The 140,988-nt window shown below is 52.2% G+C and overlaps 2 protein-coding genes across 2 annotated transcripts; both read left to right on the plus strand.

Annotated features, from left to right (window-relative positions):
• The first annotated feature begins 14,774 nt into the window (after positions 1-14,774).
• Positions 14,775-97,115, plus strand: EFCC1 (EF-hand and coiled-coil domain containing 1). The gene is made up of 8 exons (XM_054161662.1): positions 14,775-15,506; positions 20,830-21,236; positions 74,838-74,983; positions 83,972-84,104; positions 85,278-85,443; positions 91,433-91,591; positions 93,863-93,932; positions 96,677-97,115. The coding sequence occupies exons 1-8, from the start codon at positions 14,820-14,822 to the stop codon at positions 96,808-96,810; spliced, it is 1,902 nt and encodes a 633-aa protein (XP_054017637.1). The 5' UTR covers positions 14,775-14,819; the 3' UTR covers positions 96,811-97,115.
• A 3,584-nt stretch (positions 97,116-100,699) lies between these two features.
• On the plus strand, positions 100,700-101,339 carry GP9 (glycoprotein IX platelet). The gene has a single exon (XM_009910862.2). The coding sequence runs from the start codon at positions 100,700-100,702 to the stop codon at positions 101,327-101,329; it is 630 nt and encodes a 209-aa protein (XP_009909164.2). The 3' UTR covers positions 101,330-101,339.
• The last annotated feature ends 39,649 nt before the right edge of the window (positions 101,340-140,988 follow it).

Raw genomic sequence — 140,988 nt, forward strand, 5'->3', positions numbered from 1 at the left:
TGTTAGGCCACACCTTGAGTCCTGTTGTCCACTTCTGGGCTCCTCAGTTTAGGAAGGATGTTGACTTGCTGGAACATGTCCAGAGAAGGTGGGGAGGGCTTTGGAACACAAGCCCTATGAAGAGAGGATGAGGGAGCTGGGGTTGCTTAGCCTGGAGAAGAGGAGGCTCAGGGAAGAACTTCTTGCTCTCTTCAACTCCCTGAAGGGAGGTTGTAGCCAGGTGGGGGTTGGGATCTTCTCCCAGGCACCCAGCACCAGACCAAGAGGACAGTCTCAAGCTTTGCCAGTGAGGTTCAGACTGGACGTTAGGAAGAAATTCTTCACAGAGAGAGTGATTGCCCTTTGGAATGTGCTGCCTGGGGAGGTGGTGGAGTCACCATCACTGGAGCTGTTCAGAAGGAGACTTGATAGGGTGCTTGGTGCCATGGGTTAGTTGATTAGGTGGCGCTGGATGACAGGTTGGACGCGGTGATCTTGAAGGTCTCTTCCAACCTGGTCCCTCCCTATCCCATCCCATCCCATGCTATTCTTACCCAACAGTCCCAGATAACTTGCTGGCTTTCCAAGGTTCAGATTATAGGCTTGCTTCTATTTTCCTGCCACCCAAATTTTCAGAAACTGACTGCAGCAGTCACTCAACCAGCAGCAGGCAGGAATTATTTCAGTGGGAGGAAGATAGGAAGGCCAAATGATCTCAACCATTTCTCAGTAGGTGCAGTCATAACATTGAGATGTGCTTCAGGAAGTGTCTGCTTGCATCAGACTTACCAACAGCCTCTGCATCTCCTTGTAGATGGACTTTCTTCAGGGATTTTGAAGAAGCTTTGCCCTTGGTACCCCAGATTCTTAGAATGATTTTGTGGTCTCTCAGCTTGATTAGATATTCATTAGTGACCTGGATAACAACTCTGTGCTCCCACGACAGCCACATCTTCTCATTTTCAAACCAGGGGATGATGGTCTATTAAAACAAAAGATGAACATTTTTACAGGAGCTGAACAGTCCTGAAGAATTTCTATGCACACTCTTGACCACTCACCTCTGCTCTTCAGATGTACATTTCTTCTTTCACCAGCTTCTCCTGGCTCTTACATGACACTCTTTGACTTAATCCATGCATCAGAGTCAGAGAATGTTAGGGGTTGGCAAGGACCTCTAGGGATCGTTTCGCTTCCACAGTCAGTGCATTGGAAGAAACAGCGCTGTCTAGAGCAGGAACTGGTCCTGCTCAGGCAGGGGGGTTGGATTTGAAGATCTCCAGAGGGTTCCTTCCACCCCCTAACATCCTGTGATCTTGTGATCTAGTCCCAGCCCCTCTGCCAAAGCAGCATCACCTAGGCCAGGCCACACAGGAATGCACCCAGATGGGTTTTGAAGGTCTCCACAACCTCTCTGGGCAGCCTGTTTCAGTGCTCTCTCACCCTCACAGTAAAGAAGTTTCTCCTCATGTTGAGGTGGAACTTAGGAGTCAGCAAGGAGAGATCTACTGCTGTCTGCCCTAACTAAATTCAGTGTTCTTTTCAAGTAGCATCTTCAACTATTTAGAGGCAATCAAGGGTCATAGAAGTGGAAAGATTTGTACCCAAGAAGAAAAGGAGAAACACTTGGTCATCAATGAGGACAGGAGTAAGTCATAGCCACATATTTTGGTGGATTAAGACAAAACAGCCTTATCAAGTTGAGCTCTTATAGGAATGTTGAGCATAGAAACATTATTGTGCACAGGCAAAACTTGAGACTATAGAGGTTGTCTGAAAACCAGCAGGACCTCTCTGCCTCTGGCAACCCCAGACTATTTCAGATTTGACATTTTAGAAACAACTTCTTCACAAACCAAGGTGTGCTCAAAACAATACATCCCTTTTTTTTTTTTTTTTAGGTTCTTGGACTAGAATGGAATAGAATAGAATAGAATGAACCAGGTTGGAAAAGACCTTCCAGATCGAGTCCAACCTCTCACCCAACACCATCTGATCAACTCAACCATGGCATCAAGTACCTCAGCCAGGCTCTTCCTAAACACCTCCAGGGATGGTGACTCCACCACCTCCCTGGGCAGCACATCCCAAGGGCTAACAAGTCTCTCTATGAAGAACTTTCTCCTCACCTCCAACCTAAACTTCCCCTGGCACAGCTTAAGACTGTGTTCTCTTGTTCTGGTGTTGGCTGCCTGGGAGAAGAGACCAACCCCCACCTGGCTACAACCTCCCTGCAGGGAGTTGGAGAGAGCAAGAAGGTCTCCCCTGAGCCTCCTCTTCTCCAGGCTAAGCAACCCCAGCTCCCTCAGCCTCTCCTCGCAGGGCTGTGCTCCAGACCCCTCCCCAGCTTTGTTGCCCTTCTCTGGACACCTTCCAGCAGCTCAACATCTTTCCTAAACTGAGGAGCCCAGAACTGGACACAGGACTCAAGGTATGGCCTAACCAGTGCAGAGTACAGGGCACAATGACCTCCCTGCTCCTGCTGGCCACACTCTTCCTGATGCAGGCCAGGATGCCCTTGGCCTTCTTGGCCCCCTGGGCACACTGCTGGCTCATGTTCAGCCTACTCTCAACCAGTACCCCCAGGTCCCTTTCTGCCTGGCTGCTCTCAGCCACTCTGACCCCAGCCTGTAGCACTGCCTGGGGTTGTTGTGGCCAATGTGCAGAACCTGGCACTTGGATGTGTTCAATCTCCTGCCCTTGGCCTTTGCCCATCTGTCCAGCCTGTCCTGGTCCCTCTGCAGAGCTCTCCTACCCTCGAACACATCAAAACTCCTGAATGTGCAGGTTTCAGTTAAACATGAGGCTAAACAAAATGAAACCTGCAAAATCTTTCAAGTCCCATGGAAAAAAAAAATCTTTTTCTCTTCCACAAATATCAGAGGCAGAAGTTTCTCTTCTCCCTTCCCCCCTTCATTGTAATAGTAAATATTTGCCCGTCCTGGTTTTGGTTTGAATAATGTTAATTTTGCTTCCTAGTAGCTGGTGCAGTGTTGTGGTTTGGATTTAGGATGAGAACAATGTTGATGGATGTTATAAAAAATTGAGAGATGTGGCACTCTGGGACATGATTTAGCGGTCATGGTGGTGATGAGTTATGGTGGGACTTGATGAGCTTAGAGGTCTTTTCCAACCTGAATGATTCCATGACTCTATGATGTGTTAGTTATTGCTGAACAGTGTTTATGCTAAGGATTTTTCAGTTTCTTGTGCTGGCCTGCCAGCAGAGGGTGAAGAGCACAAGGGGCTGCAAGGGGACACAGCCAGAACAGCTGAGTAGAGCGAGTCAGAAGGGGTGTTCCATACCATACGATGGCATGCCCAGAAGACAAAGTGGGGGGAGGTGGCTGGAGGGCACCATGGCTGGAGTCTTGACTAGCCAGTAGTCAGCAGGTGGTGAGCAATTGCTTTTTGCTGTAATGTGCATCATTTGAATCATCATCATCACCACCATTGTTGTCATTGTTACCATTTCCCCTTCCATTCCTGTCCTATTACATTTTCTTTATCCTTAACCACAAGTTTTACCTTTTCTTCCCCAATTCTCAACGCTGTGTGGGATGGGACTACGACAAGAGGCCATGGGCACAAGCTGGAACCCATCCTCTTCCCTTTGAAGATGCCATAGCACTGGAGCAGGCTGCCCAGAGAGGCTGTGGAGCCTCCTTCTCTGGAGACTTTCCAAACCCACCTGGACATTGTGATCTTGGGCAAGCTGCTGCAGGTGACCTTGCTTCAGTGGGAGGTGGGGGAGGCTGTGGACTGCACGATCCCCAGAGGTCCCTTCCAACCCCCACCATGCTGAGTTTTTGTGTGATTCTCTGGGTGGGGAGAGAGAAAGTGGCTGTGTAGCATTCAAGTGCCAACTGAGGTTAAGCCACAACATTGCCTTCAACTTGTTATATTATTATTATTGTGATGCCTGAAAGAGAAAAGCTCTAATCCCAAGTGCAGTGATAATCTAGAGGAAAACAAAAGAACTCTGAAATCCATCAGCCTCTTCCTACCAAGGTAAGAAGTTACTGCTGGGCTGGACTAGCAGAGCCAAATTCTACCCTTGACACTTGCTCTGAGCCTGTGTGAGCAGACCAGGTCTAAGCAGCTGTTAAAATGCTATGCAACTACATTACTTTGCGTCCCAAAGCATTCTCCCACCTTTTTCATAGGACATTTTGGATTGCTTTGGTCTACTGTCTCCTTTACCTTGGAATTAGAGTGTGTTGACAGCTTTGCAACCAGCCCAACCAACACCAAATCCAGCTTTCTAGGCACAAGGTCATCTGGTAGGAGGAAGTACTCCACGTGATAGCAACGCTGACTTCTTGGACGTGTTCTCAGATTACCGGCTTGAGTCCTCTTTCCTGGCGTGGCAGGGTGAATGGATCTCTCCTGCCTCTCTCCTAGTGAGAACATCACAATTATTTGGAAGCATTAAATGTTAGCAAAGATGACCACTCCAGCAGGAATGAATGTGCTCTACAATGGCCAAATGGTGACAGCAGAAAAACAACAGACCGAAGGTGAAACTCTTAACCGAGTGCCCGAACCTGCGCTCTCACCTGGGTTTAACTGCTGGAATGGTCCATAAAAGTTCCCAGAACTCCCTCCTTCATCCCATCTTCCTGTAGCCTGATATCCAGTGATTGCAGTTCTCAAGGCATAGATGTCCTGTTACCCAGAGAACTTCCACGAAGCAGAGCTCTCTGCACAGCCCAGGGCAAGGCTGAAGGTACCTGCTGCTGCCATGCCCACACACCTTTACATCACAGGACAGTCATACCTTACCTGTTGAATTACTGCTACCCTCTCCCACACCTTCAAACTACCCCACATGTTGATTAGCCCAACTGAATGTATAACCAAACCCCACCCTTATCATAAGATCAACCAGGTTGGAAAAAACCTTCAAGATCATCAAGTCCAACCTATTACCTAATACCTAACACCTCCTGACAACTAAACCGTGGCTCAAATCCCCTCTTGAACACCTCCAGGGACTTGGAATCCACCACCTCCCTGGGCAGCACATTCCAAAGGCCAATCTCTCTTGCTGGGAAGAACTTTCTCCTCATGTCAAGGCTAAACTTCCCCTGGCACAGCTTGAGACTGTGTCCTCTTGTTCTGATGCTGGGTGCCTGGGAGAAGAGACCAACCCCCACCTGGCTACAACCTCCCTTCAGGTAGACTCTGCCACACGACAGAAGGGTTCTTAGGACGGCTTGTGTCACAAACCTACCCGATGGCTCGGCCAGGACAGCCAGTGAGACTGTTAAGGTGCAGGCCACCAGGTGGGCATCATCCAGCTCCATGGAATGTTTTCCAGGTAGGAGGAAATGGGGGATCGGTTGTCTGCTCTCCCCCAGCACCTTGAGCTTTTCAGTTTCAAAAGCACTTTGGGAGGGGATTGCGTTCCCCCCTGTCATCTCATTTTCATCCTGCTTTTCCACCTCCTCTTCATCTGCTGCCCTTAAGTTCTTCTGCTTTGGCTCTGCCGTCTCGATGTACAGGAGAAAGGCTGCACAACAAGGCCAACAGCTTTATTTATTCAGTGCCGAAGCAAAAGCAAGCCCTTACTAGCACCAAAGCAGGAGCAGACCGCAGAGGTAAGGTGCATTTGGAAGGAGCTTACCGTGGGGAGGCAGAGGCCGCGGCTCGGCGGGGCTGAGCTCCGGCAGGGCTCCGGCGCGGCTGCAGGCCTCCGGCAGAGGGCGCAACGGCGGCAACCGCCCCAACGGCAGCCCGGCGGTTGCCTAGGGCCCGCGGCCCGGCTGCAGCCCGGCCCCCGCTCGCCTGCCGGCCGCCGCTCCCGCATACCGGCAAAGGTCGCTGCTCGCTCGCTCCGCAGGGGGACCCGCAGCCGCGGCTACCCAGAGCTCCTACAGCGGGCTCCAGGTGGGGGCTGGAAGAGACCTTACAAGCTGATGAGCTCAAGTCCAAACATTAACCCTCAGCACCACACCTGCATGGCTCCGAAAACTCCTCCAGGAATGGGGACTCCGGCTCTGCCCTAGGCAGCCTGTTCCAGGGCTTGACGATCCTTTCGGGGAAGAAATTGTTCCTCAGGGCCCACCTAAACCTCCCCTGGTGCAGGTTGAGGCAGTTTCCTCTTGTCCTGTTGTTTGTTACATGGGAGCAGAGCCCAACCCCCACCTGCCTCCAGGCAGCTGCCCAGCGCAGTGAGGTCTGCCTGAGCCTCCTCTTTTCCACACGGAACAACACCCCCAGCTCCTTCAACTGCTCCTCATCAGCCCTTTCCTCGGATTTGTTGCCCATCTCTAGATATGATCCAGCACCTCAATGTCTTACAAGCTTATCATAGAATCAATAAGCTTGGAAAAGACCTCAGAGATCATCAGGTCCAAACTATCACCCCACACCTCATGACTGACTAAACCATGGCTCCAAGTGCCACATGCAATCCCCTCTTCAACACCTCCAGGGATGGTGACTCCACCACCTCCCTGGGCAGCACATTCCAATGGCCAAGCTCAAATGAAAACATCACACCAGGGTGGCTGCACCTCTCAGCACTGACTCCTCACATAGTCAGACCACATAGCTTTCCCTGCCAACATGCTATCAGCCTACTTTCATTTTAAAATGGTTTTCTCCCAGGCAACCAGCACCAGAACAAGAGGACACAGTCTCAAGCTGTGCCAGGGCAGGTTTAGGCTGGAGGTTAGCAGGAAGTTTTACACAGAGAGAGTGATTGCCCACTGGAATGGGCTGCCTGAGGAGGTGGTGGGGTCGCCGTCGCTGGGGCGAGGCTTGACAGGATGCTTGGTTGTATGGTTTAGTTGATTGGGTAGTGTTGGATGATAGGTTGGACACGATGATCTCGAAGGTCTCTTCAAACCTGGTTAATTCTATTCTATTCTATTCTATTCTATTCTAAGTTCTTCCCAGAAAGAGAGACTGGCCCTTGGGATGTGCTGCCCAGGGAGGTGGCAGAATCACCATCCCTGGAGATGTTTAGGAAGAGCCTGGATCAGGCACTTGGTGCCATGGTTTAGTTGATTAGATGGTGTTTGGTGATAGGTTGGACTTGAGGATCTCAAAGGGCTTTTCCAACCCACTCCACTCTCTATACTCATTTTTCCACTCCTATGATTTCTGAATAGCTTCCGTATCATAATGAGTAGAGGCAGTCACCCACTCGAACTAAACCTCTGGACACCTTGCCCAGCTCTGTGCCACTCACACCCGAGATGGCCAGGAGCAGGGCACACAGCTGCTCCGCCACAACAGGCAGCAGGAGCCATCCCACAGCAGCAACTTCATCACCGAGCAGCTGGGATGGCCACCTGTGCACCAGCACTTAAGAGTTGTGTGATAGTCTGTTTGCAGCCCAAATTACAGAACCATAGAATGGGTTGGGTTGGAAGAGACCTTTTAAGGGCACCTAGTCCAATCCCCCTGCAATCAGAGCCCCAAACAACCTGACCTGTAGTGGTTCCTGGGATAGGGCATCTACCAGCTCTCTGGACAACCTGAGCACTGGACAAATTTGTCTTTGGTGCCTTGAACACAGATGATATTTAAGGTGGAGGGAGGCAAAGGAATGAGAGAACTGTTTACAATCAGTAGTATGTAACTAATTACGCATGCAGGCAACAGATCAAGAAAGCACCTAAGCATTTGTACTTTGAAGAGAGCAACCATCCAAGTTACTCAGCAGAAATATGAATGAAACAGATGGAAGCAGACAGAGGTATGTTTTCCAGAGATGGGATTACCTACTCACAGAACCACTAAGCAGCAACCTGTGGTGTGAAATCAGGCACATCAGTTACTCACTCACTCCCTCTTTCAGAGGCTCAGATTGCCTAAACTGTAACTAACATTCTACCCATCAACTTCCCCCTTCCTCAGATAGCAGCAAAACCATTACAGGATTATTTCTATCATTATACTCCAAATCATTAAATATTTTGTTTTCTGGCACAAAGCACACATCCCCTTTTTCATATGAACAGCTCCGTATTTGTTGTGAATATGCCCTCAGAAATGAGCGGCAGATACAGCAATGAAAATACATGTTTATTTATATATATATATATATACAAACCATGCAAGGGGATCTTTACAGTCACCCTTCCCAGGTATCGATATGCGGTTAGTGGAACTGTCTTTACAGAATGTTTCTGTATGGGCACTTAAATCAAATGATTCACAGACCTTAGAAGCAAAACTGACTCGGAAAGCGGCGGGGGAGGGGTTGGTCAGGCACCGGCAACCCTCCACCCGCAGCAATTTAAACGCTACCTTAACTGAAACTCTATAAAGAAAGGCTTGGCGTACTCACCAGCTGAGAACGTCGTGAAGTCTTCCCTTAACAATGGCAGGTGGCACGGATATGCCGTAATAAGGCAGTCGGAAATGGCGCCGACCGCGTGGCTGCACCGCGTGGCTGCTGCCTCTGCCAGGGCACAAAGGGTCCCCGCTCGGGAGGGAGGCTGTGGCAGGTCAGCAGCGCTGCTTCACACGGGCTACCGGGTGGTCTCCTGCGGCGATGGATGACGGGGCACTGGATCCCACGGGGCACTGAATCCCACGGGGCACCGAATCCCACGGGGCACCGTCCAGGGCACGCGGCTGGGTGAGGGCGGCAAACAGCCCCTATTTATCCTTTGCCCCAGTGACTGCTGGTCCAAGGAGCATCTGTTGCTAACGCAGAGACTAACCAATGAACTGACACCTACCAAATACGGCACAAGCATATGCTATAACCAGGCAAACAAACATATAGCCTGGCCCTTGTGCACCACAGGGCTGAGACCGCGCCCAGGGAGGCTGTTTACCTGGACTCAGCGGCGCCAGGACCCCCCCCCTGCCGCCTCCAGAAAGGAGCGGGGACAAAGGAGGGTTAACGCACAGAGAAGTATGTCCTAGAAGTACTTGGGGCACAATCCTGACCATAATCATCATTCACTACAGTATTTAAGCCCATTTTAGTCCATTCAGTTTGACAATAATTCACACAAGGTGGGTGGGAAAGGGTGGGGAGATTAATTTCACAGATTTAGCTTCTCTGCTTTGCCGAAAGCTGGGGAGGGACTTTTGAGGGTGTCAGAGAGGGATACGACTGGGGGGGATGGAGCAAAACTAGAAATGGGGAGATTGAGATTGGATGTTGGGAAGAAGTTGTTGCCCATGAGGGTGGTGAGAGGCTGGCACAGGTTGCCCAGGGAGGTGGTGGAAGCCTCCTGCCTGGAGGTTTTTGCAGCCAGGCTGGAGGTGGCTGTGAGCAACCTGCTGTAGTGTGAGGTGTCCCTGCTCATGGCAGGGGGGGTCGGAACTGGCTGATCCTTGAGGTCCCTCCCAACCCTGACAGTTCTGTGATTCCACAAAGCAAGGGGCCGGGCCCGGGGGGCTCTTGCTGCACAATGGTCAGCCTTCAAAAGACCTTAGTCTTTACCTTCAGAACTGGTGCTTCCCTCCTGAGGGGGCATATCAGAGGCTCATCTTTCAGAGGGGTCCTTGGCGCTTCTGTGGATCCAAGCTGTCTCTTGGCCCACACACAGGCAGCTCAGGTGTTGTGCAGTGTTGAGCTGTCAGCCGGGTCTCAGGACGGCGCCGGATCGGAGCAGCACCTCCAGGAGGCAAACATTCATTCAGGGGTAAATGCATGGGTGCTCCACTTCACCCTATGAAGTAAGCGTTGTTGATGTGACAATCGGTGTTGGGGAATAGAAGATGTATTAGGGGTTAATACTGAAAGCCGCCCAAGGCTACATGGGCCCCCTTTTATAAGGGTGGGGATCGCAGCCCAGGCTCCACAGATTAATCTCCACAGATTAAAAACATGCCTCCTGGCAGTTGTAAAGGAATATTGCTTGATTTGGATATGTTAGGTGTTGTATAATTACACCCCAAACTAGCATTTCCAAGAACAAAATTATTGGGAGAAACATCCCATGCCCTAGATTGATTTTTAGCCATGTAATTCAAGTCCGTTTTTACAGATCCTGAAAGTTCAAGCTCCTGCGGTTCTCAATTAGCATGTGGGAGGTGGGGGGGTCCATAAATCCCACGTGTCTGTTAAATTTCTAGGTTGCATAATTATATGAGAAAGAGATGAGGGGACTGGCCACGTATCCAAAGGCAATCCCAGAAGGCAAGTAGAAAAAGGATTATCAGGAGAGGCAGTAGCCAGACATAAAGCACAACACAACAAACCTAATCTTCAGCACTGTCTTTTACAATCTGCTCTAAAGGTATGTTACGTCTTTACTTTTCTAAGATGGTCAAAAATCATAACTTGTTTAATGTTAGCAGGATTCTCCTTGATCCACAAAGATAGCTCTGGCCAGACTCCATCTCCATAAGTAAAGAAAATACTTGCAGGCAAAGAGCAAGAGTGAAAAGGCTCCTGTGCTGGTTCAGAGATGGCATCCTGAATATTCATGGTTCTGCCCAATATAAAATTGAACATAACACGATAATGCATTTTTACTCATCCTAATAATACTGCTCTGTTGAGGTTTTGTTTTTGCTAAGGAAAGGTACTGGGTCCTATTGATGCTCACCTTGGCCTAATGCTGTTTTCTTTTTCTTTCAAATTTCTCCTAGCTAAAACTTCCATCATTCTTACATCCTCTATAAATGTTGTTAAATCACATTTAAAATCACGTATGAAATGAAAGTTTGAGAATACAACATGCTTCAGCTGTTCTTTCTTGCAACACAACACCTGAATTCCCCTCTTTTGTTTTCATAACCTAAAATGAAACTGTATTTTGTGCTATAATTAATGCTGACTTTTCCTATAACTATTTAAAATTACAACAAACTGGTGAGTTAACATATAAATCCATGTGAACATTTCCTCAAATCACACAGTAAATAAGCAATCCTAATCACAGTATCACAGTATCACAGTATCACAGTATAACTGAGGTTGGGAGAGACCTCGAGGATCATCGAGTCCAACCTGTCACCACAGACCTCATGGCTAGACCATGGCTCCAAGTGCCACGTCCAATCCCCTCTTGAACACCTCCAGGGACGGTGACTCCACCACCTCCCTGGGCAGCACATTCCAATGGCTAACAACTAGCTCGGTGAAGAACTTTCTCCTCACCTCCAGCCTAAACTTCCCCTGGTGCAGCTTGAGACTGTGTCCCCTTGTTCTGGCACTGGTTGCCTGGGAGAAGAGACCAACCCCTTCCTGGCTACAACCACCTTTCAGGTAGTTGTAGAAGGCAATGAGGTGACCCCTGAGCCTCCTCTTCTCCAGGCTAAGCAACCCCAGCTCCCTCAGCCTCTCCTCACAGGGCTGTGCTCCAGACCCCTCCCCAGCTTTGTTGCCCTTCTCTGGACACCTTCCAGCAACTCAACATCTTTCCTAACCTGAGGAGCCCAGAACTGGACACAGGACTCAAGGTGTGGCCTAACCAATGCAGAGTACAGGGCACAACGACCTCCCTGCTCCTGCTGGCCACACTCTTCCTGATGCAGGCCAGGATGCCCTTGGCCTTCTTGGCCACCCGGGCACACTGCTGGCTCATGTTTAGGCAGCTGTCAATCAGCACCCCCAGGTCCCTCTCTGTTTGTCAGCTCTCCAGCCACTCTGACCCCATCCTGTAGCTCTGCATGGGGTTGTTGTGGCCAAAGTGCAGCACCCGGCACTTGGACTTGTTGAATGCCATCCCATTGGACTCTGCCCATCTGTCCAGTCGGTCGAGGTCCCTCTGCATATTCAGTCTTCATTCAGATATTTTATGGTACATGCTTCTCATTGTTGCTTTTGGTCTCAGATTATTATTACAGTCATTGTGATCAGTGCTAGGTAGTTCTGGTGATTTCCAGCTTCATGGGAAATGCTGTTTTTTCATCTTCTTGATACTTGTGCTGTTGTTGAGATGATTGCAGTACTGCGGGGTTGTTTGTTTTTACTATTTGTTATCCTTACCTTAAAGCTATTATGAATACAGAGAAAGCACTAACAAATTTCATTCTATAATATACCTACATCAGACTCTTAACTTATGCTAATACCAAAAATCCTTAAAAACATAAAGAACTATGTTAAAATTAATCCATCAAATCAAGTGCCAGGTTCTACACATTGGCCACAGCAACCCCAGGCAGTGCTACAGGCTGGGGCCAGAGCGGCTGGAGAGCAGCCAGGCCAAGAGGGACCTGGGGGTGCTGGTCCATGGTAGGCTGAACATGAGCCTGCAGTGTGCCCAGGTGGCCAGGAGGGCCAATGGCATCCTGGCCTGCAACAGGAAGAGTGTGGCCAGCAGGAGCAGGCAGGTCATTCTGCCCCTGCACACTGCGCTGGTTCGGCCGCACCTCAAGTCCTGTGTCCAGGTTTGGGCCACTCAGTTTAGGAAGGAGGTTGGCTTGCTGGAGCGTGTCCAGAGAAGGGCAACAAAGCTGGGGAGGGGTTTGGAACACAGCCCCATGAGGAGAGACTGAAGGAGCTGGGGTTGCTTAGCCTGGAGAAGAGGAGACTCAGGGGTGACCTTCTTGCTCTCTACAACTCCCTGCAGGGAGGTTGTAGACAGGCAGAGGCTGGTCTCTTCTCCCAGGCAAGCAGCACCACGACAAGTGGACACAGTCTGAAGCTGTGCCAGGGGAGGTTTAGGCTGGAGGTTAGGAGGAAGTTCTACACAGAGTGATTGGCTATTTGGACGTGCTGCCCTGGGAGGTGGTGGAGACACCATCCCTGGAGGTGTTCAGGAGACTTGATAGGGTGCTTGGTGCCATGGTTTAGTTGATTAGGTGGTGTTGGATGATAGGCTGGACACAATGATCTTGAAGGTCTCTTCCAACCTGGTCTATTCTATTCTATTCTATTCTATTCTATTCTATTCTATTCTATTCTATTCTATTCCATTCCATTCCATTCCATTCCATTCCATTCCATTCCATTCCAATGTCTAAAAATAAATAAAAAAGTTGTTACATTAAGTAAAGAACACTTTCTAAAATTAAAACCTGTTTACTACAATCCTTAACTATATTACGTGCAGCTCCTTTGAAATGCCTAGGCACACACAAAAAACAAAGACAAGAAGGTTTGAGCCCAAAGAGAGACTTAAAATTGGAACTCATTACTAAATACCTGTACCTTACTGTAATTACAAAATGCTTCCAATTACTAAATACTTACTCTTCATTATGCTTACTGGTAAAACTTCACATCAAAATAACAAATCTATTTAACACACTACAATCAGTAATAATGAAATTAGTACTGTTGCTTTAACTCAGAACACAACTTTCATAAACTAGAGTCTTATCAGAAAGAGAAGGGGCGGGGAGGAAAGGGTGGCTGTCTTAGCAAAGCCACCGTAGGCACAGAGACAGGGGTAGAAGGGGGGGTCGCCGCTGAATTCACAGCCGAAGGTAGCTTTTCCTCGAAGGCAGGGCTATATCAATAGGTAGCAACAGCAGTGATTTGAGCTTAATTGTTGTTTTGTCTCCTGCTGTCCTTTTTGTTCTCTTTCTGTGGCTGCTTAGGCAGAGCAAAAGTCACTGCCTTGTCACCTTGTTGGATCTTAATTTCCTTTCTCAACATAGTCTCAAACCTAAGTTGTGATCTTTTAACTTAGAATGTCCCTTCTGTCCACAATCAAAACACGTTGGAGACCTTTCAAGACTCAGCGGTGGGGGGGTCCAGTGGCGGGGGGGTAGCGGGCTGCTGTTGCTGTTAGGCCTAGTGTCTGCAGCTCCAAGGTTGCAGGAGGGCTTAGCAAAGTGCTGTTAATTAATGGTGAAGTTGCCTTAGGATCTTCTGCTAGTTGTTATAAAGAATCTTTAACTAATTTGCACGCTGTAAAGGAAGACGTAGCAATTTCGCTTACTTTCGTTGCCATCCCGAGCTCTGTACTGACTCCCAATATTGCTTTCTCTTCTTGCGCTTTAAGCCTCTCAAATGTGATCCACCAAAAGGGAAGCAAGCGCTGAGCTTCAGTGTGCCCTGTTTGTAGCAGCATCCCATAACTTCCCCCCCACCCTGATTCCAAATTTTACACGTAAACACACTAGATTGTGAGAAATAGTTTTTAATATTTGGCTTTCGCAAGGGGAATTACTGGGGAGCGTGGGGTTCGATCATTGGGCTGCTTGGTCGGTCTGTATTGTGTGGGGTATTGGGAGAGAAAGGTGAGGCGCCAACATGCCTAAAGACTGGCCAGGTCAAAAGCGCAGGTTCTGTCTCAGTCCTGATGGAGAGGGGTGGGAGCGTGTTGGGGAATATATCAACATGCATGTTTTACTCTATGAGTATGTATGTTTGCCGTCTATAGTTCAACTCGTGTTGTTAGGGTGCACCTCTAGCAAACTCGCTCTGCGCCCAGCCCTGTGTTGCCTTTATCATAAAGTGGTTATAAATGTCAGCAGTGAGTTCGTTCCTCCCAGTTGGAAGGGACCTCCAAAGGTGGTCTAGTCCAGCCTCGAGAGATCCCTTCCAACCCCGCCACGCTGGGATTCGAGGCTTCTGTTACTTGCTAAACTGGACTCTACAACACTGTCCCTTAGTTGGTGGTGAAAAGGCAGCATGAGGGAACCGTTTGCGAAGTAAGAAACGAACTTCCAGCTCGGGCTTGCCTGGCCTCTTGTTGGCGACATTCAGGCGGAGCGGAGCAGCACCTGTCCGCTCTGAGGGGCGAAGTCTAAAACTGGGCGTGCGGCGGAAAAGAGACCGCCGGCGCCGGGGGCACCGGAACGCGCGGCGAGGCGGCGGCAGCCCCCGGGCTACCGTCCCGCCCCGGGCCGCGGCGGCCGGGCGGGGCGGGCAGCGAGGCGGGGCGGGGCGGGGGCGCGGGCGGCGGGGCGGCAGGCGCGGTCAGGATGGTCCGGGGCGAGCGGCGGGGCGAGCGGGCGCGATGGAGCCGGCGGAGGGCTGGGACCCGTACGGGCGGCCGGCGCGGCGCACGCAGTGGCTGGTGAGCGCCCTGGCCTACCACTACGGGCTGGACCGCGGCGTGGAGAACGAGATCGTGGTGCTGGCCACCGGCCTGGACCAGTACCTGCAGGAGATCTTCCACCACCTGGACTGCGCCGGAGCGGGCAGGATCCCCGGCGAGGATTTCCGGACGCTGTGCCAGGTGCTGGGGCTGGAGGAGGCGGCGGAGGCGGCGGCGGACCCCGAGGAGTGCGCGGGGCTGTGGGAGGGCCTGGCCCCCGAGCTCACCTTCCGCCAGTTCCACGCCCGCCTCTGCGGCTACTTCAGCACCAAGGCGGGCAGCGGCCCCCGCTGCGCCGTGGCGCGGCTGCCGCTGGGCCGGGAGAGCGAGCACATCGAGACGCAGATCCGCCTGCGCAGCCCCCGCCGCCGGCGGCTGCGGGAGCCGGCCGCGCCCGCCGCGCCCGGCAGAGCCGCGGGGGAGGCGGCGGCCGCACGGCCTCCGGCGGGGCCCTGCTCGCGGGAGTGCTACGAGGAGATCGTGGCGCTGGAGCAGGCGGAGGACCGCATCGCCAAGCTGGAGGAGGAGAACGGCAGCTTGCGGGAGCTGGTGGAGGACATGCGGGCTGCCCTGCAGAGCAGCGATGCCCGCTGCTTGGCCCTGCAGGTGAGTGCGGGGCCCCAGCGCCCGTAGCGGGTGCGCAGAGCCTCCCCTCGGCTGCTGCGGCTTGGGGTAAGCCTCGAGTTGCGCCAGGGGAGTCTTAGGTAGGATTTCGGGAAGAGTTTCCTGGAAGTGTGGTCAGGCATTGGAACCGGCTGCCCAGGGAGGCAGTGGCGTCACCACCTCTCTGGAGGTGTTCAGATAAGGTATGGCCACGGCACTTCAGGACATGGTTGATGGTTGGACTCAATGATAGTAAAGATCTTTTCCAAGCACGACAATTCGTGATGCTACGATTTTGGGTTTCTTCACTGAAAGGGCTCTCAAACCCTGGGAAGGGCTTCCCCGGGGATGTGGTTGAATCCCAGTCCCTGGAGGTGTTTGAAAAGATGCACTTCAGCTGTGGTGCTGAGGGCCATGGTTTAGCCCCAGCCTTGGTCAAATTAGGCAATGGTTGGCCTGGATGAAGAGAAGTATTTTCCAGATGAAACAATTCTGTAATCTGTGTGGGGTAGGAAAGATGCTGCCCTTCAAATAGCCAGTGTGAAAGCTCCAGGAGCATCCAGCATCAATAACCTCTTACCCCCAGCCCTCTCTATGGGAAAGGATGGCATAGACCTGGCTTGCTCTTTCATCTCTGGTGTTAACTTCTTAGCAAAGTTTGGTTATGGAGCATTTCTAAGGAGACAAGTTGTGTTGTCACCAGTGTGATGTTACACATATTTACAGGATGCACTGAAAGCCACCCTGCTCTGTCTGCAGGAGGTCAGTTTCACAAACTCAGGCATGTAGTGCTGCTTTTTCTCTTGCACGTGCAGGCAGGCAGATACATCCTATAGAACATCTGGAATAGAATAGAATAGAATAGAATAGACCAGGTTGGAAGAGACCTTCAAGATCATTGAGTCCAACCTATCATCCAACACCACCTAATCAACTAAACCATGGCACCAAGCACCCTATCAAGTTTCCTCCTAAACACTTCCAATGATGGTGACTCCACCACCTCCCCGGGCAGCCCATTCCAATGACTGTGTCCTCTTTAACACATCCAAGTGCTGGGTTCTGCACATTGGCCACAACAACCCCATGCAGAGTTACAAGCTGGGTTCAGAGTGGTTAGAGAGCAGTCAGGCTGAGAGGGACCTGGGGGTGCTGGTTGATGGTAGACTGAACATGAGCCTGCAGTGTGCCCAGGCAGCTAAGAGGGCCAATGGCATCCTGGCCTGCATCAGGAACAGTGTGGCCAGCAGGAGCAGGGAGGTCATTCTCCCCCTGTACACTGCACTGGTTAGGCCGCACCTCGAGTCCTGTGTCCAGTTCTGGGCCCCTCAGTTTAGGAAAGATGTTGACTTGCTGGAACGAGTCCAGAGAAGGGCAATGAAGTTGGTGAGGGGTTTGGAACACAAGCCCTATGAGGAGAGGCTGAGGGAGCTGGAGTTGCTTAGCCTGGAGAAGAGGAGACTCAGGGGTGACCTTATTACTCTCTACAACTACCTGAAGGGAGATTGTAGACAGACAGATGTTGGTCTCTTCTCCCAGGCAGCCAGTACCAGAACAAGAGGACACAGTCTCAGGCTGCGCCAAGGGAGGTTCAGGCTAGATGTTAGGAAAAAGTTCTATACAGAAAGAGTGATTGCCCATTGGAATGGGCTGCCTGGGGAGGTGGTGGAGTCGCCATCACTGGAGGTTTTCAGGAGGAGACTTGATGGGGTGCTTGGTGCCGTGGGTTAGTTGTTTGGGTGGTGTTGGATTGGTTGATGGGTTGGACGCGATGATCTTGAAGGTCTCTTCCAACCTGGTTTATTCTATGTATTCTATGTATTCTCTTGTTCTGGTGCTGCTTGCCTGGGAGAAGAGACCAGCCCCCACCTGGCTACAACCTCCCTTCAAGGGAATTGGAGAGAGCAAGAAGGTCACCCCTGAGCTTCCTCTTCTCCAGGCTAAGTAACCCCAGCTCCTTGTCTCTCCTCACAGGCCTGTGTTCCAAGCCCCTCACCGACTTTGTGGCCCTTCTCTCGACTTGTTCCAGCAAGTCAACCTCCTTCCTAAACTGAGGGGCCCAGAACTGGACACAGGACTTGAGGTGTGGCCTAACCAGTGCAGTGTCCAGGGGCAGAATGACCTCCCTGCTCCTGCTGGCCACACTGGTCCTGATGCAGGCCAGGATGTCATTGGCCCTCTTGGCCACCTGGGCACACTGCAGGCTCATGTTCAGCCTACTGTCAACCAGTACCCCCAGGTCCCTCTCTGCCTGGCCACTCTCCAGCCACTCTGACCCCAGCCTGTAGCACTGCCTGGGGTTGCTGTGGCCAATGTGCAGAACCTGGCACTTGGATGTGTTCAGTCTCCTCCCCTTGGACTCTGCCCATCTGTCCAGCCTGTCCAGGTCTCTTTGCAAAGCCCCTCACCCCTCCAGCAGATCAACTCCTGCCCCCATCTTGGTGTCATCTGCAGTATCCAGCTGTCACTGTATAGGGGTCAGGGTATGGGTAAGGTGACAGTCTGTGTGACAGGAATCAAACACAAGCAGCGCATATAGAAGGCCAAAAAAGCAACTGATTTATTCCAGCACACAACTCATAGATTGTGTGTATCGTTAGTGTGGCTGCCTGCAATTGGTTAATGAACGTTTCTCGAGATTCTCATGGGTCAGGGTAGCATTGATATAGTTACTTGTTAAGCTAGTCCAGGTGGCCTCACACCTTATCTTGCGGCTTCTCCTTCCCTCTCATTCTGTCCAGGGAGTTTCCAGATTCTCATGGGAGCACAGAGATGTTTTCTCACCAGAGCTCTTCCGAGGGTTCACAGATACATCACAGTCCCCCACATCCAGCCATACTCTAACATAAACCATAGACTTGTAGAATCATTAATGTTGGAAAAGACCTTCCAGATCATCAACTGCCACTGAAATGCAGCTACCGTGACCACTAAAACATATCCTGAAGAGCCACATCTACAGGCTTCTTGAGCACCTCCAAGGATGGTGACTCCACCACGTCCCTGGGCAGCCTGTTCCAGCGCCTGACCACTCTTGCAGCAAAGAAGTTTTTGCTGGTATTCAACCTAAACCTCCCCAGCAGAATTTCAGGCCATTTACTCTATTCTTGTCATTTGTTACTTGGGAGAAGAAACCAACACCGGCCTCACTCCAGCCTCCTTTCACATAGTTGTAGGAGCAATAAGGTGTCCTCTTAGCCTTCTCTTCTCCAGACTAAACAACCCCAGCTCCCTCAGCTGCCCTCATATGACACCCTCCAGACCCCTCACCAGCCTCGCTGCTCTTCTCTGGACTCCCTCCAGCACCTCTACGTCTTCCATACACTGTGGTGCCCAGAGCTGAACGCAGTATTCAAGCTGTGGCTTCACCAGGGCCACATACAGGGGCACCATCTCTTCCCTACTCCTGCTGGACACACTGCTTTTGCTCCAGGCCAGGATGCCTTTGGCCTTCTTGGCTACCTGGACACAAGCTGGCTCATGTTTAGCCAGCCATCCACCAGCACCCCAGATCCTTTTCCACAGGCTGCTTTCCAGGCTCTCTACCCCAAGCCTGTAGTGTATATGCACCCTGGTGGTTTTTTTCCAGAGCAGCTTTTGGGTTCTCACCTGCATGTGCACGTACAATGAGTCATAAAGGCCCAAGAGCTTTGCCTCAGCAACATTAGAGGTATGTTTTCTTCATAGTGTGGTCAGGAGAGTTCAGAGCTGGAGCTAGTTCTGCAAACCAGCTGATGAATAATCTCTGACTCCTCCACAGAGCCCCATTAATTCTGGGGCTGATTTCTGGCTGGTTTCTGGTTCTGCTGCATTGGCTGAGGTGAAGGGCCTGCTGGCCTTACAGCAGTTAAACTACTCTGGCATGAAATAGCCTGAAACAGGTGAAGTGCTGAGGGGCTGAGTTCACCAGCTGTTCTGGTGGGTCTGGTCAGCTTGGGTTTAGTGCTAACACAACACACAGAGCTCCACTCCACACATGACACTTCCATTGAGCACTGGCTTGCTGTCCATCTTTGCAGTGGCCAGCCATGGCAGCTGAAAGCCCCTTGGGCCATTGTCAATTCAGAAGTGAAAGAAGTCAGAAGCAAACACAAATTCAGCAGTCCAAGACCCAGAAAGAATCAGAAGGACAAAGATAAGACATCAGAACACCACCAGCTGCTCTCTTTACTGAACATGACTTGGAAACTATTTCCAGCTGGAAACAGTTGGGGTGTTTTTTTTTCAGCATAGCACTTGCCTTTTGGGGACAGATCATATTAGTGACCATAAAACTGCACAGAAACTTGTGTAATAAACTGATTACCCACTTTAATTAGTAATTCTTGAAGTAAACTTACAGATGCAGATTTAACCACTGTTTCACCTAAATAAATAAATAGAATAAATAGGGATTGGAAGAGACCTCAAGTCCAACCCCCCTGGCAAAGCAGGCTCACCTTGGGCAGGCCACACAGGAGCACATCCTGATGGGTCTTGAAGGTCACCATAGAACTCCACAATCTCTCTGGGCAGCCTGCCCCAGTGCTCCAGCGGCCTCACAGCAAAGAAGTTTCTCTTCATGCTGGGATGGGACTTCCTGTGTTCCAGCTTGTCCCTGTTGTTCCTTGTTCTGTCCCTGGGCACCTTCATCCTGACACCCACCCCTCAGATACTTAGAGGCATTAGTATGATTCCCTCTCAGTCTTCTCCAGACTAAACAGCCCCAGGTCTCTTGGTCTCTCTTCATGGGGCAGATGTTCGATTCCCTTCATCATCCTTGTAGCTCTCTGTTGGACTCCCCAGCAGATCCCTGTCTCTCTTGAAGTGGGGAGCCCAGAACTGGACACAGTACTCCAGGTGTGGTCTCACCAGGACAGGGTAGAGGGTCAGGAGAACCTCCCTAGGCCTGCTGGCCACACTTTTCTTGATGCACCCCAGGATCCCCTTGGCCTTCTTGGCCAAAAGGGCACACTGCTGTCCCCCAGAGAGCTTGCTGTCCAACAGGACCCCAAGGTCTTTCTCCACAGGGCTGCTTTCCAGTAGGATGAGCTCTAGTCTGTACTGGTGCCTGTTGTTATTCCTCCCCAGACTCTTCACTTGTCCTTATTGAACTTCATGATGTTCTCCTTCGCCCAGGTCTCACTGGCTGTCAGCCACCCCTCCCAGTTTGGTGTCCTCAGTGAACTTGCTGAGGGTGCACTCTATCCCCTCATCCAGGTTGTATTAGGTGCTAATCAACTGTATGTCATTAAATCCAGACCAACCAAGCCACAGTGCAGCCATTTTCAGTCTGGATCAAAATGCCAACTGCATTAAACCTCCTCCCTGCCCTCTCTTGCTGCAGGTAGGACTGCGGAAAAGCCACGCTAGCCATAAGGAAGAGGGGACCTGTTTCCTAGGGAGTAAGAGACTGCTCACCCAGAACCACTCCCAGCCCAAGTGCCTTCAGAGTGTCCTGAAGGAAGTGGAACTCATCCGGAGCTCCAGGGATGGGCAAATTGAAGAAGCAATTAGGTTCAACCAGGAGCTGGAAAGAGAGCTGAAGAGCTCTCAGGAAGCCCTGGCCAGTCTGGAAGACTGCAACCGTAACCTGAAGAGGGAGCAAGCAGAGATGAGGAAGAAGGTTGAAGAGGCAAGACATGCTGTCCTTAACAGCCTTGGCAAGGTGAAGGACCTGGAAGTGAAAGCCAACGAGGTGCCACATCTGCAGACACACATTCAGCAGCTGGAGTCAGAGCTGCAGCACTATAGGTAAGTCTGAGCCTCTCCAAAACTGCCTCTAAAGTCACAGTGTTGGAACACAGCTTGAAAACCCCTGGCTGTGGTTTATTAAATGTCTCCAAATACATAGAATCATAGAATTGTTAGGGTTGGAAGAGGCCTCAAGAATCAGCTAGTTCCAACCCCCTTGCCATGGCCAGGGACACCTCACACTACAGCAGGTTGCTCACAGCCACATCCAGCCTGGCTGCAAAAACCTCCAGGCAGGAGGCTTCCACCACCTCCCTGGGCAACCTGTGCCAGTCTCTCACCACCCTCATGGGGAAGAAATTCTTCCTAACATCCAATCTGAATCTCCCCATTTCTAGTTTTGTTCCATTCCCCCCAGTCCTATCACTCCCTGACACCCTCCAAAGTCCCTCCCCAGCTTTCTTGGAGCCCCCTTCAGATACTGCAAGGCCACAATAAGGTCTTGATTTGCTTGGTAGGGACCCATAACATAATGGGGCTTTGCAATGGAAGGGAGGCCAGGATAAAGATGCTGATCTAGAAAGAGCTGAGGTTACTCCTCAGATACACAGCACCAGGACTCAGCGTGGTACTGCTTGAAGGAAGCCTCAGAAGGAATTGATGACAGTCCTTCAGAATCCATTGCCAGCACACTTACTGTTTCATCTTAGCTAGCTGATACCAGTTCAGGCTTTTCCTGCTTGTTCTGTCACACATACAAGCCAATTCTAGTCAGGTGGCTGAGGCTCCACTTCTTGTGAATGCTCTTCAACTCGTCATAGAATCATACAATTGCTTGGGTTGGAGGAGAGCTTTAAGATCATCAAGTCCAGCCATTAACCCAGCACTGCCAGATCACCACTAAGCCATGTCCCTCAGCACTGCATCTGCATGGTTTTGAAACCTCTCCACCATTGCCCTGGGCAGCCTGTTCCAGGGCTTGATAACCTGTTTGGGGAAGAAATCATTCCTGATAATCCAACCTGAACCTCCCCTGGTGCATCTTGAGGCCATTTTCTCTTGTCCTATCACTTGTGACTTGTATGAAGAAGCCAGCCTCCACTCACTCCAACTTCCCTTCAGGGAGCTGTAGAGAGCAATGAGGTCTTCCCTCAGCTTGCTCTTCTCTAGGCTAAGCAACCCCAGCTCCCTCAGCTGCTCCTCCCCAGCCCTGTTCTCCAGACCCTTCCCCAGCTTTGTCATCCTTCTCTGGATCTGCTCCAGCCCCTCAATGTCCTTGTAGTGAGGCATCCCAAACTGAACCCAAGGTGTGGTCTCACCAGTGCTGAGGGCAAGGGGACAATCAGTGCCCCAGTCCTACTCATCACACCAGTGCTGATCCAAGCCAGGAGGCTGTTGGTCTTCTTGGCCACCTGAGCACACTGCTGGCTCATCTTCAGCCCTCCAGCAGAGCCCAGTTCAGTGTTTTCAGAGGCAGGAGACAGTTCTTTAGCAGCACTGTAAATATGTGCTGCAGGTTGTTATGTTTGCCTGTCCTCTCCCCACAGGCAGAGCTCTTGTGGAGTCCCTGGCCATGTTTGCTGTGCTGTCCTCCTAGTTCTCCTTCACTTCTTTTCTCCACTTTGTCAGCACCTCATCTGCCTGCTTAGCAGAGTGGTTGCACTCCAGACTGATACTTGCCTCTCCAGTGTGTGTTCTCTTTATGATACTTGGCTCTTCTCTGGACCTGTTCAATGTCTTTCTTTGACTTGTGGGGCCTAAAATTGAACCCAGTACTCAAGGTGTGGCCCCACCAGGGCTGAGTACAAGGACAACCACTGCCCTGGTCCTGCTGGCCACACTATTGCTGATACAAACCAGGATGCTGTTGGCCTTCTTGGCATAGGAAAACCATCCAAGGCCAACTCGTGGCCAGCAGATTTAAACTCTGCTGTGCTTTGTTTCTTGCTCTGAGGCAGGGTCAGTAAGACTCCAACTGAGTGAACTTAAAACAGTTTCCTAAAGCCAAAACAAAACCAGAGTGGGAGTCTCAAAACAAAACCAATATATAGTAGGAGCCTCAAACAAAACAAATTACATCATCCAACGTTTCTGCCCAAGCTTCTAATCAACCTCAGGAATAAAGTCTTGGTTGTACTTTTTTACTGCCCCAAAGCAAAGCTAATATTTATGTGTTTTCCCTCACCCTACTAAACTCACTCTTTTAATACATTGTCTGTTCTGAGCTCCTTGGCTCTGCCCAAACTTATACTTCCTCTGTTTGCTTATGAGAAGAAGGCAGAGTGAGTTATTTGTAGCATCGTAGCTATTGTGCTGCTCATGAAGTGAGGAAACACTAAAAATAATCCTTTTCTCCAGTGTCTTTCTGCAGGCATTGTGTATGTTAATCCCTCTGTGGTGGCAGAAGATAAAAGCATCTATTTAAACATCTGTAGGGTGTTGTGAACACTGTGAGGGCACATCATGTCCAAGATGACTGTCATTTACAGGGCTATCTGGATGAATACTACAGCTCTTGGTGCTAAGAGACTTCACACTATTAGTGTGATGGAGTCTATAAAGCTCTCCCTGGCATGAGCACCAATTCTTGTCCTGCAGAGCTGCTTTGCCAAAGCAGGGTGGAGGATAAAAAGTCTCATTTTAACAGGTAGTTAAAGACAATTAGAAATGTCAGCAGGGCCTTACAGAGCAGGCACATTTATGGGTCACTCTCATAGAATCATAGAATCAATAAGGTTGGAAAAGACCTTCAAGATCATCAAGTCCAGCCTCTCACCCAACACCATCTAATCAACTAAACCATGGCACCAAGTGCCTCACCCAGGCTCTTCCTAAACACCTCCAGGGATGCTGACTCCACCACCCCCCTGGGCAGCACATCCCAATGGCCAATCTCTCTTGCTGGGAAGAACTTCTTCCTAAACTCCAGCCTAAACCTCCCCTGGCACAGCTTGAGACTGTGTCCTCTTGTTCTGGTGCTGGCTGCCTGGGAGAAGAGACCAACCCCCACCTGTCTACAACCTCCCTCCAGGGAGTTGGAGAGAGCAAGAAGGTCTCCCCTGAGCCTCCTCTTCTCCAGGCTAAGCAACCCCAGCTCCCTCAGCCTCTCCTCACAGGGCTGTGCTCCAGACTCCTCCCCAGCTTTGTTGCCCTTCTCTGGACACCTTCCAGCATCTCAATGTCCTTCTTAAACTGAGGAGCCCAGAACTGGACCCAGGACTCCAGGTGTGGCCTAACCAGTGCAGAGCACAGGGCAGAATGACCTCCCTGCTCCTGCTAGCCACACTCTTCCTGATGCAGGCCAAATGAAGTAGTTAAAGACAATTAGAATGGTCAGCAGGGCCTTACAGAGCAGGCATATTTATGGGTCACTGTCAAAACAGATGATGTGAGTTTAGAGATGTAAATTAAGTGTTCATTGTTAGGTAATCTTCATCTGTAACACAATTGCAGGCTCCTTTAAAGTGAGTGTAAAGCACAGGAATGGTGCTAGGCTGACCATTTGGAAGCTACACCCCTTTGTAAGGCCTGTGGCACATTTTAGCACATGACCAGGCCAGCTTCCATGTGTCAGACCTTTTGAGTTTAGGGAAGCCATAAAGCATTTCTATCTCCCTGCCCTTGTCATACAGCTCTGGGCTTACACAGTTTAGGAGCAGAGCTCCATAATGGAGATTGTGACTTGTGTGCCTGTGGTCGTATTCCACAGTACTGCAGTACCTGGAATGCTGTCATTCCAGATATCCCACAGTGTGGCACACAGATCCCCAAACTGGCAGGACATGGTGAAGGGTCTGGAGAACAGTCTCAAGCTGTGCCAGGGGAAGTTTAGGCTGGAGGTGAGGAGAAAGTTCTTCACTGAGCGAGTCGTTCGCCATTGGAATGTGCTGCCCAGGGAGGTGGTGGAGTCACCATCCCAGGAGGTGTTCAAGAGGAGATTGGACGTGGCACTTGGTGCCATGGTTGAGTCATGAGGTCTGTGGTGACAGGTTGGACTTGATGATCTTTGAGGTCTCTTCCAACCTTGGTGATTTTGTGAATCTGTGTGATTCTGTAATAGGTCTTGTGAGCAGCAGTTGAGGGAATAGGGGATGTTTAGTCTGGAGAGAAGGAGGCAGAGGGGAGATCTCGTTCTCTACAGCTCCCTGAAAGGAGGTTGGAATGAGGTAGTTGTTGGTCTCTTCTTCCAAGTGACAGGGCAAGAGGAAGTGGCCTCCAGTTGCCCTGCGTTGGATATTAGAAGAAATGTCTCCCCAGAAAAGGTTTTCAAACCCTGGAGCAGGCTGCCCAGTGAGGTGGTTCCCATCCCTGGCAGCTTTTAGAAGACACAGAGATGTGGTGCTGAGTGCCATGGTTTAGCTCCAGCCTTGGTAGAGTTGGAGAATGGTTGAATTTGATGATCCTAAAAGTATTTTCCAACCAAAGCAAGTCTATGATCTATGAAAGAGTTAAGTAGCACAGAACCTTTGGCAGCACCTTTGTCCCACTCACTCCACTTGCTTATACTTCTGCTACAGGTAGCAGAAACTTCCTGCTCAGAGAATCACCTGTTAGCTGTTAGCTATTCCCTGAACTCCTTCCCTTTTGGTAGGGTTTGCTCCAGCTTGAGATGACACCATCTGTGTATTCTAATACAGTCACAGGATCACAGGACCACAGGATGTTAGGGGTTAGAGGGGACCTCTGCAGATCTTTGAGTCCAACCCCCCTGCCAGAGCAGGACCACAGAATCCAGCACAGGTCACACAGGAACACAGCCAGACAGGGCTGCAAAGGCTCCAGAGGAGATTCCACAACCTCTCTGGGCAGCCTGCTCCAGGGCTCTGGGACCCTCACAGTCAAGAAGTTCTTCCTCATGTTGAGGTGGAACCTCCTGTGCTGGAGTTTCCATCCACTGCCCCTTGTCCTGTCCCAGGGCACAAGTGAGCAGAGGCTGTCCCTGTCCCTTCCTTCCTGACCCTCAGCCCTCAGATATTGACAGACATTGATCAGATCCCTCTCAGCCTTCTCCTCTCCAGACTGAACAGCCCCAGGGCTCTCAGCCTCTCCTCCCCAGGCAGTGCTGCAGTCCCTTCAGCATCCTTATAGCCTCCCTTGGACTCTCTCTAGCAGATCCCTGTCCCTCCTGAGCTGAGGAGCCCAGAGCTGGATGCAATATTCCAGGTGAGGTCTCAGCAGGGCAGAGTAGAGGGGGAGGAGAACCTCCCTGGATCTGCTGGACATACTCCTCTGCATAGAATAGAATAGAATAGAATAGAATAGAATAGAATAGAATAGAATAGGAGTAAACCAGGTTGGAAGAGACCTTCAAGATCATCGTGTCCAACCTATCATCCAACACCACCTAATCAACTAAACCATGAAACCAAGCACCCTACCAAGTCTCCTGAACACCTCCAGGGATGGTGACTCCGCCACCTCCCTGGGCAGCACATTCCAATGGGCAATCACTCTCTCTGTGTAGAACTTCTTCCTAACCTCCAGCCTAAACCTCCCCTGGCACAGCTTGAGACTGTGTCCTCTTGTTCTGGTGCTGGCTGCCTGGGAGAAGAGACCAACCTCTGCCTGTCTACAACCTCCCTTCAGGTAGTTGTAGAGAGCAAGAAGGTCACCCCTGAGTCTCCTCTTCAGGCTAAGCAACCCCAGCTCCCTCAGTCTCTCCTTACAGGGCTGTGTTCCAAACCCCTCACCAACTTTGTTGCCCTTCTCTGGACACCTTCCAGCAAGTCAACCTCCTTCCTAAACTGAGGGACCCAGAACTGGACACAGGACTCGAGGTGCACCCCAGGACCCCATTGGCCTTCTTGGCCACCAGGGCATATTGCTGTCCCGTGGAGAACTTGTTGTCCACCAGTCCTATGATTTATATGTCCTCTAAAAATGTCACATCTCCTGCTTCTTTGTGTCCATTCAGCCATTTTCCCTGTCGGAAAAGGACATTAGATTGGTTTGACATGCATTGTTCTTGCCAAATATAAGCTGGCTGTTCTGTGCTACATTGTAGGTGCCTTAGAAAGAGAATGCTTCATAAAGTCCGCAGATTCTTTTCCTCTTTAAATAGAATTGGAAGGAATCACCAAATTCAACAACCTTTTTTTGATCCCAGTGTAAGAAATTAGAAGGAAGGTCACTTAGAATGGAAATGGGCTTCGTAGTGGAGATGTTCACAGAGTGTTTCTGCTGCTGTGTTAGCCAGCAGCACAGTAATTACAGAGGTCAGAGGAAGGGCTCATAAAATACCAAAACTGCTTCCCATACCCGTGGTCTGTCTCCCAAATTACTTCATGATCCATCAGCTTTTATATGTGTTACTGAGGGGGAATCCTTTAGACATGGAATGCAGAGAGTTGGAGAGAGCCAGAAGGTCTCCCCTCAGCTTCTTTTTCTCCAGGCTGAACAACCCCAGTTCCCTCAGCTGCTCCTCAGGGGCCAGGAAAGGACAATGGGAGGTACAGCTGTATGTGGTAAAGAGAAGTGTCCTGAGCAATGTAAATCCTTGAAGTTGCCGCTGAAGGAAGTGTCAAGCATCTCTTTCTCTGGAAGGACAGGTTTGATTTCAAATGCAACAGGAGTCCTTCAGTTCCTTTGAACATTAATAATACTTGTTTCCCACAATAATGGTAAACCCTTTACTTCAGATCCATGTGAATTAATGCAAGTGCACTGATCCACAGGGAAGCTTGTACTTGTGTGCTGATTCTGACGTTGGATCTGCAGCCAGAGAATTCGGTGCTGGGCTCTTCCTTACGCAGCCTTTGCTCCTGGGGACTTTCCCTGGTTTCTCAGTAAATCCTCCTTTTCATCAGGCTTGCTTTATTTGCTCTGTGAGGGGTAAATCTGTGAGCACAATAGCCATGCCACACACAGGGATCCTGCCCCTTCACCGCGGGGGTGGGGACAGGCTGGGGGGGAACGTGCTTTATTCATGGCCCGGGCTTCCTCCCACAGCTCCGGGGAGGCACCGTTTGTTCAGCTTGCTGTAGTCAGCCCTTACAGCCCCCATCACAGCCACCTTCCTGGGGGCAGAGAGGTCACACTGTGCTGCAAACCCCGCCATCGAAGCAGATAGTCTGAGCTTTGTTGTCTCACACAGCGTCTGACACATGCAGCTGCCTTTCAAAGGCAGCCTCCTCCTGCCCTTCTGTGTGCCATCCGAATCGTGCTAGCCCCCAGAAGGGCAGCAGTCACTGTTTCTGCAGCCACTCTCCCTTGGATTAGTGCCTGAAAATGGAGTCAGCAGCGTGATGGACCCCTCCAGTGGCAGCCATGCAGCTCCCTCCTTCAGCTGGCTGCTCTGACAGGCTTCATCACACCTCCCTGGCTTGGCAGCCTTTCCTCAAGAGCAACGACACCTGTTAGGGGCCAGGCTTTGGAGGTGGTGCAACCGATCTTTGCTGAACGCCAGCGAAGGTCAAACTTTAATGCCATAGATATGAAGAAAGGAGGAAAATAATCCCCCACCCCTTTCTGACCATTTCAGGAGATTGGACTCCCTGTCAGGGCAAGCACAGAATTGTTTCATTTAGAAAAGAGCTCCAAGATCACCGAGTCCAACCTTCAACCCAGCACCACTATGGCCATCAAACTGTGAACCAAAGTGCCACAGCCACACTGGTTTTGAGTATCTCTGAGCATGGTGACTCCACCACCTCCCTGAGCAGCCTGACCACTCTTGCAGCAAAGAAATTTTTCCTAATGTCCAGCCTAAACCTCCTCTGGCACAATTTCAGGCCATTTCCTCTCATTCTATCACCTGATCCCAGAGAGGAGAGACTGACTGCAATTTGGCTACAGCCTCCTTCCAGGGAGCTGCAGATAGCAAAGAGGTCTCCCCTCAGCCTCCTCTTCTCCAGATTAAACAACCCCTCTTCCCTCAGTCACTCCTCACCAGCTCTGTTCTCCAGACCCTTCATCACCTTTGCTGCCCTTTTCTGGACCCTCTCCATCACCTCACTGTCCTTCTTGGACTGAGGGCTCCAAACTGAACCCAGTATGCGAGGGGAGGCCTCACCATTTCTGATTACAGGACCATGATCCCTGTGCTGGTCCTGCTGGCCACACTGTTGCTGATCCAGGCCAGGATGCTGGTGGCCTTCTTGGCCACCTGGGCACGCTGCTGGCTCACCTTCACCTGGCTGTCAGCCAGCACCCCCAGATCCTTTCCAGCCACTTTGCCCCAAGCCTGGAGCGTTCCTGGGGTGGTTGTGACCCAAGCATGCCTCCCACAACTAAACCTCTTTCTTGCTGTCATTGCAAGAACCAGTCCTAGCTCAAAATTGCCTTCAGTTTGAGCCCTCTGGATTACTTGGGTGAGCTCCTGTGCAGCACTTTTCTCTCACAGGTATCAGCAGTATGTCACTTGCTGTTCTAAAGGCTTCCCAGGTGCCTCCTGCCTCACGGGTCTAGGTTGCTGGTGGTAGGACATTGCTGCCATGTATTGCTGTCATGCTCAGTAGAATTGCTTTGACCTTCATATTGCCCATCTGACAGACCCTGACCCTTCAGATCCCACTGCAGGCAGATACAAACACAGCAAGCTTGGGGTTATTCTGGAAATGGAGTTGCCAGCTTGACAAGACTGGGATCTGTGCATCTGTCTTCACCTAAAAGCCAACTAACACCAGTCTAGGAGAGCTACTTAAAGAAAATGATTATTTATTACCAAGAAAACCACATCTGTAAGCCCAGAGCCAGTAGCCTCCTGTCACAAAGAGCTACAGCTCATTATGAAGCTTACTGGGGAGGCAGGACTGTCATGTGCTGCCTCCACAATAACATACTTGGTTTCTTAGGCAAACCTGACCAGTTTTGTAACCACTCCTATGCAAAGGAGGATCCTTGCCAGGACACTCCCCTTTGGAATGGGCTGCCCAGGGAGGTGGTGGAGTCCCCATCCCTGGAGGTGTTCAAGAGGGGATTGGATGTGGCACTTGGTGCCATGGTTTAGTCATGAGGTCTGTGGTGACAGGTTGGACTTGATGATCTTTGAGGTCTCTTCCAATCTTGGTGATTCTGTGATTTTTCACACCTAAGAGGTCTCACTGTGCTGAGCTCCATTTGTACACTGCTGTGGTCAGAATCCCTTGAATGCATGAGCAGCATTCCTTTGCTTACAGGAGTAAGAAGCACATAATTAGGTGATAAATCTTTCACTGAATGGAAGTTGGCTGAATCTCCCTCCCAGGTGCTTTGGGGAGCCAGGAGTATTTTTGCAATGTTCTTTTCATCAGGCCAGGTTTGTAAAACAGAGCAGCAATAATACATAACCTCAGAGTGTAACCTGTGACTTAAAAATGGAGCTTCTAAGCTTTCCTCCTTGGAGGTCAAATGTATGGACAAAAAGCTGTAGGAAAGACACCGGAGGTGAGGTCCTGAGAAGACCAGAGTGCTGCCAAGTGCCTCAAGCCAGGCACTTCAGCACACATGAGGTCTGAAGTGCTCAACAACCCCACTGAGCCTCTCCAGAGATAAAAATCAAGCCAAGTCAACCAGCCATATCTCAGGTGAGTTTAGCACAGGTCAGTTCTGCTCTCAGTTCACCTAAATGAGGAGAGGGGAGTTCTAAAGGGCATCTTATCAGTGCTTATCAATAGAAGTGTGCCAAGTGAATTTCATGAGGTTCAGCAAGGCCAAGTGCAAGGTCCTGCATCTGGGTTGGGACAATCCTCATTACCAGCAGGCTGGGGGATGATATGGCAGAGAGCAGCCCTGAAGAAAAGGACTTGGGGGTGCTGGTGGGTGAGAAGCTGAACCAACAATGTGCATTTGCAGCCCTGAAGGCCAATGGCAGCCTGGGCTGTATCAAAAGCAGCGTGGCCAGCAGATCCAGAGGGCTGATTCTGCCACTCTGCTCTGGTGAGACCTCACCTAGAGCACTGTGCCCAGCTATGGGGCCCTCAACACAGGAAGGACATGGACCTGCTGGAGTGGGTCCAGAGGAGGGCCTCAAAGATGATCAGAGGGCTGGAGAACCTGCACTATGGGGTCAGGCTGGGAAGGTTGAGGCTGTTCAGCCTGGAGAAGACCCTAGGGAGACCTTAGAGGAGCCTTCCAGTACCTAAAGGGGGCCTACAAGAAAGCTAGGGAGGGACTGTTTAGAAGGGCTTGTAGCACTAGGAGAAGGGCAGTGGTTTTAAACCAGAGCAGGGGAGATTTAGATTGGACATGAGGAGGGAGTTCTTTACTATGAGGGGGGTGGAACACTGGAACAGGTTGCCCAGGGAGGTGGTGGAGGCCTCATCCCTGGAGACATTCGAGGTTGGGGCTTGAAGCAACTTGATCTAGTTGGGGATGTCCCTGCTCACTGCAAGGTGACCTCTAGAGGTCCCTTCCAAACCAGTGCATTCTGTGATTCTGGTTTCTGGAGAGTAGGGACCAAGAGAATAGGGCTGGATTGTTTTCACCCAGTCAGAAGACAAGGGGCATCAAGCACAAACTGGAACACAGGAGGTTCCACCTAAATATAAAGAGAAGCTTGAAGGTACCAGGCTGCCCTGAGAGGTTGTGGAGTCTCCTTCTCTGGAGAGATTCCAACCCCCCCTGGCCTTTGTGCTCCTGGGCAAGCTGCTGTGGGTGCCCTGCTTTAGCAGGGGGGGTTGGACTGGATGATCTCCAGAGATCCTTTCCAAAGCAGTTGTTTACTCTTAGCTCCTCATTACACTTGCCTTCAGGACACGAAAGACAGATGCTGACAATCCAAGTTCTCAAACAAACTGAGCCAGTTTGTTCTGCTAAAACAATCTGCTCTCAGACTATGGAAGAATTAATGATCTGCAAGGGAGGAGGCCTTGAATGCAACCCAAAGCTGACAGTGATACGACAGAGATGAGTGAAGTCACCCTGGTAAAGTTCAAGGGAATTTGGGGTTTGTTATGCTTCAAAAGCAAAGCACAGCTCCCCAGAGAGCTTTTTTTTTTTCATTTAAGAAACCAGAAAAAAAGAGAGGAAAAAAAAAAAAAAAGAAGAAAAAAAAGGAATAATGAAATCTGGCAGTGCTGGAGGGACCAGCCCACTCAAACATGCCCTTTGATTTGCAAGAGATGTGTTGTGTTTCAGCAGCTTTCTTAGCCATCCAGGGAGAGAAATTAATCCAGCCTGATAATAGATGCAGCCTTGCTGTTGCATCAGTATCTTCAAGGCTCCAAAAGCTGCTCTGTGGAGAGAAAGAGAAAAACATCTCTGAAGTAGAATTACTTCAATCCATGACTCCACTGGGACCTGGCTGGAGTGTAACCCACCACCAAACTGCATTCTTGAGCCCCATCCTCAGCAGAGAGCAGGCAAGGGAAGGGGAAGAGAGAGAAGGCTCTGGGGAGACTGAGCAGTGACCTTCCAGAACCTGAGGGGGAAGGCTGCAGAGAGACTGTTTGCAAAGACATACAGTGACAAGACAAGGAACAATGGCTTCAAACTAGAGCAGAGCAGACTGAGATTGGATGTGAGGAACAAGTTCTGCACCAGGAGGGTGGTGGAACACTGGAACAGGCTGCCCAGGGAAGTGGTTGGGGCCCCATGCCTGGAGATGCTCAAGGTGAGGCTGCACAGGGCTCTGGGCAACCTGATCCAGTGGAGGATGTCCCTGCTGAATGCAGGGGGGGTTGGACTGGATGACCTTCAGAGGTCCCTTCCAACCCAGACCGTTCTGTGATTCTATGAAGATCAGAAGAGTTGAAATACCATCAGGTTATTTGGACACTGCCAGGGATACTCACATAGAGGTGGGTACTCAATCTCTTTTTAAAACTGCCTGAACTCTGAGGAGTGAGCTAATAAATGATTAAGACATGGAATCATAGGATGATACAATTGTTTTGGTTGGAAATGACCTTTAAGATCATCCAATCCCACTGTGACAAGGCTGGTGTTAAACCATGGCCCTCAGCACCACATCTCTGTGTCTTTGAAACACCTTCCTGGAGAGTCTGTTCCAATATTTGAGAATCCTTCCAATAAAGAATTTTCCTCTCATATCCAACCCAAACCTCCTTTGAGGCCATTTCCTCTTATCACTTGTTACCCCCACCTCACTCCAACCTCCTTTCAGGCAGTTGCAAAGAGCCAGAAGGTCTCCCCTCATCCTCCTCTTCTCTAGGCTAATCACCCCCAGCTCCCTCAGCTGCTCCTCCCCAGCCCTGTTCTCCAGACCCTTCCCCAGCTTTGTCATCCTTCTCTGGATCTGCTCCAGCCCCTCAATGTCCTTGTAGTGAGGCATCCCAAACTGAACCCAAGGTGTGGTCTCACCAGTGCTGAGGGCAAGGGGACAATCAGTGCCCCAGTCCTACTCATCACACCAGTGCTGATCCAGCACTGCTGGCTCATCTTCAGCCCTCCAGCAGAGCCCAGTTCAGTGTTTTCAGAGGCAGGAGACAGTTCTTTAGCAGCACTGTAAATATGTGCTGCAGGTTGTTGTGTTTGCCTGTCCTCTCCCCACAGGCAGAGCTCTTGTGGAGTCCCTGGCCATGTTTGCTGTGCTGTCCTCCTAGTTCTCCTTCACTTCTTTTCTCCACTTTGTCAGCACCTCATCTGCCTGCTTAGCAGAGTGGTTGCACTCCAGACTGATACTTGCCTCTCCAGTGTTTGTCCTCTTTGTGATACTTGATATATTTTCCTATATTTGCCTGGCAATCTGAATCTCAGCTGCAGAAATGCTGCCCTCAAACTAGTTTAAAATCTTGGAAGGAATGCCCTGCACTGGAAGTAAAATTGTGTGAAATGCATCTGGTCTTAAAGCTGCATGTTCTGAGAAAATCCCAAAAGGGAAACTCAAACACAAACTGAGGTTTTCAGGGCTGAAAGAGGGGGAAAAGAAGGGCAGGAAGATCAGATTTGCTGCAGTCTGTTATAGAGAAGAAGTATTTCCACTGTTGCAGATGTAGAACCTATCTGTGTGCTCAAGGCAAGCAACCTGAAAGCTGAGATGTATCAAGAGGTTGGCTGTAGTAGTTATTTACAGAGATCATGGGGGAAAAAGGAATGAAAGGAGGATGAATCCATTTCTATAGCTTTTAATTTGACAAATTCAGATCAAATGAATAGATCTCTGTGTCTTTAGAGGATCACAAAGTTGCAGCTCAGCTTCAGGGCCTGAGTAAGAATTACAGAATCACAGGGTCACAGAACTGTCAGGGCTGGAAGAGACCTCAGGGATCAGCCAGTTCCAACCCCCCCTGCCATGGGCAGGGACACCTCACACTACAGCAGGTTGCTCACAGCCACATCCAGCCTGGCTGCAAACACCTCCAGGGATGAGGCTTCCACCACCTCCCTGGGCAGCCTGTGCCAGTCTCTCACCACCCTCATGGGGAGCAACTTCTTCCTCACATCCAATCTCAATCTCCCCATTTCTAGTTTTGCTCCATCCCCCCCAGTCCTATCCCTCCCTGACACCCTCAAAAGTCCCTCCCCAGCTTTCTTGGAGCCCCTTTCAGATACTGCAAGGCCACAAAAAGGTCTCCTGGGAGCCTTCTCCTCTCCAGACTGCACAACCCCAACTCCCTCAGTCTGTCTTCACAGCAGAGCAGCTCCAGCCCTCTGCTCATCCTCGTGGCCCTTCTCTGGACACCTTCCAGCACCTCCAGATCCTTCTTGTAATAGGGGGTCCAGAACTGGATGGAGGGCTCCAGGTGGGGTCGCAACAGAGTGGATTAGAGACTGTAAAGGGTGGATTGAAGCTCAGAGCTGTGGCTCAGGCTGCTGCCTGTGTTCTTTTTGCTCATGCCAGCTCAGAAAGGAATGGAATTTATGGAGAAAAAAAGTAAAATTGGACTGTGTCAGCTGTGAGCTTTGAGGATGAGGCATCTTGAGAAATGTACTTCTGTATAACAAGTGCCTTCAGCCTTCACAGCAACCTTCTTAAAACCACTTGAAAAATAAGCTGTAGAGGCTGTGATTGACTGTGTGTTGCAGTCCCTCCTTGTTTGTGGAAAGAAAATGCTCTCTGAAGGGTGCCTGAGCCTGGAGTGCTAATTGGCACCACATCACCCACCATGCAGTGCAAGAGAAGGGGAGCCAAGTGTTAGGAATCAGATTACAGTGGAAAGACCTCCAAACCTTTCAGTGAATCCACAGAACAAAATGGAGCCTTGTGCTTTGTTCTGTGAAGAGCCTCTTTTCACAGCAGAAGGTTTCAGGGAAGGTTCAGGGTGTCACATTAATCATAATGCTGAAAACTCTGCCATTCACAGCACATCTGCTCTGCTTTTATTCTCTCTACTTGACCCTGTCCCATGCCCTTGGCATTAGTTCACATCACATAAAGAATCTGGAACTGCACATGGTGAGCTCAGCCCATTTCAAAGCAGAAGGTTGTTGGGTTGAAGCTGAGCTGGGACTGTTTCCACACTCCTGGAGCTGGTAGGTCTGTGTAGCACTCTGCTTAGCAGAAAATTACCCAAGGAAAGCCAAGCCAAGCCAGAGCTTATGAAAGGTGCAGAAAAATAGGTCATGCTACTCTGTTCTGTGTCAGCAAACATCCAAGGGTGGCATTTCCCAACAGTATATACACAGCTGGGGGTGCACCTGGATTTTGTAGGGCATCAATGCATTGACTGCCAGTGAGCCCCCAGTAGAGCCAAGGGTAGCATCCATGTCCAGCCTTCTGAGGCTACTGCTGAGCTGCACAGCACAGCCTCCAGCTCTGTGGAATTAATCTCAGAGACTTTACTCTGCTCATCACAGGTACAGACTTTCAAAGCACAGACCTCAGAGGTGCTTTCTACTGTGAGGGTTGGTGTCTTCTGCCAAGTAACAATGTGCTCTTGTGGCCCAGGCTAATGGGATCCTGGGGTGCATTAAAAGAAGCAGCAGATCAAGGGAGGTTCTCCTGCCCCTCTACTCTGCCCTGGTGAGGCCCCACCAGGAGTATTGCATCCAGTTCTGGGCTCCCCAGTTCAAGAGGGACAGGGATCTGCTGGAGAGAGTCCAAAGGAGGCTACAAGGATGCTGAAGGGACTGCAGCACTGCCTGGGGAGGAGAGGCTGAGAGCCCTGGGGCTGTTTAGTCTGGAGAGGAGAAGACTGAGAGGGATTTGATCAATGTCTATCAATAGCTGAGGTCCAGGGATCAGGAGGGAGGAGACAGGCTCTGCTCAGTTGCACCCTGAGATAGGAAAAGGGGTAAGGGATATAAATTACAACACAGGAGGTTCCACCTCAGCATAAGGAGGAAGAAGTTCTTGACTGTGAGGGTCCCAGAGCCCTGGAACAGGCTGCCCAGAGAGGTTGTGGAGTTTCCTTCTCTGGAGACTTTCAAGACCTATCTGGATGCTTTCCTGTGTTAGCTGTGCTAGATGCTATGGTCCTGCTCTGGCAGGGGGAGTGGACTTGAATCTCCAGAGGTCCCTTCCAAGCCCTAACATCCTGTGGTCCTGTGACCCTGTGAACAAGTCATAGGAAATGGACTCAAGTTGCACCAGGGGAGGATTAGGTTGGACATGAGACGCAGTTTCTACCCTCAAGGGGTTTTCAAGCCTTGGCCCAGGCTGCCCAGGGCAGTGGTGGAGTCCCCATCCCTGAAGAGGTTTCAAAGATGTGTAGATGTGGTGCTGAGGGACATGGTTTAGTGGTGACCTGACAGTGCTGGGTTAACAGTTAGACTAAATGATCTCAAAGATCTTTTCTAACCTAAACAATTCTATGAGTCTGTGAAGAGAGATCAAGGAGGCTCTTCATAGTGGGTTAATTTGGTGGCCTGACAGACCTGCATGGCTGAGGTAAACAGATGGATCACTTGCAGTAACTGCTCTGATTTAATTTAGACACAGGCTAAGTACACAGCCTGAAGAGTTCATCCTCCAGAAGTACACTTTGGAAACACCTTAAACTGGCTGTTCATCCAGGTTACATCAGGCAAGATTTCACTGAGCCAAAAGTAAAAGCAAAAGCAGACAAAGTTTGGTCTCTTCTGTGGATGTTTTCCTGCTGGAGTGTTTTGGTTTTTCCTATCTGAATGTCTTAAATCAGTGTAGCTACATCGAATTCCAAAAGACTGGAGAAGAGGAGGCTCCAGGGAGACTCTAGTGCAGCCTTCCAGGATTTGGAGGGGGATACAGGAGAGCTGGGGAGGAGCTTTTTACAGAGGCATGGAGTGACAGGACAAAGGGTGATCCCCAGCCTCCTTGTAGCCCCCTTCAGATCCTGGAAGGCCACACTTAGGTCACCTGGGAGCCTTCTCTTCTCCAGACTGAACAGCCCCAACTCCTTCAGTCTGTCCTCACAGGAGAGGTGCTCCAGCCCTCTGCTCCTCCTCGTGGCCCTTCTCTGGACACCTTCCAGCACCTCCAGATCCCTCTTGTAATAGGGGCTCCAGAACTGAAGGCAGTACTGCAGGTGGGGTCTCAGCAGAGCTGAGCAGAGGGGGAGAATCCCCTCCCTTGCCCTGCTGGCCACACTTCTCTTGCTGCAGCCCAGGATCTGATTGGCTTTCTGGGCTGCAAGTGCACACTGAGAGCTCCTGTTGAGCTTCTCATCCCCCAGCACCCCCAAGTGCCTCTCCTCAGGGCTGCTTTCCAGCCAGTCCCTGCCCAGCCTGGATTTGTGCCTGGGGTTGCCTCGACCCAGCTGCAGGACCCTGCCCTTGGTCTTGTTGAACCTCCTGAGGTTGGCTTGTGCCCACCTCTCCAGCCTCTCCAGGTCCCTCTGGATGGCCTCCCTTCCCTCCAGCCTGTCTGCTGCACCACACAGCTTGGTGTCATCAGCAAACTTGCTGAGGGTGCACTCAGTGCCACTGTCCATGGCACCCACAAAGATGCTGAACAAGCCTGGTCCCAGGACTGAGCCCTGAGGGACTCTGCTTGTCCCTGGCCTCCACTGGGACATGGACCCATTGACAGCCACTCTTTGGGTGCAGCCATCAAGCCAGTTCTGTATCCATCTAGTGGTCACCCATCAAACCCCTGTGTCACCAGCTTGGAGACCAGGATGTGGGGCAGGGCAGTGTGGAAGGCTTTGCTCAGCTCCAGGTAAATGACATCAGTTGCTCCCCCCTCAGCTATTGACGTTGTCACCTGTTCAGAGAAGGCCACCAGGTTGGAAGGGCAGGATTTGCCCTTGGTGAAGCCATGCTGCAGATGATCTTTAAGATCCTTTGCAACTCAAACCATTCTGGGATTCTGTGATCTTTTGACATAAAACAGAAATGAACCCAAAGTGTTGCATGTTGAAGAGGCAGTTTCTTCAGGTTCAAACCACTTTTCCCCCTCAGATTCCTAATTCATCCAAAGAAGAAAGAAAGAAAGAAAAAGAAAGAAGCTACCTGAAGTGCTCTAATCAAAAGTTAGTCTGAAAGATCTGTTTCCATTAATGAAAGTACGTAGGCTCTTCTTGATTTGCACCATCATCCTCAGTCCCCAGGGACTACTCCTTTAGCAGAGGAAAAGGAAAACCAAAAGTAAAAGAGTGCTTATGTGGTCAGAAGGACTTTATGTGTGTCCTGCTGGAGCTCTGACTGTGGTGTGGCTGGTTCTGCAGAAGGAAAAGGCTTCTGGTTGTCAAGTATTAGCAATGCTGGCAGGATATTGCTGGGTAAATGCATTGCCTTTGAGTGAAAGACATTTCAGTGTAGCCAGGGGGTTGGTACCTTTCAGAGAAGTGATGATTAATCTCTGTACAGCAGAACTGTACACTGGGTCTGGTGTTGTGCTGTCAGTCTTGCCTTTGCTCCTCCTTTGCCCTCTTTGGTTTGGGATTTTTTTTGTTCATCCTTACTGGCAGTTTCCAAATGGTTTGGGGTTTTGTTTGTTCATCCATCCTTATTTGCAGTCTCCCAGTGATGCTTCCAATGCATTTTAAAATAGGAAACTTCTAAAAGGAAGTAAATTTATAGCAGTGGAGGTAAGTAGTGGTTAGGCCACACCTTGAGTCCTGTGTCCACTTCTGGGCCCCTCAGTTTAGGAAAGATGTTGAGCTGCTGGAAGGTGTCCAGAGAAGGGCAACAAAGCTGGGGAGGGGTCTGGAGCACAGCCCTGTGAGGAGAGGCTGAGGGAGCTGGGGTTGCTTAGCCTGGAGAAGAGGAGGCTCAGGGGAGACCTTCTTGGTGTCTCCAACTCCCTGAAGGGAGGTTGTAGCCAGGTGAGGGTTGGTCTCTTCTCCCAGGCAGCCAGCACCAGAACAAGAGGACACAGTCTGAAGCTGCACCAGGGGAGGTTTAGGCTGGATGTTAGGAAGAAATTCTTCCCAGCAAGAGAGATTGGCTCTTGGGATGTGCTGCCCAGGGAGGTGGTAGAGTCACCATCCCTGGAGGTGTTTAGGAAGAGCCTGGCTGAGGCACTTGGTGCCATGGTTTAGTTGATCAGATGGTGTTGGGTGATAGGTTGGACTCAATGATCTGGAAGGTCTTTTCCAACCTGGTCTATTCTATTCTATTCTATTCTATTCTATTCTATTCTATTCTATTCTATTCTATTCTATTCTATTCTATTCTATTCTATTCTATTCTATTCCATTCCATTCCATTCCATTCCATTCCATTCCATTCCATTCCATTCCATTCCATTCCATTCCATTCCATTCCATTCCATTCTAATGTGCAGTATGTGAATGATCTAAGCTCTGAATTTGCACCAAATGATGCTGATGAAAGATCTAAAATCCTGAGAGTTTCGAAGGGTTTAGATCTGTACTTGAGATCAATCAGAGAAACTAACAATCCCCAAGGCTTGGCAGTTGTTATGGAGTACTAAAAGTCATTTATACTTCAGTTGCACTTTTCCAGCCTTACCAGCTAAGGCTCTGCTTCTTCGACCAGCACTGTCTGGCATCTGTTCTTCTAGTTCGGATACAGGCTCCTTATGACCTAAATTGCCTCTCTAGTAAATGATGGGGGGGTTTGGAACAGAAGATTGTTAATGCTGGAAAGGTAGCAATTATTTCTTCCTCTTCCAAGCCAAGTGAGCTTTTCTGTGGCAGGCTCCCCTGGAGGAGCTGAATTAATGGAGCTGAGTTTTGTGAGCGAGCCTAACGCACAGCACAGAAGGCACCAGGAAGTAATTGAAGCTTTGCTGCCTCATGTTCTCAGAGTGATGCTTTCATCCTGCTACTCTGCATTCACCTGCCATTATACAGAGGAGACAAACAGAAAGTAACCTCTATAAACAGAGCCATGGCAAAGCCCACACAAGCCATCCTCAGCACCACCACCCCCCCAGTTTATCTAGCCAGGCCCTGGCAGGCAGAGCTGGACCCAGGATCGCTTCCCTTCATGTGGCTCTCTACAGAAAGAAAAGGGCAGGGGGAACAGGAGCAGTTCTGCTCATTACTGTGAAAAAGGAGCTGTCAAAGTGTCACCTCCTTTCATCCTTCCACCCTTGCCAGCCCTTTTTTATTCTGCCTTTTTTTGTCTGACCCAGGGAATGGAAGCTTAAATCAAACAGTCAGAATGAATGATGGAGCTGCACAGTCTGGACACAACAAAGCAGGGAGGCTGTGGGGAGCAGTAAAAAAGGGGCCCCTGCGAAGGCAGCGGACAGCACTCAGCTGTGGGTTGCCTTGATTTCATTGTGGCACAGGCTGGTGCTCAAAGAGCCACGGTGGGAAGACAGAGCCCTTCCTTTTGCAGCTGAAACAACAGGCTGGAAGGGTCCTGCCAGGTGGGGGTTGGTCTCTTCTCCCAGGCAACCAGCACCAGAACAAGAGGACACAGTCTCAAGCTGTGCCAGGGGAGGTTCAGACTGAATGTTAGGAAGAAGTTCTTCCCAGCAAGAGAGATTGGCCCTTGGGATGTGCTGCCCAGGGAGGTGATGGAGTCACCATCCCTGGAGGTGTTTAGGAAGAGCCTGGATGAGCGGCTTATTGCCATGGTTTGGTTGATTAGATGGTGTTGGGTGATAGGTTGGACTCTATGATCTCAAAGGTCTTTTCCAGCCTGGTTAATTCTGTATTCTGTATTCCCTGCTGCTAGGTTTTGGATGATTCCACTGCAGAGCCAAGTGCCACACATTAACCATAAGGTTGCTCTAGGCAGGATGAATGAGGTGATTCTCCCTCTCTACTCTACTGTGCTGAGACCCCACCTGCAGTACTGCATCCAGAGCAGGGAGAGCAGCAGGACAGGGAGGGTGTTCTGCCCCTCTGATCTGCTGAGACCCCACCTGCAGCACTGCCTTCTGTTCTGGTGACTCCAGCACAAGCAGGACCTGGAGCTGGAGAAGTTTAGGCTGGAGGTGAGGAGAAAGTTCTTCCCAGAAAGAGTAATTTGCCACTGGGATGTGCTGCCCAGGGAGGTGGTGGAGTCACTGTCCCTGGAGGTGTTCCAAAAAAGGATTAGATGTGGCACTTGGAGCCATGGTTTAGCTGTCAGGAGGTGTTAGGTATTAGGTAATAGGTTGGCCTTGATGATCTCTGAGGTGTTTTCCAACCTGGCTGATTATGATTCTATGTGTGTGTGAAGCAAACTGTTAGTGTGGACGTTTCTCTCCAGTCGAAAGGAATGGGATGAGCAGGATGAGCAGTGTAATCAAGATCTAAGCTATCAGCAGGCAGGCTTCAGGAAAGGTCAAGAGTGTTGCTTCAAAAGAAAGTTTTAATGCTGGCCACAGGAGTGACTAATTTGAATTCTGTGTTGGAGAGAGAAGGCTCTAGCAGCTCGCAATAAGCCAGACGAATGAGAGCTGGGAAGGGAAGGAAAAACCACCTACTGCATTGTTGTTAAAAGCAGCCTTATGAATTATCCATCACTCCAGCATGCAGAGCCCCAGGGTCACTTTCAGGTGCTTATTATTTTGGGTGAAGTTAAGCAAACTAAAGCCTGTGAATGCTTGGTTTGTGTTGTCACCAAGCTTAAAATAAAGTGATTTTTTTTTTGGACAGCAAGAATCCTCCTGGGCCCCTGCAAATGAATTCTGCTTTCTTACCAAAATGCTGGGGTGTTTTCCATCACTTTGCAGGTGAAACCATTAAAGCATGGTCTGAGCCAAAAAATAATATCCAAAGTGCCAGGTCAGAGGTGAGTTTGTGTGGATTAGGTTGTGTCCCCTGAAGTTTAATGGGCATTTTTAACCCCCGCCTCGATTAAACAAGTGCATCCTGCATGCACTGCTATTCTACTTAGTGATATGCATTATACACCTGGATCAGGGCAGTCCCAAGCTCAAATCCAGGCTGGGCAAGGAGTGGCTTGAGAGAAGTCTTGAGGGGTTGTCAGGTGATGAAAAACTCCCCAGGAGCCAGCAATGGTCCCTGGCAGCCCAGCAGGCAGCTGTGTGCTGAGCTGCAGCCAGAGCAGGGAGAGCAGCAGCACAGGGAGGGGATTCTGCCCCTCTGCTCTGCTCAGACCCTACCTGCAGCACTGCCTCCAGTTCTGGTGTCCCCAGCATAAGAGGGACATGGAGCTGCTGGAGCAAGTCCAGAAGAAGCCACAAAGGTGATCAGAGGGTGGGAGAACTTCTCCTGTGGGGACAGGCTGGGAGAGCTGGGGCTGTTTAGCCTGGAGAGGAGAAAGCTCAGGGAAGACCTTTGAGCAGCCTTCCAGTACCTGAAGAGGCTAAAAGAAAGCTGTGGAGGGACTTTTGAGAAGGGCTTGTAGTGCTGGGATGAGGGGCAATGGGTTTGAGCTGGAAGAGGGGAGATTGAGACTGGAGATTAGGGAGAAATTCTTGACAGTGAGAGTGGGAAGATGCTGGAGCAGGTTGCCCAGGGAGGCTGTGGATGCTCCCCTCCCTAGAGGGCCGGGTTGTCCCTTCCCGTTGGCAGAGGGTTGGAACTGGATGATCTCTAAGGTCCCTTCCAACCCAAACCATTCTGTGATTCCACAGCTTTTCCATTTTAAAAATATTCATTTTCTATTTTAAAAACACTCATTAAAACCAGAAGTATATCACAGAGTATCACAGAATTAACCACGTTGGAAAAGACCTTCAAGATCATCAGGTCCAACCTCTCACCCAGTACCATCTAATCAACTAAACCATGGCACCAAGTGCCTCAGCCAGGCTCCTCTTGAACACCTCCAGGGATGGTGACTCCACCACCTCCCTGGACAGCACATCCTAAAGGCCAGTCTCTCTTGCTGGGAAGATTTTCTTCCTCACATCCAGCCCAAACTGCAAAATTGTTTTAGAATCACAGAATTGTCAGGGTTGGAAGGGACCTCAAGGCTCAGCCAGCTCCAACCCCCCTGCCATGGGCAGGGACACCTCACACTGCAGCAGGTTGCTCACAGCCACATCCAGCCTGGCTGCAAAAACCTCCAGGGACGAGGCCTCCACCACCTCCCCGGGCAACCTGTGCCAGAGTCTCACCACCCTCATGGGGAAGAACCTCCTCCCAACATCCAGTCTCAATCCACCCACCTCTATCTTTTTTTCCAGTCCCATCACTCCCTGACACCCTGAAAGTCCTTCACCTGCCCCATTTTCTCCCTTTTTCCCCTCAAACCCAGAGCACCTGGGCTCTGCTGGAGTTTCCTCCCACCCCAGGTGTGGCCACTTTGCCCTCCACACCCACTCCCCTATTTATTCCCCCCCAGGAAGGGCAGCAGCCCTAAGCTGAGCCCATCTGGGCTGGAGGGTCCTGCTCTCATTGCTGGTGAGTGCCCCTGGTGCACACTGGGTGATGGTGGTGGTGACTTCAAAGGCCGGGGGGCCTGGTGGCCCCCCGGTTGTTAGGGCAATGATTGATGACCACTCCAATATCACCCACGGGTGCTGGCTGGGACTCCTTATTGGGGCTGAGCTCCTCTGGGTGGTGGGTTAGAAAGGATGATGTAGCATCATTCACCACCAGTCCTGGCTCACCAGAGAGGTCCCAGATGACTGGAAGCTGCCCAATGTGATTCCCATCCACAAGAAGGGCTGGGTGAAGGAGCCTGCAAACTACAGGCCTGTAATGTTCCCTGAAGGGAGGTTGTAGCCAGGTGGGGGTTGGTCTCTTCTCCCAGGCACCCAGCACCAGAACAAGAGGACACAGTCTCAAGCTGTGCCAGGAGAGGTTTAGGCTGGAGGTGAGGAAGAAGTTCTTCCCAGCAAGAGATGTGCTGCCCAGGGAGGTGGTGGAGTCACCATCCCTGGAGGTGTTTAAGAGGGGTCTGGCTGAGGCACTTGGTGCCATGGTTTAGTTGATCAGATGGTGTTGGGTGATAGGTTGGACTCGGTGATCTCAAAGGTCTTTTCCAACCTGGTTAATTCTATTCTGGTCTAATGTGTCCATTCAGATGCTGAGTAGTAGTGGGGGAAGTAAACATGATGCTAAAATCTATTAGGAAAGCAATAGACAACAAAGAAAACAAGCACCACATTCACAGAACACTGGTTTCAGAGAGAGGAAATGATGATCCTCCCATCTAAATCAGGATAAAGCTGGAAAAGGCATAGAAAAGCTTGGGGGGGTGGGGGGGGTAGAAAGAAGCATGGAAAGTATTTTAGCCACTTGCAGATGTGGAGAAGGAGACAGTTGAGGAAAGATGAGTGAAAAAGTTCTGTAAAATTAGGGGAGAATTGTTCAGTCTCTTCCAGTGCAGGAACTGTGAGTCACCACATGAAAGCAGGAGGCAGGTTGGAAGCAGACAGAAAAAGTGGTTCTTCCTCTGCAGGGAAAGTGAGCTGTAGAGCACCTTCCTGCAGGCTGCTGAGCTTGATGAAACCTTAAACCAATTAAGAAACTCAAACACTGATTTAACTGCCCTCCCCAACCCTTAGCAGGTGTTGAATGGATGATGTCTCTACCTGAGTCCCCATGTCAATCTACTACCTGCTGCAGGGAAAGGCCGGGGAAGGGTGAAGGATGCACCAGGGTGTGTGAATGCCAGGGGGACATGTATCTGTCAGCATTCTCCTTGGGCTCTTCATATCCTATGAGAAATACACTGTCTGTAAAATCACCTTGACTTCTTCTGCAGGAATCTTGGGTTATTGCTCTGAGCATCCAGAGAATCATGGAGTCATTTAGGCTGGAAAAGGCCTTTAAGATCATTGAGTCCAAGAGCTAACCCAGCACTGCCAGGTCACTACTAAACCATGGCCCTCAGCACCACATCCACACAGGTTTGAAACCCCTCCAGTGATGAGGACTTCACCTCTGCAGTCCATTCCAGGGCTTGATGACCCTTTTGGGGAAGAAATTGTTCCTCATGTCTAACCTTAACCTGCCCTGGGGAAGCTTGATGCTATTTCCTCTTCTATCACTTGTCACTTGGGAGAAGAGCCTGAGGGCACCTGGCTCCAACCTCCTTTCATGGAGTTGTAGAGAGCAAGAAGGTCTCCCCTCAGCCTCCTTTTAGAATACATATACATAGAATAAACCAGGTTGGAAGAGACCTTCAAGATCATCATGTCCAACCCATCAACCAATCCAACACCACCCAAACAACTAACCCATGGCACCAAGCACCCCATCAAGTCTTCTCCTGAACACCTCCAGTGATGGTGACTCCACCACCTCCCCAGGCAGCCCATTCCAATGGCCAATCACTCTCTCTGTATAGAACTTTTTCCTAACATCTAGCCTGAACCTCCCCTGGTGCAGCCTGAGACTGTGTCCTCTTGTTCTGGTACTGGCTGCCTGGGAGAAGAAACCAGGCTAAACAGCCCCAGCCCCCTCAGCTGCTTCTCATAATACCTGTTCCCACAGAATCGCAAAGTACATCCAGTTGGAAGAGACCTCAGATGTCATCCAGCCCAATCCTTGACCCACTGCTGACCATGTCCCTCAGCTTCAAGCTTACCTCACACACTTAAAATTGAAGGGCACCCACGTTCTGAGCTTAGCCCAGGCTCAGACACAAAGACTGCAGCCTTGGAAGAATCGATGGTGCTTTTTCCTCACATCTGTGTCCCCATCTTAACAGTTCAGATTATAATGGCCACAGAGGCAGACAGCTGTTACCCACAGTAGTCAGTGGTTCTGCAGCTCTGGAGCAGGCTGCCCAGAGAGGCAGTGGAGTCTCCTTCTCTGGAGAGTTTCCAAACCCACCTGCATGCATTCCTGTGCAGACTACCCTGGGTGATCCTGCTCTGGCAGCGGCGTTGGACTGGACTGGGCTGGACGGGATGATCTCTCGAGTTCCCTTCCAACCTCTAATGCTCTGTGATACTGTGAGCACCTTTAATATGCTGAAGATGAGCTGCAAGCTTCAGATGTTGTTTAATTCTTTGTGCATCCTAATGAGAGGTGGTTGCTACACAATGGCACCAATACTTGGAGATTAGCAGGATTTTAAATGGATTCACTGTTTCTCTGGCAAGAAGGACTTGTGAGTTACAGTGAGAAAGATCAGCTAGAATTGTGGAACCCCCCTGAGCTCTCTGTTTCAGTGGGACAGCCAAACAAAACTTTCTCCTGTTAACCTGTCAGAGGACTTCCTCCAGGATCCTCATAAGGATCTGCTTGAGGGACCTTACAAGCCGGATCACAGGATCAGAGGATCTTAGAGGCTGGAAGGGACCTCTGGAGATCATTGAGTCCAACCCCCCTGCCAGAGCAGGATTATAGAACCCTGCACAAGTTGCACAGGAATGCATCCAGATGGGTACTGAAAGTCTCCAGAGAAGGAGACTCCACAACCTCTCTGGGCAGCCTGCTCCAGGACTCTGGGACCCTCACAGTCAAGAAGTTCCTCCTCATGTCGAGGTGGAACCTCCTATGCTGTAGTTTACATCCATTGCCCCTTGTCCTATCCCAGGATGCAGCTGAGCAGAGCCTGTCCCCTCTCTTTTTACCCCCAGCCCTCAGATATTTATAAACATTTACAAAATCCCCTCTCAGCCTTCTCCTCTTCAGACTAAACAGCCCCAAGGCTCTCAGCCTCTCCTCCCCAGGCAGTGCTGCCATCCCTTCAGCATCCTTGTAGCCCTCTGCTGGACTCTCTCCAGCAGATCCCTGTCCCTCCTGAACTGGGGAGCCCAGACCTGGATGCAATATTCCAGGTGAGGTTTCACCAGGGCAGAGTAGAGGGGGAGGAGAAGGTCCCTTGAGCTGCTGGCCACACTCCTCTGAATGCAGCCCAGGACCCCCTTGGCCTTCTTGGCCCCCAGGGCACATTGCTGTCCCATGCAGAACTTGCTGCCCACCAGCACTCCCAGGTCCTTCTCCACAGGGCTGCTCTCCAGCAGATCACCTCCCAACCTGTCTTGCTGCAGTTTATTCTTCCTTTTCAGGTGCAGGATTCTGCACCTCTCCTTGTTGAACCTCTTTAGGTTCCTCTCTGCCCAGCTCTCAACCTGTCCAAGTCTCTGAATGGCCTCACAGCCTTCAGGTGTCTCAGCCAAGCCTTCTGGTTTGGTATCTTCAGCAGACTTGCTGAGCAGACACTGTCTGTCTCTCTGTGCCCTCATCATTGTCATTGATGAAGATGTTGAACAAGACTGGACCCAGCACTGATCCCTGGGGGACAAGGGATGGAGGATGAGATAGCTGAAGAGTTCCAACCAGCATCTAATATGACAAACCCCTGCACAAATCCCTGCCTTTATGTCATGCTTTCACCTTCTGGACTCTGCTGGAGGGCTGCCTTCATCCACTCTCAAATCACTTCATTGATTTCCATTCAAAGCACAGAAGCTCCCTGCTGAGCTGGAAGCCAGCACACACTGTTCAAGGTGGATGTCAGGTTTTGTGTAGGGACAGCCACACCAACACTGCAAAGATCCTTTTGAGCTGTTTGTGCCTCCAAGCAAAATTTAACCTGAAAAGCTGGGCTGGGAGTTTCTGATATGCTGGCACAGCAAACGCCCTCCTGCTTAATGGAAAAGGATCATTTGTTGTCAACACAGACTGCTGTGTCTTGCTCAGAAATTAGATATGTACTTCAGTGTTGACATCTATTTGGCCTTCCTGCTGTTCACATCTCTCTGGCATGTTCATATGTTGGCGTTTCTCTGGGCACGTGTTCTGACTCCAGGTAGCTTGGTGTGTGCATGAAAACAGAATCAGAGAATTGGTGTGGTTGGCAGAGACCACCAAGATCACTGAGTCCACCCATCAACCCAACACCACCATATCCATTAAACCATGTCCCAAACTGCCATGGCCACAGGTTTCTTCCACACCTCCAGGGATGGGGACTCCAGCTCCCTGGGCAGCCTGTGCCAAGGCCTGACCACTCTTGCAGCAAAGAAGTTTGTCCTCATCTCCAACCTGAACTTCCCCTGGCAAATGTCAGGCCATTTCCTCCCATTGTCTCACCTGATTCTAGGGAGAAGAGACCAGCTCCCACCTGGCTCCAAACTCATTTCAGGGAGTTGCAGAGAGCAATGAGGTCTCCCCTCAGCCTCTTCTTCTGCAGACTAAACAACCCCAGGTCCCTCAGCTGCTCCTCCCCAGCCCTGTTCTCCAGACCCTTCCCCAGCTTTGTTGCCCTTCTCTGGACACACTCCAGCACCTTCTTGTAGTAAGTGTGCCCATAATTATTCCAGTACTCAAGGTGTGGTCTCACCAGTGCTGAGTACAGGAGCATGATCACTGCCCTGGTCCTGCTGGCCACACCATTGCTGATCCAGGCCAGGATGCTGCTCTCCATCTTGGCCACCTGGGCACACATCTGGCTCATGTTCAGGCAGCTGTCCACCAACACCCCTCGGTGCTTTGCTGCTGGGCAGCCTTTTCAGCCACTCTGCCCCAAGCCTGGAGTGTTCATGGGGTTGTTGGGATTGAAGTGCAGGACCCAACACTTGGCCAGGTGTGACGTTCAAGATTCTGTTGAGTAGTTCTGGGGGCTGAGCAGTACCTTACACCCACCATGCACATGGAAGGGCCTTACCCATATTGCCCATAAATGCATGTCTGACTTGCTTTCTCACACTCTGTTAGGCTGCCAGGCAGAGCAAATGGTCTTCTATAACCATGGGAAAAAAGGTTTTTCCTGATTGCTGGTCCAGGTAGTCTTGAGATAGACACAGAACATTACATCTCATTGCAAAAAGGGCTGAAGAGAGTGGTGGTGAATGGTGCCTCATCCAGCTGGCAGCCAGGCACCAGTGGTGTGCCCCAAGGATCAGTGATGGGCCCAATGCTCTTTAACATCTTTATTGATGATCTGGAGGAGGGCATTGAGTCCATCACCAGTAAATTGGCAGATGACACCAAGCTGGGGGCAGGAGTTGATCTGCTGGAGGGTAGAGAAGCTCTGCAGAGGGACCTGGACAGGCTGGGCAGATGGGCAGAGTCCAAGGGCAGGAGATTGACCACATCCAAGTGCCAGGTTCTGCACATTGGCCACAGCAACCCCAGGCAGAGCTACAGGCTGGGGTCAGAGTGGCTGAGAGCAGCCAGGCAGAGAGGGACCTGGGGGTGCTGGTCGATGGTAGGCTGAACATGAGCCAGCAGTGTGCCCAGGCAGCCAAGAGGGCCAATGGCATCCTGGCCTACATCAGGAAGAGTGTGGCCAGCAGGAGCAGGGAGGTCATTCTGCCCCTGTACACTGCATTGGTTAGGCCACACCTCGAGTCCTGTGTCCAGTTCTGGGCTCCTCAGGTTAGGAAAGATGTTGACTTGCTGGAGCGTGTCCAGAGAGGGGCAACAAAGTTGGTGAGGGGTCTGGAGCACAGCCCTGTGAGGAGAGGCTGAGGGAGCTGGGGTTGCTTAGCCTGGAGAAGAGGAGGCTCAGGGGAGACCTCCTTGCTCTCTCCAACTCCCTGCAGGGAGGTTGTAGCCAGGTGGAGCTTGGTGTCTTGTCCCAGGCAGCCAGCAGCAGAACAAGAGGACACAGTCTCAGGCTGCACCAGGGGAGGTTTAGGCTGGAGGTGAGGAAGAAGTTCTACACAGAGAGAGTGATTGGCCCTTGGGATGTGCTGCCCAGGGAGGTGGTGGTGTCACCATCATTGGAAGTGTTTAGGAGGAGACTTGATGGGGTGCTTGGTGCCATGGGTTAGTTGATTAGGTGGTGTTGGATGATAGGTTGGACTCGATGATCTCGGAGGTCTCTTCCAACCTGGTCTATTCTATTCAATTCATGGGGAATCTCTTTTCCTTTAAAAGCCCTGCATGGGCATGAGAATAGCCTGACTGTCCAGTTGGAAGAGAGGCAGAGTGGGAGGGCTGTCCTGTCAAACACAAAGCTTAAGTAGATTATGTGAAGCAAATTGTTTACTCTGTGGCACACATTCAGGCCATTTGCATTCTTCCCTTCGTGTTCCTGAGTGAGGCAGTTAGCCTGGACTGAGACCACCACATGGCTTAGGAACACAGAGAGTTTGGGCTTAAATAGAACTGCTGTAGGTTTTTATTAATAAGTGTACTAGAGCCACTCAAACTGCACTGTTAAGGCTTAGTTTAATCATTGTAACAATGGCTGTCAGCAGAATAATCATGGGCTCATGAAATCATAGGATGGTTTGGGTTGGAAGGGACCTTTAAAGACCATTTACTTTCAATGCTCCTGCCGTGGGCAGGGGCACCTTCCACTTAAACCAGCTTGCTTAAGGCTCTCAAGCCTAGAACACCTCCTGGGAGGGGGCATCCACAACCTCCCTGGGCAACTTGTTCCAGTGTCTCACCACCCTCACTGTAAAAAATTTCTTCCTAATCTCCAGTCTCAATCTGCCCTTTTCCAGCTCAAAGCCATTGTCCCTTCTCCTGCCACTCCCAGCCCTTGTAAAAAGTCCCTCCCCAGAGCTCCTGGAGCCCACTTCAGGTATTGGAAGGTGGCTCTAAGGTCTCCTCAGAGCCTTCTTTTCTCCCAACTCTCTCAGCCTGACCCCACAGGAGAGGTTCTCCAGCCCTCTGATCATGTTTGCAACCTCTCCTGGACCTGCTCCAGCAATTCCATGTCCTCCTGTTTTAAATGGTAAGAAGAGGAAGTATCTCTGCCTTGAGAGCTCTTCTTTGTCTGCCAAGGGTGGCCAAGGACTAATGTAGGTTTTGAACTCTGACATGAATGATTTTTATTCCAGTAACCTCACTGTGCACTTGCTGGAACCAAAGATAGCAAATGCAGGCTGTATCCTGAGTACTTTAGTCCTGGATACATGTATGTGTGGTAAAGGTGCATAGACTTGACTAAAGCGTTTGACACTGCGTCCCACAGCAGCAGCCTGGAGAAACCAACACTCCCAGGCCCTCCTCTGTGGAGCTCCTTTCCAGCAGGTCAGCCCTCACCTGTACTGGTGCAGGGGGTTGTGCCTGCCCAGCTGCAGGACTCTGCCTCTTGTCCTTGTTGAGCTTCTTTCCCTGGTTTGAAAGCGCACACTGCAGAAGCAGCAGGCCCCAGCATTTCTCATGTGATGGGGATGGCCCTGCTGGGTTACCAGGTACATCCTGGGAAGGTAAGATGCAGTGAACCCCACCTTCCAGTTGTCTCCATCTATAAACATGGGTTAGTCACAACCAGCAACACATCTGTGCACAGAGCAGACACATTAAACAAGCAGCTCTTGTTCTAACAGCCCAGCTGTCAGCCACCTATGACCCAGGGATCATTTGCCACAGGACAGTTACAATTCACATTCAGCTGAAGAGCTGCAGACTCTCCATGCTGAATTGCATCTGTTTCCTAGAATCTTGCATGGTCTAGGGTGGCAAATACAGCAAACTGAAACAGTTCCACAGAATCAAGTTGCCTGCTCCTGATTAAAAGGCTGCCAGCAGGAAGCTCTCTGGCAATAAAGGCAGGCATTGAAGCTCTGCCGTGGGTCAGGATTTTGCTAAGCCCTTGACTAAACAGTAATGATCCTCTGAAGTAACCTTTGATCCTGCATGGCCTTTCTAAGGACTGAAGTAAACAATGATCTTAAGGGGTAGTGGGAACTGGTACACAAGCTATGGTGTGTCTCCTCTGCTGCTATGGAACCAAATGCTCTTGATTCTGGTGCCTAACAGTTTTTAAATGAGCTGCCAGAAATCTCAGCACAAGATGCCTATTGTGGCCAAGGGCATCCTGGTCTGCATCAGGAAGAGTGTGGCCAGCAGGAGCAGGGAAGTCCTTGTGCCCTGTGCTCAGCACTGCTGAGGCCACACCTTGAGTCCTGTGTCCAGTTCTGGGCTCCTCAGCTTAGGAAAGATGTTGAGCTGCATGAGCATGTCCAGAGAAGGGCAACAAAGCTGGGGAGGGGTCTGGAGCACAGCCCTGTGAGGAGAGGCTGAGGGAGCTGGGGTTGCTTAGCCTGGAGAAGAGGAGGATCAGGGGAGACCTTCTTGCTCTCTCCAACTGCCTGAAGGGAGGTTGTAGCCAGGTGGGGGTTGGTCTCTTCTCCCAGGCACCCAGCAGCAGAACAAGAGGACACAGTCTCAAGCTGTGCCAGGGGAGGTTTAGGCTGGAGGTGAGGAGAAAATACTTCCCAGCAAGAGAGATTGGCCCTTGGGATGTGCTGCCCAGGGAGGTGGTGGAGTCACCATCCCTGGAGGTGTTCAAGAGGGGATTGGATGTGGCACTTGGAGCCATGGTTGAGTTAGTTGATTAGATGGTGTTGGGTGAGAGGTTGGACTTGATGATCTCTGAGGACCTTTCCAGCTTTATTGATTCTAGGATTCTATACACTTTGCCATCACTGGTACAGACACCTGAAGGCTCCTTTAAGCAGATTCCCAGGATGTGGTTTTCAAGTAATCTGAAACCGATCTGCAGACCTTTATTTTCTGTGCCTAATGATGTGTGTGGGTTTTAACCAGAGACCTGGGAATGACCTGGCATTTTAAGCAAATGCTTCTGCTAGAAAATGAAATTTATCTACTGGCTGTTTGGGTTTTTGTACCAGCTTAGAGCTTTAATCAAATCTGGAGCCTGTCACTCCTCAATCAAGCATTAGTAGTAACCCTTACATCTGAAACTAAGGTCACTTCTATTCCTAATAGGAAGTGTGTGGGGGGTGGGTGCTGAAAATAAGCAGTATTTATCCTAAATATCCTAGTTCTGGCCACAGTGAATGCAGTCCAATGAGCCTTTGCTGATGCAAACCAGGCTTCTGCATGCTCCTGGGATGCTGTCATTAATCCTTGGAGGACTGAAATGCACAGCTGGCTCAGTTTACTGCCAGCATCTTTTTTAACTCGCCCTCCAGATGTATGGTGTTTGATGTGCCCATGCCCTGTTTCAAGGAATCTGCAACCAAACCCTGCCTGTGAACTCCTACCTTTAGCTGTTGCTGTCAGCCTGATCATTACAGTTGCAAAAAAAACCCTCCCAGAGAGGGTTCTCAGAGCAATGAAAGAGTCCTGGGAGCCCCTTCAAGCTGTAAGTACAATCCAGATTATTTGCAGGAGCGTGACTGATGGTTTGGAGGGAGAAGGAGGCTCAGTCAGTACATTTCAGGGTTAATGGCACAACAGGGTTGGCCTTTCACAGACTGTATGGATTCCCCCCACCATCCCCCCTGTAGTTGTTTGAAGCACCTACAGAAAACAAAGCCAAGACCACTCTCCATTCACTGCTGGTTTGGAGGGGTTTTTCTCAGTCCTTCATCTCAGATAAAAGAGCATCTTCAGAGTCTGTGTGAGATGGGTGGACAAAACCCAGTCCCTTTAACTCAGGTTTATAGTGGGACCAGAAAGACTGAGGCACATCAGTCCTGTTTCTACTCTGATTTCAGTGGGATCCTTTCAGGTCTCCAAAAGCCTTTTGCACTCACTCTGATGGCAACTTTAAATTAGAGTGGAATGTGCTGTGCCTGAAATGTTTCCATGAAATTCTGGTCCATGGCTAGCATAGGCTTCAAAATCCAAGCAGCAGCATTGCCAGCCAGGTGGTGGGGTTAAAGGGGGAGGTGTTTGAGATGCTTTTGGATTGTGAAGGGTTTGGACTTTCATCTCTCTCTCAAACCATAATGTTGCTAATGGCCCTGGTGAGACTGCATCTGGAATCTTGTGTCCAGTTCTGGGCCCCTCAGTACAAGAAGGACCTCAGCGAACTGCTTGAGAGAGTCCAGCACAGAGCCACAAAGATGATGGAGTGGAACATCTTCCTTAGGAGGAGAGCCTGAGAGAGCTGAGGGCTCTGTAGCTTGGAGAGGAGGAGCCTGAGGGTGACCTCATTGCTGTTGCTAAAGATGTGCAGGGTGAGTGCCCAGAGGCTGGAGCCAGGCTCTGCTGGGTGATGCCCAATGCCAGCACAAGGGGCAGTGGGGGAAGCTGAGGCAGAGGAAGTGCCATGGAAACAGGGGGAAAGATTTCTTCCCTGTGAGGGTGACAGAGCCCTGGCACAGGCTGCCCAGGGGGGCTGTGGAGTCTCCCTCTCTGGAGATATTCAACCTCCACCTGGATGCATTCCTGTGTGATCTGCTCTGGGTGACCCTGCTCTGGCAGGGGGCTTGGACTGGATGAGCTTTCAAGGTCCCTTCCAGTCCCTAACACTCTGTGAGTCTGTAATGACTACCAATTAAGCTCTACAGCTCAGAGACAGACTCTGCTTTTGGTTTGTACCTATTTCTGTATTAGAAATGAACAGAGAATTTATTATCCCTAAGGTTCTCCAATATATATCTTATGGTTCTCAATATAAAGAACATGCTGGGAGGGCCCAATCCATCTTCTGCCTGATATTTGGCTTTGGGAAATGTGGAAAGTGATAGTAAAGTTCAGCTCAAATTTCCTCCTAAACCTTTACAAATGTAAGGGTTTAGTGTAATGGGGAGAAGGTTGGACATTATGGTCTTGGAGATCTTTCCCATCTTCATGACTCTAATGATTCCTAAAAAATTCCCATCCCAAAGGCTAAATATCCATTTTCCAATGGGCTGCCTCCCCCTACCTAACGCTGCCTAGGCCAATAAAGCTTCCTTATGAAGCCAGCTGTCAGCTGGAACACTTTCCTAATGTGCCAACACTGGCTTTGAAGGTGGAGTGTTAGAAACTTCTCCTTCCCTTCTCTGTGCTCACAGTAAAAGTTTGAGTAACTTCTCCATGACATTCAGAACCTCATGGGAGCTTCAAGATGGAGCAGAAGGGAACTTCACTGCGAACATTCTAGAAGTTTTTCCACTCAGAAGTGTTTCTGCATGGCAAATTTTGTCAGGTTTTGTCCTGTCTGCCTTCTACTATGGAAATCTTAGGTTATGGAACTGTCCTGTAGAAGCTCAGAAAGCAGAGGATGAAGGTGAAGTCTCACACAGGACACAAGAGGAACAGATCAGCATTCGAAAGTTTGGGATCTCATCCAAGGCTGGGGCAGATGAGAACTTTTCCAGAAGAGCTGCCCAGGGCAATAAAGTGGAAAGATAAAATACAGCATAAAAACCTGGCTGCAGAAGCTTTAATGTTAGTTGCAGAATCACAGAGTGATAGGGGTTGGAAGGGACCTCTGAAGGGTAAGTCTGTGTTTGATTTGCTAGCCCTGTGGTGTTAAATGGAGTTGGTGTTTTAACAGTAAGATGACACAAGTGGCATCACTGCTTCAAACAAAGGCTGCTATTAAGTCTTCCTCCTTGTGCTGCCCTGCAGAGAACTCCTGAGAGCTGCTTCCTGTTTTTTCAGCCCCATTTCCCTCTTTTCCTGTGGAAATCTATTGAGGAAGCTCTATGAAAGCAAAAGGAAGTATCTGTTTCTAAATACCTGTAAGGCTGTCCAAAAGACTCGCCCCTACCCTCTGTGGGGCTCCTGCCCAGGGTGGGAGCTGCAGATGGTGTGGGCAGGTCTGTGTCCCACCAAGGCAACCTCAACCAGGCTGCATCCAGCTTGGGTGTTGGCAGGGCTGATGCAGGGAAGGGAGCCCAATAAGGAAGAAAAAGCCTGCAGTTAAGTATTGTCTTAAAACCAGAAAAAGGGGGGTGGGGAAGGAGGAAAGAATAGAACAAAAAATGAAAGAATAAAACAGAGAAATAAAATAGAAATAAGATTAAAAAAATAAAATGGAGGAAGGGGAAAGGAAGGGGAAAAAAAGAAAATAAAAGAAAAAAGAGAGAAAAGAAAAAAAGAGGGGGAAAAAAGAAGAAAATTAAAAAGAGAAGACAAGAAAAAATAGACTTAAGGTTGGAAGAACAAAAAATAAGAAGAAATAAATTAGAAAAATAGAAGAAGAAAACATAGAAGAAAAAGATTTTTAAATGTTTAAAAAATGGAGAATTAAAAAACAGAGGAAGATAGAAGAAAAAGAAAACAGAAGAGTAAGAATGAGAAGGAAAAAAATGGAAGAGGGGAAAAAAATAGAAGAAAAAAGAGAAGAAAATAGAAGAGGAGAAAGATGGAAGAAAGCAAAAGCAAAAAGAAAGATGGAAGAAAGGAAAATGTTAAGAAAAATATCAGCATGCATAAAATAGAAACAAAAGAAGCTGGAGTAGGCAAAAGTAGAAGGAAAAAGAAGTAGTAATGGGGGAAGGTAAAGGAGAAGAATAAACAAAATAAAACTAGAGAAAGAAGGACCAAGATAGAAGTGAAAAATACAGGAAGAAAAAAAAAAGAGGAGGAAAGTAGCCAAAGCCTTTTGTTAGAATGATTTAGAGTAATGTTGATTGGGAAAACACAACTCCCTGTAACCCAACCTTCCTGTGAGGAATGTTCCTAGGAACAACTTCCACCTGCCCCTCTCCTTCACCTCATTTTTCGGCTTTCCTGCTGGAGAGGAACCATAGGGCTGTGCTGCAGTCTGGGGTGTCCACACAGGGCCAGCCATTGCTCAGACACAGCAGCACTGAGCCCTGTGTGACTGAATAGCTTCCCTACAAAATGGAGCTCTGTGATAACCTCCCCTTAGACACTTCCCTGTGAGGGTGGTGAGAGACTGGCACAGGGAGGAGGTGGAAGCCTCATCCCTGGAGGTTTTGAAGGCCAGGCTGGATGTGGCTGTGAGCAACCTGATGTAGTATGAGGGGTCCCTGCCCATAGTATCATAGTATCAGTCAGGGTTGGAAGGGACCACAAGGATCATCTAGTTCCAACCCCCCTGCCATGGGCAGGGACACCCCACACTAGATCAGCCTGGCCAGAGCCTCATCCAGCCTGGGCTTAAACACTTCCAGGGACGGCGCCCCAACCACCTCCCTGGACAACCCATTCCAGGGCTTCACCACTCTCATGGGGAAGAAATTCCTCCTCACCTCCAGCTTCATTCCATTCCCCCTAGTCAGGGAGGGGAACCCCATGGCAGGGGGGTTGGAACTGGAGGATCCTTGAGGTCCCTTCCAACCCTGACAATTCTATGATTCTGTGATCTAGTTCAAGCCCCTGCAGTGCAGCAGCCCTGCAGCAGGACACCCAGAGAGGCTGTGGAGTCTCCCTCTCTGGAGAGATTCCAAATCCACATGGAGATAGTGATCCTGGGCAAGCTGCTGTGGGTGACTGCTTTAGCAGGGGGGTTGGACTGAATGATCTCCAGAGGTCCCTTCCAACCCCACCATGCTGGGAGTCTGTGATTCTGGGATAATGCTCTATAATGTATGCACCCAGACCCTTCACAGCTGCCCAGGGTGAGGACCTTGGGGTCCCTTCCAACCCTGGCAATTCTGTGATTCTTCAATGCCTTAACTATTCATCAGCCAAACCAGAATTACCCTCAGAACTGAGCTTTGCCACCTCAATTACTTCCAGGGTAGCTCCCATTTGCTTAAGACCTCTCAGTTTCTAGACCATGGAGCTACCAACTCCAAAACTAAAGCAGAAAATTTATTTCATGTCTTGCATCATAATTTAGGGCCTGTTTCTGGTTCCTGACAGCCTGCTTAGGCTCCATGCCTGATGGAATTTACTGCCTAAGCAGTGCAGTTCTGCATGGCTGAGCATTTCAAAGGGAAACCCAGCCGCAGGCATCGTTAAAGGACAGAAGGTGCTTTGGGTTCAGTTCCTCGTACCCTTGCTAAATAATCTGGATGCAATTTCCAGGGCAGTAACTTACTTGCTGAAACAGGTTTTTGTGCTTGTTCAGTTAAAGTGTGGATGAAAAAATGAGTGTGTGTGGGAGGAATGAGTTATTTTAAGCTGGATGGGGACAGAGTGGCTGAGAGCAGCCAGGCAGAAAGGGACCTGGGGGTACTGCCTGACAGCAGCTGAACATGAGCCAGCAGTGTGCCCAGGTGGCCAAGAAGGCCAATGGCGTCCTGGCCTGCATCAGGAAGAGTGTGGCCAGCAGGAGCAGGGAAGTCATTCTGCCCTGGACTTAGCACTGGTCAGGCCACACCTTGAGTCCTGTGTCCAGTTCTGGGCCCCTCAGTTTAAGGAGGATGTTGAGCTGCATGAGCATGGCCAGAGAAGGGCAACAAAGCTGGGGAGGGGTTTGGAGCACAGCCCTGTGAGGAGAGGCTGAGGGAGCTGGGGTTGCTTAGCCTGGAGAAGAGGAGGCTCAGGGGAGACCTTCTTGCTCTCTACAACTCCCTGAAGGAAGGTTGTAGCCAGGTGGGGGTTGGTCTCTTCTCCCAGGCACCCAGCACCAGAACAAGAGGACACAGTCTCAAGCTGTGCAGGGGGATCTTTAGGCTTTATCATAGGAAAAAAGTTCTTCCCAGCAAGAGAGATTGGCCATTGGAATAGGCTGCCCAGGGAGGTGGTGGGATCAAGGTTCCTGGATGCCTGGATGAGGCACTTAGTGCCATGGTTTAGTTGATTGGATAGGGTTGGGTGATTGGTTGCACTTGATGATCTTGGTGGTTTCTTCCAACCTGGTTGATTCTGTCATTCAGTGAAATTATCACTTACATTATAGTCTGTTCAAGGGCTCCCATCAGGATTTCATTGTACCATGGGCCTAATGGATAGGGAACACGCCTCAGCCTGGGCAGCTCTGAAGGGTCTGGGTGCATGCATTATCGAGCATTATCCCAGAATCACAGACTCCCAGCATGGTGGGGTTGGAAGGGACCTCTGGACATCATCCAGTCCAAGCCCCCTGCTAAAGCAGTCACCTACAGCAGCTTGCCCAGGATCACTCTCTCCATGTGGATTTGGAATCTCTCCAGAGAGGGAGATTCCACAGCCCCTCTGGGTGGCCTGCTGCAGGGCTGCCACACTGCAGGGGCTTGAACTAGATCATAGAATCATAGAATTGTCAGGGTTGGAAGGGACCTCAAGGATCAGCCAGTTCCAACCCCCCTGCCAGGGGCAGGGACACCTCACACTACAGCAGGTTGCTCACAGCCACATCCAGCCTGGCTGCAAACACCTCCAGGCAGGAGGCTTCCACCACCTCCCTGGGCAACCTGTGCCAGGCTCTCACCACCCTCATAGGGAAGAACTTCTTCCTAACATCCAATCTGAATCTACCCATTTCTAGTTTTGCTCTATCCCCCCAAGTCCTATCACTCCCTGACACCCTCCAAAGTCCCTCCCCAGCTTTCTTGGAGCCCCCTGCAGCTACTGCAAGGCCACAAGAAGGTCTCCTCAGAGCCTTCTCTTCTCCAGACTGCACAACCCCAACTCCCTCAGTCTGTCCTCACAACAGAGCAGCTCCAGCCCTCTGCTCATCCTTGTGGCCCTTCTCTGGACACCTTCCAGCACCTCCAGATCCTTCCTGTAACAGAGGCTCCAGAACTGGTCACAGAGCTCCAGCTGTGGTCTCAGCAGAGCGGAGCAGAGGGGGAGAATCCCCTCCCTCCCTAGATGCTCTTAAAAGGTCCCATTCCAACCCAAAGCAGTCTGTGATTCTATGCTTCAAAAACAGTAATACTGAAACCTGTCCTTACTGAAATGTTTAAGGAGGTGTTTAACTTTATTTACCTAAGGATTGCAACTGGTCCAACCCAACTCGAGTATAATTAAACTGGGCTTATGTCGCTGAGGTTTAAGTCATGCCCTGGCTGAAGTATTCTGCTGTGGTAGGAAAAGTAATATGGAAAGTTGAAGTGCAGGTGGAGTTTAAGTAAATTTGGTGATAGGTACAATGCAAACTTGCTCTGGCTGGGTTTCAACAGCTAAAGAACCTGGAGGTACTGTGAAGACCAGCAGAGGTAGACGCACAGAGATAAGGGATGAGCTGGAGAGCTGAACACCCAGTGTCAGAAGTAGCCCTCACATGTAGGGAGCAGCTCTGTGTGGTCATGTCACAGCTTTCTCGTTGGCTTTTTGACCTCCAAATAGTATTTCTTCTTCAGTCATAGAAAGAATGGAAGGCAAACCAGAAGCTTCCATCAAAATGGACCTAAGATCACAGTATCACAGTATCACAGTAACTAAGGTTGGAAGAGACCCCAAGGATCATCAAGTCCAACCTGTTCCAACAGACCTCACAACTAGATCATAACACCAAGCGCCACGTCCAATCTCCCCTTGAACACCTCCAGGGACGGCGACTCCACCACCTCCCTGGGCAGCCCATTCCAATGACGAATGACTCGCTCAGTGAAGAACTTTTTCCTCACCTCGAGTCTAAACCTCCCCTGACACAACTTGAGACTGTGTCCCCTTGTTCTGGTGCTGGTTGCCTGGGAGAAGAGACCAACCCCCACCCGGCTACAACCACCCTTCAGGTAGTTGTAGAGGGCAATGAGGTCGCCTCTGATCCTTCTCTTCTCCAGGCTAAACAATCCCAGCTCCCTCAGCCTCTCCTCATAGGGCTTGTGCTCAAGGCCTCTCACCAGCCTTGTTGCCCTTCTCTGGACACGTTCAAGTGTCTCGATGTCCTTCCTAAACTGAGGGGCCCAGAACTGGACACAGTACTCAAGGTGTGGCCTAACCAATGCAGAGTACAGGGGCACAATGACCTCCCTGCTCCTGCTGGCCACACTATTCCTAATACAGGCCAGGATGCCATTGGCCTTCTTGGCCACCTGGGCACACTGCTGGCTCATGTTTAGGCGGGTGTCAATCAGCACCCCCAGGTCCCTCTCCGTTTGGCAGCTCTCCAGCCACTCTGACCCCAGCCTGTAGCTCTGCATGGGGTTGCCGTGGCCAAAGTGCAGCACCCGGCACTTAGACTTATTAAATGCCATCCCATTGGACTCTGCCCATCTGTCCAGTCGGTCAAGGTCCCTCTGCAGAGCCTTTCTACCCTCTAACTGACTAACTAATCCTAGGAACGAGGAGGCCCCAAAGATGATCAGAGGCCTGGAGGGCCTCCCCTTTGGGGACAGGCTGAGAGAGTTGTGGTTATTCAGCCTGGAGAAGAGAAGGCTCTGGGGAGACTTTAGAGAAGCCTTCCAGTATCTTAAAGGGGCTACAGGAGAGCTGGGGAAGGACTTTTTGCAAGGGGTTGTAGTGACAGGATTAGGGGCAATGGGTTTGAGCTGGAAGAGGGGAGATTAGACTGGAGATCAGGAAGAAATTCTTTACAGTGAGGGTGGTGAGACATTTACACAGGTTGACCAGGAGGGTGTTCAAGCCCGCTCTGCATGAAGCCTTGAGCAAGCTGGGCTAGGTGGAGGTGTTCCTGCCCATGGCAGGGAGGTTGGAACTAGGGGATCTTTAAGGTCTCTTCCAACTCAACCCATTGTGATTCTATGATTCTGTGAAATGAAGGAATGCTGGGCAGTCTTTCTGATCTCCATGAGCTGCCAACTAACTTAGAAACCTTTGGGAAGGACAGGTGCTAATGTGGGATTCTTCTAAAGGCAGTGTTGTGCTTCACCAGTCGCCTACCAGAATAGCAAAGGCAGAGGACAGGCTGCTTCCAGGAAACTGAAAGCTCTTTCAAAGAGGTGTCAGAATAGCAGGCAGAGTGCATAGATGTGAAGGAGCACACAGAATCACCCAGCCTCTAATGGAGGAGCAGCACTCCCTGGAGATCTGAGGATGTTTTTGCAACCATCAGTGAAACAGCAAACACAACAGTATGAGCTCATTGTTATGCTCATTTCCTGATACAGGATCTGAGGAACATGGAAGCTGTGACTTCCTCACGTTCACAGCAGCCAGTTGCTGGCAATGACACTCCAGGTCTCTCAATAGCTACATGTCACCTTTGTCCTCTGAGCTTCTGGGCTCAGCAGCAACTGCAGGACAGCTCTCATTTGTGGACTACTGGGGAACCTGCAGGGACTAAACAAGTGGACATGTTGTGCAGTTGTCCTGGGAGAGCTTAGGAAACATCAATGGTTGCAGCCCCCCCTGTTAATGTCATATTTTCCCAGTTGCTTCAGTAGACTTGGTCAGAAGCAATATGCAGCCATCTGAAGGCATGATGTTGAGTGAACCATCTTTGGGACATGGTGTAATGGCCATGGTGGTGTAGGTTCAGCTGTCAGACTCTATGATCATGGAGGTCCTTTCCTACTGAAGCAATTTTATGATTCTGTTTCCTTTTCTGCCACTCCAAATCCATGAGGCTCTAAGCCAAGGCTGTTCTGCCAGAAGTTCTAAAGGAATAGAATAGAATGGAATGGAATAGAAAGAATAGAATCAAATCAACCAGGTTGAAAGAGACCTCCAAGATCATCAAGTCCCACCAATCACCCAACCCTAATTAATAAGCTAAACCATGGCACTGCCTCATTCAGTCTTTTCTTAAACACCTCCAGGGACTTTGAGCCCACCACCTCCCTGGGCAGCCCATTCCAATGGCCAATCTCGCTTTCTGTGAAGAGCTTCTTTCTAAGATCAAATCTAAACTTCCCCTGGCACAGCTTGAGACTCTGTCCTCTTGTTCTGCTGCTGGTTGCCTGGAAGAAGAGACCAACCTCCGCCTGTCTACAACCTCCCTTAAGGTAGTTGTAGAGAGCAAGGAGGTCTCCCCTGAGCCTCCTCTTCTCCAGGCCAAGCAACCCCAGCTCCCTCAGCCTCTCCTCACAGGGCTGTGCTCCAGACCCCTCCCCAGCTTTGTTGCCCTTCTCTGGCCATGCTCATGCAGCTCAACATCCTTCTTGAACTGAGGGGCCCAGAATTGGACACAGGACTCAAGGTCATCCTGTCAGCCAATAGGTACTTCCAGAGTCCACCCCACGTTTTGGGGTGTCTGCCGTTGGCATACCGCAGAGAGCTGACAAACAGGTTTGTAAGCTCTGAGGGTTGAGTTCAGTGGCATCTCCCCCCTACTGATAAGGACTCCCTGCCCCTCTTCAGGAGGAACATTTTTCTTTATCTAGGAGACACTGCAAGGCTGACTGGGCATTTGATCTTTGCTGACATATGCTCTAGCAGGCAGGAGATAACAGAAGGATTCCTTGGGATTCAAGAGCACACATCTACGTGAAGGGATACGTGAGGGGCTGGCTTTGTTGGCCAAGCAATAGCCAGAAGGAAATTACCTGCAGGGCCACAGCTCTGCTGCTTTCCTTTATCTGGTTTGTTCACCTTCATTAGAGCTATCAGCAGTTTAGGATTTCATGGTGTCTTAGTTGTGAGGTTTTTTTTGGTTGTAGGCTTTCGAGCAGCTTCTCTAAAACACAAATCAAGATGCCAGGAGAGAGAGAATTCTAAAGATAAAAGTTGGGAGATCCAGAAGGACAAATAGGCTTAGGAGAATCCACAGACACAACTCATGAGTATGGAGCTATGTTTGGGGTAGGGGTGTTTCTTCTCACATGCCTCTCTTGCTGTTCCTCCTGCCCTGGGCTAAAAGGTGATCTCAAAGAAGCCACCCAGAGAGAGGTTTTGCCAATGGGTTTGTCCTCCTGACTAGAAAGAAAGAGGGTTGGAAATCACAGGCTTGTAGAATCCCAAGTAGGAAGGTACCTCGAAGATCACCTGGTACAACCTTTCTTGGCAAAAGTATTGAATGAGGACTTGAGCTTCAGCCTCCCTTCAGACCCATGCTTCCTGATAAACTGGAGAAGAAATTTGTTTTCACTGCTTGTCTGGAATGGACTTGTAACATATTTCCAGGCTGGAATCTTCAGCAGGATCTATACTCCATCCTAGATGGGGTTGGAGGACTCTGACCTGAGGAGGGGCACCCACAAGACTTTTAGTCTCTGGTGGAAAGCAGCCTTGTGCAGACCCAAGGCAGCCAGCAAGGTAGATCCAGGCCACTGGCAATGCCATCAACCCTCTCTTCTGCTGTAGCTGGGAAAGAGCTGTTATGGCAGACAGCTGGAATGGCTGTTGGGGCATGGTGTGAAACCAACAGCAGAAGTCGTCTTAACTCACTTGCACACGCTGCTGCATCTGCATGGTTGGAGAAAAAGGGGCTGGGGGGAGACCTTGTGGCTCTCTACAACTCCCTGAAAGGAGGTTGGAGCCACATGGGGGTTGGTTTCTTCTCCCCAGCAACAGGTGGTAGGACTAGACGAAATGGCCTTCAGTTTGTACCAGTGAAGGTTTTGGTTGGACATTAGGAAACTCTTTCTTCCCCAGAAGAGTGGCTAAGCCCCAGAATGGGCTGCCCAGGGAAGTGGTGGAGTCCTCATCTCTGGAGGGATTTAAGAGTGGTGTAGGTGGGGTGCTGAGGGATGTGGTTTAGTGGTGGACTTGGCAGTGCTGGGTTAATGGTTGGATCTGGTGATCTTAGAGGTCTTATTTAACCAACCAATGCTCTTATTTAACCATCACTTAGTCAAGCTCTAGCAGAGGGCTTTTGTGCTAATAGCTCAATCAAGAAAAAGTGATTGTTTCTATTTTCCCAGCTTCATTTTGGTCTGCACTGGGCGCAGCCAGGCTGGTCTGCACTGGGCGCATCCAGAGTCCAGGCTTTAGTGCAAGGATCAGGGTCTCTAGCAAGCACAGTGTGGCAATAGAGTTCTGTATTCCAGTGGAACAACATCTGGAAGTAATTTCCTTTATTTTGTCACAAAAGAATTTGTTCAGGGGCAGGAACCTCTCAATGACATAATTGCAAAGTGATGTCTGGTTCTCCTGGATGGTGCAGGGACTGCTCACCATAACATACATCACAGAGATGAGAAAGGTTTATCAAGGATATACTCAAGGGCTGCTGTCACGCAGTGGAATCCCTTGCTGGCTGCAGGATTTATCAAACCACTTGGATGTCCTCATTTGTTTAGCCTAATTATCACACATTATCTTTCCTGGAGCAGCCCACATGACTCAGAGTTTATTAATAAGAGTAAACTGAAGTTTCAAGGCCAGAAAAAGGTTATGGACAACACCGAACAGTGAGGCTCTGAGGAGACCTTGAGATGCATTTCAGAGATGCAAGGAATGCATTCACAGTATCACAGAATCACAGTATCACCAGGGTTGGAAGAGACCTCAAAGATCATCAAGTCCAACCTGTCACCACAGAGCTCATGACTAAACCATGGCACCAAGTGCCACCTCCAGTCCCCTCTTGAACACCTCCAGGGAATGGAACAAAACTAGAAATGGGGAGATTGAGATTGGATGTTAGGAAGAAGTTGTTCCCCATGAGGGTGGTGAGAGACTGGCACAGGCTGCCCAGGGAGGTGGTGGAAGCCTCCTTCCTGGAGGTGTTTGCAGCCAGGCTGGATGTGGCTGTGAGCAACCTGCTGTAGTGTGAGGTGTCCCTGCCCATGGCAGGGGGGTTGGAACTGGCTGATCCTTGAGGTCCCTTCCAACCCTGACAATTCTATGATTCCATGAATGATGCAACCCCCAGAGCAGTGCACAGATCCAAATTTTAAACTTCTCTCCAAAAAATAAGAGAGGACTGAGAGATTTGAAGCAGACTTCATTTCATCAATCCAGCTCAGAGCAGCATGAGCACTTGCACAACTCAGAACACATTCTGGAGACATTTCAAAGCCACACAGATGTGGTGCTGAGGGACATGGCTTAGTGGTGACCTGGCAATGCTGCATTGATGGTTGGACTCAGTGGGCTTAGGAAGAAATTCTTTCCAGTGAGGGTGGGGAGACACTGGAACAGGTTGCCCAGGGAAGTTGTGGATGTCGCCTCCCTGGAAGTGTTCAAGGCTAGGTGGGATGCAGCCTTGAGCAACCTGGGCTGGTGGGAGAGGTGCCTGCCCTTGGCAGGGGAGTTGGAACTAGATCACCTTTAAGGTCCCTTCTAACCCAAATCAGTCTGTGATTTTGTGATCTTAAAGGGGGCTTCCAACTAAAATGATTCTATGATTTTACATAGAATCAGGTTTGAGAAGATGCAGAATGGGAGCAAGGTTTAAAGGAGAGAGATGGTGAGAAAGAGGGAATTTTCCGCCAAGTGTATTTAGGATGAATCCTTCAGGCTGAAAAAGTTTCTCTCTTTCTTCCCAGCCATCAAAGCCACCCTTCCCTGTGCTCATGTCCTTGCCAGGGAGAGCACAGAGTACACAAGGGAAGGTTCTCTTGACCACATTCATGGTTGTGTGCCAGCTTGCTGTGCATGAACTGACATTCACAATTGCTGGCAAAGGTTTAGATACTTCTTCATGGCCATGGACTGGAGCACTATCAATACTTCAAAGCTCTTAGAAACATCCACTTCTCCAGACACAGGGGATGCAAGGCCTTTCAGAAGCACTTTTACTTCTGGCTTACCTGAAATCTGAAAGACCAGCCTAAGAAACACCTGGGTTGTGAAAAATTCAGCCCAAATGGCCTGGGAAAGCAACATGCACTGGAAGAGCCATGTGGATGTGGCACTTTGGAACATGGTTTAGTGGCCATGGTGGTGTCAGATCAGTGGCTGGACTGGATGGTCTTAGAGGTCTTTTCCAAGCAAAAAAAAACAATTCTGTGATTCTCTTTTGGTTAATTAAACCAAGTCTTTGGAAACAAAGTGTAGCTTGGTTTGTTTCCCTGTAGTTAGAGTGGAGTGGAGTGGAATTAACCTGGTTGGAAGAGACCTTTCTGATCATCAAGTCCAACCTCTCGCCCAACACCATCTAATCAACTAAACCATGGCACCAAGTGCCTCAGCCAGGCTCTTCTTAAACACCTCCAGAGATGGTGACTCCACCACCTCCCTGGGCAGCACAGCCCAAGGGCCAATTACTCCTTCTGGGAAGAACTTTCTCCTCACCTCCAGCCTAAACCTCCCCTGGCACAGCTTGAGACTGTGTCCTCTTGTTCTGCTGCTGGGTGCCTGGGAGAAGAGACCAACCCCCACCTGGTTACAACCTCCCTTCAGGGAGTTGTAGAGGGCAATGAGGTCTCCCCTGAGCCTCCTCTTCTCCAGGCTAAGCAACCCCAGCTCCCTCAGCCTCTCCTCACAGGGCTGTGCTCCAGACCCCTCCCCAGCTTTGTTGCCCTCCTCTGGACATGCAGTTCACAGAGCTCTTAGATCTGCTCCGAATCAGTCCCTAAAGCAGACTGCTTAACTGCCTATGCAGCAAAGCTAAATAATGCCTCAGAGTTCTTTTATGATTAGTCAGGATTTGTTCAAGTTAAAATTCCATGCAGTGGCAGAAGCAGGTGGGTTTTGCTGCAGTTGGAGGTTTCCATAACAATAACAGGCACCAATTAAAAGCCAATTAGTCATGGACATTACTTTAAGGTCCAGTACTTTGCAAACTCTCCCCTCTTCAATTTTCCTTCTCTGGAGCTGCCCATTATCCTCCCTACAAAGCCTTGAAAATGAATGTGGACTGTTTGCCTGTCTCCATGGAAGCCTTGCCACACCACGCCATACACAAATGCTTCCCAGGCATTTCAGAGCTCCTTTCCCCCTCTGATCTTTGCCCTAAACAAATGTGCTGTTTATTCACTCTTCTCCTCATTTATGAAGGTCCATTCGAGGCTGGATGAATGCCAGTGGAAAAAAAAAAGTAGACCTAAACCTGTGTTTAAGAAGGAGTGAAGATTCCTCCTTGGAGCATTCACCATGACAGCAGGCACATTCTGGCTGCCCCCTCTCCTCCTGCTCCTCTTTGAATCCCCAAACCTCTGCCGCTTGAAAAGGAAGAGCACAGATTTGGTGTTAGGGAACATAAAAAGCGTCAAAGATAACGAAAAGCATCCTGAGAAGGAAAGCAAAAAAATAAATAATGACCTGGTGGTTCAGTCACAAGATGAGAAATCGGTTCCCAGGCTCACAGGATGCCAGGGGTTGGAAGGGACCCAAAGAGACCATCGAGTCCAACCCCCCTGCCAGAGCAGGACCGTACAACCTAGCTCAGGTCACACAGGAACACATCCAGACAGGCCTTGAAAGACTCCAGAGAAGGAGACTCCACAGCCTCTCTGGGCAGCCTGCTCCAGGGCTCTGGGACCCTCACAGTGAAGAAGTTCCCCCTTGTGTTGAGGTGGAACCTCCTGTGCTGCAGCTTACATCCATTGCTCCTTGTCCTATCAAATGAGCAGAGCCTGTCCCCTCCCTCCTGACCCCCAGCCCTCAGATAATGATAAGCATTTATTAAATCCCCTCTCAGTCTTCTCTTCTCCAGACTGAACAGCCCCAGGTCCCTCAGCCTCTCCTCCCCAGGCAGTGCTCCAGTCCCCTAATCATCCTCCTTGCCCTCTGCTGGACTCCCCCCAGCAGATCCCTGTCCCCCTTGAACTGGGGAGCCCAGAACTGAATGCAGTACTCAAGATGAGGTCTCACCAGGGCAGAGTGGAGGGGGAGGAGAACCTCCCTGGATCTGCTGGACACAGTCTTCTTAATACACCCCAGGGACCCATGGGCCTTCTTGGCCACCAGGGCACATTGCGGTCCCGTGCAGAACTCGTTATGGTGGTGTTCCATTGTTGGGCTCCCCAAGAGCAGCACCACTGCTCCATTCATGCCTCCTTCACCTCACTTGATAACAGGGGTGAGAAATGCTGTGCACTCCCACAATGGCAACTAAGGAGCATGGAGTGACCCTGAGGAATTAAACTTTCTGTGCTGTTTGGCTGCATCTGAAGACCCAAAAAACCACAGAGAAAATCCAGTTAGAAATATTCCCTGCAGTCAATGTAGCATCCTGTATTGATGGAGAAATTAAAAGGAAGGAAGCAGTAGACAGTAAAGCCATGGTTTAGTAGTCATGAGGTGTTGGGTGACAGGTTGGACTTGATGATCTTTGAGGTCTTTTCCAACCTTATTGATTCTATGATTCTATTATCCTTAATGCTGTTTCCCTGTGCAGCATTTCTGGTGAGAACCTTCGTCACACCATCTCCTGTTTAGCTTCTTGCTGTAGTTTAGAGGAATGGGACATTGATCCTTGCAGGTATTAGCAGCTTGTTCCACCCTCATAACAGCCAAGACCTCTAGCCAAAAAGATGGAACCAAAAAGATCTCTGGCTTTGCTTCCTCAGCACCAGGCTTGGCAGATTATTGCCTTGAACTGGTTTTGGATAGAATCATAGAATTGTTAGGGTTGGAAGGGACCTCAAGGCTCAGCCAGTTCCAACCCCCCTGCCATGGGCAGGGTCACCTCACACTACAGCAGGTTGCTCACAGCCACATCCAGCCTGGCTGCAAAAACCTCCAGGCAGGAGGCTTCCACCACCTCCCTGGGCAGCCTGTGCCAGTCTCTCACCACCCTCATGGGGAACAACTTCTTCCTAACATCCAATCTGAATCTCCCCATTTCTAGTTTTGCTCCATCCCCCCCAGTCCTATCACTCCCTGACACCCTCAAAAGTCCCTCCCCAGCTTTCTTGGAGCCCCCTGCAGATACTGCAAGGCCACAAAAAGGTCTCCTGGGAGCCTTCTCCTCTCCATACTGCACAACCCCAACTCCCTCAGTCTGTCCTCACAGCAGAGCAGCTCCAGCCCTCTGCTCATCCTCGTGGCTCTTCTCTGGACACCTTCCAGCACCTCCAGATCCTTTCTGTAATAGAGGCTCCAGAACTGGACACAGAGCTCCAGCTGTGGTCTCAGCAGAGCACGGTAGAGGGGGAGAATCACCTCCCTTGCCCTGCTGACTATGCTTCTCTTGATGCAGCCCAGGATGTGATTGACTTTCTTTCTGGGCTGTAGGTGCACACTGCTGGCTCATGTTGGGCTTCTTCCAAGTCCTTACTGTCTTTATACATCCCTCCATTGGAGCTCCATTGTGCAGGACCCTCCCACTCTCTGTCCTCTGTCACTATCTAATGGTCCTGTCTTTTCCTGTCAACTTTCCCTGGTCACTCTTGTGGCTAAAGCAGTGCTCAGCACCACATTGTACTCAGGTCTTGGCAAGATTTACTAAACCAATACATTCTCAGGGTTTTTTATTTTCAATGCATTCTGTATGAGCAGAGGTGAGGGTCAGTCTGTTCTCCCCAGTAGCATGTGACAGGTTGAGAGGAAATGGCCTGAAATTGTGCCAGGGGAGATTTAGGTTGGATGTTAGGAACAATTTCTTCACTGCAAGAGTGGTCAGGGATTGGCACAGGCTGCCCAGGGAGGTGGTGGAGTCCCCATCCCTGGAAGTGTTCCAGAAATGTGTGGCCATGGCACTTTGGGACGTGGCGTAATGGCCATGGTGGTGTTGGGTTGATGGTTGGACCTGATGATCTTAGAGGGCTTTTCCAGCTGAAGCAGTCCTATGATTCTGTCAGTTTATTTTGAACTTTCCCTATCTGCTTGCTTTTCATCTCCATCTTAACCTGGCATGACTGAGCTCTGGAGTTCCAGCTTGTCTGGCCACGTTTCCATTTAAATTTAAACACCTTGAAATAAGCTACATCAGTGGTTCTAGACAGTAAGGTGCAGACCTTGATCTGCACTTCCTTTCTTAGGGTGTCAGGGAGTGATAGGACTTGGGGTGGGGATATAAAAAACCCTAGAAGTGGGTAGATTCAGATTGGATGTTAGGAAGAAGTTGTTCCCCAGGAGGGTGGTGAGAGACTGGCACAGGTTGCCCAGGGAGGTGGTGGAAGCCTCCTGCCTGGAGGTTTTTGCAGCCAGGCTGGAGGTGGCTGTGAGCAACCTGCTGTAGTGTGAGGTGTCCCTGCCCATGGCAGGGGGTTGGAACTGGCTGATCCTTGAGGTCCCTTCCAACCCTGACAATTCTGTGATTCTCTGATTCATTTTGGGTGCACTGTACACACTCTCAGCAACATTTCTTCTGTTGTAGAAACTAAGGCACAATGCAGTTTGATGCAAGTGATAAGAGCCTGTGCCACAACCAAGATTTAGATTCTGGTGCACATGGATATGCAAAACCTGGCTGAAAATTTACATTCCTTCCTAGTTTCTCAGGTGAACAGTTCCAGAGGCACAGACATGGCTGCCTTGAATCAATATATTGGGCAGAAAACACCTGCTGTCTGTAGGGCTCCCTTAATTCCTCCACATTAAGAGAGAGCTGATGAAGTGCTCTGAAGGAAATTACCATAGAATAATCAGGGTGTGTGCTGGGTGTTTCATTGATTCCTAGAATGGTTTGGGTTGGAAGGGACCTTAAAGATACCTATTTCCAACCCCATGCCATGGGGAAGGACACCTTGCACTAGACCAGGTTGCTCAAGGCCTCATACAGCCTGGCCTTGAACATCACAGTATCACTAAGGTTGGAAGAGACCCCAAGGATCATCAAGTCCAACCTGTCACCACAGACCTCATGACTAGACCATGGCTCCAAGTGCCACGTCCAATCCCCTCTTGAACACCTCCAGGGATGGTGACTCCACCACCTCCCTGGGCAGCACATCCCAATGATGAACAACTCTCTCAGTGAAGAACCTTCTGCTCACCTCAAGTCTAAACCTCCCCTGGAGCAGCTTGAGACTGTGTCCCCTTGTTCTGGTGCTGGTTGCCTGGGAGAAGAGACCAACCCCTTCCTGTCTACAACCACCTTTCAGGTAGTTGTAGAGGGCAATGAGGTCACCCCTGAGCCTCCTCTTCTCCAGGCTAAGCAACCCCAGCTCCCTCAGCCTCTCCTCACAGGGCTGTGCTCCAGACCCCTCCCCAGCCTCATTGCCCTTCTCTGGACACCTTCAAGTGTCTCAATGTCCTTCCTAAACTGAGAGGCCCAGAACTGGACATAGGACTTCAGGTGTGGCCTAACCAATGCAGAGTACAGGGGCACAATGACTTCCAGGGAGGGGACATCCACAACCTCTCCAGGCAGCCTGGTCCAGTGTCTCCCCACCCTCACTGTAAGAGAGACAGGGAACTGCTGGAGACAGTCCAGTGGAAGCTGCAAAGCTGCTGAGGGGCCTGGCGCTTCTTTATGAGGAGCAGGGGCTGAGAGCCTGGAGAAGAGCAGCCCCAGAGGGGAGCTGAGCAATGCTCAGCAAGAGCTGAAGGGTGGGGGGCAAGAGTCTGGGGCCAGACTCTTCTCAGTGGTGCCCAGGGACAGGACAAGGAGCAACGGGAAGTTAGGATGTTCCATCTGAACAGGAGGAGAAACTTGTGTGGTGTGAGGGCGCTGGAGGCCTGGAGCAGGCTGCCCAGAGAGGTTGTGGAGTCTCCTCTGGAGAGATTCTATATCCCCTGTCCATTGTGGTCCTGGGCAAGCTGCTTTAGCAGGGGGGTTGGACTGGGTGACCTCCAGACATCCATTCCAACACCTCACCATTGTGAGATCCTGTGATCTGTAAAAGGATTCTTATTGGGCACCAGGTGCCAAAATATTTTTGTCTTGGAAGCGAATCTGCACATTTCAGGACAATAAAATGTGACCCTGATGTGAAAGGCGATGCTGCTGCATCCCACAGGAGCTGTCCAGAAGGGGCAGCTCTGTGTGGCTTCCAAAAGCCCCCACTTGGAACTCCCAAGCTCAAGAGGGCTTTGGATTTGTGCACTCCTTGGTAGTGATTGCTTCCAGGACTGTGGAGGCCCAGTGCCTAGCCAGGCTCCGTTCTGGAGCCTGCTCTTTCCCCTGCAGTGCACAGGAAACACAATTGTTGCTAAGCTAAACAGCACCATGAGCTGTAAACAAAAGATGTCATCAGCTTTGTGCACTCAGCTCTGCCCGGGGGGGTGGGGGTGGGATAAATAAGTGCTGAATTCCCTCAGCCTCTGTCCCTGCAGATATATTGAAACACTGGCCTTGGCTGTTGCTAAATTCATGATCTTATTTACTCAGTATGCTTTTAGCAGCAACAAGGGAGCTAACACTGGTGTGGTTCTTCAGGACCTGACAGCAGCTGCATGAAACAAAAGCTCTCTGCAGCACTCCTCTCTCACTTGGCACCAGTTTCTCTGTTACTACACCCAAAGTCCTGTTTCTAGCAGTAGTTGGATTTACAGGCAGGAAGGGTTTAGGTTGCTACCACAAGGTCATGTTATGCAACTTGTTTCAGTAACAGCAGTTTGCTGAGTGCTTGTGTCTCAGTTTCTTTTGTTGATGAATATTTAAGATGTGAAGTGTCAGGAAGGTTCAGTATTCACCAGACCAAAGCTAACCTTTAGGAAGCATTTAGAGGGAGCTTAATTTGCTGTAAACCCCCTGAAGGTGCTTTGCTTTCTTCTGCATACATTCTCTTTGTGATCTGTATGACAGCTCCTACTGAGAAAAGCATAACCACATTATTCTCTCTGCAACTACCTAAAAGGAGGTTGGAGTGAGGTGGGAGTTCACACAATCACCAAGGTTGGAAGAGACCTCAAAGATCATCGAGTCCAACCTGTCACCACAGACCCCATGACTAGACCATGGCACCAAGTGCCACGTCCAGTCCCTCCAGCCTAAACCTCCCCTGGCACAGCTTGAGACTGTGTCCTCTTGTTCTGGTGCTGGGTGTCTGGGAGAAGAGACAACCTCTGCCTGTCTACAACCTCCCTTCAGGTAGCTGTAGACAGCAAGAAGGTCTCCCCTGAGCCTCCTCTTCTCCAGGCTAAGCAACCCCAGCTCCCTCAGCCTCTCCTCACAGGGCTGTGTTCCAAGCCCCTCACCAACTTCGTTGCCCTTCTCTGGACACGTTCAAGTGTCTCGATGTCCTTCTTAAATTGAGGGGCCAGACATAACATTATCTTGCACAACATACATATAATGGACTGGACTCAGTGCTCTGTTAGCTCCATACCCAAAAGGCAGCTGATTCTGTAAGAGAATGTTTGATCCCAACCTTACATGTGTGCAGTGATGTGCTTCACTTCCAATAGGAGTTTCTCAATTACATGCAAATATATACTACTCTTCATTTCCTTGAAGGTACTCCTGCTGTGCTGTCCATTTGCACATGTTGGGGGTTGGAAAAGACCTCTGGGATCATCCAGTCCAGCCCCCCCTGCTAAAGCAACATCACCCGCAGCAGGTTGCCCAGGATCAAAATGTCCATCTGGGTTTGGAATCTCTCCCCACCCTTTAGCTCTTGCTGAGCATTGCTCAGATCCCCTCTGGGGCTGCTCTTCTCCAGGCTCAACAGGCCCAGGGCTCTCAGCCTTTCCTCCTCCAGGTCCCTCAGAGTCTTTGTCACCTCCACTGGATCCTCTCCAGTAGTTCCCTGTCTCTGTTGAACTGGGGAGCCCAGAACTGGGCATAGTACTCCAGGTGTGGCCCCCCTGGGGCAGAGGCAACCACAAATTCCTCAGTCAAAACAATCACTGTACTTCATTGGGTTAAATTACTTTCTTCAGGATGTATTTGGCTGGCAAGTATAAGGAGTCATGTTCACCTGTGACATTATTTGATCTGTGTACTGACCCTTGGAAGGTGTTTCCTTTAGAGGAAATGTCCATAGATGGACATCTACTCAGAAGAGAGCACCATTTCAAAGGGGGATGTCAGAAGCCCACTGCTGAGAGGCTTCTAAGCTGTGACTTAGATGTGTCACTCCATGCACCATTCTTTTTGACTTCAGTCTCTAATCCTGCTTCTTTTCCAGTACTTGGAAGACAGATCAAAACTGCTTGACATTTCCAAGTCTGAGTGCCAGTCCAAGACCAGCTCTGGTGGTGTGGTGCCCGTGGTAGAGGTGCAGCAGACCCTGCTGTGGCCGTCAGAGGGGAAGCTTGTGGCCAGAGTAGGCTGTTCTCGTGTATAGTTTCTAGGTATCTCTAACCTGAACTAAAAGCCACAAGTAATTTTTAGTTCATATTACCTAAAGAACTGACATCCACCTTCCTTTGATTGTTGGTGAAGCAGCCCTCAAGGGTTTGGTTTCCAGGCACTGTTGGTAGATGCCTCTCTTCTCTCCAGCAGGTCTGAGGAGCTGCGTTCAATCAGCCATTCCTGCCCTGTGCTGTTTTCACGTGTCCTGCAAGTCCACGTCACTTTGCCCTTCTTTTCCAGGTCAGAAGTGGCAAGATTTGAGCTTCCCTGCAGGAGCAGCCCGGGGCAGAGGGAGGGAGCAGCACGGCTTGAGGGGAGGTACTGCCTGCCCAGCATCCAGCCAGACCGACGATCCCCCACCGGCGGAGCGGGCGCCTCCGAGAACGGTATCAAGGGTAGAGGGTAGAAAGGCTCTGCAGAGGGACCTCGACCGACTGGACAGATGGGCAGAGTCCAATGGCATGGCATTTAACAAGTCCAAGTGCCAGGGGCTGCACTTTGGCCACGGCAACCCCATGCAGAGCTACAGGCTGGGGTCAGAGTGGCTGGAGAGCTGCCAAACAGAGAGGGCCCTGGGGGTGATGATTGACAGCTGCCTAAACATGAGCCAGCAGTGTGCCCAGGTGGCCAAGAGGGCCAATGGCCTGCATTAGGAATAGTGTGGCCAGCAGGAGCAGGGAGGTCATTGTGCCCCTGTATTCTGCATTGGTTAGGCCACACCTTGAGTCCTGTGTCCAGTTCTGGGCCCCTCAGTTTAAGAAGGACATTGAGACACTTGAAGGTGTCCAGAGAAGGGCAACAAGGCTGGGGAGAGGCCTTGAGCACAGCCCTGTGAGGAGAGGCTGAGGGAGCTGGGGTTGTTTAGCCTGGAGAAGAGAAGTCTCAGGGGTGACCTCATTGCTCTCTACAACTACCTGAAAGGTGGTTGTAGCCAGGAGGGGGTTGGTCTCTTCTCCCAGGCAGGCAGCACCAGAACAAGGGGACACAGTCTCAAGCTGCGCTAGGGGAGGTTTAGGCTGGAGGTGAGGAGAAAGTTCTTCACTGAGAGAGTTGTTTGTCATTGGGATGTGCTGCCCAGGGAGGTGGTGGAGTCACCATCCCTGGAGGTGTTCAAGAGGAGATTGGACGTGGCTCTTGGTGCCATGGTCTAGTCGTGAGGTCTGTGGTGACAGGTTGGACTCAATGATCCTCGAGGTCTCTTCCAACCTTAGCTATACTGTGATACTGTGAAACCCAGCACCCAGCTGCTTTATTCCCTCTCTGATCTGTAAGACACTCAGCAGAAAATACACTATAGGTATCAAACCACCAAAGCCACAAACCTACCCTAATGAACTTTGAAATCCTAGACCTAAGCAAAAGGCAACAGCCCAGCTTTCTACTTCTCCCTCCTCACATAACTCTGTGCTTAATGAAAGCCTGAACATATGATAGAATCACAGAATGTTAGGGACTGGAAGGGACCTCAAGAGATCATCCAGTCCAACCCCCCTGCCAGAGCAGGAGCACCTGGAGCAGGTCACACCGGAACTCATCCAGGCAGGTCTTGAGTATCTCCAGAGAGGGAGACTCCACAGCCCCCCTGGGCAGCCTGTGCCAGGCCTCTGTCACCCTCACAGGGAAATAATTCTTCCTCCTGCTTCCATGGAGCTTCCTCTGCCTCAGCTTCCACCACTGCCCCTTGTGCTGGCATTGGGCATCACCCAGCAGAGCCTCTGGGCACTCACCCTGCACATCTATCACCAGCAATGAGGTCACCCTCAGGCTCCTCCTCTCCAAGCTACAGAGCCCTCAGCTCCCTCAGGCTCCCCTCATGAGGAAGATCTTCCACTCCCTTCATCATTTTTGTGGCTCTGTGCTGGACTCTCTCAAGCAGTTCCCTGAGGTCCTTCTTGTACTGAGGGGCCCAGAACTGGACACAAGATTCCAGATGCAGTCTCACCAGGGCCATTAGCAACATTATGGTTTGAGAGAGATATGAAATAGAAACTCCAAACCCCTCATCTCAAACACCTCCCCCTTTAACCACACCACCTGGCTGGCAATGCTGCTGCTTGGATTTTGAAGCCTATGCTAGCCATGGACCAGAATTTCATGGAAACATTTCAGGCACAGCACATTCCACTCTAAAGTTGCCATCAGAGTGAGTGCAAAAGGCTTTTGGAGACCTGAAAGGGTCCCACTGAAATCAGAGCCTCACCAGGGCAGAGTAGAGAGGGAGAAGAATGTCTCTACACCCATTACCACACCCCTCCAGTTCCAGCTTCTTTCCCCAAGGTTCACCTCACCAAACCCTTTTTCCTGGCTTAAAAGTTTTCCTTTCTCTGTAAATAAACCCTCAGAACTTCAGCTGAAATCATCTCTAAGGAAACCATTTGCAGCTAATGCTCTGCACAGCCACACTCGTTGGAAACATCCTGGTCGCTGCAGTAGCTCCAAAAAAGGGCCAACCCCTTTAGCAGATGTAGCCCTAACTGCTGCCATCACATCACATCACATCACATCACATCACACCCTTGTGATTTCCCAAGGGGCTGCACAAAGAATTCTGTGAAGGTCTTCTAAAACCCTGTGGCCAAGGCTGGATCTCACCATCCATGACCTCAGCTAGGCATTGCAGGGCAGACACTGTTACGAGGGCTCTCAAGGAGACAGCAATTCGGAGGTCGTTTGTCTGCTGTAAGGATGAGACATGCTAATGACAGCCCTTGGGAGAAGCCAAACATCTCTTTGAGTAGTACTAGGCAGACAGCAAAATGCAAAGGTTGCCTTCTCTCCAGGGGTTTTGCTGTTCTTTTTGGACATGCCTACTTCCAAGAAGATAGAAGCACACATTAACTGTAGGTAAAATGGTCAGAGAGCCGAGATTTTGGGTGTGTATTGAATGGAGCTGGCAAGAAGCTGCTTGGGAATGTGAAAAATAATGACCTGTAACTACAATTACCATTGTGACATGTTCTCCATGGGGTTGGGCTTAGGAAACAAACCTGCTGTTCCAAATACTTTGATCAGACTCTTTGCCAGCTCAGAGAGAGTTTCTATGTCCAACCCACCCTACCTGCGTTTCAAGTGCAAACAGTTTACAGCAGACTGCACCTCCCAGAATCACAGAATGGTAGGGGTTGGAAGGGGCCTCTCAAGATCACTGAGTTCAACCCCCAGCCAGAGCAGGATCACCTAAAGCAGATAGACTAGACTAGACTAGACTAGACTGGACTAGAGTAGAGTAGAGTAGAGTAGAATAGAGTAGAATAGAGTAGAATAGAATAGAATAGAATAGAATAGAATAGAATAGAATAGAATAGAATAGAATAGAATAGAATAGAATAGAATAGAATAGAATAGGAGTAGAGTAGAATAGAATAGAATAGAACAGAACCAGGTTGGAAAAGACCTTCCAGATCATTGAGTCCAACCTATCACCCAACACTAATCAACTAAACCATGGCACCAAGCAACCCATCAAGTCTCTTCCTAAACACCTCCAGGGATGGTGACTCCACCACCTCCCTGGGCAGCACATCCCAAGGGCCAATTACTCCCTCTGTGAAGAACTTCTTCCTAACCTCCAGCCTAAACCTCCCCTGGCACAGCTTCAGGCTTTGTCTTCTTGTTCTGGTGCTGCTTGCCTGGGAGAAGAGACCAACCCCCACCTGGCTACAACCTCCCTTCAAGGAGTTGTAGACACCAAGAAGGTCTCCCCTGAGCCTCCTCTTCTCCAGGCTAAGCAACCCCAGCTCCCTCAGCCTCTCCTCACAGGGCTGTGCTCCAGACCCCTCCCCAGCTTTGTTGCCCTTCTCTGGACACCTTCCAGCATCTCAACATCTTTCCTAACCTGAGGGGCCCAGAACTGGACACAGAAACACATCCAGGTGGGCCTTCAACATCTCCAGGGACAGAGACTCCACCATCTCCTTGGGCAGCCTGCTCCAGGGCTCTGCCACCCTCACAGTACAGGATTTCCTCCTCACGTTTAGGTGGAACTTGCTATGTTCAAGTTTGTGCTCATTCCCTCATGGGGACCACTGAGAGGAGTCTTCCCCATCTTCCTGACACCCACCCTTTAGGTATTTGTAAGCATTGAGAAGATCTCCCCTTAGCCTCCTCCAGGCTAGACAGCCCCAGCTGTCTCAGCCTTTCCTCATATGAGAGATGTTCCACTTGAATGATATCAAACAGACCTGAGTTCACAGATGAGAAAAGCTGAAAAAGTGTTCCATCAACTAAAAAAGCATTAGTCAGGCAGAGAACAAAGCAATAACTCAGAGAGCTGTCCACATAAAATATTGTGGTAATATTTAAGACAAATATGCTAGGTGAAGAAATTCAGGTGCAAAAGTCTGGGGGTTTTGTAAACATGTTCATTTCTTAGAGTGGAGAAGCACTGCCATCAATGGCATTGGGTAGGTCATACAATCATGAAATGGTTTGGGCTGGAAGGGACCTTAAAGATCACCCAGTTCCAACCCTCTGCCATGGGCAGGGACACCTCCCACCAGCCCAGGTGGCTTAAGGCCACATCCAGCCTGGCCTTGAACACCTCCAGGCAGGAGGCAGCCACAGCCTCCCTGGGCAACCTGTGCCAGAGTCTCCCCAACCCTCACTCTGAAGAATTTCTTCCTAACCTCCAGTCTCAATCTCCTCTCTTCCAGCTCAAAGCCCTTGTCCTCATCCTACCACTACAAACCCTTGTCAGAAGTCCCTTCCAGCTTTCTTGTAGGCCTCCTTCTCCATTAGTTTCCAAATTAATGCCCAAATGTCACCAAAAAATGCCCTATGGTTCTGCCAACAGAACCTCTTGGTTTGAATGTGAGCTTACCAGAAGCACTTCCATAAAATACTGCCTTTACTTTAAAAGAGATGCATAAGAAGTTTTGCTTTTCCTTCTGGCTTCCAGCTCTGCTAATCACAGAATGGTGGAGGTTGAGAGGGACCTCCAGGGATCATCTGGTCCAAGTTCCCTGCCAGAGTAGGATAACCCAGGGCAGGTCACACAGGAGCAGATCCAGGTGGGGTTTGAAAGCCTTCAGAGCAGGAGACTCCACAACCTCTCTGGGCAGCCTGCTCCAGGGCTCTGTCACCCTCACAGCAAAGAAGTTTTTCCTCTTACTGAGGTGGTACTTCCTGGCTTCCAGTCTGTATCCATTGCCCCTTGTGTTGTCACAGGACATCACTGGAAAGAGGCTAACCTATAAGGGGGATGCAAGCCACACTTTTTGCACACACATTGAACCAGAGCAAAGGACACTTCCTGTGGAGGGGAGGGGGAAGAGCTAATGAAAGCATCACAAGCATCTTGGATACCTTCTGAAGGCCACTTGTGATTCAAATGCCTTCCCCCCCACATTTAAACCCCTAATCCAAGTCCCTGCTGTGTCAGAGGCTGCAATTAATTTCCTGGATTAAACACAGCACTGTGAAGCTCATCAGGGAATCCCATCACTTTGGGTGAGCAGTTCTCACAGCTGCCCCTACAGGCCTTCAAGCCTGACCTCAGTGCCAGGCAAGATGATGGAACAGGTCATCTTGAGTGCAATCACACAGCACTTACAGGATGGCCAAGGGACCAGGCCCAGCCAGCATGGATTTAGGAAGGGCAGGTCCTGCCTCACCAACCTGATCTCCTTCTATGCCCAGGTGAGTGCCTGGTGGATGTGGGGCAGGCTGTGGATGAGGTCTGCCTGGACCTCAGCAAGGCCTTTGACACCATCCCCCACAGCAAACTCCTGGCCAAGCTGTCAGCCCCTGGCTTGGACAGCAGCACTCTGAGCTGGGTTAGCAACTGGCTGGAGGCTGAGCCCAGAGAGTGGTGGGGAATGGTGCCACAGCCAGCTGGCAGCCAGACACCAGTGGTGTCCCCCAGGGATCAGTGCTGGGCCCCATCCTGTTCAATATCTTCATTGATGATCTGGAGGAGGGCATTGAGTCCATCATCAGTAAATGTGCAGATGACACCAAGCTGGGGGCAGGAGTGATCTGTTAGAGGCTAGGAGAGCTCTGCAGAGGGACCTGGACAGGCTGGACAGATGGGCAGAGGCCAAGGGCAGGAGATTGAACACTTCCAAGTGCCAGGTTCTGCACTTTGGCCACAGCAACCCCAGGCAGTGCTACAGGCTGGGGTCAGAGTGGCTGAGAACAGGCAGGAAGAGAGAGACCTGGGGGTGCTGGTGGACAGCAGCTGAACATGAGCCAGCAGTGTGCCCAGGGGGCCAAGAAGGCCAAGGGCATCCTGGCCTGCATCAGGAAGAGTGTGGCCAGCAGGAGCAGGGAAGTCCTTGTGTCCTGTGCTCAGCACTGCTGAGGCCACACCTTGAGTCCTGTGTCCAGTTCTGGGCTCCTCAGGTTAGGAAAGATGTTGAGCTGCTGGAAGGTGTCCAGAGAAGGGCAACAAAGCTGGGGAGGGGTCTGGAGCACAGCCCTGTGAGGAGAGGCTGAGGGAGCTGGGGTTGCTTAGCCTGGAGAAGAGGAGGCTCAGGGGAGACCTTCTTGCTCTCTCCAACTCCCTGCAGGGAGGTTGTAGCCAGGTGGGGGTTGGTCTCTTCTCCCAGGCACCCAGCAGCAGAACAAGAGGACACAGTCTCAAGCTGTGCCAGGGGAGGTTTAGGCTGGAGGTGAAGAGAAAGTTCTTCCCACAAGAGAGATTGGCCCTTGGGATGTGCTGCCCAGGGAGGTGGTGGAGTCACCATCCCTGGAAGTGTTTAGGAAGAGCCTGGCTGAGGCACTTGGTGCCATGGTTTAGTTGATTAGATGGTGCTGGGTGATAGGTTGGGCTTGATGATCTGGAAGGTCTTTTCCAACCTGGTTAATTCTATTTCTATTTCTAACAGCCATAACCTCTTTACCCCTTTGAACTCCTGTGGCAGGACAATAAATGATGGCGGGGAAAGAGTTCCCTGCTAATGCCTCACCCATTGAAAATAGAAAGGTCTTTGTGATTTGGCCAGGCAGAGCCTCACAGGGAGAAAGTGCTGCCAATAAATTGGTTTGTACAGTGTTCAGGTGGCCATAAAAATGCAGCCATTCATTCTCTCATCATTAAAGAGCAAGGCTGCGTGCAGCTGAGCTTTGTTCCCGCTCAGGCCATCAATTACTGAAGGCGATAACCTATAAATTAGGCCCATGGAATGCTGCTGGAATGCAAATTGCAGTAACAAACACATGCTGAGGGGTTAACTCAACACCAAACCAAGCCCAGAACCACAGGCTTTTTGTCCTTTGTGGCTGAAAATAGACCTGAGCAAGGACGAAGCAGGCTGCAGCTGGAGAGCGAGAGGCTGCGGCGGCGGCGGGACGCGGCTGCCCTCTGAAGGGGATCTTGCTGCTGGCATGGGGCTGGGACCACGCAGAAGCCCTCAGAGAGACAATGGGAAGTGGTGTTTCAGCTGCAGCTGCGGTGCTTCCTCCTAGCAATCAGGCAGAAAGCAGCCTCCTGAGAGCCTCTGCTGGGTGACTCATCCCCTGGAGCCCCTTCTCCTGGGCTGAAGGGGCTAAAAGTCCTGGCAGCCTGGGGCGGTCCCCACAGACTGGGGGAACATTGCTCCCATTTGCAAAAAGGCTAAGAAGGAGGAACCAGGGAACTCCAGGCCAGTCAGTCTCACCCTGTGCCTGGAATGATCATGGAGCAGATCCTTCTGGAGGCACTACTGACTCAGAAGAATAGTGAAGAGCTCATTGGGAACACCAGGGAGGTGGTTGAGGCCCCATCCCTGGAGGTGTTTAAGCCCAGGCTGGATGAGGCTCTGGCCAGCCTAGTGTGAGGTGTCCCTGCCCATGGCAGGGGGGTTGGAACTGGATGATCCTTGTGGTCCCTTCCAACCCTGACTGATTCTATGGTACTATGAAATCTGCATAACGTTTGCAGTGCCACCTGAGGCCATCTCTAAAGAACTAACAGCAGTTTTCCTGATCACTCTGCTAGAATTCATTAAACCTGCTTAATCAACTGACAGCTAGTGAGGTAAACAATTACAGCATTCAAATCATGCTAGCATGGGCTTATCCTGATGTCAGCTCAAAACAAATGCTCGGGATAAAGCTGGGACCAGTGCCTGTCATGGACTCACAGGGAGTTACAAGCAGCATAATAACCCTCAACGTCCCAGGATACATCTTACTGTAATGTAAAGGAGGTGAAAAGTCCCACTAGTCACCATTCTGTGCCCCAAGGGGATGAAAAGTCCCACTAGTCACCATTCTGTGCCCCAAGGGGATGAAAAGTCCCACTAGTCACCATTCTGTGCCCCAAGGGGATGAAAAGTCCCACTAGTCACCATTCTGTGCCCCAAGGGGCTGAAAATCACAGAATCACCAGGGTTGGAAGAGGCCTCAAAGATCATCCAGTCCAACCTGTCACCACAGACCTCATGACTAAACCATGGCTCCAAGTGCCACATCCAGTCCCCTCTTGAGCACCTCCAGGGATGGTGACTCTACCACCTCCCTGGGCAGCACATCCCAATGGCTAACAACTCTCTCTGTGAAGAACTTTCTCCTCACCTCCAGCCTAAACTTCCCCTGGCACAGCTTGAGACGGTTGCCCCCTTGGTGCTTCACCCTGATCCTTATGTCAGAGGTACTTAAAAGAATTGAAGTGAAAGAGCTAGCAGGTTGCCTGCAGGAGAGTGTTGAAGTGTTGGCATAGAGTTCTTGTGCTTGACAAAGACCTCTGAGAGCACTGGGTCCAGCCATCAACCCAAGAGCAGCTCAAGGTACAGCCTTGCTGTCTAGAACCACTGATGGAGATTATTTCAAGGTGTTTAAATTCGAATGGAAACGTGGCCAGACAAGCTGGAACTCCAGAGCTCAGTCATGCCAGGTTAAGATGGAGGTGAAAAGCAAGCAGCAGCATGAGCAGATAGGGAAAGTTTGGGGGGAAAAAAAACCTGATAGAATCATAGAATTGTTTTGGTTGGCAAAGCCCTGTAAGAGCACTCAGTCCAACCACCAACCCAACCAACACCCCCACGGCCCCAAGTGCCATGGCCACAGGTTTCTCAAACACCTCCAGGGATGGGGACTCCACCACCTCCTTGGGCGGCCTCTTCCAATCCCTGACCACTCTTGCAGAGAAGAAATGTTTCCTAATCTCCAACCTAAACCTCTCCTGGCACAATTTGAGGCCACTTCCTCTTGTCTCAGCACTTGATACTTGAGAGAGCAGACCCAAGGTCCACCTCATTAATAATTATTGCTGACACTGCCCTGGCTCAGCTTTAAACCCCTTCCGTGGCTGCTGCAGGCCCCTGCTTGCTGTTTTGCTGGGGTTTTAACAGCTCTCTCCCTTCCCTCTCAGCCCCAGGAGTTTGGGTGAGTTGCTGCTGGAGCAGCAGGGGGAAGTGGTTGTGTTGTCACTAAGGGGTTGGTTTCTCCAGCAGAGGATCAGCTGTTTCGCTCGGTGGAGGGCCAGGCTGCCTCTGATGAAGAGGAAGAGAAGTGGGGAGGAGAGCAGCCATCCCAGGTGGACCTCATGAAGAAAATCCTGGCCAAGCTCCCTTGCTGTGGCAGTGGGTAGGTAGCAGAGATGAATGTGATTTGAGCCCTTTGCAGAGATCACACAGAATCATACAAAATGCCAGCATGGTGGGGGTGGAAGTGGCTTCTGGAGATCACCCAGTCCAGACCAGACCCTGCTAAAGCAGGGCACCCACAGCAGCCTGCCCAGGATCACAGTGGCTGTGGGGGGGGGTTGGAATCTCTCCAGAGAAGGAGACTCCACAACCTCTCTGGGCAGCCTGCTCCAGGATTCCAGCACCCTCACACCAAAGAAGTTTCTCTTGGGTGCCAGTCTGTGCCTGTTGCCCCTTGTCCTGTCACTGGACACCACTGACAAGAGTCTGGCCCCAGCCTCTTGCCCCCAACCCTTTAGCTCTTGCTGAGCATTGCTCAGATCCCCTCTCAGGCTGCTCTTCTCCAGGCTCAACAGCCCCAGGGCTCTCAGCCTTTCCTGGCAGAGATGCTCCAGGCCCCTCAGCAGCTTTGTAGGCTCTGCTGGACTCTCTTTAGTAGTTTCCTGTCTCTCTTGATCTGGGGAGCCCAGAACTAGAGCCAGTAGTCCAGATGTGTCCTCACTAGGGCAGCAGGAGAAGAGAATCTCCCTTAATGCACTCAATGCATCCCAGGAGATCATTTGCCCCTTGGCCATGAGGGCACATTGCTGGCTCATGGTGAGCTTCTTGTTCACCAGCACCCTCAGGTCCCCTCTGGGGAGCTGCTTTCCAGCAGGCCAGCCCTCACCTGTACTGGTGCAGGGGGTTATTCCTTCCCAGGCACAGGACCCTACACTTGCCCTGGTTGAACTTCATGAGGTTCCCCTCCACCCAACTCTCCAGCCTGGCCAGGTCTCACTGAATGGCAGCACAGCCTGACTGGGTGTTGGTTTGGTATCATCAGCAAACTCGATGAGGATGTTGAACAAGACTGTACCTAGCTCTGACCCCTGGAGAACAGACCTGAAGGCACCATGGATTCATCAAGAAGCAGAGATAGCATATGGGCAAAATCAGCAACCCCTTTGGCCACCCAGCCCAGCTTTTGGGGCAAACCCCATGGTGGATCTTCCCACCTAAGGCTGATCAGGACCCTAATTTATGATCTGTGTTGTCAAACTGCCTGTTACAAGCACAGACCTTCAGTGGCAGCTTTCAATAACTTCTTTTTCTTTTCTTTTTAATGCATATGTAGGTGTGATGAAAGAATGTGGAAGAAGCTAATGTCTTACTTGGAGACCACCAGTCCTGATGGGCAAGAAACAGCCCCTGCAGAGCTGACAGAGAGAGCCACACAGCTACCCCAGCAACTTCAGCTTAAAGGGCATGAGGTGAAAAAGCTGGAAGCAAATATGGAAGAGGTAACAGGTGGCAAGCAGAGTATGGCAGAGTCATTTCTGTGCCTTTGAGTGGCTGCATGTGTGTGCTTCTGTATTTTGTTCTGACCATTCCATGCCCTGTTACTGATGCTGCTCACTGTGCTGTTAGTTTGTCAGCTCAGACATCTCCTGCTTTGCTGTAACATCTACACTGCTACTGTGGTTCCCACCCAAGTGTGTGAAGGATGAGGTGTGTGCCAGACACAGGCTCTCCACACACTGTCCTCTAGTTAAATGATTGAAGGCTGCTTAGCCTGGAGAAGAGGAGGCTCAGGGGAGACCTTGCTCGCTCCAACTCCCTGAAGGGAGGTTGTAGCCAGGTGGGGGTTGGTCTCTTCTCCCAGGCACCCAGCAGCAGAACAAGAGGACACAGTCTCAAGCTGTGCCAGGGGAGGTTTAGGCTGGAAGTGAGGATAAAGTTCTTCCCAGCAAGAGAGATTGGCCCTTGGGATGTACTGCCCAGGGAGGTGGTGGAGTCACCATCCCTGGAGGTGTTCAAGAGGGGATTGGATGTGGCACTTGGTGCCATGGTTGAGTTGATCAGATGGTATTGGGTGAGAGGTTGGACTTGATGATCTGGAAGGTCTTTTCCATCCTGGTTAATTCCATTCCACTCCACTCCATTCCCTTCCATTCCACTCCACTCCACTCCACTCCACTCCACTCCACTCCACTCCACTCCACTCCACTCCACTCCATTCCATTCCATTCCACCATGGATTTTTCTTTCCTTTCTTTAAAGATATTGATGCTTTTGGTATCTCAGAGCAAGGACTCCCACACCCTGGTTAGAAAGGAACAGGTTCAGAGGATTTGAGTTTGCTAGCTTCAGATCTGTTGGCTGACCATCCACTGTCCCCTTGTGGTCGTGCTTGGGAATCAGCAAAAGATCCTTGCTTCATGATGTTACAGATTTCTACTGCCAGAAATTCTCCTTAGTTGTCACCATTCCTAGTCTGCCTCATCCCTCTTGCTATGAAAACCATCATTTCTGTTGTGCTTCTGTGCACTCTCCAAGCTCTGCTGTCCTTAGGAATGAGGAGAACTGAAAATGTGCTTCATATTCCAGTGCAAGCACTGCACAGAGTCACAGAACCATTTTGGTTGGAAAAGACCTGTAAGACCATCAGGCCCAAGCCTTAATCCAGCACTTCCAGGTAGTTTACAATAGAATAGAATAGAATTAACCAGGTTGGCAAAGACCTTCCAGATCATCAAGTCCAACCTATCACCCAGCACCTCATGACTAACTAAACCATGGCTCCAAGTGCCACATCTAGTCCCCTCTTGAACACCTCCAGGGATGGTGACTCCACCACCTCCCTGGGCAGCACATCCCAAGGGCCAATCTCTCTTGCTGGGAAGAACTTTATCCTCACTTCCAGCCTAAACCTCCCCTGGCACAGCTTGAGACTGTGTCCTCTTGTTCTGGTGCTGCTTCCCTGGGAGAAGAGACCAACCCCCACCTGGCTACAACCTCCCTTCAGGGAGCTGGAGAGAGCAAGAAGGTCTCCCCTGAGCCTCCTCTTCTTCAGGCTAAGCAACCCCAGCTCCCTCAGCCTCTCCTCACAGGGCTGTGCTCCAGACCCCTCCCCAGCTTTGTTGCCCTTCTCTGGACACCTTCCAGCAGCTCAACATCTTTCCTAAGCTGAGGAGCCCAGAACTGGACACAGGACTCAAGGTGTGGGCTAACCAGTGCTGAGCACAGGGCACAAGGACTTCCCTGCTCCTGCTGGCCACACTCTTCCTGATGCAGGCCAGGATGCCCTTGGCCTTCTTGGCCACCTGGGCACACTGCTGGCTCATGTTCAGCTGCTGTCCACCACTCCTCCCAGGTCCCTTTCTGCCTGGCTGCTCTCAGCCACTCTGACCCCAGCCTGTAGCACTGCCTGGGGTTGCTGTGGCCAATGTGCAGAACCTGGCACTTGGATGTGTTCAATCTCCTGCCCTTGGCCTCTGCCCATCTGTCCAGCCTGTCCAGGTCCCTCTGCAAAGCCTCTCTACCCTCCAGCAGATCAACTCCTGCCCCCAGCTTGGTGTCATCTGCACATTTACTGCTGATGGACTCAGTGCCCTCCTCCAGATCATCAACAAAGATATTGAACAGGCTGGGGCCCAGCACTGATCCTGGCCTGGCTGCCAGCTGGATGTGGCACCATTCACTACTGACCATCCCTCCTCAGTGTCTATATTTTGGAAGTAGCTTAGGCTTAACTATCACAGAATCAGAGCATCCCAGCTTGGTGGGGGTTGGAAGGGACCTCTGGAGATCAGCCATTCCAACCCCCCTGCTAAATCAGGGCAGCTTGCCCAGGATCACAATGGCCGGGGTGGGTTGGAAGCTCTGCAGAGAAAGAGACTCCAGAACCTCTCTGGGCAGCCTGCTCCAGGGCTCTGTCACCTTAAAGGTGTAGAAGTTTTTCCTTCTGTCACTCCTAATACTTGCTTTGTTATCATCTGAGTGCAGTTGTTGATGAGGTAAATACAGCTCCTAGATGTGACCTAGTCAGGGAAGATGATATGGGTGAATCTTTTGAGGGTACACTAAGCCACTGTCTAAAAGCACAAGAAGTAGACCCAAAAAATGCTACTTCTCACCTATGAGTGAAAGAAAGACATCAGGAAAGCAGCAGCCTTGCAGGTGATGAGGTGGCTGTTGAAGCAGGCTAACTGTGTATCAGAAAAGTCTGTTTTAGACTTCAACCAAATGACCTTTGCAGCTCTCTGTTAATTGGCATGACATGGCCTCAGCTGTCCAGGGGAACAGAACTCCTTTGTGCCTTCAGTCCAGGCCTGTGCCAGATGGCATTTACAGCGTGGAGGCAATCAGCAATATCATTAAGGAAACCAGCTGTTTAATCCATGGAAGACCTCCCACAGCCTGCAGAGTCCCAGCTGAGCTGCTGCCACATGGGGGATGACAAAGCTGGCTCTCCACAGGGGAAAGTTTTCATGTGTTCATCTCAAAGGGGTGTTCACAGAGGGGTACCGAAGTCATCCAAACTTCTGGAGCTATTGTAGAGCTCAAGAGAGTGGTGATGGCTCATGGACAGCTAGTGAACAGGCTGCTTTCCATCAGACAGGGGAATGAGCACTAGCTAACACATCCCATTAGCACTGCCAAACCCCAAAATGACCTTCTGGAAGGCTGAGGGATTGCTTTCCTCTTTCACTCTGACGACTCTTGTGCTTTGGTGGCCTGGCAGTTCCCTCCCATCCATTACCACCTATTCAAATTAATGAGGGTAGAAATTTCCACCCAGAAAAGGGCTGTGTGAGTAGCATGCACATAAGACCTTGGTGAGTTCAGCTCCCTCCTTAGTTATTTCTAGAACTGCAAACTGCACTAAAGATGCAAAGGAGGACAACACCAAGGGATTAACAGAGGCATCAGATCTGGCTCACAACCCAAACATGATTCTGTTTCCCAGTGGCATCTTAGTGAGTACATTTAGACTGGGGCTTGCAACAAGGCATTACAGAGAGGGGAGGGGGTTCAGAATGCTGGGCACAGGAGTGACTGAGAGAGAAGATTGCTTTTGTTCACAGAATCTCAGCGTGGTGGGGCTTGGAAGGGCCTCTGGGCATCATCCAGTCCAACTCCCCTGCTCACACAGGTTTGCCTAGATCAGGCTGCACAGGAAGGTGTCCAAGTAGCTTTTGAAAGTCTCCAGAGAAGGAGACTCCACAACCTCTCTGGGCAGCCTGCTCCAGGGCTCACAGCAAAGAAGTGTGTCCTCATGTTCAGATGGAGCCTCCTGGGTTCCAGTTCATGCCTCTTGCCCCTTGTCCTGTTGCTGGACACCACTGACAAGAGTCTGGCCCCAGCCCCTCTTGCCTCCAACCCTTTAGCTGTTGCTGAGCACTGATCAGATCCCCCCTGGGGCTGCTCTTCTTCAGGCTCAGCAGCCCCAGGGCTCTCAGCCTTTCCTCCTCACAGAGCTGCTCCAGGGCTTGTAGTGCTAGGACAAGGGTTAATGGTTTGAGCTGAAGAGGGGAGACAGAGACTGGAGATTGCCAGTCAGAGTGGTGAGACACTGGAACAAGTTGCCCCAGGAGGCTGTGGAGGACCCCTCCCTGGAGGTGTTCAAGGCCAGGCTGGGTGTCCCTGCCCACAGCAGGGGGTAAGAACTAGGTGATCTTTAAGATCCCTTCCAGTCCAAACCATTCTATGATGATGGGGATGAAAATTAGCTAATTACCTTCTTGTTTCACTTAATGACTGGGTGGGGCTCTGAGCAACCTGGTCTCATTGCAGACCTCCCAGCTGACTGCAGTGGGGCTGCACTTGATGATCTTGAAAGGTCCTTTCCAACCCAAACTGTCTGTGATTCTGTGATTGATATGTAGGAGTTGCAAGCCAGAGATGTGCTGACATTGGTGAGGACATGCACCTCAGTTCTGCCTCACAGAAGATGACAGGAATGCAAAAGGTTAGCAGCCACACTAGGGTTTAAAACTTGTGACTGCTCTGCTGGCAGCCAGTGTTGGAGGAGCTGCCATTGTGCTCTGCATGCATTTCCTAGCAACTATTGATTCTCCCCTATCCCCAGCACCTTGGAGAATGGGCTTGCTGCAAAATGGAGATCATCTTGGGGGCAATCACAGTGCACCTGAAAGATAGCCAAGGGATCAGGCCCAGCCAGCATGGATTTAGGAAGGGCAGGTCCTGCCTCACCAACCTGATCTCCTTCCATGCCCAGGTGAGTGCCTGGTGGATGTGGGGCAGGCTGTGGATGAGGTCTGCCTGGACTGCAGCAAGGCCTTTGACACTGTCCCCCACAGCAAACTCCTGGCCAAGCTGTCAGCCCCTGGCTTGGACAGCAGCACTCTGAGCTGGGTTAGCAACTGGCTGGAGGCTGAGCCCAGAGAGTGGTGGGGAATGGTGCCACAGCCAGCTGGCAGCCAGGCACCAGTGGTGTGCCCCAGGGATCAGTACTGGGCCCCAGCCTGTTCAGTATCTTCATTGATGATCTGGATGAGGGCATTGAGTCCATCATCAGTAAATGTGCAGATGACACCAAGCTGGGGGCAGGAGTTGATCTGCTGGAGGGCAGAGAGGCTCTGCAGAGGGACCTGGACAGGCTGGACAGATGGGCAGAGTCCAAGGGCAAGTGCCAGGTTCTGCACATTGGCCACAGCAACCCCAGGCAGTGCTACAGGCTGGGGTCAGAGTGGCTGAAGTTTATTGTGGATAAGACCAGGTTTGTATGTGCAGCCAGGCAGAAAGGGACCTGGGGGGAGTGGTGGACATGAGCCAGCAGTGTGCCCAGGTGGCCAAGAAGGCCAAGGGCATCCTGGCCTGCATCAGGAAGAGTGTGGCCAGCAGGAGCAGGGAAGTCCTTGTGCCCTGTGCTCAGCACTGCTGAGGCCACACCTTGAGTCCTGGGTCCAGTTCTGGGCTCCTCAGGTTAGGAAAGATGTTGAGCTGCTGGAAGGTGTCCAGAGAAGGGCAACAAAGGTGGGGAGGGGTCTGGAGCACAGCCCTGTGAGGAGAGGCTGAGGGAGCTGGGGTTGCTTAGCCTGGAGAAGAGGAGGCTCAGGGGAGACCTTCTTGGTGTCTACAACTCCCTGCAGGGAGGCTGTAGCCAGGTGGGGGTTGGTCTCTTCTCCCAGGCAGCCAACACCAGAACAAGGGGACACAGTCTCAAGCTGTGCCAGGGGAAGTTTAGGCTGGAGGTGAGGAGAAAGTTCTTCACTGAGAGAGTCGTTCACCATTGGGATGTGCTGCCCAGGGAGGTGGTGGAGTCACCATCCCTGGAGGTGTTCAAGAGGGGATTGGACGTGGCACTTGGTGCCATGGTTTAGTCATGAGGTCTGTTGTGACAGGTTGGACTTGATGATCTCTGAGGTCTTTTCCAGCCTTATTGATTCTGTGAGTCTATGCAAAGAATGTTCTGGAGGGCACTGCAGTTGTTGGGGGAGAGAGTGCACAGCTCCAGTGCTTTTAACTTCCTGTGCCATTGTCCAGATGAGAGGCCCACTGCCAGGTGAACTGCAGCAAAAGGTGGAGGAGACTGAACTGTTGAAGATGGAGCTGCAGATGTTGGAGACTGAGAGAGTCAGGCTGTCACTGGTGGAAGAAAAGCTCATGGATGTCCTACAGCTTCTTCAGCAGCTTCGAGACTTGGTATGGTAATAAGGGGCAGCCCAGAGACTTGAAACTGCTTTGGGTAATGGCCCTTCCAAACTGAAAAAAAGCATCTTTATACCTTCTAGTAAGTGCAAAGTCCTTTACACCAGCACATACTTGGACATGTGTTTGCCCTGAGAACTGCCCAGGGATTGCAGAAAAACCTCTAGCCCCCTGGTGCTGCCTTTCTGAAAGCAGCCTAGTGATATCCTGGGGTCTGGCACTCCAAGTTCTCTTTATCCTCTAAGCAGAGGCCACCAGGAGAACCAAAATGCTGTTAACCAGAAGGATTCTAGAAGATAATTTTTCCCTTCTGGAAAAGGACCTTTTGTTTAACTGCATCCTAACATCACACTAAGTGGAGGGGCAAACCCCCTTCCTGTTTCCCAGAAAGCTATTTGTGGTGAGAAGTTTCTTTCCCCATTCATAATCCAAATATGGATTGATCAAAGCTGAAGCAGTAACATCCCAGAGGTATGTGGCCAGGGTGGCAGCTCAGCCCTTCCAAAAAGAATCAGATGAAATCTCCTGCTGGGCAATGCTAATGGTAAGGGCTGGCCAAAAGCTGGGCAAATGGCATCATCTGTAGGGCATGGGGTGCACTGGACTGCTAGGAACTGATTTCTTGGATGATGAGTGAGGGTTCTCTTTGGTTTCCAGCAAAGCCTTGCCTGTTAGGTGTGAGATAAGAAAGCCTCCTCAGAAGATCCCTTGACTTTGTTTGAACTATGCTCATGTTCCACCGACGGCTCTAGGGAGCGAGTGCAATATCCCATAATTTGGTGGTCTCCTGTTTGAGCACTTGACATGGAAATTCTGCTTTCCTGTTGCAAGTCTGACACAGGCATCAGCAAAGCAGCAAAGGCTGAAGACCATGGCTGGCAACAAGCATGATTTGCTCTTCTGTGTCAGGGCTTCAAGATGCCATTCAGTGGCCAGTCGTATCACTGCAGCTCACTGCTGCCTAGGAGACAGTCCAGCACACACTGTGCCACGTGGCAGGGATAACAGCACTTGATGCCAGTCATTGCTGGAACCATGCCACCCTGTGCTGCCAGCTCCCACAGCACTGACACAGCTGCCAACCAGCAAGATCCTGGACAGGGTTCCCAGTAGAACTCAGCAAGCGTCCCCCAAATCCCTGGTGGGATGGACTTCAGACAAGAGAGAGCTTATTCCTGTGGGGTCAGGTGGCACTTCCCCAGCCTTTATGTTGTCCATATCCCCAGCATGGTCACCTTCATGTTGTCCATATCCCCAGCATGGTCACCTTCATGTTGTCCATATCCCAAGCCTCTCATTTGCAAGAGAAGCTACCACAAAGCAGGGACTGTCCAGAGGCAACCGCACCTCCCATTGGGCCTGTTGAAACCTGACGCTGTGTGGCTGAGGTCAGGTCAAATCCCAGCACACTGCTGCCCACTGTGCCCCAGTCCCCACTGGGGGAGACCAGCAGAAGGCAGATGACCAGTAAAAGCAGGCCCAGCTTTGCCTGGGCTGGTGGGAGGTACATCCTCTTTCTGCCAGAGCATCTTCCATCTATTTTCACTTCTTGAAGCTTTAACAAGAACGAGCTGCCCCTGCAGATCTGGGCACTCCAAGTGCTGATTAAACTGATTGCAAACCCATCTCCCAGCAAGCAGGCAGTGGTGTCTGGATGCAAATTAAGGAGGTTTGTTTTTCCAGACACCTTATGCAACGTCCCAGGAGGTTGCTGCCAGAAAAAGACCCTTCTGACCCCGAGTAGCTTTTCCAGTCCTCTCGCTGCGGGTCACGTTCCTTCCACTTGAGCGTGTAACCATCGGTGGGCACAGCACTCACAAGCTCTTGCAGGTTCTTTGTACCTAAAAGGGCTCCAAATGGTTCTCAGAACAGCTGGGGCCCAGCAGCCACTCTTGAGACCACACCACAAAGTCTGTTGGATCGCATTTCAACAGAGGCAGAGGACTGAGCAAGCTTTGGTGGTGCATGCCCTGCTTACACCGCCTGCCACTTAGGGCACTTCAGGCACAGACTCTGGGGAAGTCTGTATTGTGCCACTGAATAATCATGATTGCTCTGTCTGAAGCCATATTAAAGGACTGCAGCCTTCCACAGGCTGCTATTATTTGAGCAGTATCTCAGCTACACTGAAGGCACTGTCAGGGTTTGTGTTGCCAGGCTGCAGTGTCACCTTGGTTTAATTCGCACACGCTGCTCGAGTCTCTTGCCCCGCTGTAAAGAGGAGGAGGCCTTCCCCGTGCCCTAACACTGCTCTGTGTTTTAAAGCATGTGTCCAAGCGAGCCCTGGGGAAGATCCTGCTGAGCACTTTGGAATCCTGCAGTGACCCCCAGCCTGGTAAGAAAAGAAATCATAGAGTCTCTATACAATCACTGAATTGTCAGGGCTGGAAGGGACCTCAAGGCTCAGCCAGTCCCAACCCCGCTGCCATGGCCAGGGACACCTCACACTACAGCAGGTTGCTCACAGCCACATCCAGCCTGGCTGCAAACACCTGCAGGAGGCTGCCACCACCTCCCTGGGCAACCTGTGCCAGTCTCTCACCACCCTCATGGGGAACAACTTCTTCCTCACATCCAATCTCAATCTCCCCATTTCTAGTTTTGCTCCATCTTTCCCAGTCCTATCCCTCCCTGACACCCTCAAAAGTCCCTCCCCAGCTTTCTTGGAGCCCCCTGCAGATACTGCAAGGCCACAAGAAGGTCTCCTCAGAGCCTTCTCCTCTCCAGACTGAACAACCCCAACTCCCTCAGTCTGTCCTCACAGCAGAGCAGCTCCAGCCCTCTGCTCATCCTCGTGGCCCTCCTCTGGACACCTTCCAGCACCTCCAGATCCTTCCTGGCACAGAGGCTCCAGCACTGGACCCAGAGCTCCAGCTGTGGTCTCAGCAGAGTGGAGCAGAGGGGCAGAATCCCCTCCCTGGCCCTGCTGGCCACACTTCTCTTGCTGCAGGCCATGAGTCACCTATAAAGACCAAGAAGCAGGACAAGTGTGTCCTTTGGGGCAAATAATACTGAGCAGATGAGGAGGGAAGAAATAGGTCAAATACTGGGAGACTGGCTAGGGGGAAAGAAGCATGATGCAAGGTTACCCACAGAAAGTGAGGCTTTCTGGGCTTTCAGGAACACATCCAAGGCTGTTTTTCTTAGCCAATTTTACATTAGAATGTGGCCTTAGGGGAACAACTGAGTATCCCACTCCTGTCTGTAGGGCTTCAGTGAGAGGAGAAAGTGGAAAGCACAGCTAAGTGTGTAAGGCACCTGTGTACCAGGTTTGCTGTTGGGTTCCTCTGCTGCAACCCAAACAAGCTAGACAAACCAGAGTCCTTCTGGAGAGAAACTGGCTCAGACCTGCTCACTCCTCTAGTAATAGCTTTTTGTGTTCCTCTCATGCAAATTAAACCTGCCAGCTCCTTTCCCCTGACAGTGGTCTGATGTGCCAGAGCTGCCTTTGCAGGGCCCATCACGGGGCTCACAGCCTGGAGGTTGAGGTTTGATGACTTTGTTCCTATTAGCAGAGCATTTGTACTTACCTTCAAGAAATGACCATCCTGTGCTCAGCCTAAGCAAATGGCCTGGAGGGGCTTTTAATTGGCAGGCAGTGGTCAAAAGATTCTAAAAGGCTGGAGGTGGCCTGAGGGTTTCCTTTGGGAGAATGTTACTAGCAGTGAGTTAAGGAGGATAATGCACAAACCCTTCTGGGTTCTGCAGCTGCAAAGCCTTCTTCTTATCTGTGTCCAGCAATCCAGGGCACAGGCAGCCCAGAGCTAAGCTGTGCTGCTCCAGAGAGGCTGCAGAGGAAGCAAACAGACCTCTCTTGACCCCAGGAGATCAACGTGGAGAAAAACCATCTCTGAGCCATAGGACAGATGTTGTCCTGGTGAGAACAAGAGGAGAGACTATTAATTACCACAGCACACAAGTGTCCAGAAGGTACTTGCACAGGAAGCCCTCAGTGATGCTGCTGAAGCCAAGTACCTCCCTCTGTAACTGCAGCACAGCTTCCTAAAACCACCCTAACAAGTGAGGTGACCTTATGCAGCTCTCTGTCCCTGCTGCATCACCATTGCCATGAACCATCTGCTCTGCTGCTGAATTCCTGCCTGTGCTCTTGATAGGACTTCAGCAGCTTTCCTAAGCCTTTGTAAGCAGACATCTCCTTGAGTCCTGTGTCCAGTTCTGGGGCCCTCAGTTTAGGAAAGATGTTGAGCTGCTGGAAGGTGTCCAGAGAAGGGCAACAAAGCTGGGGAGGGGTCTGGAGCACAGCCCTGTGAGGAGAGGCTGAGGGAGCTGGGGTTGCTTAGCCTGGAGAAGAGGAGGCTCAGGGGAGACCTTCTTGCTGTCTACAACTCCCTGAAGGAAGGTTGTAGCCAGGTGGGGGTTGGTCTCTTCTCCCAGGCACCCAGCACCAGAACAAGAGGACACAGTCTCAAGCTGTGTCAGGGGAGGTTTAGGCTGAATGTTAGGAAGAAATTCTACCAAGCAAGAGAGATTGGCCCTTGGGATGTGCTGCCCAGGGAGGTGGTGGAGTCCCCATCCCTGGAGGTGTTCAAGAGGGGACTGGCTGAGGCACTTGGTGCCATGGTTTAGTTGATCAGATGGTGTTGGGTGATAGGTTGGACTCAATGATCTTGAAGGTCTTTTCCAACCTGATCCCCCTCCCCTCCCCTCCCCTCCCCACCCCCCCCCTCCCCTCCCCTCCCCTCCCCTCCCCTCCCCTCCCCTCCCCTCCCCTCCCCTCCCCTCCCCTCCCCTCCCCTCCCCTCCCCTCCCCTCCCATCCCCTCTCTCCTCCCTCTTTGACAAGAGTCAGTGTGTGTGGGTTGGCAGCTCTTTGCTGTGAGCTGGGCTAGCCTGTGTTCACTGCAGGGGGCAGTGGCTGCAGCAGGAGATCCAGGCAGCAGTCCTTGCACCTGCTTCCACTCACACTTTTACAGGAGCTCCTTACGTGCTCTCAGCATTGAACATCTGATGGCACTGACTTGGCACGGCCCCTGTGGAGCAGAGAGCTTGTGTTAGCTTTGGTAAACTGCAGCCTCCTGTCTTGGTCCCAAAGCTGACAGCTGCCATTTTCTTCCCCAAGGAAAGGCACACCTCTTTGAAGTCCTGGATACTCTCCACCAGGAGCTGGCAGCCTGCGAGCTCTTGCAGAGCCAGCCTGCGGAGAAGGCCCAAAGCGGCCAGGCCTTGTCCAACCCGCTGCTCATCTCCTGCTGAGCAGCACTGCCAGCTGCAGCCTGCACCACCAGCTGAGCAGCGCTCCTGCTCCCTGCAGGGGCTCTTCCTGAAGGAGCAGGACCTGTCCAAATCGCCAGAGCCCAGCAATGGATCAGCTCGGCCAGGAGATTTGCTTTGGTGCTTCTGGGAGCGCTCGGCCAACATCGAAGCCTTCGCACGGCCACGAGGACTCCCCAGCAAGATCTGGCTCTGACAGAGCCTGACCATCCTGTGGCTGTGCTGGTTAACCAAATAAAGAGCATTCCAAATACCCTGACCTGACCTCGTCACAGCTCTGGTCAGATGCTGCCTGGGCATGGTTCACAGCTCTCTTGCCAGCTTGATTGAGAGGCAAAAGGCAGCCTGGGTTAGCGCTGGTGCCTAAAGAGGTGACAAACAGACTGTGTTAGGAGAATGCAGAGGAGTCTGTGCCAGGAGGGCACATGTAAGGGCTCCTGTAGAAACTGTCTTGGTGTGTGTCTGTGTTTGTGATTCAGTTACTCACCTTGTTTAACTCCAAAGGTAGATTTGGTACCGCTCTGCTGAACTTTCTGTTTGCAATTAAAGAGATGCCTTAGAAACCTGCAGCTGTCTTTCACAGTATCACAGAGTCACAGAATCACCAAGGTTGGAAGAGACCTCAAAGATCATCAAGTCCAACCTGTCACCACAGACCTCATGACTAAACCATGCACCAAGTGCCACGTCCAATCCCCTCTTGAACACCTCCAGGGATGGTGACTCCACCACCTCTCTGGGCAGCACATCCCAATGGCAAACGACTCTCTCGGTGAAGAACTTTTTCCTCACCTCCAGCCTAATCTTCCCCTGGCACAGCTTGAGACTGTGTCCTCTTGTTCTGGTGCTGGTTGCTCTCTCCAGCTCCCTGAAGGGAGGCTGTAGCCAGGTGGGGGTTGGTCTCTTCTCCCAGGCAAGCAGCAATGCCCTCCTCACTTGGCATGATTCTCACCGAGACAACCTGAGGCTCACTTCTAGCCCAAGTTACACCTTTCAAGAGTGCCCTCCTCTTATGTTTTACTTTATATGAGGTACGGAACACAGAATAAACCAGGATGGAAAAGACCTCAGAGATCAAGTCCAACCTCTCACCCGGCACCATCTGATCAACTAAACCATGGCACCAAGTGCCTCAGCCAGGCTCTTCCTAAACACCTCCAGAGATGGTGACTCCACCACCTCCCTGGGCAGCACATCCCAAGGGCCAATCTCTCTTGCTGGGAAAAACTTTATCCTCACTTCCAGCCTAAACCTCCCCTGGCACAGCTTCAGACTGTGTCCTCTTGTTCTGGTGCTGGGTGCCTGGGAGAAGAGACCAACCCCCACCTGGCTACAGCCTCCCTGCAGGGAGTTGGAGAGAGCAAGAAGGTCTCCCCTGAGCCTCCTCTTCTCCAGGCTAAGCAACCCCAGCTCCCTCAGCCTCTCCTCACAGGGCTGTGCTCCAGACCCCTCCCCAGCCTTGTTGCCCTTCTCTGGACACCTTCCAGCAGCTCAACCTCTTTCCTAAGCTGAGGAGCCCAGAACTGGACACAGGACTCAAGGTGTGGCCTAACCAGTGCAGAGTACAGGGCACAATGACTTCCCTGCTCCTGCTGGCCACACTATTCCTAATGCAGGCCAGGATGCCCTTGGCCTTCTTGGCCACCTGGGCACACTGCTGGATCATGTTCAGCTGGCTGTCAATCAGCACCCCCAGGTCCCTTTCTCCCTGGCAGCTCTCCAGCCACTCTGACCCCAGCCTGTAGCTCTGCATGGGGTTGTTGTGGCCAAAGTGCAGCCCCTGGCACTTGGATTTGTTAAATGCCATCCTGTTGGACTCTGCCCATCTGTCCAGCCTGTCCAGGTCCCTCTGCAGAGCCTTTCTACCCTCTAACTGACCAATATCTGCTCCCAACTTGGTGTCATCTGCAAACTTGCTGATGACTGACTCAACCCCCTCATCCAGATCATCAATGAAGATGTTAAAGAGGATGGGGCCCAGCACTGATCCCTGGGGGACAGCACTGGTGCCTGGCTGCCAGCTGGCTGTGGCACCATTCACCACCACTCTCTGGGCTCAGCCCTCCAGCCAGTTGCTAACCATATATAGCATCTTCCAAGGGCAATGGTTTCTTTTTTGCACACAGGAAGGAGCTTATCTTCTTGAACACATTTCCTTAGTGACTCTTTAAAAAGCCAGCTCCAGTCCTCTGTGTACTCCAACACTTGATCAAGCAGAGGAGAGAAACCAAGAGGGAAGAAACAGAGGTAAGCAGCAGTCAGGCACCTCGCCAACTCTTCCTTTCTGCATTATGGCAACTGTTCTTATTTCTGTCTAATGTTTCATTCCTCATTTATAGATTCTCTTCTATATCCAATCAGAAGAGATCAGCTTTTCAATACCTATTGCCTAACTGTTTTTCAGCCAGGTGTACTGTCTGTCCTTTTAAGAGGCTTGCTTTGAAAAGAACCAGCTCTAGTAGATGTCTTGAAGGATGAGTAGCTAGATTCAGAATAAAGATAATCAAAGATATTTGGCCCCATCCTGTTCAATATCTTTATTAATGATCTGGAGGAGGGGACTGAGTCCATCATCAGTAAATTTGCAGATGACACCAAGCTGGGGGCAGGAGTTGATCTGTTAGAGAGCAGGAGAGCTCTGCAGAGGGACTTGGACAGGCTGGACAGATGGGCAGAGTCCAACAGGATGGCATTCAACAAGTCCAAGTGCCGGGTGCTGCACATTGGCCACAACAACCCCATGCAGAGCTACAGGCTGGGGACAGAGTGGCTGGAGAGCAGGCAGGCAGAGAGGGACCTGGGGGTATTGGATGACAGCAGCTGAACATGATCCAGCAGTGTGCCCAGGGGGCCAAGAAGGCCAAGGGCATCCTGGCCTGCATCAGGAACAGTGTGGCCAGCAGGAGCAGGGAGGTCATTGTGCCCTGTGCTCAGCATTGGTTAGGCCACACCTTGAGTCCTGTGTCCAGTTCTGGGCTTCTCAGTTTAGGAAAGATGTTGAGATGCTGGAAGGTGTCCAGAGGAGGGCAACAAAGCTGGGGAGTGGTCTGGAGCACAGCCCTGTGAGGAAAGGCTGAGGGAGCTGGGGTTGCTTAGCCTGGAGAAGAGGAGGCTCAGGGGAGACCTTCTTGCTTTCTCCAACTCCCCCCTGCCAGAGCAGGAGCATAGAATCCAGCACAGGTCACACAGAGACACATCCAGACAGGGCTGCAAAGGCTCCAGAGCAGGAGACTCCACAACCTCTCTGGGCAGCCTGCTCCAGGGCTCTGGGACCCTCACAGTCAAGAAGTTCTTCCTCATGTTGAGCTGGAACCTCCTGTGCTCTAGTTTCCATCCCTTGTCCCTTGTCCTATCCCAGGGCACAGTGAGCAGAGGCTGTCCCTGTCCCTTCCTTCCTGACCCCCAGCCCTCAGCTATTGATAGACATTGATCAGATCCCTCTCAGTCTTCTCCTGTCCAGACTAAACGGCCCCAGGGCTCTCAGCCTCTCCTCACCAGGCACTGCTCCAGGCCCTTCAGCTTCCATATAGCCCTCCCTTGGACTCTCTCCAGCAGATCCCTGTCCCTCCTGAACTGGGGAGCCCAGAACTGGATGCAATATTCCAGGTGGGGCCTCACTAGGACAGAGTAGAGGGGGAGGAGAACCTCCCTGGATCTGCTGGACACACGCTTCCTGATGCACCCCAGGATCCCATTGACCTTCTTGGCCATAAGGGTACATTGCTCTCCCATGGAGAACTTGCTCTCCACCAAACCCCAAAGCCTCATGTATAGTCCTAAGAAAGAAACAGCTGTGTTCTCATCGTGCCTTTAGAAACGTGCTAATGCATCACACTGAGCAGGTTCTTCTTCTTCTCTGGACAGCTGAAGCATGAAGAAGACAGAACTCACGGCCCTGGTGGGATTTCCTGTCTCGTTGCTGCTCGCCGTGGCCCTAAGTGGGGCCTGTCCTCCCTCCTGCAGCTGCAAGACCCTGGGAGACAGGAAGGGTTTGCAGGTTGACTGCGGCTCGCGGGGGCTGAGGGAAGTGCCTGCCTTGCCCGTTGACACCAGGAGGCTTTATCTGCAGAACAACAGCCTGACCACAGTTCCTCCCGGCTCCCTGGACAGCCTGAGCAGCCTGGAGGAGCTGGAAGTATTTGACAACCCTTGGAACTGCGACTGTGGGATCCTGTATCTAAAACTCTGGCTGGAAGATGTCTCTGCCCCTTCTCTTGCCAGCGTCAGGTGTGCAAGCCCAGCTCCCGTGAGCACGAAGCCCTTGGTGCAGCTGACTGGGAACGAGCTGGGGGCTTGCAAGAGGCTTCTGCCCATCAAGTGTGTGGAGTTCTTTTGGCGAGACCTCATTTTAATTGCTGGAGCAATAATTACCCTGCTTTTAGTAGCCTGGGCTCTGAAATTCTCCAAAAAGCTGCTCTGCCAAATAAGGCTCAGCAGATATTATGACTCTGGGGGCTACCTGCTGGGGAGGCCCAGCTCCAAAACCTACAAGATCCAGTGAGCTGTGCACCGCCCCCAGGTCAGACCGAAGCACCACACTATTCCACAGCTGTGGTAGCTTTAGGCTATGCCTTCAAAATGTTTTCACAGATCTTGAGCAGAAAAGTAGTAGAATGTAAATAAATCACTGCTGGGTGTGAAAGGGAAAATAAAGCTGATTCTAAACAATCCCATTGGAGAGGTAAGGAACTTCAAGCGGTTGCACCAAAACAACTCTTCTCACTTCTTCGCTCTGGAGAGATACTAATTTGCTTCTGCTGCGTTGTCTTGGTTAAGTCTAACAGCAACTTTCTCTGCTCCTTTCTCCCTTCTTTTTGTACAGGGGGGTCTGGGTAGGCAGAAAAGGAGAAGAGGAGGGAATCAAGCCTTTGAAAGAGTTTGCTGTGAGAGAAATACTTTATGGAAGTCGTGGTACCCTGAACCCTGATGAAATTCCTGTGGGAACAGGTCTTGCCAAGAAGCATTTTGAACTTGCTCCTCCTAACTATGCTGGTATTCTGGCAAGCAGAATCGTGGCAGTAAATTACAGGGGAATGCCTCCTACTGTTGGCCATTTCACTGACCAAATGAGACAACTGGAGGATAGTCTCACACGCGCTGCTTTGGTCTCAGCCATTGAAACTCTGTCTGGAAGGACTGAGAATTCCATGAAAGAGCTGAAGGAGGAATTTAAAACCTCCATATCCAAATTGGCAAAGGAGGATGATTCCAATTCTTCTTCCTCCAGATGGACACAAGTTTCAGCTGCTAGGAACAGAGGTCCTCCAAGGAGGCCATTCCAAAACAGGTCAAGCCAGAACAGACCACAGAGGCAATCGCGTGGGAGTGTTTGGATAACTCTGGGTGATCAGTTTGGTGAGAACATGAACAGATGGGATGGGCAACCAACTGCTGAGCTTTTCAGGAGACTGAGGCAACTGCAGAGTGGCAGAGCCCAAGGTAGCAATACCAGAAGTGTAGCTGTTACTGCCTCAGTTTCCCGGAACAACTCCAATAGCTCCAAGAGTGATTCCACCTCTGACACCAGACGCTGTGCCAACTGTACATGTGGATGCAATCCCCATAATTAGGGGTGCCCTGCCACCTGCCAGGGGGAGGAGAGGGATAATGGAAGCCACAGAATCTGTTGGGATGTGTACATCCCAACATTTCAGAAGTACAGGGCCTTGGTTGACACAGGAGCTCAGTGCACCATATAGAATAGAATAGAATAGAATAGAATAGAATAGACCAGGTTGGAAGAGACCCTCAAGATCATCGCGTCCAACCTATCAACCAATCCAACACCACCTAAACAACTAACCCATGGCACCAAGCACCCCATCAAGTCTCCTCCTGAACACCTCCAATGATGGTGGCTCCACCTCCCCAGGCAGCCCATTCCAATGGGCAATCACTCTGTGTAGAACTTCCTCCTGACATCCAGCCTAAACCTTCCCTGGTGCAGCCTGAGACTGTGTCCTCTTGTTCTGGTACTGGCTCCCTGGGAGAAGAGACCATCATCTGCCTGTCTACAACCTCCCTTCAGGGAGTTGTAGAGAGCAGTAAGGTCTCCCCTGAGTCTCCTCTTCTCCAGGCTAAGCAACCCTAGCTCCCTCAGCCTCTCCTCACAGGGCTGTGTTCCAAACCCCTCACCAACTTCGTTGCTCTTCTCTGGACTCGTTCCAGCAAGTCAACATCCTTCCTAAACTGAGGGGCCCAGAACTGGACACAGTACTCGAGGTGTGGCCTAACCAGTGCAGTGTACAGGGGCAGAATGACCTCCCTGCTCCTGCTGGCCACACTGTTCCTGATGCAGGCCAGGATGCCATTGGCCTTCTTGGCTGCCTGGGCACACTGCAGGCTCATGTTCGGCCTACCATCGACCAGCACCCCCAGGTCCCTCTTTTCCTGGCTGCTCTCAGCCACTCTGACCCCAGCCTGTAGCTCTGCATGGGGTTGCTGTGGCCAATGTGCAGAACCCAGCACTTGGATGTGTTCAATCTCATGCCGTTGGACTCTGCCCATCTGCCCAGCCTGTCGAGGTCCCTCTGCAGAGCCTCTCTACCCTCCAGCAGATCAACTCCTGCCCCCAGCTTGGTGTCGTCAGCAAATTTACTGATGATGGACTCAATGTCCTCATCCAGATCATCAATAAAGATGTTAAAGAGCATGGGGCCCAGCACTGATCCCTGGGGCACACCACTAGTGACTGGCCGCCAGCTGGATGTGGCACCATTCACTACCACGCTCTGGGCTCAGCCTCCAGCCAGTTCAGGAGGGTTGGAACTCGATGACCCTTGAGGTCCCTTCCAACCCTGACAATTCTGTGATTCCAAATCCCACCTGGCTTCAGTCTCCTTTCAGAGAGTTGTAGAGAATGGGAAGGTCTCCTCTGGTCTTGTGTTACCAGCCATGCAGTCTTGTGTTCTGCTGGTGCAGGGCTCTAGAACCACAGCACACTTCTATCACTTCAGAAGCAGCACTGCAGAGAATGAAACTGTTGGCTGTAGGTAGAAAGCTGCTTCCATATTTCACTAATGAGATCTGAACTCTGCTTTTATTTTGCAGCTGAGAGTAGCATTCCTGAGCAGGACTGCTCTGGATGTGCATGTTTGGGGTGTCTGAGAAATGAGAAAAGGAGAAGCAAAAGTACTCCAGGCCAGGCTGAGCTGAGGACTTGTTATCTGAGATGCAGCCCTCAGTCTAGCTCTGGCAGACTGCATTCTTACAAGAGCAGAGGTGTCTCACTTGTGACACCCAAGAAAGGTTTTCATTGACCCTGTAAGCCCAAAGCTTGTCAGCCATCCTACAGGTCAGGTACAGGTACAGAGGAGGACAAGATGGGCTTCAGTTCTGTTTAGGTCATCACTTGCAACCCTTCAGCAAACACTGCCAAGTACCCCACCAAAACGTGTCCCATAAATGCTTGGATTTATTTACAACTTCAAAACAAGCAGCTAACTGATCACTAGCTGGGGGCCAGGAAGGGGGCTCTGCCAGCGGGGCTGGGAAGGATCTTTGGCAACAAGGTGGACAGGGGTGAAATGGAGAAGGGGCCTGAGGGAGAAGAGGGCTGTGGGGGCAGGTTGACATTCCAGTGTCTCCCTGCTGCAAAGGGCAGCTGCTGGAGTGGGATGGAAAGTTCAGGTTTGCCACATCTGCCGCGCTCTCTGTCCGTCCCCACGGGGCAGACTGTATGGTCAGCATGTGCACTTCCCTCGCTGGCCAGGCCTGGAGGAGCAGCGGGAACGTTCTTCCCTCCTGGGCACCCCTCTTGCATTGGCAGCGGATTCCTCTCGCCAGGAATTCTCCCTCAGTCTCCAGAGCCGGTGCCTGGAGGTGCGCTCCCAACCTTTGGGAACCCTGCGGTTTCATCCAGCATGGGCAGTGCTCCAAGGGTCAGACTTAACAGGAGGGCAGTGGAAACCACCTCCAGCTCAGCACTTAGATAATTTCGGCCATTTCAGTAGCTGCAGCAGGCGAGGCTGGAGCGCAGGATCGGCACAGAGGGAAGGGCAGGGAGCAGAGCGCGGCGTGGCCGTCTATGAACTGCCCCTCTGCGCGGCCGCTGCGTGGCCGCCGCTGCGGCTGAGGAGGGCGCCCGAGCCGGCCCGGCACGGAGCGGGAGGCGCCGAGCCCCTGCCAGCCTCAGCGCGGGCGGCGCCGGGAGCCAAGGCGCCAAAGCCCCACACGCCCCGAGGCGCCTCAGGGCCGGCCCCGCGCTCCGTGTGGCGCTGCGCGGCTCTGTGTGCCCGCAGCCAGGGCAGGGCCGCCAGGGGAGGCGGCGCCGCTCCAGGCCAGGCCCCGCTGCAGGCGCTGGGCTGCTCTCGCTGCTCCGAGCCCTGACCCTGCTGCTGCTCTTCACCTGTGCTGCAGAACCGCCCCCGGGGCCGTGCTCCCCGGCTCCCCTCCAATGCCCTGGCAGCACGGCAATGCGCTCCAGGAAGGAACGTTTCAGAGGTCCCTGGGGACTTCTGCCTCAGATGGGTGCTTTGCCCACCCCCACAAGCTCTGGCATTACCCTTCCCTGGCACTGCACAGATCCTCAGCTGCAAGCCTCAGCACACAGACACAAGCACCACAGCGACCCATGCCACACAACACTTCATTAAACACTGCTGTGGGAACAAGATGACTCTGACTGGGGGTACCAGGATGGATGAGGAGGAACTGGAGGGCTTTCAGGAACTGGGGTGCTTTAGGGCGGGGAGGGCTGTGGGCTGGGTGGAGGCTCCACTGCTACTGTCTCCAATGCCTGCTCTGGGATCTGCTCAGAGATGGAGCCTTGAGGTGTGTCAGGGCAGCTCCTCTGGTTCTCCAGCCTTGAGGAGGAGCTGCCCTTTTCCAGCTGTGCTCCTGGTTCTGCAGGGGTTTTCCTGTGGAGAGAGGAGACTGCTGAAGTCCTCAGCTGCAGGTGGCAGCTTTTGCCCAACCACTGACCACAGCAGCCTGACTGGAAATGCTTCCTGGCTTTGAGCGGCTATGGAAGGGAGCAGTGGGGAGGAAAAAGCCACGACTCACCCTTTGACTTGCTTGAGGCAGTAAAAGGCCACTGCACAGTACAAGAGACATGCAAGTATCATGAAGAAAGTGGCTGCTAACACTTCTGCTCCACGGGCTAAAGTGTGCATGATGAAGTTCTTCAAATATTCACTGCCAACGGTGCATGGCTGCTGCCAAGGAGTGTCAGCATTTCCACTGATGCCTGTGCCCATATCTAGAGGAGCAATGGGAATGTTAGTCCATCCTGTGCACCACTGGCAAGCATGAAGCACATTTTCACTGCCAGGAAGTCCTCTTTTCCCCCCAGTGCCAGTGCCTAAAGACACTCTCCCAGCCTCTGGGACAGGTTGGCAGAGTGAAGGGCACCCAGCTTCCCTCCCTCTCCATTCCCCCTGCCTCATTGGAGTACTTTGCTCTTGGAGGAACTTAAGAGGAAGGATTTAGCTGAGTTTAACACAACTGAAATATAGACAAGCAGTGCCTTGCTGTCAGGACAGCAGAGACTCACCCCCAGGATACCAGGCAGGTACCTGTGGGAGAGGCACCTCAGCTCCTGGAGAAGTCCTCCTTGGGGGCACAGCTGTAAGCAAACACCCAGAGAAGCTCCAGTCAGCTCTTGCCATCTGCCTGGGCACAACTCAACCCCAGCAGCCAGCAGGGGCTCACCCAAGCAGAGGGCACCACAGGCAGGTCTGCGTCGTCACCAGGCCGAGGTGCCCGGCTGGGAGTCCCTTGGGCTTGGAGCTGGCAGCTGCCAAAGGCAGGAGAAAGCCAGCACCTACCTGTGCCTTCTGCTGGAGCCTCAGTGCTGGAAGGCACCTGGGAAGCTGGGTCCTCTTGGCCTCCAGGCAACCCTGCAAAGAAGCAGAGGGGAGAAGAGCTGCTGTGGCACAGCTGCAGACACTTCTGCAGCAGGCAGTGGCACTGAGGGGCATTCAGAGCCGGGCACCCCACGGCACTCAGCTCTGCCCTCTGCCCAGGAGCAGCCTGCAAAGAGCTACAGCCTGCCTGCAGTGGCACTGTGCTGGGACCAAAGTAAGCTCTGAGCTCAGCCCCAACAAGCCTCCTGCCTTGGCAGCCAGCACCAGCAGCACCTCCTGCTCCAAGGGCCACCAAGAGCTTCTCAAGGCCAAGCACCATGGGGAACATCACTGAGCCCCACTGGCTCCCTCCTTCCTGTCCAGGACTTACCTGTGGGGCTGCTCTCAGGCTGGAGGGCAGGGAGTGGCTGAGAAGTCGAGGAACCAGCAGGCACAGGACTGTCACCACTTCCAGTTGCCCCCTTGGCCACACCTGGAGGAGCAATGGGAACGTCAGGCTGTCCTGCCCTTGGGGGCACAGCTGTAAGCAAACAGAAGGTTGATGCTCCCCAAGGACTTACCCCAGGGGTTGTTCTCAGGCTCAAGGAGAAGCCAAGCTCTTGGGAAACTCTCAAGCCTGACAAGCTCTTAAGGCAATCTCTGGCACACTGTCGATGTTTGGCCCTTCAAGGAATGGGCCATTGAGAACTCACCTCCAGGCTGTACCCAGGGCTCCACACCTATGTCCAGCTCAGGAGCTGGAAGATGCCTGAGCTCCTGACCCCCAGCTGGAAGCAAGCAGAGAAGAGAAATGTTTCAGTGCATGTTGGGATCCACTCCTGCCTCAGGGAAATGCAGGCACTGCAAGGGGAGGATCAGGTGACAAGGTGGCAGCCATAGGTGGCCAGCTCTGCCAAAGCTGCAGAGGGGCCTGGGCATCTCTTGGCTGGCACCTGGCAGCTCTCCAAACACACTTGCCAGCCATGTCCAGCAGCCCTGCAGGAGCAGTGGATGGCCCTAGAGACGCCCCTGGGGGCTCTCTCCCCAGGAGAGCTCTCAGGCACCCAGAGGAGCCCTCGCTGAAGCAGGGGAGGAAAAGCCACCGGCCCCAGCCCAGGCTTCCCGGGGAGCAGAGGCAGCTGGCCAGGAAAGGCTGCACCAGCGCCGCTCACTGACCTGCTCCCCACGCTTGCAGTGGAGCTGCGTGGAGAGGCCTGGCTTGGAGGGCCACCAAGAGGAGGAGGAGGTAGAGCAGGGCCATAGCTCCTGCTCTCACACCACACCAAAACTGCTGCTGCTGCTGCTGCAAATGCCACCTCTGTGGTCTCTGCTGCCGCCGCTGTTGCAGTGGAGCCCAGGGGCTGCGTGGCTGTTTGTTAACAGCTGCTGAAGCACTGTGGGGCTCTGTGACAGCAGAGTCCCTGCTGTGACATCAGAACCCTCCTGTGACCTCCCTGCCCTGCTGAGATCCATGGGAGGTGCTTGCAGTGCATTCATGGAGAGCTGCTGGAGTACAGCTGGGCATCTGCCCTCCTGGGCATGGGAGCACATCTCGGTGACCAGCTACGAATGAGCTCAGCCCTGCTCCTGCCTGCACCTCACTCCCGTTATGAATGACCGAGCCAATTAAAGTCAATTGAACACAGTTTTAATTTGACAAGAGCAATTTTTAAGCAGTAAGAGACATGCAAAACAGTGCTGGGTGCAGCAATGCCCACCAATGATTTTCTTCCCTTAATACATACGCATCTAAAGGTGGGTTTATTGAAATCCGTTTGTCCTTCTGGTGGTCTTTCAATGATGTAATCCTCTAGTCAGCACAGCCGGTGGGTTGTGTGCTAAGTCCTCGTGATTGTGTCTTTTTAGCTCTGTTGTTACAATCAAAGTCCTTTCTGAGGGATGTGTTTTCACATAGGTTCTGTTGATTCTCACAATTGTCCTTTCTGTTCACGTCTTCTGTAGCAACTTCTCTTCCTTTCTCATGCTTGAAGAACTTATTATTTCATAATGCTTCAACTGTGAGCTGTTAATTCCTAACATTTCACTAGGGCATTAGTATACATACATTAAAGCAAATAAAATTAATAAAGAACAGGTTGTAATAAAACCTAAAATCTTACTCTGTGCTAAACCATGTCAAATTCATCACAAACAGCTGATTGTAATAAGGTCTAAGAAGAATCTCATTCTAGTTACACATGTAAGTTCCCAGTGTCTGACCCCTCATCTCATCATTCATGCTCCTGTTTTTTCTTTAATCAAAATCATCTGACTGGCACAAATTATCATTCCATTTATCACACTCCTGTAAGGGAAGGGTCTGTCTCTAGGGCTTAATGCTCCACAGGAGACAGAGGAGTCCTGAACAACCTTATTGCACTCCTGGGAGAGCCTACAGGCTGATCCCTGTGGGGTCTCTCAAACTGCAGGAGAACACAGCTCCTGTGATCCTCAGTTCCTGTCTGTGAGTGCCCCTCTGCCTTTCCCCACCGCCTGAGGTACTTGGAATGCACAGACTGCCTGCTCCACCTGCTCCATGTTCCCCCCTTACACCTCCCCCCCTGCACCACACATCCCACGCCCATTAAAATGAGGCTTTGCTGCTCCCTGGGCAGAGAAGTTCAGATCCAGTACCCATTGTGCCTGTGCACTACCCCAGCAGTTCAAAGGTCAGGTTGTGTCTGGCTGCTGCTGCTCCTTGCTGCCCTTGAAAGAGACTTTGTGGCCTCGGGGACAGAGCCCTGTGGAGACATCGGTGATGAGGGTGCAGACAATTTGTGTCACCTGGAGTTTCCTCTAGAAGCCTTTGGTCCAGTGCAAGAGTGCCCAGGAACAGCAGCTCAAAGTCCTGGAGAAAAGTCTTTGACTAGGGGAAGAGCTGGGTGCAGCAGTACTGGCTTCAGTTCCTCCCAAAAGAAGGAAGGGAAACTAAAGCTCCAGGAGATGACCCAAAGTGATGCTTCAGGTGCTTGGGGAGCATGTATTTGTTCCTAGCACTGGACAAAACCACCAAAGCGGGTCTTTTGTGTTCCTGCAGTGTGGGCTAGGGGACAGCAATGTCCCAGTTTGGAGAGGAAGCCAAGCAGGAGGGATTTAGCTGATCTGCCCAGTCCCATGAAATCCACCACAGCACAGGAAATGAAACCTTGGTCTCTTCCCAAGGAGGTGCCCACACCACATCTGGGCTCTGTCCTTTGGGTAGAACATCCCCATGAAACGTCCAAGCCAAAGTAGCTCTCTTGGGTCAAGTCCCTCCATGGGTCTGGAGATGCTGCCCTTTTGGCCAGGGAGGCATCTTTCACACTCTGCATCACTCCCCCAGGGCAAGGTGGCCTTACAGTGCAGACAGAGACAACTTAGGCCCACTGAAAGTCACCTAGTGGTGCTTGGTGGCCTTAGCATCAATGGAAATTATGCCCCAGCACGCAGTTGCCATCTTCTGGGCTGGCCTCCGTCTTGGCAGCACAAGGGGCAGTGCCACCACCCAAAGACCAGGGCACAAGGTCACCGACAGGGGCTGCATTCCCATGGAAGATCACTGCTGTTCTGCTGGGCACAGACGGAAGACCTGCAGTCTCCTGGGCACAGCTGCTGCCAGGGGCAGCCCAGCCCTCAGCAGTCCCCTGGCCCCCTTTTCCCGCCCTACAAGTGCCAGCCAGAGATCCTCCACTCCTCTGGCTCCTCTCCGCACCACAATGCCAGGCTGCTCCAAACCAGTAAAGGCAGCTTGCTGCCCACCAGAGCCCTGCGCTCACCCAGGCCAAACGGACCTCCTGCTGCTCCGGCCAGGTCCCAGCACAGGCGAGCTCAGCTCTGCTCCATTCCACAGCCATCCAATGCCAGGTGGTGATGACTTCATGCAAGACTGGAGGCTCCTCTTGCCAGGAGTCCAGAGCTCAGCTGCATCCACTGAGCAAAGCCCAGCACTTCTTCTCTGAGGGATGGAATTCCTGGCAGTGACGTCCTAGGATGCTGCTTTCCAGCTCGTCACAGAGGAGAGCCTCCAGAAGCCTCTGTCCCAAAGTTCAGGCTCCGTTGTGTGCAGCACCCCAGAGGGACCTGGTGCTCACTGTGTGGTGAGCAGCTCATCCCTTCTGCCCAGGCATTTCTTGAGAGCTATTCTACTCCCCGAGGCTGGGAGAACCTGGCCACGGGTGGCAGAATGAATGGAGCTGCCTGGAGATGTGCTACTGCCCTGCCTGGTAGCAACTGAAGTCTGCTGTGACCCTTCCAGCTGCCGCCCGGCCTCTGTCCTGCCCTGCCCGACCGCAGCCTGGCTCTGCCGGGTCTGGGAGTGAGGGCCCCACAGCAGCCCAGGACTCAAGGGGTGGACTTGTGGCTCAGTGCTGAGTGCAGGGGCATTGCTGCCCTGCTCCTGCTGGCCACACCACTACTGATCTAGGCCAGGATGCTGGTGGCCTCTCAGCCACCTGGGCACAACCTGGCTCATCTTCAGCTGGGTGTCGATGCAACACCCCAGGGTGTTTCGCTCCTGGCAATATCCAGCCACCCTGCTCCAGGCATGAAGCATTCATGGCCATGTTGGGAGCTAAGTGCTGGGCCCAACACTTGGCCTTGCTCAGTATCCAGCAGAGCATTGCTGAACCAAGCCATGAGCAGCCAGTTTGGCCATGAGAGCTCTGTGTGGAACAGTGCCAAAGGCTATTCCAAATGCCAGTTAGACAACACTTGGCCTTGTTCAGTCTCATCCAGTAGGGCTCAGCTCCTCCATCCAGCCTGTCCAGGTTTGTCTGCAGAGCCTTGGTAGGCTCCAGCAGACCGATCACCACTCCCAGCCAGCTTGGTGTCCTCTGCAAGATGAGGGTGCTCCTGGCTCTTCTAAAACCCAGTCCCTCTCCCAACAGTTCCTAAGCTGCTTGGGGGAAAGCCTCAGGCTCATTGCTCAGGTGCCACAAGAGCTGTACAGGCAGCATGTGGTGAGGCAAGCAGGCACCTGGAGGGATGGCATTAAGGTAGAGTTGTGTCTTTCCCAAGGAAAAGGCTTCTAGAGGAAACTCCAGGTGACACAAATTGTCTGCACCCTCATCACCGATGTCTCCACAGGGCTCTATCCCCAACTCCACAAAGTGTGTTTAAGGGCAGCAAGGAGCAGCAGCAGCAGGAGTCCTGTTCAGGAGTCCTCTGTCAGTTGTTCAGGACTCCTCTGTCTCCTGTGGAGCATTAAGCCCTAGAGACAGACCCTTCCCTTACAGGAGTGAGGTGCAGGCAGGAGCAGGGCTGAGCTCATTCATAGCTGGTCACCGAGATGTGCTCCCATGCCCAGGAGGGCAGATGCCCAGCTGTACTCCAGCAGCTCTCCATGAATGCACTGCAAGACCTCCCATGGATCTCAGCAGGGCAGGGAGGTCACAGGAGGGTTCTGATGTCACAGCAGGGACTCTGCTGTCACAGAGCCCCACAGTGCTTCAGCAGCTGTTAACAAACAGCCACGCAGCCCCTGGGCTCCACTGCGACAGCGGCGGCAGCAGAGACCACAGAGGTGGCATTTGCAGCAGCAGCAGCAGCAGTTTTGGTGTGGTGTGAGAGCAGGAGCTATGGCCCTGCTCTACCTCCTCCTCCTCTTGGTGGCCCTCCAAGCCAGGCCTCTCCACGCAGCTCCACTGCAAGCGTGGGGAGCAGGTCAGTGAGCGGCGCTGGTGCAGCCTTTCCTGGCCAGCTGCCTCTGCTCCCCGGGAAGCCTGGGCTGGGGCCGGTGGCTTTTCCTCCCCTGCTTCAGCGAGGGCTCCTCTGGGTGCCTGAGAACTCTCCTGGGGAGAGAGCCCCCAGGGGCCACTGCTCCTGCAGGGCTGCTAGACAGGCTGGCAAGTGTGTTTGGAGAGCTGCCAGGTGCCAGCCAAGAGATGCCCAGGCCCCTCTGCAGCTTTGGCAGAGCTGGCCACCTATGGCTGCCACCTTGTCACCTGATCCTCCCCTTGCAATGCCTGCATTTCCCTGAGGCAGGAGTGGATCCCAGCATGCACTGAAACATTTCTCTTCTCTGCTTGCTTCCAGCTGGGGGTCAGGAGCTCAGGCATCTTCCAGCTCCTGAGCTGGACATAGGTGTGGAGCCCTGGGTACAGCCTGGAGGTGAGTTCTCAATGGCCCATTCCTTGAAGGGCCAAACATCGACAGGGTGCCAGAGATTGCCTTAAGAGCTTGTCAGGCTTGAGAGTTTCCCAAGAGCTTGGCTTCTCCTTGAGCCTGAGAACAACCCCTGGGGTAAGTCCTTGGGGAGCATCAACCTTCTGTTTGCTTACAGCTGTGCCCCCAAGTGGAACTTCTCCAGCTCCTCGCCTGCATCATCCACTGCCACCCCGTGGGCATGGCAAGGGTGAGTCTGTGCTGACCTCACACCAAGCACTGCTGTTCTGTGCTTTATTCATGTGAAACTCAGCTGAACCCTTTCTCTTTAGGTCCTTCAAGTGGAAAATACTCAGGTGAAGGAGCAAAGAAGCCTCTAGAGGCCTCAGAAGGCCTACAGATAATGCTGGAGGATCTGGAGAGAGGACAGGGTGGGTGCCCTTCACTCTGCCTTAGCCCTGAGCCTGGGCAGCGGCAGGCTGCAGGCACAGGTGTGGCCACGCTGTGGCCTGCACAGGGGCAAGGGCTGGATCCCAGCCTCCAGCAGCCCTGCTGGCTTTCAAGCCTTGCTGCCTGCTTGCTGTCTCAAGCAGCTGCTGTGTGATTGGCACAGCAGCAGCCCTGGGTCCCTGCCACTGGCAAGGGAGGGAGAGAGGGCAGGAGGGAGATGGGGGTGGCAGTCCCTGCTGCAGCCATGCTTTGTGGCCTGGTGCCATGAAGCAGGGACTGCTCAGGCAGCTGAGCTCTGCCCCGTGCTCTCCTTCTGGCTGCCTGAGTGTTGTTGGGTGGCACAGCCTGTTCCAGAGGCTGGAAGTGTCTGCACGCAGCAGCACTGGGGGGAAAGAGAACTTCCTGGCCAGAGCAAACCTGCTGCATGCTTGGCAGTGGTGCCCAGGACAGCCTGACATTCCCATTGCTCCTCCAGGTGTGGCCAAGGGGGCAACTGGACATGGACACAGTCCTGTGCCTGCTGGTTCCTTGACTTCTCAGCCACTCCCTGCCCTCCAGCCTGAGAGCAGCCCCACAGGTAAGTCCTGGACAGGAAGGAGGGAGCCAGTGGGGCTCAGTGATGCTCCCCATGGTGCTTGGCCTTGAGAAGCTCTTGGTGGCCCTTGGTGCAGGCAGTGCTGCCGGTGCTGGCTGCCAAGGCAGGAGGCTTGTTGGGGCTGAGCTCAGAGCTTACTTTGGTCCCAGCACAGTGCCACTGCAGGCAGGCTGTAGCTCTTTGCAGGCTGCTCCTGGGCAGAGGGCAGAGCTGAGTACCGTGGGGTGCCCGGCTCTGAATGCCCCTCAGTGCCACTGCCTGCTGCAGAAGTGTCTGCAGCTGTGCCACAGCAGCTCTTCTCCCCTCTGCTTCTTTGCAGGGTTGCCTGGAGGCCAAGAGGACCCAGCTTCCCAGGTGCCTTCCAGCACTGAGGCTCCAGCAGAAGGCACAGGTAGGTGCTGGCTTTCTCCTGCCTTTGGCAGCTGCCGGCTCCAAGCCCAAGGGACTCCCAGCCGGGCACCTCGGCCTGGTGACGACGCAGACCTGCCTGTGGTGCCCTCTGCTTGGGTGAGCCCCTGCTGGCTGCTGTGGTTGAGTTGTGCCCAGGCAGATGGCAAGAGCTGACTGGAGCTTCTCTGGGTGTTTGCTTACAGCTGTGCCCCCAAGGGGAATTTCTCCAGCTCCTCGCCTGCTTCTTCCACTGCCACCCCGTGGGCATCGCAGGGGTGAGTCTGTGCTGACCTCACACCAAGCACTGCTGCTCTGTGCTTTATTCATGTGAAACTCAGCTGAACCCTTTCTCTTTAGGTCCTCCAAGTGGAAAATATTCAGATAAAGGAGCAAAGAAGCCCCCAGAGACCTCAGAAGGCCTACAGATAATGCTGGAGGATCTGGAGAGAGGACAGGGTGGGTGCCCTTCACTCTGCCTTAGCCCTGAGCCTGGGCAGCAGCAGGCTGCAGGCACAGGTGTGGCCACGCTGTGGCCTGCACAGGGGCAAGGGCTGGATCCCAGCCTCCAGCAGCCCTGCTGGCTTTCAGGCCTTGCTGCCTGCTTGCTGTCTCAAGCAGCTGCTGTGTGATTGGCACAGCAGCAGCCCTGGGTCCCTGCCACTGGCAAGGGAGGGAGAGAGGGCAGGAGGGAGATGGGGGTGGCAGTCCCTGCTGCAGCCATGCTTTGTGGCCTGGTGCCCTGGGTGCTGGGTGTGTGGCTGCAGGCACCAGCACTAGGGGGAAAGAGAGCTTCCTGGCCAGAGCAAACCTGCTGCACGCTTGGCAGTGGTGCCCAGGACAGACAGACATTCCCATTGCTCCTCCAGATGTGGCCAAGGGGGCAACTGGACATGGACACAGTCCTGTGCCTGCTGGTTCCTCGACTTCTCAGTCACTCCCTGCCCTCCAGCCTGAGAGCAGCCCCACAGGTAAGTCCTGAGCAGGAAGGAGGGAGCCAGTGGGGCTCAGTGATGCTCCCCATGGTGCTTGGCCTTGAGAAGCTCTTGGTGGCCCTTGGTGCAGGCAGTGCTGCCGGTGCTGGCTGCCAAGGCAGGAGGCTTGTTGGGGCTGAGCTCAGAGCTTACTTTGGTCCCAGCACAGTGCCACTGCAGGCAGGCTGTAGCTCTTTGCAGGCTGCTCCTGGGCAGAGGGCAGAGCTGAGTGCCGTGGGGTGCCCAGCTCTGAATGCCCCTCAGTGCCACTGCCTGCTGCAGAAGTGTCTGCAGCTGTGCCACAGCAGCTCTTCTCCCCTCTGCTTCTTTGCAGGGTTGCCTGGAGGCCAAGAGGACCCAGCTTCCCAGGTGCCTTCCAGCACTGAGGCTCTAGCAGAAGGCACAGGTAGGTGCTGGCTTTCTCCTGCCTTTGGCAGCTGCCAGCTCCAAGCCCAAGGGACTCCCAGCTGGGCACCTCGGCCTGCTGATGACAGACGTGCCCGTGGTGCCCTCTGCTTGGCTGAGCCCCTGCTGGCTGCTGGGGCTCAGTTGTGCCCAGGCAGATGGCAAGAGCTGACTGGAGCTTCTCTGGGTGTTTGCTTGCAGCTGTGCCCCTAAGCAGGACTTCTCCAGTAGCACCTCCCCAGCATCCTGCACCACAGCCCAGCTGGTATCCAGAGACACCTGGAAGTGCTGATGGGCCCTGTATGGACTCAGCTGTTGACCATCCCCACAGCACCACGATAGTTTTCTTTATCAAGGTCCTCAAGTTCCAGTACCCAGGCACTGCAGTGGCAGCCATCATTTTCCTGACAGCTGCATTTGTGTTGCTCTGCACAGTTCCCTGTTACTGCTTGAGGAAAAAAAGGTGAGTATGTTTCTCCTTCCCCCTCAGTGCTCCTTCCATGGCTGCTTCCAGCCAGGAAGCCTTTCTAGTTTGGGCAAAACCTGCCACCTGCAGCTGAGCAGTTCACACTCTCTTCTCTCCACAGGAAAGACGAAGCTTCTGCCCTTTCAGAGCAGCTGCAGTCAGGTGGCTACTGGTTGTGGATGGAGAGATGGAGGAGCAGACCTGGAAAACCTGAATTTTCCATCCCATACCAGCACCTGCCCTTTGAACCAGTGACACCCTTGTGTCCACCTGCCCCATCCCTCTCTCCCTCAAGCCCTTTCTACTTTTCACCCCTGTCCACTTTCTCACCAAAGATCCCTCACAGCATGTTCCAGCACCAGCCCTCCTGGTAGAGCCCCTGTCCCTGCCCCCAGCTAGTGATGTGTGCTCGTTTGAGGCTGTGCCTTTAAGGAACAGACAGTTCTGGGACACTGGCTAAATGTTTTCGGTACTAGAACAAAAACATTCTGATATTCTAAACGAATTTCATTGGTGGATAGACAAAATGCAACCTTAAATTGTAGAGCAGTTGGGATTTTTTCTGAGTTTGGTTTGGGAGTTGGGGAGTGTGGGTTTCAGCCTGTTCTCCCTGCCTGCTTCCCCGCGGACCAGCTGGAGTTGGCCTTGAGATAAGCAAAAACTAATCCTGCATGGGCTTTTGAAAGCTTTGTAACGATTCTTTTCCTTAATAACTTGCCTTTCTTTCTCTCTAACCCCTTTTGGGCAAAAAGGGAGGTGGGGGGGGGGGAGAGAGGGGGTTACAGGGAGGGGATCCCTCCTCGGGGAGGGATTTTTGTTGTGTTATTTCTCTCGAGAGAATTCCAGTGAAGGTGAGACACATTGATGCTCACATTCCTAAGAGCAAAGCTACTGAGGAACAGCAGCACAACCATCAGGCAGATTGAGCTGCAAGAGTTTCTCAAGTAGACAAGGACTCTGATCTTGATCTCGACTGGAAACACTGAAGTGAGATATTCTTAGCTCGGTGGGCTCACGATTCATCAGGACATCAAGGCAGAGATGCAACATACCAGTGGGCTCGTGGCAGATCCATAGACATTTCCATGGATGCCATCACACAAGTCATCCACGACTGTGACATTTGTGCTGCTATTAAGCAGGCAAAGCGAATTAAGCCCTTGTGGTATGGTGACAGATGGTCCAAGTACAGGTATGGTGAAGCTTGGCAGATTGACTACATCACTCTACCACGTTCTCGTTCTGGTAAGCAATACGTGCTTACTATGGTAGAGGCAAACACCGGATGGCTGGAAACTTACGCAGTTCCACATGCAACTGCACGCAACACCATTCTCGGTCTGGAGAGACAGATCCTGTGGAGACACGGAACTCCAGAGAGGATTGAGTCAGACAACGGAACTCACTTCAAGAACAACCTTGTAAGGAGCTGGGCAAAAGAGCACGGTATTGAGTGGATTTTCCACATTCCTTACTATGCACCAGCTGCAGGGAAGATTGAACGCTACAACGGTTTGTTGAAGACCACTCTCAAGGCCATGGGAGGTGGATCTTTGAGAAACTGGGAGAAGCATTTAGCACAAGCAAACTGGCTGGTGAATAGTAGAGGTTCAGTGAACCGAGCTGGACCTGCACATTCAGATCTGCTACGGAGAGTAGAAGGTGATAGAGTTCCTGTTGTTAGAGAAGAGAATCTGTTAGGTAAAACTGTTTGGGTATTTTCGCCCTCAGGAGAGGCTAAACCTGTCCGAGGGGTGGTTTCAGCAGAAGGTCCGGGTCACACTTATTGGGTAATGCAGGAGAATGGTGAAATTCAGTGTATTCCACAAAGAGATTTAACTTTAGCTGAGAGAGTTTAATTTCAGACTGTTGTACAGCTACAACACATCCAAAGGAAGAATCCCTGAGGAATCTACGGTGCACGAACCCTGAGAACCCTGAGAGCCCTGAGTCAACTGAGAGTCCCTGTTTCCCTGTTTCCTTTTCCTTGCTTCGTCTGCGGAGAGACAAACTGTTTTCCATTTTCTTGATTTTGGATTTTCTTGGACTTCTGAATCATCTACATCTGAGTATAGCCGGAATGGACGATGAACTTGACTTACAAACTGTAAATATTGTTCTGGATTGGATGGACAGTACGAACAGCCAATGAAATTGTTTAGAAAGGGGTGGACTGTGGTCGTTTGAGGCTGTGCCTTTAAGGAGCAGACAGTACTGGGACACTGGCTAAATGTTTTCGGTACTAGAACAAAAACATTCTGATATTCTAAACGAATTTCATTGGTGGATAGACAAAATGCAACCTTAAATTGTAGAGCAGTTGGAATTTTTTCTGAGTTTGGTTTGGGAGCTGGGGAGTGTGGGTTTCAGCCTGTTCTCCCTGCCTGCTTCTCCGCAGACTAGCTGGAGTTGGCCTTGAGATAAGCAAAAACTAATCCTGCATGGGCTTTTGAAAGCTTTGTAACGATTCTTTTCCTTAATAACTTGCCTTTCTTTCTCTCTAAGCCCTTTCTGGGGAAAAAGGGAGGTAGGGGGGGAGAGAGGGGGTTACAGGGAGGGGATCCCTCCTCGGGGAGGGATTTTTGTTGTGTTATTTCTCTCTGCTGTATATTTCTGTGCATATATTGTAAATACCTGTATATATTGTGCTATATATAACTTGCTTTCCATATATGCTTGTAAATATGTAGCTTTGCTCCTCTGACTGGGTTTGCTGTGGTTTCTCACTCTGTGGGGGAGAGAGAGCTAGGCCCTCTCTCAACCTACCACATGATGAGCTACCTGCTTGTTCTGCTCCTGTAAATAAATCAAAGTGTTGATGTGATGTGGTTTTGGGGGGTACTTGGCAGTCTTTCCTGAAGGGTTGCATGTGATGACCTTTGCTAAGGTCTTGTCCAGCTTGAAGGATTCTGTGATTGTGTTACCCACATCCTCAGAGTGAGCTGCTCACCGCACATGTTCCCAGCTCTGCCTGTGCAGCTCTTTCCTGGGGCTGCAGCACTCTGAAGGATCTCTGTCAGCACTGCAGAGGGAAGAAAGGAAGAACCATTCTCCAGCTCTGGGAGGTCTGGGGCTAAACCACTGCCCTCAGCACCACATCTCTGCCTCTCCAGGGATGGGGATTCAAGCACCTCCCTGGGCAGCCTGCTCCAGTCTTTGAGAGCCCTTTCAGGGAAGAGGTTTCCTCTAATGTCCAACCAAAACCTTCCCTTGAGGCCGTGTCCTCTTGTTTTGCCACTTCTTACTAGGGAGGAGAGACCAACCCCACCTGGCTGCATCCCTTTTGCAGAGCTGTAGAGAGCCAGGAGGTCTCCTTTCAGCTTCCGTTTCTCCAGGCTAAACAAGTCAGGGACATTTCAGAGGCCTTTGGGGACTTCCCTCCTGCCTCAGATGGGTGCTTTGCCCACCCCCAGAGCCAGAGGGCTCAGAGGAGCTGTCAAGCCTTCATGTGAGCTGACTGAACACCTTGGGGCCTCAGCCGGAGGCTCACAAAGCAGGTGAGCCAACTCCAGCAAAGCTTCACCTCTTGCCACAGGGTGTCTGAGCCATGTTTTCACACTTGTGCTGGCACAGAGGCTCTGTTTCAAACATGCTCTGCATCATTGCCTGCAGATTCTAGGACTTGTTTGCCCAAGCCTCACCATATGGGGAAAGAAAAGCTCGGTGCCCTTGGACTGTGGCATTGCAAATCTTTCTTCCTGGAGCTCCGTTGCTCTTTTGGCTTCTTCCATGCAGTTGTGCCAGCAGCTCATGGGTCTCTAGCATGATACAGAGTCTTTTGGGCAAGTTTGGAGTCCTGCACCTGGGGAGGAATAATCCCCTGCAGCAGTATAGGGTGAGGGCTGACCTGCTGCAAAGCAGCTCCATGGAGAAGGACCTGAGAGTGCTGGTGGGCAGCAAGTTCCCCATGAGCCAGCAATGTGCCCTCATGGCCAAGAAGGCCAATGGTGTCCTGGGGGGGTGGTCAGGGAGAGTGTGGCCAGCAACTCAAGGGAGGCTCTGCTCCACCTCTACTCCTCCCCAGCTTCTCTGGGTGTTTGCTTACAGCTGTGCCCCCAAGGAGGACTTCTCCAGCAGCTGAGGTGCCTCTCCCACAGGTACCTGCCTGGTATCCTGGGGGTGAGTCTCTGCTGTCCTGACAGCAAGGCACTGCTTGTCTGTAATTTAGTTGTGTTAAACTCAGCTAAATCCTTCCTGTTAAGTTCCTCCAAGAGCAAAGTACCCAAATGAGGCAGGGAGAATGGAGAGTGGCCAGGGAGGGAAGCTGGGTGCCCTTCACTCTGCCTTAGCTCTGAGCCTCCCAGAAACTGGGAGAGTGTCTCTAGGCACCGGCACTGGAGGGAAAGAGGACTTCCTGGCAGAGAGAATGTGCTGCAAACTTGCCAGTGGTGCACAGGATGGACTAACATTCCCATTGCTCCTCTAGATATGGGCACAGGCATCAGTGGAAATGCTGAGACTCCTTGGCAGAAGCCATGCCTCATGGACATGAACTTTCTGAAGGTCACAGTGCACACTCTAACCAGCAGAATGTTAACAACTAGCTGTTTCTTTATCCTTGCATTTGGGTTGTGCTTTGCAGTGGCCTTTTACTGCCTCAAGCAAGTCAAAGGGTGAGTCGTGGCTTTTTCCTCCCCACTGCTCCCTTCCATAGCCTCTCAAAGCCTGGAAGCATTTCCAGTCAGGCTGCTGTGGTCAGTGGTTGGGCAAAAGCTGCCACCTGCAGCTGAGGACTTCAGCAGTCTCCTCTCTCCACAGGAAAACCCCTGCAGAATCAGGAGCACAGCTGGAAAAGGGCAGCTCCTCCTCAAGGCTGGAGAACCAGAGGAGCTGCCCTGACACACCTCAAGGCTCCACCTCTGAGCAGATCCCAGAGCAGGCATTGGAGACAGTAGCAGTGGAGCCTCCACCCAGCCCACAGCCCTCCCCGCCCTAAAGCACCCCAGTTCCTGGAAGCCCTCCAGTTCCTCCTCATCCATCCTGGTACCCCCAGTCAGAGTCATCTTGTTCCCACAGCAGTGTTTAATGAAGTGTTGTGTGGCATGGGTCGCTGTGGTGCTTGTGTCTGTGTGCTGAGGCTTGGAGCTGAGGATCTGTGCAGTGCCAGGGAAGGGTAATGCCAGAGCTTGTGGGGGTGGGCAAAGCACCCATCTGAGGCAGGAGAGAAGTCTTTAGCAACAGCAATGAGGTCACCTCTCAGGCTCCTCCTCTCCAAGCTCCAGAGCCCTCAGCTCCCTCAGGCTCTCCTCAGGAGGAAGATCTTCCACTGCCTGCAGCATCTTTGTGGCTCTAGGTTGGACTCTCTCAAGCAGTTCCCTGAGGTCCTTCCTGACCTGAGGGGCCCAGAACTGCACACAAGAACCCAGATGCAGTCTCAGCAGGGCAAAAAAACTAGAGCAAGGTCTTGAAATGTGGAGAAGGCAAAAGGCAGCATCCTCTCAATCTCCTGGTCTGCTCCCACACTTGTAACTGAGAGGCACAAGCTGGCCTAGGATTGCTGTGCCTGGTGACCAAGGCCAGCTCAAGAGCTTCCTAGCCAGCCTCTCTTGGTGAGGCAGAAGGACTGGAAGCAGAACCTCCTTAAAAAGTCATCATGCAATGCAAATGAGTACCTGGAGGCACCCCGGGACCAACAGCAATGGCAGTGAGCTCTTTAGCTGCCACACAGTTCAAATTTAACCAGAGTCTTGCTGCCTCTGCTTGGATTCATTCCTGAAGAAGCCTCCTGCCCCAAGATGAGCCAGCACTGAGTGCTGCCAGCCCAGAGCCAGCCTGTTCTGGGCTGATCCCCAGCAGCATGGGCAGCAGGGGCAGGGAGGGGATTCTGCCCCTCTGCTGGGCAGCTGGGGCAGCTCTGGAGTGCTCAGCACAGACAGGGATCTGTTGGAGCAGGGCCAGAGGAGGCCACAGCAATGCTGGGAGGGCTGGAAGCTTCTGCTGTGAGGCCAGGCTGAGAGAGCTGGGGTTGTGAAGCCTGGAGAAGAGAAGGCTCCAGGGAGACCTTAGAGCAGCCTTCCAGAATGTGAAGGAGGCTCCAGGAGAGTTGGGGAGGGACTTTTACAAAGGCCTGGAATGACAGAATGAGGGGGGATGGCTTCAAACTACAAGAAGCTGCCTTAAGATTAGGCATTAGGAGGAAATTCTTCCCTGTGGCAGTCGTGAGGCTCTGGAACAGGTTGTCCAGAGAAGTTGTGGAGGCTTCAAGCCTGGAAGCATCCAAGACCAGGTTTTATGGGGCCTTGACTACCCTGGTCTGGTAGGAGGTAGCCAAGAGAGCCAAAGGGATTGTGGGGTGCAGCAAGAGAAGTGTGGCCAGCAGGGCTAGGGAGCTTCTTCTCCCACTCAGCTCTGCCCTGCTGAGACCACAGCTGCAATCCTGTGTCCAGTTTGGGGCTCCCCAGTTCAGGAGGGACAGAGACCTGCTGGAGAGAGTCCAACAGAGAGCTACAAGGATGCTGAAGGAACTTGGAACATCTCTGCTATGAAGAGAGACTGAGGGCTGTTTAGTCTGGAGAGGAGAAGGCTGAGAGGGGATCTGACAAATGCCTATCCATATCTGAGGGGTGGGGGTCAAGTGGAGGGGGCTAGCCTCTTTTCAGTGGCACGTGGTAACAGGACAAGGGCTAATGGATAGAAACTGATCTCTGAGGTCTTTTCCAACCTCATTGATTCTATGATTCTATGAACACAGGAGGCTCCACCTCAACATGAGGAGGAGAAACTTCCTTACTGTGAGGGTGACGGAGCACTGGAACAGGCTGCCCAGAGAGGTTGTGGGGGTGGTTTGGCCCTGGCTAGGGGCCCAATGCCCACCAAAGCCACTCCATGACTGCCCTTCTTAGCTGGAGAGGGGAGAGGAGAAAGTATAACCAAAGCCAGGACTTAGATAGAAGCAATTTAACAACGGTGATGAGCAAAGCACAGCAGCGGAAGCAGAGAGCGATGCTGGCCTCTGCTGGGCAGCAGCAGGAGGGTGGTTGGTGTCGGGCAGCAGGGCTCTCCGAGCTGCTGGAGGACAGACACCACGGACAGATGTCCCCACACGGCCTTCTTTCACTCAGTTCTTGTATCTGAGCTGAGGTCAGATGGCGTGGAGCACCCCTTTGGCCAGGCTGGGTCAGCTAGCTCGGCTGTGCCCCCTCCCAAGGTCTTGCCCACCCCTCAGCACACTCTGGGGGTGGGGAAAGGCTGGAAGAGCACAGCCTGGGTGCTGTGCTGTCAACACCAGTGATCAGATCCCCTCTCAGTCTTCTCCTCTCCACACTAAACAGACCCAGGGCTCTCAGCCTCTCCACATGAGTTAGATGCCCCAGGCCCTTCATCATCCTCCTAGCTTCTGCTGGACTCTTCCCCAGTAGTTCCCTGTTGCTCTTGATCTGGGGAGCCCAGAACTGGACACAGTGCTCCAGATGAGGCCTCAGTAGAGCAGAGTGGAGGGGGAGGACAACCTCCCTCACCCTGCTGGCCACACTCTTCCTAATGCACCCCAGGGTCCCATTGGCCTTCTTGGCACCAAGGGCACATTCTGTCCCATTCTTGTGGTAAAATCCCTGAGGAAATGTGTCTGCTTGGAGTAGGGCTCCTAATTAAGCATGTGATGGTTGAGCTGTGGGCTAATTATCTTTTCCATCTGTGCTGACTTGAATCCTTCAGTGCTGGGATTGAAGGTTCGTCAACTTTTGCTCTCTTTCACTCTGAGCCTGGACACTCCTGCCAAGGCCAACAGTGAAAGGAGCACATTAAGATAATAAATCTCCAGTGAGCAGACTGAGTTATTTGTTTTGGATGAAGGAGGCTGCCTGTGAAAACTGGGGTGTGTTTTGGGGTCGGCTGGAGAGGGGAGGTGGGAGGGCTTCAAGAGTTGAATGCTTTTATAATCAGCTTTAGTTGTGGGAATGTTTGAGCCTGCAACGTGACAGAACACAGAGCTTTCAAAATGTGGGTGTGAGGACAGCTGTGATGGAGTGTTCCACTGCCATGCAGGAAACGGCAAAGCTGCGCCTGAACCGAAGCACAGGATCACAGAACGCCTCAGCTCGGAAGGGACCTCAAAGATTGTCTCCTCCAAACTCCCTGGGCAAGCTTGGAGAGGAAAAGCCAGTGCCTTGAAGAGAACCAGAGAGTGGTTTGGGCTGGAAGGGACCTTAAAGATCACCCAGTTCCAACCCCCTGCCATGGGCAGGGACACCTCCTACCAGCCCAGGTTGCTCAAGGCCTCATCCAACCTGGCCTTGAACTCCTCCAGGGAGGAGGCAGGCACAGCCTCCCTGGGCAACCTGTGCCAGAGTCTCCCCACCCTCACTGGAGAGAATTGCTTCCTCATCTCCAGCCTCAATCTCCCAAAGCCATTGTCTCTCATCCTGGCACTCCCAGCCCTCATCAAAAGTCCCTCCCCAGCTATTCTGGAGCCCCTTCATGTACTAGAAGGTACTGGAAGGCTGCTCTAAAGTCTCCCTGGGTCTTTCTCTCCTCCAGGCTGAACAGCCCCAACTCTCCCAGCCTGTCCCCATAGGGGAGGTGCTCATGGCCCTCCTCTGGACCCACTCCAGCAGCTCCAGGTCCATCTTGTGGATGCAGAACTTGATGCAGCACTCCAGGTGGGGGTCTCAGCAGAGAAGAGCAGAGCAGAGGGGCAGAATCCCCTCCCTGTGCTGCTGCTCTCCCTGCTCTGGCTGCAGCTCAGCACACAGCTGCCTGCTGGGCTGCCAGGGACCAGTGATGCCTCCTGGGGAGTTTGTCACCAACTGACACCCCCAAGGCCTTCTCCTCCAGTCTGCTCTGGAGCCACTCCTTGGTCAGTCTGGATTTGTGCTTGGGGTTGCCCTGACCCAGGCTCACAATTTTGCACTTGGCCTTGTTGAGCTTCATGAGGCTGGATTGGGCTCATCTCTGCAGCCTGTCCAGGTCCCTCTGGCTGGATCCCTTCTCTCCAGCTTGGTGTCAGCCAGGCCACACAGCTTGGTGTTGCTGGCAGACTTGCTGAGGGTACACTCAGTTACAGTTATCCTCTGCATCAGCAGATGTGCTGTCCTCTGTCTGCATGGTCACATTTCAGCCCTCCAGTCCCCATGTCCTCAGTGAGCAGCTTCCTGCAGCAGGGCCCAGGGGGTTTGGATTCTAACTGGAGGAAGCCTTTCTGGACTGCATGTTGAATTTGGCTCAATTAAAATGTGATGAGTCTTTCTGTCTCCATTGCAGAGGCTGTAAGTGCTCTGGAGAAAGGCTGAAGCTTGGCCTGCTGGGTTTGGCTGAAATGTTCCTAGAAATATGCAATGCAATCCCAGGGCTCCCCTGAGGTCAAACAGCCTTCTCTCCATGACAGCATTTCATCAAGCTGCCTGGTAACTTGTCTCTGTGCATCACAGTCCTGACTGCTTGGAAACCCACCAGCTCTGCAACGAGCTGAGAGGCTTCACTACAGGTGCTGGGTGATGTGCTCTTGACAGAGAGGGCTGATGAAACTCATGGCCACCCCTTCTGGATTCAGGCTGCATTTGTGTGGCATGCTTTGGAGGAGATTCATGCAGTTACCTGAGTCTTTACCTAGCCTGATTCCATTCACTGCAATATTTTTCATCAATTTAATCTAGTGTAACATGCCAGGATCCAGGCCCTTAAGTCTGGGCTAAGGCAGAAGTTAGCTTGCAGAAGTGTGCTTGGCAGGATTCAAAGCAGATCCTAAAAATCCCTGAGCTGCTCACAGAATCCCAGAATCCCAGCATGGTGGGGTTGGAAGGGACCTCTGGGGACCATCCAGTCCAAGCCCCCTGCTAAAGCAGGGCCACCCACAGCAGCTTGCCCAGGAGCACAATGTTCAGGGGTTTGGAATCTCTCCAGAGAAGACTCCACAGCCTCTCTGGGCAGCCTGCTCCAGGGTCCCAGCACCCTCACAGCGAAGAGGTTTCTCTTCTTGTTCAGGTGGCACCTCCTGGGTTCCAGTTTGTGCCCATTGCTCCTTGTCCTGGTTGCTCAGGACTAAATCCCAGACCCTGAGAAGACAATCCCCAGATTACTCATTTATCAGAAGTGAGGTCAGTGCCTTCTGGCAGGTGCTTCTGGAGAGCTTTGTTAACGTCCCTTTTGCTTGCAGTACAGCAGCACTGGGGCTCTGGTAGCCAGATCTTCCAAAGTGTTCTTGGAATTTCCCTTTGGATGAAGGGTTTGGCCTGGACAATGCTTTGGGAAAGAGTCCCGTGTCTGAACCTCCTGCAAAGCAATGTCTCTTGGCTTCCAGCCAGGGCCACGGGGCTCTGCAGAGGCTGGCTGTGAGCTGTGGAGTGCAGGCAGGCTCAGACACAGCTTCCTCCCCCTGGGCAGAGCTTGTGTAAGGGAGGGGATTGGTGTGCGCTCTGGCAGGGCCCAGGGTACATTTTTAATGCTTGACAGGACATGCAATCACAGAATGCCTCTGGGGGGAAGGGACCTCAGAGGTCATCCACTCCAACCCCCCTGCCATGCCCAGGGACACCTCTCAACCAGACTCAGCTGCTCAAGGCCTCATCCAGCCTGGCCTTTAACACCTCCAGGCAGGAGGCAGCCACAGCCTCCCTGGGCAGCCTGTGCCAGAGTCTCACCAGCCTCACACTGAAGAACTTCTTCCTCAGCTCCACTCTAACCCTGCTCTGCCTCAGCTCCAAACCATTCTCCCTTGGCCTGGCTCCAGACACCCTCAGGAACAGTTCCTCTGCAGCCTTCCTGCAGGATCCCTTCAGGTCCTGGCAGGCAGCTCTGAGGTCCCCCTGGAGCCTTCTCCTCCCCAGGCTGCACAGCCCCAGCTCCCTCAGCCTGTGCTCACAGCAGAGCTGCTCCAGCCCTTGGATCATCTTTGTGGCCTCCTCTGGACTCTCTCCAGCAGCTCTGTGTCCTGCTGCTGCTGGGGACACCAGAACTGGAGGCAGGATTGGAGGTGAGGTCTGAGCAGAGCCCAGGGGCAGGATCCCCTCTCCTGCCCTGCTGTCCACCCTGCTCTGGCTGCAGCCCAGCACACAGCTGCCTGCTGGGCTGCAGGAGGCACTGCTGGCTCCTGGGGAGCTGCTCAGCAACAGCATGACAGCATGAGCCAAATAAACTTATAGACTTGAATTAATTCTATTCTGATCAGGCATCAGGAGGGGGAACTGAAGTTATTGCTGTATAGTCACCTTTTTTGCCAGCTTTCTGGTGGTGTTTCTCCTGCCAGGGTTTCACACTGGGTTGTTCAGCAGCTGTCCTGCAGCAAGCAAGGAGCAGAAGCCTGCTGGAGCTGGGATCCTGGTGCTGGGGTTGTGTTGGGCAAAGGCAAAGCAGAAGGCAAATCCTGTCTGACCAGCCTGGTGGCCTTCTCTGAACAGGTGACAACGTCAATAGCTGAGGGGGGAGCAACTGATGTTGTTTGCCTGGAGCTGAGCAAAGCCTTCGACACTGCCCTGCCCCACATCCTGGTCTCCAAACTGGTGACACAGGGGTTTGATGGGTGACCACTAGATGGATACAGAACTGGCTTGATGGCTGCACCCAAAGGGTGGCTGTCAATGGGTCCATGTCCCAGTGGAGGCCAGGGACAAGCAGAGTCCCTCAGGGCTCAGTCCTGGGACCAGGCTTGTTCAACATCTTTGTGGGTGCCATGGACAGTGGCACTGAGTGCACCCTCAGCAAGTTTGCTGATGACACCAAGCTGTGTGGTGCAGCAGACAGGCTGGAGGGAAGGGAGGCCATCCAGAGGGACCTGGACAGGCTGGAGAGGTGGGCACGAGCCAACCTCATGAGGTTCAACAAGACCAAGTGCAGGGTCCTGCAGCTGGGTCGAGGCAACCCCAGGCACAAATCCAGGCTGGGCAGGGACTGGCTGGAAAGCAGCCCTGAGGAGAGAGACTTGGGGGTGCTGGGGGATGAGAAGCTCAACAGGAGCTCTCAGTGTGCACTTGCAGCCCAGAAAGCCAATCAGATCCTGGGCTGCAGCAAGAGAAGTGTGGCCAGCAGGGCAAGGGAGGGGATTCTCCCCCTCTGCTCAGCTCTGAGACCCCACCTGCAGTACTGCCTCCAGTTCTGGAGCCCCTATTGCAAGAGGGATCTGGAGGTGCTGGAAGGTGTCCAGAGAAGGGCCAGGAGGATGAGCAGAGGGCTGGAGCACCTCTCCTGTGAGGGCAGACTGAAGGAGTTGGGGCTGTTCAGTCTGGAGAAGAGAAGGCTCCCAGGTGACCTAATTGTGGCCTTCCAGGATCTGAAGGGGGCTACAAGGAGGCTGGGGAGGGACTTCTCAGGACATCAGGTAGTGATAGGACCAGGGGGAATGGAATGAAGCTGGAGGTGGGGAGATTCAGGCTGGATGTGAGGAGGAAGTTCTCCACCGTGAGAGTGGTGAAGCCCTGGAATGGGTTGTCCAGGGAGGTGGTTGAGGCCCCGTCCCTGGAGGTGTTTAAGCCCAGGCTGGATGAGGCTCTGGCCAGGCTGATCTAGTGTGGGGTGTCCCTGCCCATGGCAGGGGGGTTGGAGCTAGATGATCCTTGTGGTCCCTTCCAACCCTGACTGATGCTATGATACTATGAAGGACAGGCTGTGGCAGCTCAAAAGTTCGAAGAGCAGCAAAATAAAACCCTGGACTGAGGCCCTGGACTGTACAATGGAACTGGATTTCCCTGGCTCTCACCTTGACTGTGCTCAGTATTGGGCCTCTTACCACAAGAAGAACATTGAGGTGCCAGAGTGCAGCCAAAGAAGAGCAACCAGTCTGAAGAAGGGCCTTGAACACAAGGTTTGTGAGAAACCTCTGAGGGGTCTGGGCTGGTTCAGCCTGGAGAGGAGGAGGCTGAAGGGAGACCTCATCCACAAGAAGGGCCGGTTGGATGAGCCAGGGAATTACAGGCCTGTCAGCCTGACCTCAGTGCCAGGCAAGATTATGGAACAGGTCATCCTGAGTGCAATCACACAACACTTAGAGGATGGCCAAGGGATCAGGCCCAGCCAGCATGGGTTTAGGAAGGGCAGGTCCTGCCTGACCAACCTGATCTCCTTCTATGATCAGGTGACCCGCCTGGTGGATGTGGGGAGGCCTGTGGATGTAGTCTACCTGGACCTCAGCAAGGCCTTTGACACCGTTCCCCACAGCAAACTCCTGGCCAAGCTGTCAGCCCATGGCTTGGATGGGAGCACACTGCGATGGGTTAGGAACTGGCTGGAGGGCCGAGCCCAGAGAGTGGTGGTGAATGGTGCCACATCCAGCTGGCAGCCAGTCACCAGTGGTGTGCCCCAGGGATCAGTGCTGGGCCCCATGCTCTTTAACATCTTTATTGATGATCTGGACGAGGGCATCGAGTCCATCATCAGTAAATTTGCTGACGACACCAAGCTGGGGGCAGGAGTTGATCTGCTGGAGGGTAGAGAGGCTCTGCAGAGGGACCTCGACAGGCTGGACAGATGGGCAGAGTCCAAGGGCATGAGATTGAACACATCCAAGTGCCGGGTTCTGCACATTGGCCACAGCAATCCCATGCAGAGCTACAGGCTGGGGTCAGAGTGGCTGGAGAGCAGTCAGGCTGAGAGGGACCTGGGGGTGCTGGTCGACGGTAGACTGAACATGAGCCTGCAGTGTGCCCAGGCAGCTAAGAGGGCCAATGGCATCCTGGCCTGCATCAGGAACAGTGTGGCCAGCAGGAGCAGGGAGGTCATTCTGCCCCTGTACACTGCACTGGTTAGGCCGCACCTCGAGTACTGTGTCCAGTTCTGGGCCCCTCAGTTTAGGAAGGAGGTTGACTTGCTGGAGTGTGTCCAGAGAAGAGCAACAAAGTTGGTGAGGGGTTTGGAACATAAGCCCTACGAGGAGAGGCTGAGGGAGCTGGGGTTGCTTAGCCTGGAGAAGAGGAGGCTCAGGGGTGACCTTATTACTCTCTACAACTACCTGAAGGGAGGTTGTAGACAGACGGATGTTGGTCTCTTCTCCCAGGCAAGCAGTACCAGAACAAGAGGACACAGTCTCAGGCTGCGCCAGGGGAGATACAGGCTGGATGTTAGAAAAAAGTTCTATACAGAAAGAGTGATTGCACATTAGAATGGGCTGCCTGGGGAGGTGGTGGAGTCACCATCATTGGAGGTTTTTAGGAGAAGACTTGAAGGGGTACTTGGTGCTGTGGGTTAGTTGCTTGGGCGGTGTTGGATTGGTTGATGGGTTGGACGCGATGATCTTGAAGGTCTCTTCCAACCTGGTTTATTCTATGTATGTATGTATTCTATTCTCATTGCTCTCTACAGCTCCCTGAAAGGAGGCTGGAGCCAGGTGGGGGTTGGGCTCTTCTCACAAGCAACAAGAGACAGGATGAGAGGAAATGGCCTCAAGCTTTGCCAGGGGAGGTTCAGGTTGGATAGTAGGAAAAGTTTCTTTGCAAGCGCTGGACCAGGCTGCCCAGGGAGGTGGTGGAGTCATCACCCCTGGAGGCGTTTAAAAGCTGCATGGATGTGGTGCTGGGGGAGGAGGTTTAGTGGCAGTGGCTCAGCAGAAGTGGGGTCACTGTGAGCTCTGGGTGAGCAGCTGGCCTGGATGATCTCAGAGGTCGCTTCCAATCCCAACAGTTCTATGATGCCTCTAGCTCTGAAAAGGGGGTTCTGAGCTGTGCCTCAGCAGAACTACTTCTAGTCTGTAAAACTGAGCTCATAGAGCTACCAGGTCATGCCCAGGGCTTAGCACTGTAACTGCAGCACGCTTATTGGAGCCAATGTTTCCCTGAGATGGGTCACTGGAAGGATGGAGTGGAGTAGTGGCTTGTGTTACAGCAGCTGAGCTCTCTTAGCAAAGCCTGGCATCTCTGGTGTGGAGCCTTTAGCTTAACAGAGACTTCTCTGTCTTGGGCCTGACCTAAATCACCAGCATTTAGGGACAAGAAATGAACTGAGTCTGGTCTTGATGCAGACTAAATCCCAGGGCTGTGCTGAGTGCACCATGAACAGAGCCAGCAGTGCTGATGTCTTCCCTGCACACTGTCATCAATTGCATTTGCTAATGGCAGAGGGTGTAAATCTCAGCCTTTATCAGTGCTCAGGCCAGACACCAGACAGACAGCTGGCTGCAGTTCTGCCCTCAGATGGAGCCTGAACTCTGCTTTGGGGTTGAAACACTCAAAAAACCCCAGAGAGCTGGTTGCTCAAGGGTGCAACCTGCTGCCAAAGCAAGTCTGCTGCCATCCACCTGAGGAGCAGCCAGCCCTTCCCTCTCCTTGGGACACTCCTACCTCCCACCTTGTCCTGCTTACAGGGCAGGGAGGATGAAGATGAGCGCTGCTGAGGAGGCTGCCCAAAGGCAGCAGCGTGGCTGGGGGGACTGGCAAGCAGCAGGAGCAGTGTGGCCAGCAGCAGGAGAAGTATGGTCAGCAGCAGGAGCAGTGTGGCCAAGCAGCAGGGATAGTGTGGTCAGCAGCAGGAGCAGTGTGGCCAAGCAGCAGGGACAGTGTGGCCAGCAGCAGGAGCAGTGTGGCCAGCAGCAGGAACAGTGTGGTCAGCAGCAGGAGCAGTGTGGTCAGCAGCAGGAGCTGTGTGGCCAGCAGCAGGAACAGTGTGGTCAGCAGCAGGAGCAGTGTGGCCAAGCAGCAGGGACAGTGTGGCCAGCAGCAGGAGCAGTGTGGCCAAGCAGCAGGGATAGTGTGGTCAGCAGCAGGAGCAGTGTGGCCAAGCAGCAGGGACAGTGTGGCCAGCAGCAGGAGCAGTGTGGCCAGCAGCAGGAGCAGTGTGGCCAGCAGCAGGAGAAGTATGGTCAGCAGCAGGAGCAGTGTGGCCAAGCAGCAGGGACAGTGTGGCCAGCAGCAGGAGCAGTGTGGCCAGCAGCAGGAGCAGTGTGGCCAGCAGCAGGAGCAGTGTGGCCAAGCAGCAGGGACAGTGTGGCCAGCAGCAGGAGCAGTGTGGCCAGCAGCAGAAGCAGTGTGGCCAGCAGCAGGAACAGTGTGGCCAGCAGCAGGGACAGTGTGGCCAGCAGCAGGGACAGTGTGGTCAGCAGCAGGAGCAGTGTGGCCAAGCAGCAGGGACAGTGTGGCCAGCAGCAGGAGCAGTGTGGCCAAGCAGCAGGGACAGTGTGGCCAGCAGCAGGAACAGTGTGGCCAGCAGCAGGGACAGTGTGGCCAGCAGCAGGGACAGTGTGGTCAGCAGCAGGGACAGTGTGGCCAGCAGCAGGGACAGTGTGGCCAGCAGCAGGAGCAGTGTGGCCAGCAGCAGGAGAAGTATGGTCAGCAGCAGGAGCAGTGTGGCCAAGCAGCAGGAGCAGTGTGGCCAGCAGCAGGAGCTGTGTGGCCAGCAGCAGGAGCAGTGTGGCCAAGCAGCAGGAGCAGTGTGGCCAGCAGCAGGGACAGTGTGGCCAGCAGCAGGAGCAGTGTGGCCAGCAGCAGCACCAGCATGGGAGGAATTGTCCCTCTATAGTCAGCACTGGTGAGGCCACACCTGGAGTGCTGGGTTCAGCTTTGGGGTCCTCACTCCCAGAAGGACACTGAGGGCTGGAGCAGGGCCAGAGAAGGGCAGCAGAGATGGGGAAGGGTCTGGACAGGGCTGGGGGGGAGCAGCTGAGGGAGCTGGGGGTGGTTAGCCTGGAGAAGAGGAGGCTGAGGGGAGACCTCATTGCTCTCTACAGCTCCCTGAAAGGAGTTTGGAGCCAGGTGGGGGTTGGGCTCCTCCCCCTGGTGACAGGATGAGAGGAAATGGCCTCAAGTTGCAGCAGGGGAGGTTTGGGTTGGCCATCAGAAGAAACTTCTTCCCTGAAAGGGCTCTCAAAGCCTGGCCCAGGCTGCACAGGGAGGCGGTTGAACGCCCATCCCCGGAGGTGATTCCAAGAGGCATAGCTGTGGTGCTGAGGGCCATGGCTGAGCCCCAGCCTTGGCAGAGTTGGGGAATGGTTGTGCTGGATGAGCTCTGGGGGCTTTTCCAGCTGGGACAAGTCTGTGGCTGTGTGGCTGCCATCCCTGGAGCACTCTGCACACCCCGCTGCGCATCTCCGGGGCGCGGCTGTGCCTCACAGCTGCTTCTTGGAGATGAGCTTCCCTTAACATCTGGCTTGCAACTTCCCCTCAGAAGGATGGGCTGTTTGCTGCCACTTGCACAGAGGGGATTTTCCTGCTGCTGGGAAAAGCTTCCCTGCTCGTGATGAGCCCCTGCAGCAGGAGGGGTGGAGGAGAGCAGGCTGCCCTTGCTGGAGCTGCCGGGGAGCCACGGGGCCCGGGGACAGCACTGCAGCCATGGTGCTTCACAGGCACAGAATGCCAGGGGTTGGAAGGGACCTCCAAAGCTCATCCAGTCCAACCCCCTGCCAGAGCAGGGGCACCCAGGAACACATCCAGGCAGGTTTTGATTATCTCCAGAGAGGGAGATTCCACAACCCCCCTGGGCAGCCTGTGCCAGGGCTCTGTCACCCTCAAAGAGAAAAAAAATCTTCCTCCTGTTTCCATGGAGCTTCCTCTGCCTCAGCTTCCCCCACTGCCCCTTGTGCTGGCATTGGGCATCCCCCAGCAGAGCCTGGCTCCAGCCTCTGGGCACTCACCCTGCACATCTTTAGCAACAGCAAGGAGGTCACCTCTCAGGCTCCTCCTCTCCAAGCTCCAGAGCCCTCAGCTCCCTCAGGCTCTCCTCATGAGGAAGATCTTTCACTGCCTGCAGCATCTTTGTGGCTCTAGGTTGGACTCTCTCAAGCAGTTCCCTGAGGTCCTTCCTGACCTGAGGGGCCCAGAACTGCACACAAGAACCCAGATGCAGTCTCAGCAGGGCAAAAAAACTAGAGCAAGGTCTTGAAATGTGGAGAAGGCAAAAGGCAGCATCCTCTCAATCTCCTGGTCTGCTCCCACACTTGTAACTGAGAGGCACAAGCTGGCCTAGGATTGCTGTGCCTGGTGACCAAGGCCAGCTCAAGAGCTTCCTAGCCAGCCTCTCTTGGTGAGGCAGAAGGACTGGAAGCAGAACCTCCTTAAAAAGTCATCATGCAATGCAAATGAGTACCTGGAGGCACCCCGGGACCAACAGCAATGGCAGTGAGCTCTTTAGCTGCCACACAGTTCAAATTTAACCAGAGTCTTGCTGCCTCTGCTTGGATTCATTCCTGAAGAAGCCTCCTGCCCCAAGATGAGCCAGCACTGAGTGCTGCCAGCCCAGAGCCAGCCTGTTCTGGGCTGATCCCCAGCAGCATGGGCAGCAGGGGCAGGGAGGGGATTCTGCCCCTCTGCTGAGCCCCCCTGCAGTGCTGGGGCAGCACTCTTTCTCTCTTTCTTGACTCTTTCGAGCAGCTCACTGTCTTTCTCGAGGTGGGGAGCCCAGAACTGGACACAAGATTCCAGCTGCAGCCTCAGCAGGGCAAAGCAGAGGGGGAGGAGAACCTCTCTCGACCTCCTGGTGGAGGGGGGTAGGGCAGCTCCAGCAAAGCTGCTGAGGAGAGCCTTTCTCATAGCTCTCCAAGGCTTTTCCAAGTCCTGCAGACACCTTCTGCCATCTGCTCTTCATTACCCAACAACATAGCTGTCCTTCTGGGCAAGGAGCCCTTCCTCCTCCTGCGACTCAGGGCTAACCAACACATTTGTAACTGCAAGGGGTTTGCTTTCAGGTGCCTGCAGCCCAGTCCAACTACAACACTGTTTGCTGTTCCACATCTATGTTTAGTTCCAGCTGAAAGCAGGCTTTTATCAGGGGTCCTGGGGTTGTTTTTCATTAACTGAACTCTTTGCCTCTCTCTGGATGGGTGGTGTGAAGCTCTGGCAGGGAGGCTGAGCCCCGTGGTGCTTCATGTACTGAGTGGGTTGGCAAAAGCCTTTTGTTTGCTCTCTGGAGGGAGAGCAGGGCCCTGCTGGGGGCTCTCCCCTTTCCCATCCCAGGTATCTCAGCTAGTGTGCAGCATTTACACCCAAAGTGGGCAAACATGGGAGCCTGGGTGGGTTATAAAACTAACCAGGTTGGAAAAGACCTCAGAGATCATCAAGTCCAACCTCCCACCCAGCACCATCTGATCAACTAAACCATGGCACCAAGTGCCTCAGCCAGGCTCTTCCTAAACACCTCCAGGGATGGGGACTCCACCACCTCTCTGGGCAGCACATCCCAAGGGCCAATCTCTCTTGCTGGGAAGAATTTCTTCCTAACATCCAACCTAAACCTCCCCTGGCACAGCTTGAGACTGTGTCCTCTTGTTCTGGTGCTGGGTGCCTGGGAGGAGAGACCAACCCCCTCCTGGCTACAGCCTCCCTTCAGGGAGTTGTAGACAGCAATGAGGTCTCCCCTGAGCCTCCTCTTCTCCAGGCTAAGCAACCCCAGCTCCCTCAGGCTAAGCAACCCCAGCTCCCTCAGCCTCTCCTCACAGGGCTGTGCTCCAGACCCCTCCCCACCTTTGTTGCCCTTCTCTGGACACCTCCCAGCAGCTCAACATCTTTCCTAACCTGAGGAGCCCAGAACTGGACACAGGACTCAAGGTGTGGCCTCAGCAGTGCTGAGCACAGGGCACAAGGACTTCCCTGCTCCTGCTGGCCACACTCTTCCTGATGCCCTTGGCCTTCCTGGCCACCTGGGCACACTGCAGGCTCATGTTCAGCTGCTGTCCACCAGTACCCCCAGGTCCCTCTCTGCCTGGCTGCTCTCAGCCACTCTGACCCCAGCCTGTAGCACTGCCTGGGGTTGCTGTGGCCAATGTGCTGAACCTGGCACTTGGATGTGTTCAATGTCCTGCCCTTGGCCTCTGCCCATCTGTCCAGCCTGTCCAGGTCCCTCTGCAGAGCTCTCCTAGCCTCTCACAGATCAACTCCTGCAGAGCAGTGAGGCAGAGGGATGCAGTGCAGGAAGCCTGACCTCTGGTTCCCCTCTCCACACTGCATTGCATTCACTCTGGGTCCCTCTCTGGAGCTGTAGAGCTGAGTGTAGGGCTTGGGCTGTGCTCCGAAGGGAAGGAGGCTCTGGGGGTGAGGCTGCAGTGGCTGCAGGGGTGAGACTGCACACATTCCTCCACTGCTGTCTTCAGTACCTATGGCTCCATTACTGAGCTTTCAAGCCAGGGGAAGTGTTGCAGGCAGCTTTTGGTTGGTTCCTGTGGCACACAGAGGAATGCCAAAGTCTGCCAGGAGTGGGGAGAGATCATGGCCTGGGGAGTGCTCTGAAGGAGAGAGAAGAGAGGTCTCCAAACTCCACACGTCCTGCTTCTGAAAGAGAAGGTTGAGGGTTTGCTTTTCCACAGGACCACTGAATGGCTTTGGTTGGAAAAGCTCTTCAAGCTCATCCAGCCCAACCATGCTCTAACTCTACCAAGGCTGAACCATGGCCCTCAGCACCACAGCTCTGCCTCTCTGAGACACCTCCAGGGATGGGGATTCAACCACCTCCCTGGGCAGCCTGGGCCAGGCTTTGAGAACTATTTCAGGGAAGAAGTTTTTTCTCATGTCCAACCTATGCCTCCCCTGGTGCAACCTGAGGCCATTTCCTCCTGCCCCATCACTTGTTGAGAGTCCTGCACCTGAAGGAGTCAGCCAGCAGTGTGGGCAGCAAGTTGAGGGAGGGGATTCTGCTCTTTGCCTGGAACCCTTCTGCTGTGAAGCTAGGCTGAGAGAGCTGGGCTTGTTGAGCCTGGAGAAGAGAAGCCTCCAGGGAGACCTTATTGCAGCCTTCCAGTACTTCAAGGGGGCTATGCTGGATTTACTGGGACAGATTCTCAGCCCAGCCATGAGCTGCTGGCCTTTAGCAAGGTGGAGTCAGCCAGGGCAGCTGATCTGAGCTGGCTGCAGGTGGATCCCAGACCAGAGATGTCATGATCAGTATAAAGGGGGAATTTTGGTGAGGACAGAGGCTCCTCCTCTATCCTTCATCTCCTCTTCATCTCCTCCTCTTCCTTCATCTCCTCCTCTTCCTTTATCTCCTCCCTTCATCTCCTCCTCTTCCTTCATCTCCTCCTCTTCCTTCATCTCCTCTTCGTTCTCCAGCTCTTTGGGACTGCCATCCTGTTTAATGTGAGCACTGGACATTGGATCTGCTGAGTATAACTTTATATGGTTCATGTTCATGATGGAGCAGGTCCAGAGGAGGCCACAAAAGTGATCAGGGGGTTGGAGCAGCTCTGCTGTGAGGCCAGGCTGAGGGAGCTGGAGGTGTTCAGCCTGGAGAAGAGAAGGCTCCAGGGGGACCTTAGAGCAGCCTGCCATGACCTGAAGGGGGCTACAGGAAGGTTGCAGAGAGACTGTTTGCAAAGGCCTCCACTCCACTCCACTCCACTCCACTCCACTCCACTCCACTCCACTCCACTCCACTCCACTCCACTCCACTCCACTCCACTCCACTCCATTCCATTCCATTCCATACCATTCCATTCCATTCCATACCATTCCACTCCACTCCATTCCATACCATTCCATTGTTTCTAGGATGGCCTTCAGTACAGAAATGAAGGGCAGCAGGAAGCCTCTCATCAAAATCCTCTTTGAGTGTACTTGTGGTGGTTTGAGCCTTAACTGGGAGTTAAGAGCTCAGATGGGGGCAAGGCTGAGAATCTCTCCCCTGCTCCCCCCTCCTCCCTCCCAGCAGAGAGGGGAAAAAAGAGGAAGGAGCAAATGCATCAAACAATAATGCGGAGTCGGCCTGGAAGTAGAGAGGTAAAGAGTTTTTCTTTAAACAATCGATATATATCAATACCAGGTAAGGTTCACAAGGGCAAGGAACAAGGATGGATGGGAGTGGGCCAAAAAAAGAATAATACAAAACCAGTCTCTCTCTGAGGAGGCACAGAGGCAGCAGGGAGAAGGATCAGGCCTGACCACGTGGCAGAGGAGCAGGAGGGCAGCCGCAGTAGCTCTCATCCAGGGCAGGCAGGAGCCAAAAAGAGACCCAATAACTGCAACATCCTGTTTTTATACCCTAGCTGGGCAGGGAGGGGGGAGTGGAACAGACTCAGCTTCCCAGGGGGAAGGTAAAGTACCCTCAAGCCCTCCCCACTGCTTTGCTTTTTGTTTTCAGAAGGGGTGTTAGCCCACCACAGTACCCCAGAGCACTATTCCAAGTCATACAGAGCAAAGCAGAGCATCTCCCACAGCTCTGGGAGGCTTTCCATGGATCATGGATCATGAGCTGATCAAATGCCACCCAAGGCAACAGGAAGGCTTCTGCCAAAGCAAGCCAAGGTAGTTTGAGATGAGAAGTTCTCTCTTACCTCAGCATCCAAGGAGAATAGACTCACAGAATCAATTGTTTGGGTTGGAAAATCCCTCTAAGATCCCTGAGTCCAACCAGCAACCCAACCCCAGCATGGCCACTAAACCATGGCCCCAGGTGCCATGGCCACAGGTTTCTTGAACACCTCCAGGGATGGGGACTCCACCACCCCCCTGGGCAGCCTCTGCCGAGCCCTGACCACTCTTGCAGCAATGAAATTGTTCCTAATCTCCAACCTAGCCCTCCCTTGGCACACTTTCAGGCCATTTCCTCTCATCCTATCACCTGAGACTAGGGAGAAGAGACCAACCCCACCTCACTGCACCCTCCTGTCAAGTAGTTGTAGAGAGCAATGAGGTCTTCCCTCAGCCTCCTCTTCTCCAGAGTAAACAATCCTAGTTCCCCTCAGCTGCTGCTCCTCTGTTCTCCAGACCTTTCCCCAGCTTTGTTGCCCTTCCCCAGACCTGCTCCATCATAGGGGCGTCTCATAGATGGCAGCATCCCTGTGGAAAAGATGGTGGTGGAAGAAGGAAGAGTCTGCCCTGCTGAAGGCTCTGCAGCACCTGCAGGCAGGGGCTGCCCTGCTGCACTCAGCTCCCCAGCCCAAACGTGCTCTGGGAGCGGCAGTCCTCCCTCCACGTGGCTGTGCTGAGCTCCTGGCCCTGTGCCACCCAGCACAGGACATTCTTGGCAGCAGTGCTGAGGGCACTTGTTCCACATCAGGAGAGATCTAGGAACTGCTTTGTCTGGGCACTGGTGGAGCCAAGCAAACCTGCCAAAACTCAGGGGGCTGGACACGGTGGGGGACACACACACACACCACAAAAGCCCCAGAAGAAGCAGCAGAGTGAAGTTCTGCCTGTCTGCTGAGCCAGCTGCAGCAAGACCTCATTCTGGAGCAATGGTGATGCAATGCAGTGACACTGAGCGTGACAGAGCCGAGGGGAGACCTCAGGATGTCGATGCTGAGCCAAAGAGGTTCAGTTTCACCTTCCATGCAAGCTTTCCAAACAAGAGCAGTGCCAGGCAGCAGGGGAGAATGAGCTTTGCTTCCCCTTTTCTGCAGTAAAACTGAACCCCAGCCCCTGGTGCCCAGCTCCCCGTTACAAGCTGAGCAGTCTGCAGGACAGGCCAAGCAAAGCCTCTCCTGGCTGGCAAGAAACCTTCAGCTTGCCTGGGAGACAAACCTGCCCTAGAGCCCCAGGCTCCTCCAGCTCACAGTGAGGCCAAACCTGGGTGCAGAGTTTGGAGAAACAAGCAGGGAGCAGCTGGCAGAGCTGGCAGAGCTGCATGGGCTGCTTACACCGTGGAGGAACCACCCTGCCGCCTCCACAGTTACTCCACACTTACCAGCAGAGCCAGAGAGGTGATTCTGCCACTTTGCTCTAGAGAGACCTCACCTGCAGTGCTGTGTGCAGGTCTGGAGCTCTCAGTGTAGGAAGGACCTGGAGCTGATGGAGGGGGTCCAGAGGAGGGCCATGAAAATGCTCAGGGGGTTGGAGCAGCTCTGCTATGAGGACAGGCTGAGGGAGCTGGGGGTGTTCAGCCTGGAGAAGAGAAGGCTCTGGGGACACCTAGTAGCAACCTTCTACTACCTGAAGAGGCTACAGGAAGGCTGCAGAGAGACTGTTTGCAAAGGCCTGCAGGGACAGGAGCAGGGGCAATGGCTTCAAACTAGAGCAGAGCAGATTGAGATTGGATGTGAGGAACAAGTTCTGCACCAGGAGGGTGGTGGAACACTGGAACAGGTTGCCCAGGGAGGTGGTTGAGGCTCCATGCCTGGAGATCTTCAAGGTGAGGCTGGACAGGGCTCTGGGCAACCTGATCCAGTGGAGGATGTCCCTGCTGAGTGCAGGGGGTTGGGCTGGATGAGCTTTGGAGGTCCCTTCTGGCCTGGCCCAGTCTATGATTCCATGACACCCAGGGAAGGAGTAATTCAGCACTTTGAAAACAAAACCAACCCACAAGAGAGCTCCAGGCCTGGTTCTGCTGCACACATCAGAGATTCAGTCTGACTGCCCCGGGCCGTTTCCTCCTCCATGAGCAATCTGATGGCCAAGGAAAGCCATCACCATGGTCCTGGGGCCTGCCACCTGCTGTGGCAAGTGCAGCTGCATCACTCGCTGGGAAGAGGGAAGAGATGTCTGCAGGGGCTGAGAATTGCATTGGCAAAGGGAGAGGAGAAACTCTGAAGTAATTAGCTGAGTGTCAGCAGCAAAGGAGCCTGCAGCAGAGCTCTGCGTTCCTGACACTGAGGAGGCAGCTGTGGGACACCCTGGAGGTCATGGAGCACCTTGGTCTGCATCTGACACTGGCTGCCCTGCCTGGGCAGGGGATGTGGAGAGCTGCAAAGTGCTCCAGAGAAGGTCATGAGGGTGAGAATGAAAATCAGCCCAGCCCAGAGCCAGCTGGGGGCTTGGGAAACCACAACTGCAGGCAGCAACTGCTCTGGTGTCCTCTGGGGCCAGCAGGTGAGAGCACAGAAGGAATCTCCTTGGCTGCCTTGTGGCTTTGTGAGCAGCTGTGGACCAGCCATGGCTGTGCTACTGCTTGCAGCTCTGACCCAGCTCTGGCTGTGCTGCTGCTTCCCACAAACACCTCCACTTCTGCTCTCCTGGGCACTCAAACCCCAACAGAATAAACCCAAGCAGGTCTGCAGTCACAACAGACCCCAAAACAACTCCACAACTTGAACAGCAGGGGTGGGTTGGGCCAGACACCACCAGGGCAATGCCCACCCAGCCTGGCACAAGCTGGTTCTTGTGCTGGCCCACAGTGAGGATGCTGCTGAGGGACATAAACACCTTCCCCAAGGACATGTCCATGGGGAGCGTGTGAGAACAGCAGTCAGCTCTGCAGTTACAGCCCCAGGTGTCAGGACAGGTTGGGGACTGACCTGCTGGAGAGCAG

Source organism: Dryobates pubescens, chromosome 1, assembly GCF_014839835.1.
Source record: "Dryobates pubescens isolate bDryPub1 chromosome 1, bDryPub1.pri, whole genome shotgun sequence".
Classification (NCBI taxonomy): domain Eukaryota; kingdom Metazoa; phylum Chordata; class Aves; order Piciformes; family Picidae; genus Dryobates; species Dryobates pubescens.

Coding starts and splice junctions, on each gene's coding strand:
- EFCC1 (XM_054161662.1), top strand. CDS start 14,820: ATGGAGCCGGCGGAGGGCTGGGACCCGTACGGGCGGCCGGCGCGGCGC. Junction 85,444..91,432: donor TGGAAGCAAATATGGAAGAG/GTAACAGGTGGC, acceptor GCCATTGTCCAG/ATGAGAGGCCCACTGCCAGG. Junction 93,933..96,676: donor CTGCAGTGACCCCCAGCCTG/GTAAGAAAAGAA, acceptor TTCTTCCCCAAG/GAAAGGCACACCTCTTTGAA.
- GP9 (XM_009910862.2), top strand. CDS start 100,700: ATGAAGAAGACAGAACTCACGGCCCTGGTGGGATTTCCTGTCTCGTTG.